This window comes from Rana temporaria, chromosome 9 (genome assembly GCF_905171775.1).
Source record: "Rana temporaria chromosome 9, aRanTem1.1, whole genome shotgun sequence".
Lineage (NCBI taxonomy): Eukaryota > Metazoa > Chordata > Amphibia > Anura > Ranidae > Rana > Rana temporaria.
The window spans coordinates 33,071,820-33,186,978 of record NC_053497.1 but is presented as its reverse complement, the minus strand read 5'-3'; the positions used below and the strand labels follow the sequence as shown (position 1 = coordinate 33,186,978).

Below are 115,159 nucleotides of genomic sequence, written 5' to 3'. Positions count from 1 at the left end.
AATGCATGTATATCTATAGGTAGATGAAGGACCTGAGCCAAGAGTGGTGAGAACATAGAGACTGAATAGGAATGTGGTGAAAGATGCCAGAAATTGGCTGGTGTGATGGAAAGAAAAAATCTGATAAGAAAGCAGAAAGAGAAGGAGAGTGAGTGTGAAATAGAGTGCAGGTGTGTGGTGAAGATTGTAATGAATGAACAGGCTTCAGGTAAATGCTCCAAGTAAGTCATATGCAAACATGTAATGTGTACATAGATAATTGAAATAGTAAGGTAGGTAAGCATACAAAAATGCATGTATATCTATATATGGATGATGACCTGAGCTGAGGGTAGTAAGAACATAGGGCCAGATTCACAGCGGACATACGACAGAGTATCTCAGATACTCCGTCGTATCTCTCAGAGTATCTATGCGACTGATTCATAGAATCAGTTACGCATAGATAGCCCTTAGATCCGACAGGTGTAATTGTTTTACACTGTCGGATCTTAGGATGCAATATCGCGGCCGCAGCTGGGTGGAGTTTGCGTCGTATTCCAGCGTCGGGTATGCAAATTAGCAGTTACGGCGATCCACGACGGTTTTTCACGTTCGGTACGTCGTCACTAGTCTAGTTTCCCGTCGCAATGTTAGTCGTCGTTTTACCTGCCCTAACTTTACAAAGCACACGTATGTGCTGTATAAAGTATGGCCGTCGTTCCTGCGTCGAAATGTAAAACAATTTTTTTCTTGCGTAAGACGTCCGGGAATACGAAAGTACGCTACGCACGTCGCCGTTCGAAAAAATGACGTCACTTCGCGCAAAGCACGGCGGGAATTTCAAAACAGAGCATGCGCAGTAGGTCCGGTCCGGGAGCGCGCCTAATTTAAATGGCACACGCACCTTTGAATTACGCGGGCTTACGCCGGAGGCCGCCGGCGTAATTTTTCACGCAAGTGCTTGGTGAATCAGGCACTTGCGATGAAAACTTGCGGCGGTGTAACGTATCTACGATACGTTACGCCGCCACGATTCTACGTGAATCTGGCCCATAGATTCTGAAGGGGAAAGTGGTGAGAAAATGCCAGAAACTGGCTAGTATGATGAAGGAAACATCAGGTGAGAAAGCAGGGAAGAAAGGAGAGTGAGAGTAAAATAGGGTGCGAATGTATGGTAAAGAGTGTAGTGGAAAACAAGCTGCAGGTAAATGCTCCAAATGAGTCATATGCAAACATATAATGTGTGCCTGAGTGAAGAAAGTCTGGAGGGAATGGGTTCCAATAGGAGACCTGCATTAGTGTGTCTGACCTCAGTGAGAGAAAGCAAAAAGTGAAATCCATGCTGTGCCACACCTCGAATAAATACCCCCGGAAGAGCTTGAGAGGCTCCGCCACCAACGCCATGTGTGGATGACTGAGAAGCGAGTGCACCACCGTCAAGAGGCGTACACAGGCCCAAACACTCCCCCCGGGTCATCTCGATGGTATAATGCTTCCAGCTACAGCGGCGCTGCAAAATCGCAGACATCACGCAGCTGACGCATGAACAAGGCGCCGATGTGTAGGTGGCCCCGCACGCCCAAATGGGCAGGCGGGAACAGCGGGGGACATGAAGCCCCCCTTGATACACATCGCAACTCCCAAAGCAAAACAAAAACACCGCCACCAGCAGAGAACAGCACCTCAGCTGGGTTGGGATATATTTCCTTTGTGAGATATAGTTGGAATATCAAGCGGCTTGTGCATATTAGAAATGTAAAATGCATATATATATATATATATATATGTTTTTAATGGGAAGGGTGACCACAGACCAGTTTTGGGCTAGTGGGTGTCTTCCACCCGGATACAATTAAGAAAAATAAATAAAGATCTGGTGTCACCAGAGACACACCTCCATCTCTGTGTTTAGCGTCAAAAAATAAAAAAAAATTCTGTATTCTGTATGAATTGGCTCATGTTTATGACATTAATGTATGTACTGCTTTTTACTTGAATTAAACATATACTGTAATTCTTCCTGTTATTTTATTGGCTCCACAGTGCTCATCTCACTTAAAGTCCCAAGGGCGAATTTTTATTTTTTGACGCTAAACACAGGGATGGAGGTGTGTCTCCCTTGTATAGATCAAAGCATATTTATATGTTAGAACGGCCCAGTCAAAATCCAGACCTAAATCCAATTGAGAATCTGTGGCAAGACTTGAAAATTGCTGTTTACAGACGCTCTCCATCCAATCAGAGCTTGAGCTTTTTCGCAAAGAAGAAGAATGGGCAAAAATGTCCCTCTCTAGATGTGAAAAGCTGGTAGAGACATCCCCAAAAAGAATTGCAGCTGTAATTGCAGGGAAAGGGGGTTCTACAAAGTATTGACTCAGGGGGGGCAAAATGTAAATGTACACCACACTTTTCACATATTTATTTGTAAAATAATTTAGAAAACTTCTCAATTATGTGCCAATTTGTGTTGGTCTATCACATAAAATCCCAATAAAATACATTTACGTTTTTGGTTGTAACATGACAAAATGTGTAAAATTGCAAGGGGTATGAATACCTTTTCATGATCCCTGATGACGTCAGACGCTGCTGACGAAATGCGTAGGATCCCGTGATCACTTCCGCCATTAGTTGGAACGCAGGTGGAAGGCGGATGGCTTAATTAACTTTTCCTACAGGTTCACAAAAAATAAGCTGCTAAAGAAAACTGTATACAGAAAGCCATCACACCAAAAATACTGAAAAATTAATTTAGGGTTAACGTGAAATTAAAGTTTTATTTCAGTATGTTCATACTGCTTATAGTCTACAATTTCTACCTTGATCAATGTTTCTTAATATTCTTAATGCATAGGATGCATTAAGGTGAAAAAACATGAAGGTTTACAACCCCTTTAATTGCTTGCTATGGGATAAATGTTTATTTTATAATTTTTCTTTGTTGTGCCATGACACCGACCACAGATTGTCCTTTCATTGTGAATTACATTCTTTTAAAACCAGGTGATAACATTCGTACTGTCGTGGATCAGCCGGCTTTCTTCTCTGCTCAAACAGGAGGCTCCGTGACCATCGAATGCAAAGTATCCTTTCAGTCTTCTTCCTTCTCCGTGTTTTGGACACTGGGCTGTGAGGAGAAACGTCTTATTGGTAAAGAAGGCCGGGTTGCCTATGAGTCTTTAAACCGAGTGATTACCATATCAAACCTGACCGAGGCTGACTCTGGAATATACTGCTGCCTGGTGGAGACAGCCGAGGGGAAATCAGCCAGAGGGAACGGAACAAGATTGAACGTGACCAAGACATCTTGTTCTGCACCTGCAGGTATTTATTAAGCCACGAGGCCTTGTCCTAGAGATGTAGCTGGAGAAGTGGGTTTTATTTACTAAAGGCAAGCAAGCGGTTCACTGTGCAAAGGAAGTTGCACTTTGCAAGAGAATTTTTCCCGGAGGTGAAGCTTGGTTGACTTCCATCATCCAATGTGAAAAACCTATTTGCCTTTAGTAAATGAACCCGGTATTTCAAGACATAACCTCATAACAATTGTGAAGTATGGTAGATCTTGACAGGCCACTAGGAGCCCACATGTGTCACATTCTCAAATACATTCTTTCCTACTAGTGCCAGACAGGTTTATCACCCATGTGCACCAAAAATAAATATTACATTTAAAATGTTCACCATAGATACACTCAGGTTTTTTTTCTCAGAGATTAGGTGCAGGATATCCCTACTTCTGAGTCACCTGTTGTGTCCATTCCCTACCCACCTCTGAGAACAATTCCTTGGCTCCACCCCCTACCCACCTCTGAGCACCATTCCTTGGTTCCACCCCCTACCCACCTCTGAGCACCATTCCTTGGTTCCACCCCCTACCCACCTCCGAGAACCATTCCTTGGCTCCACCCCCTACCCACCTCCGAGAACCATTCCTTGGCTCCACCCCCTACCCACCTCTGAGCACCATTCCTTGGATCCACCTCCAAGCACCATTCTTTGATTCCACTCCCTGCCCACCTCCGAGCACCATCCCTTGGTTCCACCCCCTAACCACCTCTTAGTAATGGATACAGAACCAAGTATCAATTTGTGGTGCTAAGTAATTCGCAACAATGGAGCTCCTCCAGCAACAATAGACTCTGAACAGCTAGCAACAATAGACCCCTCCCTCAACAGTTGATGTCTCCCAGCAACGATTGTCTCCCAGTAGCATATGAGCCCCCCAGCAACAATAGATTCCCTACCAGTGACAACTGGCCTCGTCAGCATTAATTGACCCTCAACCTGTAAAAATAGACCCCCTCCAGCAACGATAGATACCCCAGCAGCCAGCATTAATAGACCCTCCAGTACACCCCAGCACCCCTTTGCCATTACATACATTCAGAGCTGGAGGTGCCGGAACTGCATTCCCCCGCATTCCTGCTGAAAAAAAGCACTGGATACACTTAATTAAAAACAAATTGAATTAGCAATGAATAAACCATATACATGCAATGGAACAAAATTCCCTTCCCTCATGATGTCTATAAACTTTCTAAGTGCCTTGTTTATGTGTTTGTACCTCCACTTCAGTACATTTTTAATTTTATGCTGCCCTGTTGGTAGAGTTAAATGTTTTCTAAAATATCTCATGATACCTTTGGCGGCTGCGTCCTGCAATTTGAGAACGTTTGTATTTCCTGAAAAACCTAATAAAAAGCATTAATCTAAACAAAAAAAAATTCCCTTTTCCTCAGAGAACCACTAGAGCTCACTTTGTGATCAGTTATTCTATGCATTACATACTTTCACATAATACCCTAGTTGCCCTCACCCATCAACCTAATATTTATATCTCCCTTTAATTTTACACATTGATCATGAAGAAGGCGGCAGAAACTGACGTGTTTCTCAGGTTAGAGAACCCACTTCCTCAGGAATGTTGAAAACGGAATCGTATTAAAAGACAAACGAATAAGAAAGTAAATAACACATACAGTGTTCACATAACATCTAAAGTGAGGCACGCACACGCGATTGGACACAGCCTGAGCTAATTGGCGGGTCCGGTGGACACGATATCCGCCAAGGCCTGCCAATCATTTGGGAGATAGGCAGAATGGCATGTAAACAAGGCAGACCATTGTTCTGTCAGTAGGGAAGGCAGTGATCTTGTGTTTCTTCTAAACAGAGCTCTGCCTTTCTACAGTACAGCCACCCCCCACACATTTAGAAATGACTCCCAGGGAACACAGTTAACCCTTTAATCGCTCCTGACGTTAACCCCTTCCCTGTCAGTGTCCAAAAATTTGTACAGTTACAGTGCATTTTTGATGAAGAAATTTGATTTTAAAAAAAATGTATTGGGTATGTTTTATAGCAGAAAGTAAAATATATATATTTTTCAAAATTGTCAGTGTTTTTTGTTTATAGCGAAAAAAATACATAAAGACATAGATGAGCGAGTTTGGGGTGGAGGAATTTGACTAGCCTGCACAGAGTCCTAAACTCATCCTGATAGAACATCTTTGAGGTGAATTAGAGCGGAGGCTGCGAGCCTCATCCAACATCAGTGCCTGACAAATGCGCTTCTGAAAGAATGGTCAAACATTACCAATACAAGACTCCTAAACCTTGTGGACAGCCTTCCCAAAAGAGTTGAAGCTGTTCTAGCTGCAAAAGGTGGGCCAATTCAGTATTGAACCCTATGGACTAAGACTGGGTTGCCATTAAAGTTCATGGGGGTGATTCAGATAGAGATACGACGGCGTATCTCCTGATATGCCGTCGTGTCTCTGAGTTCCGACGGTCGGATCTATACGCCTGATTCATAGAATCAGTTACGCATAGATCTCCCTTAGATCCGACAGGTGTAAGTGACTTACACCGTCGGATCTTAGGCTGCAATCTCCCGCCGGCCGCTAGGTGGCGCTTCCATTTGTATACGCCACGAATATGCAAATGAGGAGATCCGCCGATTCAGAAACGAATGCCCGCCCGTCGCTTTTTTTTTTACGTCGTTTGCGTTCGGCTTTTTCCGGCGTATACTTACCCCTATAGGTGAGGCGTATCCTATGTTAAGTATGGTCGTCGTTTCCGCGCCGAGTTTTGAATTTTTACGTCGTTTGCGTAAGTCGATTCAGAATATGGCTGGACGCAAGTTACGCTCACGCCGAAACCACTGACGTACTAGCGATGTCATTTGGAGCAATGCACGCCGGGAAAATTTGCAGACAGGGCATGCGCATTTAAATCGGCGCGGGGATGCGCCTGATTTAAATACTACACTCCCCCTAGCCGCGGAATTTGAATTCCGCCGGGGGATTTACGATCCGCCGACGCAAGTTTCGAGGTAAGTGCTTTCTGAATACTGCACTAGCCTCTCAAAATTGCGCCGGCGGATCGTAATTCAGATAAATTACGCGGATCTAAAGATCCGCTAATCTATCTGAATCTACCCCCATGTGTGTGTAAAGGCAGGCGTTCCAATACTTTTGGTAATATAGTGTATGTGCAATAGCAAGAAGGCTGGACTTTAAAGTCCACATGCCGCACATATGTGTCCAAGGACAGCTGATGTTTGAGAGCGCACCTGCTGAGCACTCCTAGCTCAGTGACTGAGCGTTTATAGACGGAACTGGGTCCGGAACTGGCTCCTGATCATGTGACCACTGTGACAGCCAATCACAGTGGTCACATGATGAGGCAGTCCTTCCCACCCTGGGTGTAAAGACCCTATTAAGGGAAGCTACAGTTGGATGGGAAGAGTTCCTACAACTATTTAATATATGCAGTTTACCAGTCCTTAGATGTGGTAGTTGCATTATTTTTAATGGGGTATTCAGGGCATACACTTAAAAACTAAAACTTCTGATTGCGATACTGTAAGCATATAGCTGAGGGAAGGGGATTCTTTATGGTAACATATGGAGGTCAGAAGCAAATGTGGGATTAACAATTAAATGCAAAACAGTAATCTGTTGTATAGTCCACTTACATATTTTATTGTGTTTTGTTCACAGATACCTGCCACTGTGAAAAGGGGGCGCTGTTGCTGACTGTGGAAATTTTACGTGTGATGGCTCTCATCATCTTGATCATCCTTCTTAGCATAGTTATCTGGAAATCCTGCTATAATATGTCTCAGTAATGAATCCACAACGTATCTATTCTTTGTTGAAATATTGGTGATGTGTATCACTCAAAACTCCTGATGAACATGATTGGGGAAAGTCATTTTTGCCGCACCTTTGATCACCCACCAACTCATCACTTCTTCAGAGACACCCCCTGCTTAACTAAGACTTGCCTTCAAATCTGAAAGCTCCAGGATTAAGCCTCGTACACACAATGGAATTTTCCGACGGGAATTGTGTGATGGCAGGCTGTTGTCAGAAAATTTGGCTGTTTGTATGCTCCATTGGACAATTGTTGTCGGATTTTCCACCAACAAATTTTGGATAGCACGCTTTAAAATTTTCTGACAACAAATGTGTCTTGTCGGATTTTCCGATCGCGTGTACACAAGTCCATCGGACAAAAATCCAAAGTACAAACACGTATGCTGAGAAGCAATGCTCACCATAACACAACAGTAGCAGAAGTTGCCCGAAGGGTGGCGCTAAAGAGCTGAAAAAACACATTGTTTCGTGTTTGTTGGCCGACAATTCTTTGCATTTGTATTTTTATACTGAAATAATAAAATAGTATTGTATTTATGAAATTATGCAAATCTTGTTTTGGGAGATTTTACATTTTTCCAACAATACAAACAAGAAATTCAAGTTTGTTTATCCATGCTGTTTTGAAGTGACACAAAGGCCAGCTACGAAATCAGTGGGGGATGCCAGTTGGAGCTGCTGGATCTGTCGGGTACTACTTTTTATCTCCCTTCAAAAATGTGTGTGTGTGTCACAACTAGGTAATTGGTGATGTCAGATGACGATGGAGTTTATATGTTACCTTGGAGGGCGGGTTTAAATACCTCCCGACTCCTCCTACAAATACAGGCTGACCTGCGGTCAGCCTTTCACTTGTTAAGATGTGGAATGGGTCTATGAAGGAGAGCTTCCCAAGGGTGTATATTAAGGGTGATATGAAGAATCAAATCATAATCTTTAGTCCCAAAATGGGAAGCTATAGGGCACGACCACCAGATGTGTAGTAGGGTGCCCCCAGCAGTACAACCAAGGAAGCACTGCGAGGAAGTATTAGGGATAAAATTAGATAGACGATCTGGGGTCATGTACCATGTGGCATTAATGTGAACGGGCATCGTAGAGAATAATGTGTTTTCCAATGTTATGCATTGCAGTGCGACGGCAGACCCAGAAGAAATCACAATAGTGTAAAGGGGTCTAACGGTTTTGTCAGTCTGCTCAATTTACTTACATAGTTACATAGTTAGTCAGGTTGAAAAAAGACACAAGTCCATCCAGTCCAACCATAAAAAAAAAAAAAAAAGAATATTGTACAATCCCATATACCCAATTCTATACCCACAGTTGATCCAGAGGTAGGCATAAACCTCAGTAGAGCATGTTCCAATTTGCTACAGCAGGGTAAAAAATTCCTTCCTGATCCCCCCGAGAGGCAATCGGATTTTCCCCGGATCAACTTTACCTATAAATGTTAGTACCCAGTTATATTATATACATTTAGGAAAGTTTCCAGGCCTTTCTTAAAGCAATCTACTGAGCTGGCCAGAACCACCTCGGGAGGGAGTCTATTCCACATTTTCACAGCTCTTACTGTGAAAAAACCTTTCCGTATTTAGAGATGAAATCTCTTTTTCTCTAGACATAGAGTGCCCCCGTGTCCTCTGTGTTGACCGTAAAGTGAATAACACCAAGTTCACTATATGGACCCCTTATATATTTGAACATGTTGATCATATCCCCCTTGTTCTTCTCTTCTCAAGAGAGAATAAATTCAGTTCCTCTAATCTTTCCTCATAGCTGAGCTCCTCCATGCCTCTTATCAGTTTGGTTGCCCTTCTCTGCACTTTCCCCAGTTCCCTGATATCCCTTTTGAGAACTGGTGCCCAAAACTGAACTGCATATTCCAGATGAGTTCTTACTAATGATTTGTACAGGGGGGCAAAATGATATCTCTCTCTCTGGTGTCCATACCTCTCTTAATACAAGAAAGGACTTTGCTCACTTTGGAAACCGCAGCTTGGTATATACTCTTTAATGGACAAGTGCACTTTTTTTACTCTTAATTACCTTCTGTTTTTTTTTATTTAGAGGAAGTGTGATCAACAAAAGAGGAAAGGATAAAAAGGGCATTTTGGTTGACAGCTATGATTAATATCTGGAGGAGCCACAAGAGGAATTGTAAAAGGAAGTGATATAATTGTCTCTGTGCTGTGCTCTAGTTTTAGAAACTTATGAGCAAAATCAAAAATATAAAAACGTCATGAAGACTGTCAATGGCATTAATACATCGCTATAACACTTGATCCTGTCAGTAGATCCATTATTTTTCCTCTTCCTTTAACAGACCAAGGTGTCCAGCAAAAGGTTCAGTTGCAAGGGTTTGGACTACACAAAACTGGTAGGGGTGTTTGTAATGTTCAGATTTTGTTAATTTGGTTTAACCCTCATTCCAAAAGAAAAAATAAGTTAAAAGTAACTAATTAAAAAATATTAGCTGGAGTTGGGCTTTAATTTGTTTGTCTCTTCCCTAAAGTTCATTTAATACTACATGGTCTATGTAATATTGCTAGGCTTATAGAGGTGAAAATTGGTTCTGATGGATCTACTGTAAAATGATTTATCCTTCAGATCTGTGACTGAAATTTTAGTCCTAGGCTGCTGTCTGGAGAAATGTTATTGTATCAGTCGTGCTCATTACTGGCTCGTCCACAATTAATTTAGGTTGTTGTAGTATGGCACCACCATACGATTATCATAAATTAAGAATCCTCACCAGCACACCTTGGTATAGTGATAATCTTGTTCACTGTGACTTATGATAAATGCTCGAGGGTGCTGCAGGCCAGAGAGGGTGCAGGCTGTGGAAAGGTCCATCCTGGTCCAAAGCATACTGCAAAAAATAGAAAGAGATTGCCTGGCTACTGCACACCTCACCCAGGCCGAGTGGTAAGCAAGTAAAGAGCCTCAGCTCGATTCATCCAGGCTATGTCTCCAACATATTTTGCCCCACCCCTGGGGCTTAATCATGGAGAATCATGAATAATTTTGTCCACATATAGTAGTAGGCATCACAGGTCGATGTTCTGGGACCTTGCAGGATCCCCTTTTCAAAGCAGAGTATGATGCTTGTTACTTTTTGTGAATAAAGACTGTAGAAAAAGGTTTTCATTATACCTAGGCTCTATGGGCCAGATCCACAACCAGCGGGCGCAACGTAACTTTTGTGATTTAAGTTACACCGCCGCAAATTACACAAGTTAGTGCCCGATCCACAAAGCACTTACCTGGAAATTTGCAGCGGTGTAACTTAAATCCGTCCGGCGCAAGGCGGGCCAATTCAAATGGGGCGAGTCCCATTTAAATTAGGCGCGCTCCCGCACCGGACGTACTGCGCATGCTCCCGACGCTATTTTCCCGACGTGCTTTGCGTTACGTTGCGCCGAGTTTTGTGAATCGCGACGGGTAAAAAAGAGATGCGGCGGGGAAAACATTTTTTTAAAAAGAAATTTGACAGCGACGCGGGAAAGACAGGTATACTTTTACATGGTGTACTAACTTTACACTTTGTAAAAGTAGCCCTATCTTTGCGATGACAAACTAACACTTACGGAGACTTAACGAAGGGAAAAAGCTTTTTATGGATCTCCGTAAGTGCTAATTTGCATACCCAACGCTGGATTTAGACGAGAAATGCCCCCAGCGGCGGCCGCGGTACTGCATCCTAAGATCCGACAGTGTAAGTCCATTACACCTGTCGGATCTTAGGACTAGCTATGCGTAACTGATTCTATGAATCAGCCGCATAGTTAGAAACAGGGATACGACGGCGTATCAGCAGATACGCCGTAGTATCCCTTTTGTGGATCTGGCCCTATACTCCCAGATTTTATAAGGTATTTCAGGATATAATTACACCTATCTTTAAAAAAAAACATATAATTCCATATCAAAAACACAAATTTTTGCACCACAAAGTATGGAAACTCATAATACATTAATCCCTAAGCCGGAGAAAGATCATACACTATGTAATAACTATCGACTAATTTCCCTCACAAACATAGATATAAGAATATACTCAAAAATTATCTCTAATAGATTAACACCTATTTTACATAGACACATAAGTTTAGATTAAACGGGTTTCACGAAGGGAAGAGAAACTAGGGATAACATCATAAAAACATGTACATTGGTAGAATACGCCCAGACGGCTGCCATCCCAGCATGTCTTTTATCTATTGACGCTGAGAAAGCGTTTGGCAGGGTGGGATGGCAGTTTCTAGAAGAAACATTAATCCAACTAGAAATGGGCCCTAAAATGCTTGGTAGGATTGTTGCATTATATTCTTATCCAAGGGCCAAAATAAGAACACATGGAATGCTATCTGAGTATATCGAAAAATCAAACAGTACTCGACAGGGATGTCAGTTATCTCCCTTATTAGATATAATGGTAATGGAACATCTCATTACAGCAATAAGAGAAATTAAAGATATCCAAGGGATAAATATTAAAGGTAAAGAATATAAAACTGCGGTATATGCAGATGACTTATTAATATATGTTACTAACCCTATTATAATAATTCCAAACTTAATAAAATAATTTAGATGATTTGGGGAACCAAGTAACTTTAAAGTTAATTATGATAAATCTGAGATGTTAAACATATCACGAACAGAAACGATTTTGGATACTTCTGCAAAAAGACTTCCTGTTTAAATGGCAGAAAGAAACAATTAAATATTTGGGAATATATGTCGCAAGTAACCTAAATAATTTACAGTGCAATTACATTGCAACAATCTGAAAAGTAATAAAAATTACTTCAAAAATATGATAAAATAACTTATTCTTGGATAGGGAAGAATTAAGATAGTGAAAATTGACATATTGCCAAAAATGATTGTATATTTTTCAAGCAATACCCTTTGTAATGAGACCCTTGCTTGCTCGGTTCCACTCTCCCGACACTCCTGCTACTATTGGATCAGATTGAAGATCGCAACGTCTGATAGTTCGGCCATCCGATGCTCCGGGATTCGAACTACAGTTATGTGCCGTTCGAAATCCATTTGTGTTAGCTCAGAACAAACACCAGGCAGGCTGTATGTAAGTTCAAACAGGAGACTCTTTTATTGGATGCACACACACATTTTTTTACAGCAGTTTGAACACCCCGCCCCCAACAACCACTTTCCTATTGATCAATTGTAAAGTGCATTGTAGTTCTCAATTAGGTCCTTTTGGCCATGCAAATGAGGACTTGAAACAGGGTCAGCAGGGATTGGTCCGATAGCTTGAATAGGAGGACTGATATGTGTAATGAGACAGAAGCCCCAGGGGGCAATCAAAGTACACAAACAGCCAGACACAGAACAATGCTTTTCCTCCAGACCATGGAGCCATCTGGAGGGTGGGGGGGGGTAGCCTTAAGGCAGGGCAGAAGACCCCCCACTGTGAAACAGATTTCAAGGAGAAACACTTCAGCATTCCAAGGTCCATGACACCCTTGCTCTTCCAAAAACATTTTATGATGGAATTAAGAAAAGACATAGGAGGCTTTATCTGAGCCCAAAAAAACTCTGAATAAAAAGAGAAATTTTAATTAGAACTAAAAAATCTGGATCCCTAAGCTGTGAGAGGGAGATGGCGCCAAGGGAGGGAGGAGCCACTGAGTGAGATGGCGGCGGCAGCGTTGCAGTAAAGAGAGGCATGTCCGAATAGCATCTAAACAGCGGTGATAGATGGGATTTCTGTGAAACAGCCATGCTATGCTAACCTTTCAAATTGAATGACTAGTCAAGTCAGAGTGGCGTAAGATATATACCTGGTTCGAACCCTAGTTGGGGGTTGCATGGTCCGCGTCTTGATCAGTGTTCGATCAGCTTCTCTGCACCTGGCACCCAGCGAGAGAGCGTCTTAGCTTGGGAGCCTGGGAGCCAGCGTCTTGCATCCTGAGTCCAGCCTGAGCCCAGTATCCTGTGGTGGAGCCCGGAGTCTGGCGTTTGATGTCGGCGGGAGGAGGGGAGACCCTGAAACCCGCCGCCTGGTATCAGCAATCTGGTTTGCCTGAACAGTGAGCGGAGTCCTGTGAGAGCCCTGGCGGAGCTAAAAAAACTGGAGATCTAGCATTACCTGACTTTTCCAAATATCTACAAGCATCATCATTGACTAGAATTATAGATTGGCATCATAATATGTAAAATAAACAATGGGTCAATTAAGAAGAAGATGTTATAGGAGTACAACTCAAATCCCTTCCTTAGATAAAACCTAATTTAAGACCTGGAAAAAAAGAACTAACGCTAAAAATATGGGATGCAGTATTAAAAAAGGGGAAACTCTCCATTATGATCGGACGCATGACCCCATTGTTCTCCAATCCTGAATTTATGTCAGCATTAGGAACTACAAATTATTTAAAATGGAATATATTGGAGAATGCAAGGTTGGTTCAGATCCCAGTGGATGGTAAACTGACAAAAATACAGGATTTAGGACCCTAATACAAAAACAAATGGCTACAATACCATCAATTAAACACATTTATTGAAGCAAAAATACAATTATCTTTAATAAATAGGCCAATAACTAAATTTGAAAAAATATTAATAGAAGAACAAAAACCAGACTAAAAAATTGTCTGAGATATATGATCTATTACTCCCCTCTGGATCTCTTAGAGATTTAACAGGAATGTAAAATTGGCAAAAGGAAATAGGAAGCCCAATATCAAAGATAGAATGGGAGAAAGCATTTTCAAAAATACATAAAACATCGGTAGCAATTAAGCGCCAAGAAAGAAACTATACAATTATAATGAGTTGATATTGGAGCCCAGTAGCCTTAAATAAAATAAATAAGGAAATATGGAGACCTGCTGGAGATGTATGGGAGGAAGGGGGACTATGGATCATATCTGGTATGGGTGTCATTTGGTGAGGAATTTCTGGAACAAGATATTTGAGATCTATCAGATGGAGTGGGGATGAATCCAAGTATAAATATCTCAATATTGTCTATAATGTCAAGGTCAATAAAAGTTATTAAAATGGATATTCTTCACCATATGACAACTGTAGCCAAAACATTAATAGCTCGTAAATGGAGAAGTACAAAAAGTCCGATGGTAACCGAATGGATATGTGAAATTAACAACATTCAATACATGGAAAGACAGATAAGGGAAGAAGGATATATAGAAAATCAAATGCCAGAAATATGGCAAAGATCACAACAGTGATAGAATATTTATAAATGTGTGGGCATGATTAACCCCAAAGGGGGGCTTAAGAGGAGAGGAAGGAGGAAATAGGAGGGAGCTTTTTTTTTTTTTTTTTTGCTTGTGTGAATGAGTTTTGGATGAGAGTAGAAGTGTGTAGGCGTTAAGACTGTAGAACTCCTGAAGAAGAATAGGGTAAAGAAAGATAGGAATAAGGAAGATTTTAGATAACAATTATGGACCCTGATAACTGACATACAAGAGAAGAAGTGATTGCATATTGTAATGAATTTTGTATAACTGCGAAATTTTGTATAAATCAATGAAAATAAATTGAAAACATTATACATAGGCTCCTATCTTCTGGTAATGGCAATATGCCATCAAGAGACGCTAGTCTTCAATAAGAATCATTAAGGGCCAGATTCAGGTACAATTACGTTACTCCTCGGCGGCGTAACGTATCCCATTTACGTGGCACCATTTAAATTAGGCGCGTTCCCGCGCCGAGCGTACTGCGCATGCTCCGTCGCGTAAATTACCCGACGTGCATTGCGCTAAATGACGTCGCACGGACGTCATTTGTTTAGACGTTAACGTAAATGGCATCCAGCGCCATTCACGGACGACTTACGCAAATGACGTGATTTTTTAAATTTCGACGCGGGAACGACGGCCATACTTAATATTGCTTAGAACACCTAGGGCTCAGCCCTAATTTTACGACGCGTATCTCGACAGAAACGACTTGTAACGCAGACATTCGTGGATCGCCGTAACTAGTCATTTGCATATTCTACGCAAACCTAGCGGTCGGCATAGAATTGCATCCTAAGATCCGACAGTGTAAGTCAATTACACCTGTCGGATCTTAGGGCTATCTATGCGTAACTGATTCTATGAATCAGCCGCATAGTTAGGACGAGCGGATCACAGAGATACGACGGCGTATCAGGAGATACGCCGTCGTATCTCTTTTGTGAATCTGGCCCTAAGTCTTTATCAGGCCTTCATCTAGTTGTCAGCAAGCCTTCATCTAGTCTTCTAGTCTTCCTCAAGCCTTCATCTAGTCTCCCTCAAGCCTTTATCTACAATACATGTCATCAAGCCTTCATCTAGTCTTCATCATACCTTAAAGGGGTAGTAAGGGCAGAAGGTTTTTTATCCTAATGCATTATATGCGTTAAGATAAAAAATGGACACAGGGAGCTTTGACTCAGTTCGGGTGCCCCCAAAGCAAGCAGCTTTATCGGCCGCTAGCGGGGGTTAATACCACATCGCTAGTGGCCAAATCCGACGGCAAATCCGACGGTATAGCGCTGCTATTTTTAGTGGCGCTATACCGCCACCGCGTCTCCCGCCCCAGTGTGAAAGGGGCCTAAGTGGCACATAATTGTGAAGTGGAAGGAAAATGATAAATGGTTTTCATTTTTTTTTTTTACAAATAAATATCTGAAAAGTGTGGCGTGCATTTGTTTTCAGCCCCCTATACTCTGATACCGCTAACTAAAATCTAGTGGAACCAATTTCCTTCAGAAGTCACCTAATTAGTAAATAGAGTCCATCTGTGTGTAATTTAATCTCAGGATAAATACAGCTGTTCTGTGAAGCCCTCAGAGGTTTGTTAAAGAACCTTAGTGAACAAAAAGCATCATGAAGGCCAATGAACACACTAGACAGGTCAGGGATAATGTTGTGGAGAAGTTTAAAGCGGGGTTAGGTTATATAAAAAAAATCCCAAGCTTTGAATATCTCACAAAGCACTGTTCAATCCATCATCCAAAAATGGAAAGAGTATGACACAACTGCAATCCTACCAAGACATAAACTGACAGGCCGGGCAAGGAGAGCATTAATCAGAGAAGCAGCCAAGAGGCCCATGGTAACTCTGGAGGGGCTGCAGAGATCCACAGCTCAGGGGGGAGAATCTGTCCACAGGACAACTATTAGTCGTGCGCTCCACAAATCTGGCCTTCATAGATGAGCCGCAAGAAGAAAGCCATTGTTTGAAAGAAAGCCATAAGAAGTCCTGTTTGCAGTTTGCGTATCTCAAAACGACGGCGTATCTCCAGATACGCCGTCGTATCTCTGCGTTGTGCCGTCGTATGTATGCGCCTGATTCTTAGAATCAGTTACGCATAGATATCTATTAGATCCGACAGACGTAAGTCTCTTACGCCGTCGGATCGTAACTGCATATTTACGCTGGCCGCTAGGGGCGTGTACGCTGATTTACGCATCAAAATATGTAAATCAGCTAGATACGCGAATTCACGAACATACGCCCGGCCGACGCAGTAAAGTTACGCCGTTTACGTTAGGTTTTTCCCGGCGTATAGTTACCCCTGCTATATGGTGGCATAAGTGCGGCGTACCAATGTTAAGTATGGCCGTCGTTTGCGTAACTCGTCCGTGAATGGGGCTGGACACAATTTACGTTCACGTCAAAACCAATACGTCCTTGCGGCGTATTAGGAGCAATGCACACTGGGAGATTTCCACGGACGGCGCATGCGCCGTTCGTGAAAAACATCAATCACGTCGGGTCACAGAACATTTACATAAAACAGGCCCCCCTGTTCCAAATTTGAATTAGGCGGGCTTACGCCGGCCGATTTACGCTACGCCGCCGCAACTTACGGAGCAAGTGCTTTGAGAATACAGCACTTGCCCGTCTAAGTTGCGGAGGCGTAACGTAAATCGGATACGTTACGCTGCCGCAAAGATACGCCGAACTACGAGACTCTGGCCCACAGAGTTCAGTTTTATGGAATCAAGGGCCTAAATAGGTACGTTACACAAGTTATATATATATATGTTCTTATTGTAAATAGTGTGATCAGAATTGAATACTGATCTAGTTGTGTGTTCACTTGTAGTTCCACCGAACTAAGCTACCAAACAAAGTCATCTAACCAAACTAAGTTACCAAACAAAGTCATCTAACCAAACTAAGTTGCCAAACAAAGTCATCTAACCGAACTAAGCCACATTCAGTCATTCGAACTAAGTCACATCCATCCATCCACTCTAACAAGCTAACTGCACCGAGCTAACAAACCCTGCAAACCAAGTTGCAAACCACAGTTATACCTTTCAGAGAAATCAGAGAATGCTTTGATAACTTACAGAGAGAGAGAGAGAGAGAGAGAGAGAGAGAGAGAGAGAGAGAGAGAGAGAGAGAGAGAGAGAGAGAGAGAGAGAGAGAGAGAGTATAAATACTGAAGAAAGAAATATATCCACCATTTTATGTTGAATGACAAGATTGAATATTTGAACCGCCATTTTCTGTTATACTTATTCAACACGTGTTTGTACATGACTGTCTGCTGCAAAGCAGCAGTGTTATCTATGAAGAAAGTGAAGTTAATAAAGAAGTTATTTAAAGCATTTGGTGTGCTCTTTAAACCTTACTGCTTCCATAGAACGGCAATAGAGGAATTTCAGAGTAATAGACAGTCTTGTTGGACTGAAAAGTCAGAGATATCACAATTGTTCTAATGCCACAGCGCATGAGGCACTTTATAGTGTTGCGCCTGCCACAACTGGGGTGGAGGTTCACCTTCCAGCAGGACAATGACCCTAAACATACAGCCAGAGCTACAATGGAATGGTTTAGATCAAAGCATATTCATGTGTTAGAACGGCCCAGTCAAAGTCCAGACCTAAATCCAATTGAGAATCTGTGGCAAGACTTGAAAATTTCTGTTCACAGACAAACTCCATCCAATCTGACAGAGCTTGAGATATTTTGCAAAGAAGAATGGGCAAAAATGTCCCTCTCTAGATGTGCAAAGCTGGTAGAGACATCCCCAGAAAGATTTGCAGCTGTAATTGCAGTGAAAGGGGGTTCTACAAAGTATTGACTCAGGGGGGGCTGAATACAAATGCACCCCACACTTTTCACATATTTATTTGTAAAAACTTTTGAAAACCAACTTCACAATTATGTGCCACTTTGTGTTAGTTTATAACATAAAATCCCAATAAAATACATTTATGTTTTTGGTTGTAACATGACAAAATGTGGAAAATTTCAAGGGGTATGAATACTTTTTCAAGGCACTGTACCTAGCTAATTTCTCTGGATTTTTTTTGTCATGTTCACTATATGTAATGATATATGATATTTGAGTATAACATATACCTTGTTACATATAAGGTTGAATAGCAGGAGTTTAAAGGGGCAATTGTATAAGTTATGCATTCTTCAAGGTTGAACGTTTTGTTGTTTTTATACTATAGACAGTCTTTTTATTCTATATGCGCTAATAACATTTTGAATGTATATAACATGTTTTGCTTTTATATATAAAATGTGTTGTCTCTGGGGAAGTTTATGCTACTCTGAAAGTCCCATATCTTAGTTCTTATTTCTATGATTTTATTAATAAAGGATGTGGTGTATGGGATAACGCCACAACACCGAGCATTGTTTACAGGCTTTCTTTCAATACGTTTTTGAAAGAAGGAACATTTGATTTTTGAATCCTTAAAGCGGGGGTTCTGCGGGAATACGTTTTTTTCAGATCCTTCTGCCGCTCTTACTTTACATCCTTCCGGGATGCAGTGAATTCTGATGTCTTATCTTGTAGACTTTTTGTAGGTTTTGACTAGCCGGGTAGCAATATTTTTTGAGGCCTAACACCTCTTGGGACTATGAGGGATAATGAAAAGGCTGTCTGTGGATATGAAGATCTGCGGCCATCATCCTGGTACCAACATTTTCAGCCAGCGATGGGCTTTTTTGTAGAAGTCTTCTGAGTGGCTCTACAGCTGCCCGATCAATTTTACAGGGCACTGAAGGCCCCCTCCCCCACTGCCGGCCACCAGTACCAAGCTCTCCCAAGCAATTGGGGAGCCCAGGATTGCTGCCGCGCAGTGTGTTGAGGAGAGGGAATGAAGGTACATCCACACTCACCTCCCTCTTTGATGTAAGAAATAGAAAACTGCAAGGATTTTGTCACTTCTGGTTTTAATTTGATGTTTAGAGAGTAATAGAGCTGTGCATGATGTCATAAGCCTAGGCTTTTTACCAGACAAGAAACAGGAAGTGGGCTGTATAAGGTATTTACTGGCAGAAAAAAATGTTTTTCTATCCAAAGTTAAAACAACAAGGGAAGAAGATTTAATAGATGGAAAGTAAAAAAAAAATACTGAAGGTCCACTTTAAGGAAAAAATATCTGCTTATTTAAATAGTAGGAATTAAAATCAGACAGGAAACAGCATTGAATTTCAGCTTTTGTTGTACAAGATCAACCTGCAAATGAATTCATACCGCAGCTTGTAACACCAGACATGTGTTTTCTGTCTTTATTCGTCCCATCTGAATGGCTCTACACCCTTGTAAAGCACTGATCAACGGGTAACTGCTTCATAAGAGAATATTAGAATAAATAAATAATATAAAAGAGATGAGAGAGAATGAGCTACCTGAATTAGAGTTTCCTTGAGATAGGATCTAATGTGGACGGTTCTAATGTAAATTTCAGTATGTCAGCACTATATAACCTTATCTCAGTTCAGTGACTCAAACAAGGCTTTTCTGATATTATTCAAATGTTCTCGCACATCTACTTATAGTGTCTGTGTGAGTCTTCCTACATACTGGAGACCACTTGGACACTGGAGTACATAATGGAATATTAGAATAAATAAATAAAGTAAACAGATGAGAGAGAGAGAGAATAAGCTACTGGAAATTATAGGTTCCATGAGATAGGCTCTAATGTGGGTGGTTCTAAAGTCAATTTCAGTATGTCAGTACAATATAATCTTTTCTCAAGTTCAGTGACTCAAACAAGGTTAACAGTAGACCTCTATAACCTAAAAAAAATTTTCCCCTCACTACCAAGGTGCTTGCTTCAGAAGAACAGCCAAGAACCTCATTGTTACATAATTATTGCCTCTCAGGATCACTTTTGTTAAGCTGGCCATCAACTAGTAGAATTATTTTGGTTTGAAATTGTTTATGTTAAAAACATTTTTTTTCATTACATTTTTGAATCGTTAGTGAGCTTAAATTGATGTTCATTTTTGACCACAGGGATGCATACATTTGAAGGAGCAGAATGGAGCAGTGAATACGGTTTATGTCCAGAAAAGTCCATTCAGCCCAAAATCAACTGGTAAAAGCAAAATTATTAGAAGTACTTTCGAATGACATTCGTCAAGTCATTGAATGTACTGGTAAAAAATGTCATAAAAAACATTGTACAAATATTCATTCGAAAATGTATGGCCAGCTTTACAGTGTAATAGATTAATCCAAGGGCATGCGTACAGATCATAGGGCTCCACAACAAAGTTGTGATGGGGCCCCCAGCAACCTCTGTACTATCATTGACCTTAACATAATGTCTATATCTACTAGAGGTAGCATATGAGCTGTCAGCAACCAACGATGTGGATAAAAGTTGTCAAGGAAGAGAAGGGGGCATTAGTGCACCGAGTTAACATTCAACCTTTATTTTTCAGCTAATAACTCCATCTTTAGCCTTTTTATCATATCAGATCTCAGGACCTCAGTATACATTCTAAGCCTTCCTACCAGTGGTGGAACTACAAAAGTCACCGTGAGGGGGCAACACGGCCAGAAGGGAGCAGCTGCAAAACATGTGAAAGTATCCCACTGCGGGTCCATAACCCTCAGTTCACACTTCTGCGACCCCAAAGTCGTCAAACTTGGTCGCGATTTTTTTTGCGACTTGCTTGTGACTTTTGTGATTTAACAGTGCAGTCTATGGCACTTAAATCGCACCAAAGTCACAGACAAGGAGTAGACGGCACCCATTGAAATGAATGTGTTTTGACTTGTCATGGGATTTTATGAGGGAGATTTACTAAAACCGGTGCACACGGTCTAGTGGAGCTGTGCATGGTAATCAATCAGCTTCTAGGATGTATTGTCAAAGCTTAATTGAATGTCCTGAAGTAAGTAGCTGATTGATTTCTATGCACAACTACACCAGATTCACAGTTTTAGTAAATCTCCCCCTATATGTTGTAAGTCATGATAGGTCACAGCAGTGTGAACCGGGGCATATACAGGGCCCCAGGACCAAAGAAAAGAGCCCTGGAACTGATGGAAAAGGCCCCAGAACCAAGGGGGCATTTCATTGTTTTTTGAATCGGGGTCCTGAAGGTCCTAGTTATGCCTCTGACTCCTACCCCCACAGTAAGCAAGTATTGAGAGGGGTGGCGTAGTTGTAAGTCCTACCAAGACTTATTTTTTTTTCTGGGGGGGGGGGGGGGTATTTTTACTGCTATCCAAGGCTCTTTCCCTGGAAACAGCAGTTTCTTCGCAGGGATGTAGTCCCAAGGGAGGGGGCGAGCACGCTGACTAACCCCCAGCCAGAACGGCTCAGATGATGGGGGCAAGCTTACTGAGATGGAACAGGAAGTGAGAAATTCAGACAAGGAAAAAAAAGCATTTAGAAGGGAAATCGAAGGAAAGGGTAAGTGAAACAACAATGCATTAGCTTAAAGGAACCTATTAAGAAAATAAAAAACAAACCTTTACAACTCCTTTAATCAGGCCTAGAATTGACATCAGGCAATGCATACCGATGGAACATCCCAAACAATGGGAGTCATTCATAAGAAAAGTCACCAACAACAGATCACAGTGTTGCCTATAGCAAGTGGCAACTAATCTGAGATTATGCTTACATTTTTTATACCAGAAATTTGATTGGTTGCTATGGCCAGTACAAATAGTTTTTTTCCATTAGAAAGCAATTTTTTTTCAAAAGGCCCAAACAAGGGTCATCTTAATTCTCGTAGTTGCACCGTTGTGTGTCGCAGCAAGTCCCATTGTTCTGGAAGCTCCATAAATTGAAATCTTCAGGACACTTTGTTGTGCATCCTCTTTTCGTGAACAACAAGCTTTTTCCTGCAACATTAAAGAGGACATAGAAATTATAATTATTAATATTATTACTAATGAAATGTGCACGGCAAGGTTTAAATGTTCTTTTTTTTTTTTTATATCAAGGGGATGGGAACAACTGTTTTTCTTACCCAGTCCTCCACTCCTGCAGACTTCTCTATGCTGCAGCCCAGTACCTGAAGCCTTTTTCCCCCTGCACTCTGGTGGTCAGATGCCCCTGACGTCATCACGTCAGCCCACAGCCCTGCATTGGATTGGACGATGCTGAGGGCCAGTACACTTCTAGGGCCGGATTCAGAAACGAGATACGACGGCGTATCTCCTGATACGCCGTCGTATCTCCTGATACTCCGTCGTATCTCTGAGTGCGGGCGGTCATATCTATGCGCTTGATTCAGAGAATCAGTTACGCATAGATTTCCCTAAGATTCGACTGGTGTAAGTGTCTTACACCGTCGTATCTTAGGCTGCATATTCACGCTGGCCGCTAGGTGGCGCTTCCCTATAGTTACGCAAGGAATATGCTAATTAGGTATTTACGCTGATTCAGAAACGTACGTTCCCCCGGCGCATTTTTTTTACATTGTTTACGTTAGGCTTTTTTCAGCGTATAGTTACCCCTGCTATATAGGCGTAGCTAATGTTAAGTATGGCCGTCGTTCCCGCACCGAGTTTTGAAATTTTACATCATTTGCGTAAGTCGTTCGCGAATAGGGCTGTACGTCATTTACGTTCACTTTGAATCCAATACGTCCTTGCGGCGTACTTTGGAGCAATGCACACTGGGATATTTTACGGACGGCGCATGCGCCGTTCAAAAAAAACTTCAAAAACGCGGGGTCAAGTGAAATTTAAATAAAACACGTCCCCAACATCCCCATTTGAATTAGGCGGGCTTACGCCGCCACACATACGTTACACCGCCGTAACTAAGGGCGCAAGTTCTTTCTGAATACAGAACTTGCGCCCAAAGTTACAGCGGCGTAACGTATCGGAGATACATTACACCGGCAGATAGATAGATGAATCTATCTGAATACGGCCCCTAGAGTGTAGGGGAGTAGAGGAAAGCTGCTGGAAAAGGTGGAGGAAAGAAAACTGCTTTTCCCATCCCCTGAATGAGCACTGAACCCTTGATGTGTTGCGGCAGCCCCACAGTAAGGCTCATTCACAATGTAGCGGTCTCAGCCATCACATATATCCTTTTTTTTTTTTTTTAAGAACTTTATTGAAATGTCACACAGACTGCTCTGCATTGGAAAAAAATACAGCCTGCTGTACTTTTTTCTCAATGCACACCACCTGCACACCACCACAACGCAGTGGTATGAACCAGGCACATAGGAGACAAGGCATTTTGCCATGTCGTGCTGTGAGACTGCACTGGAAGAGCCACCCAATTTGCACAGAAGCTGGTGTGAATAGACCTTAAGGGCTGGCTTATACTACAATTTCTAGATGCATTTCTGAATGCACATTTTTAATGCATCTTTGATGTGTCCCGGTGCATCTTTACCCTTTTTTTCTTCATCTCAATTAAAGACAAGTGCATTCTGGTATGTTTTTGATGCATTTTGCCACATTTCCAATGCATTCCATACAGAAAAAAATTAACATGTTCTGCTTTTGTTGACAATACTGGTGTGATCTAGGGCCATTGGAATCCATGTTAAACATTGTCCATGCATTTTTGATGTGAATAATAACACGTTGAACTTCATCTAGTGTGAACCAGCCCTTAGAGAGGATTTTTACTTTTTCCAGAGTTGGGCTTTAACCACTTAAGGACCGCCTCTTGCAGATATACGTCGGCAGAATACCACGGCTGGGCACAGGCACGTACCTGTACGTCCTCTTTAAGTGCCCAGCCATGGGTCGCCGCTGGAGTCCCGTTAACGGTCCCCAGAGCTGAAGAATGGGGAGAGCTGTGTGTAAACACAGCTTCCCCGTTCTTCACTGTGGCGCTGTCATCGATCGTGTGATCCCTAATATAGGGAAACACGATCAATGACGTCACACGTCCAGCCCCACCCCCCTACAGTTAGAAACACAGATAAGGTCACACTTAACCCCTTCAACGCCCCCTAGTGGTTAACTCCCAAACTGCAATTGTCATTTTCCCAGTAAACAATGCATTTTAATACATTTTTTGCTGTAAAAATGACAATGGTCCCAAAAATGTGTCAAAATTGTCCGATGTGTCCGCCATAATGTCGCAGTCACGAAAAAAATCGCTGATCGCCGCCATTGGTAGTGAAAAAAAAAAAACTTTATAAAAATGCAATAAAACTATCCCCTATTTTGTAAACGCTATAAATTTTGCGCAAACCAATCGATAAACGCTTATTGCGATTTTTTTCAGCAAAAATAGGTAGAAGAATACGTATCGGCCTAAACTGAGGACATTTTTTTTTTATATATATATATTTTTGGGGGATATTTATTATAGCAAAAAGTAAAAAATATTGCATTTTTTTCAAAATTGTCGCTCTTTTTTTGTTAATAGCGCAAAAAATAAAAACCGCAGAGGTGATCAAATACCACCAAAAGAAAGCTCTATTTGTGGGAAAAAAAGGACACCAATTTTGTTTGGGAGCCACTTCGCACGACCGTGTAATTGTCAGTTAAAGCGTCGCAGTGCCGAATCGCAAAAACTGGCCAGGTCCTTTACCTGCCTAAAGGTCCGGGTCTTAAGTGGTTAAACTGGTCATTATAAAGTAAAGGTTTTAAATCTTGTTATCAAAGTGTAAAGCTCACCCTCAAAAGGGGCCGCTGTTTTGCCCCAAGTTCATATTACCAAACTAGTGCAGCGGCAGCCAGGCACATGGTTACAGTCACTCTTTTGGCTCAACGAGCAGTCTTATGAACCAGCTCTCAAATTTTTCTTGCCGGAAATTTCGACAGCAAATGTCCGATGGAGCCTACACACGGTCAGATTTTCCGACAAAAAGCTCACATTGAACATTTGCTGTCGGAATTTACAATTACGCAGCATAAACTCTTGTACACATGATCAGATTTTCCGACGGGAATTGTGTTGGCAGACTGTTGGCCGAAAATCCGACTGTTTGTACGCCCCATTGGACAATTGTTGTCAGATTTTCTGCAGACAAATGTTGGATTTAAATGGCACAAACCAGCACAAATGCGTCACTAACCAACCAGCCCGGTTTTGTGTCTTTTTGTTGTTGCGGCGTCTGGCCTGATTACCCGGCCACACCTTTATGGGGGGACTCTGTGGTGAAACAGCATCTTTAGTTAAGTATTCTTGTTATATTTTCTAATATTATCTAATATTATCATGTTCAATTATAACCAATAAGGACACACATAGAAGTAAAAACCCTACAGAGGTTCGAACTGTACCTCACTTTACCCTACAGTAGGGAAAGAAATGGTTTGGCTGAAGCTCCACTCAATTAAATAAGAAGTCAAGCTATGGGAACTACACTTTTATAGAGAGCTGAAGGCATGACAACTTCTATGTACATCTGTTCCTGTGATTTTTAATTACCGAAAGAAACATTGACGGTGGTACAAACTCCATTGCAGGGTTCAAATCCGGAAATGGAAAAGCAGAATGAACTGATCTCAAACCTGCAAATGTAGCAAATCAATGGTGACTCTGTAAGAAAGAGGAACACATACTTAGACACACATAGAATGCATTGGTTAAAAATTATATATTGTAGTTGGTCAATCTAAAGGAGATCATACAGTTATAATATATATTCACCGGACACTTTATTAGGTACACCTGTTGATTTGCTGGGTAACGCAAATTGCTAATCAGCCAATCACATGGCAGTAACGCATTTAGGCATCTAGACGTGGTGAAGACAACTTGCTGAAGTTTAAACAGAGCATCAGAATGGGGAAGAAAGGATTTAACCTCCCTGGCGGTATGATTCTTTCAGAAAAAACATGCTGAAAGCGGTACCATTATTTGCAAGGAAATTTGGCGTTTTATATTGTAGGTCTGTCATTTTTAGAAATAACTCACTTAAATCTGACCAAACAAGCTTCTAATAGGCATCCCGGGTATGAAATTTTTTTAAAAACAAAATTATAAATTATAATATAATAAATAATTATAAATCAATATAACAAATAATAATATAATTATAATAAAAATTATTCAATAATGTAATCAAATCAAAATCACTGAAATTTGCTCAGTTGCAGAATTGTTGCTGTCATTATTTTTTTTTTTTTATGACGAATTTCCCCACAAATCGCTATCGCACAATTCTGCAAGTGATTATAATTTATTATCGCTGTTTTTTAGCTGATCTAAAACTATTTTTGACATAAAGGGACACTTTTGGTTGCTATGGACAATCTACAGTTTGCAGGGAGAAAGAAACGTTTTTATTATATAAAATGACATGCAGGGCAATGGACAGACCACTAGGGACAAGGGGGGTGTGTTTTTTTTACATACAGTACTGTAATCTATAAGATTACAGTATACTGTATGTATAGTGTTTGTTTACTTTTTTGAATTTGGCGCCGTTCTCCGTCCCCGTGCGTCGTAACGTCGCAGGGAACGGAGATCGGCGTCACACGGAGGCACTGTGTGAATCGAGCGAGGTCCTGCTCGCTCACACAGCGCGGTGGCATCGCTGGATCCAGGGACAAGGTAAGTGAAACTCCCTGTACATCCAGCGAGGCGAGCCCGAGTCTGACTCGGGGTTACCGATCCTTGCCCAAAAATCTCACCCCGAGTCAGACTCGGGAACACCGCCCAGGAGGTTAAGTGACTTTGAACATGACATGGTTGTTGGTGCCAGACAGACTGGTCTAAGTATTTCAAAAACTGCTGATCTACTGGGATTTTCAAACACAACCATCACTCGAGTTTACAGAGAATGGTCTGGAAAAGAGAAACTATCCAGTGAGCGGCAGTTCTGTGGAGGAATATGTGTTGTTGATGTCAGAAGGCAGAGGAGAATGGACAGACTGGTTCCAGATGATAGAAAGGCATCAGTAACTCAAATAACTACTCGTTACAACCAAGGTATGCAGACTACCATCTCCGAACACACAACACATCAAACATTGAAGAAGATGGGCTACAGCAGCAGAAGACCACCCTGGGTGCCACCCCTGTTAGTTAAAAACAGAAAACTGAGGCAACAATTCACACAGGCTTACCAAAATTGGACAATAGAAGACTGTAAACACATTGCCTGGTCTGATGAGTTTGGATTTCAGCTGCGACATTCAAATGGTCGGGTCAGACTTCAGCATACACAACATGAAAGCATGGATCCATCCTACCTTGTATCAACGGTTCAGGCTGGTGGTGGTGTAATAGTGTGTTTTTTTTGGCACACTTTGGGCCCCTTGGTACCTATTGAGCATAGTTTAAACCCCACGGCCTACCTAAGTATTGTCACTGACCATGTCCATCCCTTTGTGACTACAGTGTCCCCATCTTCTGATGGCTCCTTCCAGCAGGATAATGCACCATGTCACAAAGCTCCAATCACCTCACCACTGGTTTCTTGGACAAGACAATGAGGTCTCTGTACTTCAATGGCCTCTACAGTCACCAGATCTTATCCAATGGGATATTTGCATCATGGATGTGCAGTTGAGAAATCAACTGTGTGATGCAATCATGTCACTATGGACCAAAATCGGAGGAATGTTTCCAACATCTTGTTGAATCTATGCCATGAAGAATGAAGGCAGTTCTGAAGGCAAAGGGGGTCCAGCCCCGTACTAGAAAGATGTACCTAAAACAGTGGCCAGTCACAAAAGAAGTGAGGCCAGCTAAAGCCCAGTGAACATTCATTTTAAAAAGCCTATCCCCATCAGCATGCTGCAAAGAAGTAGCCTTGTCGTCTGTGTGGAAGCAGTTGCCCCTCTACAGAGATCCAACGTGCTCTTTGCTGAGTCAGAGCTAAAGCTCTACAATCATCAGACCATGAGCTTTGATGACCATAGAGCGATTGATAGGTCAGACTCAGGAGGGGATGCGTGGAGCGATGCAGAGACCTCACTGCTTCCATGCAGAGAGCAAGCATGCTGCATGCTGGCAGGGGACAGGCTTTTTTACTTAGGCTGTGACTTCTTACTAAATAAAACACACTAATGCCGTGAGTGAGTGAAAAACTTGTAAAGTGCAGCACATCCAAACTCAATCGCCTCTGGGCGCTGTTTCCATTCCATGGGTAAGGAACCCCCTTGACCTCAGAAGAGATGGGTTTTAATCTTTCTCCTGAAGGCCAAGTGGTCCGACTCCAGTCGGATGGTAGTTGGTAGTGCATTCCACAGCCGAGGTCCTTGGACTGCAAATCTTCGATCCCCTTTGGACTTGTATCTGGCTTTGGGTATCTGGAGTAGGTTTTTGACGTGTACAGACGATCGGACATTCCGGCAAAAAAAATGTGGATTTTTTTTCGGACGGATGTTGGCTCATACTTGTCTTGCATACACATGGTCGCAGAAATGTTTTTGGAAATTCAGACGAATTTTTGTTGTCGAAAAATTTAAGATCCAGCTCTTAAATTTTTGTTGTTGGGAATTCCGACAGCAAATGTCCGATGGGGCCTACACACGGTCGGAATTTCCGACAACAAGCTCCCATTGAACATTTGTTGTTGAAAATTCCAAGCGTGTGTACGCGGCATTAGACTTTGCACACCTTGGGGCAGATCCACGTACAGCAGCGCATTTACCCGCCGGGCATGGCGTATCTAAGATACACTACGCCGCCGTAACTTACTTTTTTTTTTAATCCACAAAGAATCTGCGCCGTAAGTTACGACGGCGTAGTGTATCTTTGGCGGCGTAATGGCGCGCCATTCAAATCTCTATGATGGGGGCGTGTTTTATGTAAATACGTTGTGACCTGACGTAAACTATTTTTTTTTTTTTTAACTGCACATGTGCCGTCCGTGGGGGTATCCCAGTGTGCAAGCTGGAAATTAACCCGGAACAAGCCAATGCTCACGACGGTGACGTCATTCTACGCAAATCCCTATTCGCGAACGACTTACGCAAACAACGTAAAAAATGCAAAATGCGAGGCGGGAACGACGGCCATACTTAACATTGAGTACGCCTCATAACAGTAGCTTTAACTATACGCCGGAAAAAGCCGAATGCAAACGACGTAAAAAAATGCGCCGGCCGGACGTACGTTCGTGGATCGCCGTAACTAGCTAATTTGCATACTCGACGCGGAATTCGGCGGAAACGCCACCTAGCAGCCGCCGAAAAATTGCAGCTTTGATCCGACGGCGTACTAAGACGTACGCCTGTCGGATCGAGCCGAGATGCCGTCGTATCTTGTTTTGAAGATACAAAACAAAGATACGACGCGCAAAATTTGAAATTACGCGGCGTATCAAGAGATACGCCGGCGTAATCCTTTCGTGGATCTGGCCCCTTGTATTTGTATGCTTTCAGAATGTATATTGTTGGTTTAAATTCAATGTTCAATTTGGCTTTAAGGCATTGCCGTCTTTCCCCCATGTAAATATATTCTATCCAAGCAATGCCCAGTGCTAAGTAAATTAGGTCCACCAATATAAAATGTCGGTGCGAAATGTTTATTTTTCATGGCTGAAACCCAGCATGGGTTTAAAGACAACTGGTTTCGTTGTTCCAGGTTTCATTGTAACCTTTTTATGTTTTCATCAAGCTATGACAGTGACTTTGGGTCACGTTGTGTGTACCCGGTCACCTTCCTGCTATCTGTCCCTTTATCACTGTATCATTTATTAACCAGGTTTCTTTTATTTGTTATCAGTCTGCTATAGCTTCTGTTTGGTATTCCATACACTAAATAAACACCCTCTCCTTTATCTTGCCTGAATTCCTTATTATGCCGACCTTATGCCCCTCATCTCTGCCCTCCAACATCTGACTATATTAACAAGTCATTATATCAGAAATGTCTTTACTGATATTTGTATTGTTAATCCTAGAAAGTCATCTCCGAAAGAACCTTCTATTGAAGGTGACATATGTATTATTATGGAATACAGTACCATGAAAAAGTATTCATATCCCTTGAAATTTTACACATTTTGTCATTTTGCAACCAAAAACGTAAATGTATTTTATTCGGATTTTATGTGATAGACCAACACAGAGTGGCACATAATTGTGAAGTGGAAGGAAAATGATAAATGGTTTTCCAATTTTTTTTTCAAATAAATATGTGAACAGTGTGGCATGCATTTGTATTCAGCCCCCCTGAGTCAATACTTGGTAGAATCACCTTTCACTGCAATTACAGCTGCAAGTCTTTTTGGGGATGTCTCTACCAGTGGCTTTTTGTCCGTTCTTCTTTGCAAAATATCTCAAGCTCTGTCAGATTGGACCGACAGCGTCTGTGAACAGCAATTTTCAAGTCTTGCCACAGATTCTCAATTGAATTTAGGTCTGGGCTTTGACTGGGCAATTCCAACAGATGAATATGCTTTGATCTAAACCATTCCATTGTAGCTCTTGCTGTATGTTTAGGGTCGTTGTCCTGCTGGAAGGCGAACCTTCTTCCTAGGCTCAGGTCTTTTGCAGACTCTTAAGTTTTCTTCTAAGATTGCCCTGTATTTGGCTCCATCCATCTTCCCATCAACTCTGACCAGCTTCCCTGTCCCTGCTGAAGAAAAGCATCCCCACAACATGATGCTGCCACCACCATGTTTCACAATGGGGATGGTGTGTTCAGAGTGATGTATAGTGTTAGTTTTCCGCCACACAAGGGCCCGGATTCACAGACACTGGCGAATATTTATGCCGCTGTAGCGTATCTCCTTTACGCTACGCCGACGCAGCGCAGACAGGCAAGCACTGAATTCACAAAGCCAGTGCTTCCAAATCTGCGCTGGGTTTCCAAGGCGTAAGTCGGCGTAAGTGGAAGTGGGCGTGAGCCATGCTAATGAGGCGTGACCCCATGCAAATGATGGGCCGAGCGCCAGACAGATACGCATCGCCAACTGCGCATGCACCATCCTGTGGGCGCATCTCAGTGCACATGCTCACAATCATGTCGGAACAACTGCCTAAGATACGTCGGATCACTGCCTATGGCGTGAACGTAACCTACGCCTAGTCATATTCACGTCCTACGTAAACGTCGTAAAATATGTTGGCTTGTGTTCCCTGGTGCAGCCCTTTGCATGGATGCTGCTGAGTTACACCTCCTTTATGGGGCATAACTTTACGCCGTTTGTATAACTTTACGCGCACTGCGTCGGGCGGACATACGTTCGTGAATCGGCGTATCTCCCTCATTTGCATATGTGAATAGAAAATCAATGGGAGCGCCAAATACGTCCAGCGTAAATATGCGCCCACTCTACGCCGGCGTAGGCAAGTTACGTCGGTCGGATGAAGCCTATTTTCAGGCGTATCTTCGTTTCTGAGTCCGGCGCATAGATACAACGGCGCATATTTGCACTTACGCGGCGTATCTCAAGATACGTCGGCGCAAGTGCTTTGTGAATCCAGGCCATAGTGTTTTGCTTTTAGGCCAAAAAGTAAAATTTTGATCTCATCTGACCAGAGCACCTTCTCCCACGTGTTTGCTGTGTCCCCCACATGCCATATTGCAAACTGCAAATGGGACTTCTTAAGACTTCCTTTAAACAATGGCTTTCTTCTTGACACTCCTCCACAAAGGCCAGATTTTTAGAGTGCACAACTAAATAGTTGTCTTGTGGACAGTTGCCATGGGCCTCTCGGCTGCCTCTCTGATGAATGCTCTCCTTGCCCGGCCTATCAGTTTTAGGTGGATGGCCATGTCTTGGTAGGTTTGCAGTTGTGCCATACTCATTCCATTTTCAGATGATGGATTACACAGTGCTCTGTGAGATGTTCAAAGCTTGGGATATTTTTTTATAACCCAACCCTGCTTTAAACTTCTCCACAGCTTTATCCCTGACCTGTCTTGTGTGTGCCTTATGCCCCGTACACACGATCTGAAAAATCGGAACTGCAGATAGTGTAAAATCGTCACACATCCATTTATTTAGACAAAGTATTGCACTTACTTAAAGTGGAGGTTTACCCTGAAATGTTAATTTTTAACATTAGATTGATGCTCATTTTGTCAAGGTAAATCGGGTGTTTTTTTTAAAAATCGAAGCTGTACTTACCGTTTTAGAGAGTGATCTTCTCCGCCGCTTCCGGGTATGGGCTGCGGGACTGGGCGTTCCTATTTGATTGACAGTCTTCTGACAGGCTTCCGACGGTCGCATCTATTGCGTCACGATTTTCCGAAAGTAGCCGAACGTCGGTGCGCAGGCGCCGTATAGAGCCGCACCGACGTTCGGCTTCTTTCGGCTACTCGTGACGCAATGTATGCGACCGTCGGAAAGCCTGTCGGAAGACTGTCAATCAAATAGGAACGCCCAGCAGGGCCGGTGCAAGGATTTCTGCCTACACAAGCGAAGCTCCATTTTGGCGCCCCCCCCCCCCCCAACGGCCACCCACCTCCCTTGCAAAAATGTTTCTTTCAATAATTTTTTTATATAAAAAAAACACACTAATTTGTGCTTTTGTAACCACGCCACACCAGAAATTCTTAGTATAATAAACACCATACTACTAAATGTAAAACATACTGGACCCCTTTACATTACACAGCACCATACACAGTACAGACACCCCTACAGTGCAGACCCCCATACCCCACAGTACAGACACCCCTATAGTGCAGCCCCCCACAGTACAGAAACCCTTACAGTGCAGACCCCAACCCGACACAGTACAGACACCCCTACAGTGCAGACCCCCACCCCTATAGTGCAGACCCCCACAGTACAGACACCCCTACAGTACAGACCCCCCTATAGTGCAGACTCCCACAGTACAGACACCCCTACAGTGCAGACCCCCACCCCTATAGTGCAGACCCCCACAGTACAGACACCCCTACAGTACAGACCCCCCTATAGTGCAGACTCCCACAGTACAGACACCCCTACAGTGCAGACCCCCACAGTACAGACACCCCTATAGTGCAGACTCCCACCCCTACAATGCAGACACCCCTACAGTGCAGACTAGAGGTAGACCGATATGGGTTTTTCTCTGGCCGATACCGATGCCGATATTTCAAAATTGGGGCGGCTGATGGCCGATATTTTAGGCCGATTTTTGCGGCCGATATTTTTTAATTTTTTTTCATTATCTCAGAAAATCTAGGTTGGGGAGGAGGTTATTGTTTAGGGTGGAGAGGTAAAGTGCAGCCTATCAGTGTCCAACAGTGCCACCTCATTAGTGTCCACCAGTTCAGCCTGTCAGTGCAACCTCATCACTGCCTACCAGTTCAGCCCATTAGTGTCCATCAGTGCCACCTCATTACTGCCCACCAGTGCCACCTCATAATTATTAAAAAAGAAAAAAAAATACAATCTTAGTCATTTTAAGGAGGGGGTACAGAGAGGTGGTTGTGGAGGAGGGGGGTACAGAGAGGGCTGTAAAGCTACTTCTCTGTGCCCCCTCCTCTACCGCCACCTCTCTGTACCCCCTCCTCTACAGCCACCTCTCTGTACCCCCCTCCTCTACAGCCACCTCTCTGTACCCCCCTCCTCTACAGCCACCTCTCTGTACCCCCCTCCTCTACAGCCACCTCTCTGTACCCCCCCTCCTCCACAGCCACCTCTCTGTACCCCCCCTCCTCCACAGCCACCTCTCTGTACCCCCCTCCTCCACAGCCACCTCTCTCTGTACCCGCCTCCTCCACAGCCATGTGTTGTGGAGAGGGTGGATGGTGCTAGGCGTGGGTGGGGATGCATTGTGGAGAGGGGTGGGTGGGGAATGCGTTGTGGAGAGGGGTGGGTGGGGATGCATTGTGGAGTGGGATGGATGGTGCTTGGCGTGGGTGGTGATGCGTTGTGGTGATGCGTTGTGGAGAGGGGTGGGTGGTACCCGCCTCCTCCACAGCCACCTCTCTCTGTACCCGCCTCCTCCACAGCCATGTGTTGTGGAGAGGGTGGATGGTGCTTGGCGTGGGTGGGGATGCGTTGTGGAGAGGGGTGGGTGGGGATGCGTTGTGGAGAGGGGTGTGTGGGGATGCATTGTGGAGTGGGATGGATGGTGCTTGGCGTGGGTGGTGATGCGTTGTGGTGATGCGTTGTGGAGAGGGGTGGGTGGTACCCGCCTCCTCCACAGCCACCTCTCTCTGTACCCGCCTCCTCCACAGCCATGTGTTGTGGAGAGGGTGGATGGTGCTAGGCGTGGGTGGGGATGCGTTGTGGAGAGGGGTGGGTGGGGATGCATTGTGGAGTGGGATGGATGGTGCTTGGCGTGGGTGGTGATGCGTTGTGGTGATGCGTTGTGGAGAGGGATGGATGGTGCTGGGTGTGGGTGGGGATGTGTTGTGGAAAGGGATAGATGGTGCAGGGGATGCGTTAGAGAGGGATGGATGGTGCTGGGTGGGGATGTGTTGTGGAGAGGGATAGATGGTGCTGGGTGTGGGTGGGGATGTGTTGTGGAAAGGGATAGATGGTGCAGGGGATGCGTTAGAGAGGGATGGATGGTGCTGGGTGGGGATGTGTTGTGGAAAGGGATGGATGGTGCAGGGGATGCGTTAGAGAGGGATGGATGGTGCTGGGTGGGGATGAAGATGATTGTGTTGCATTGTGAAGATGGATGAGGATGACTCTGTGGGGATGAGAGTTACATTGTGAAGAGGATCTCCACAATGTAACTCTCATATCCACCCAGAGTCATCCTCATCCATCTTCACAATGCCAGCCTGTCAACCTCAGCCAGGTTTCCCTTTAAACAGGAGTTTAATTAAAGTCTGCAGGGGGGGGGGGGGCACAGTAACACACACAATTTCTGTGACTTACCCTCCATCCATGCTGCTTCCTGGTATTTATACAATAACATCATTAGCATGTGACAAACCCGATCGTGGCCAGCACTAGCTAAACTTCTCTTCCTTCCCTGCTGAAGGGAGCATGCTGGCTGCTTGTAATTTTTTTTTGTGATGGACGCTGATGAGCTGACCAGCCAATCTGCATGCACCTAGCCCTATCAAGTGCCTGCAGATTGGCTGGTCAGCTCATCAGCGTCCATCACAAAAAAAAATTACAAGCAGCCAGCATGCTCCCTTCAGCAGGGAAGGAAGAGAAGTTTAGCTAGTGCTGGCCACGATCTCCTGCTGGGGGGAGTTACTAGTCAGGCAGCAGAGACTCGGGTTTGTCACATGCTAATGATGTTATTGTTCTTCTGCAACAGCTCGCCGGGGGAGGGGGCGGGGCAGTGCGGTGCCAGTGAAACTTTTTCTCCCTCCCTTCTCCTCTACAGACACCGTTCCCGCAGGACTCGAACCCTGGAGCGGGACACTGGGCGCCGGAGGGCGGCGGCAACTCCGGAAAAAAAAAAAAAAAGGTAATCTTTCCGCCCCATCCCAGGCTGCGGACCTGCCCGCCCCAAGCGGCCGCTTGGTCCGCCTGGCGGTTGCGCCGGCCCTGACGCCCAGTCCCGAAGACCATACCTGGAAGCGGAGAAGATCGGAGAAGATCGCTTGAAGCGGTGAAGATCGGAGAAGATCGCTCTCTAAAACGGTAAGTACTGCTTCGTTTTTAAACAAAACTACCCGATTCCCCTTGACAAAATGAGCATGAATCTAATGTTAAAAAATTTGGGTGAACTCCCGCTTTAAAATGCACCTTAAAAAGCATGCAATAGCAGACATTGGCCGGCATCCAAACAGGGAAGACAAATTGTGCATGCTGATGTCCTTCAGTAAGCCACACCCCTTACGTTTTGTTGTACATTGATGACATCAGTGTATGACAAAAAGCGTATAGGCGTGGCCTATTGAAGAACTTCAGCACGCACAATTTGTCTTCCCTGTTTGGATGCCAGCCAATATTTGCTATTACATGCTTTTTAAGTTGCGTTTTATATAAGTGCAATACTTTGCCTTAACTGTCCAACTTATAGGACTTAAAGTGGAAGTTCAGCCTAAAACAAATTATCTCCAAATCTACTCGCAGACACATTCTAAGACTAACCATGTAAAGCAAAAATCACTACACATACTTTTTCTGCATCTGATTTGGTCTCCAGCGGTGGATGCTGTGTGCAGAAGGCAGCTGACAATAGCTGGGAAAGTGAAATCACCCATAGGATTACCATGGGGCCTCCGTTGTCCGCTGGCTCTTCTGCACCCACTTACATAATGAAGCCGCTGCTGACAGCTCAGCGTGGAACCTGACAGCTCAGCGTGGAACCTGACGGGATCGTCTTCAGAAAAGGTATGTTTAGCGATTTCTTCTTTACAGGGCTAGATAGGTTAGTCTAAGAATGTGGCTGCTTTAAGGCTGGGTTCACACTTCGCTGTTCTCCTATTCAGGGATGAATCAGGCCCAAATTATTAATTCGGACCTGAAACAAAGCCAAAGATGCACAGGACCCCTGTGCAATCTGCTCCACAGCCATCACGGAGATGTGTGAACCGACTGCATTGATGGAAACCCGCATTCAATTTGCACTAGTGTGAACCCAGCCTAAAGGATATGCTACTGATGACTCTGTGCCAGATACCACAGCATACCTTCAGATGACCATGCCTCGATGGTGTTAAAATGGGAACCTGTTCAGAATTAGATGGGTGGTCATAAAGTTATGGCTGATCAGTGTTTGTATTTTATCTGTGTATTTATCTGTTTGCCTGGAGTTTGGCTTTAAAACGGTTGTAAACCCTAGATATGAAATATGAACAAAGTAGATCTCACTTGTGCTATGTCGGGCCTGTAGGACATTAAAGTGGATCTAAAGTCTAAACTTTTTTTTAACCTTAATGCAGTGGTTTCCAAACTGCAGCCCAGGGGCCAGATGTAGCCATTTGCTTGCCTATATCTGGCCCTTTGAGTGCTATTCCTCCAAATGACCCCAATAATGGGCCACCATTCCTCCCACTAACACCATTGATGGGGCACTATTCCTCCCACCGATACCAATAGTGAGGCATTATTCCTACAACTAACACCAATGATGGGGAATCATTCCTTCCAATGATGAATGAGGCACTGTAACAATGGGGAACAATTCCTCCCATAAAAAAAGACCAATAAGTAAGCTTTACTCCTACTGGCCACAAGCTGCCAAAGATTAAAGAGCACTCACCCGCTGACACCAGGCAGAAAATTAAACTCAGACACAGCAGAAGCTTCATAGTACTGGGATCTTCAATGCCTGCAAAAAGTTAAACATAATGTTTAGTGCACATTAGACATGTGCAATTAGTTTCAGTCTGAATACAAATTCGGACATACTTTTTGTTATTCAAAGTATCGGATGTATCCGAATCTCCAAATAAGGTAGTAACAAATTTTGTTGAAATTTGTTTCATTTATTTGTTTTTAAACCAATTCCAAATTTTATGAAAGAATTGAATTTAGACCGATCGAAAAATGATCGACCAATTTGAATTATGTGTGAAGAATAGCTGGTTGTTAATCAGCGGGCCAGGAAGTTGGCAGCCTCGTCCTTAACAACTGATGACTCATCAGCTGTCAGCGGGCTTCTCCACTGACAGCTGAAATGTAAATAAAACAATAGAGAAATTTCAACAAAAAACAGTGTGGGGGCCCCCAAATCCATACTAGGCCCTCTGGGTCTGGTATGGATTCTAGGGGAAACCCCATGGTAAAAAAAAAAACGTCATGGGGTCCACCCCAAAAATCCATACCAGACCCTTATCCAAACATGTAAGGAAAGGGAGGGGGGACAAGTGAACGCCCCCTCCTGAACCCTACCAGGCCACATGCCCTAAACATAGGGGGACCCCCAGATCCCAGCTCCACTGTATGTGAATGATTATGTGGTACATGGTACCCCTACCCGATTACAAAAAATGTGTAAAAAGTGAATAAAGACAGTATAAGAGTTTTTGACAATTCCTATATTAAAAAAATAAAACACAATGTCCCCCCCCTGATGTAAATCCATTGTCAATCATGCCACCCGGCACCCGCCACCACCGCTGGACCCGAAAAAAGCAAAAAAAAAAAAAACTCTGGCTTCAATGTGGTGGGACATTGTTTTTTATTTTTGAATAGATGAATTATCAAAAATTTGTGTACTGTCTTTATTCACTTTTTACAGTTTTTTGGGTGAATGGGTAGGAGTACTATATACCCAATACTCATTAACATGGGGGCTTCCAGATTCAGATAAGCTCCCCACAACCAAAGCCCAGGGTTGTGGGGGAAGAGGCCCTTGTCCCCATCAACATGGGGACAAGGTGCTTTGGAGTAGGGTTTTTTCTTTTCCTTGCATGTCCCCCTCAGATCTACAGCGACTGCACTTGAAAGTGCACTTCTAGTGCAAAGTGGATTTGCCTTTTGTAAATAACCCCCAATGTGTTTACCTCCTTAGTGATGGAAGGTAAAATAAATCTGAACACAATTTTACAACTTTGACATATGCAAGAAAAAGTGTTCTAGGCAGGCTACAGAAGTAAAAATAAACACACAGAATGAAAACTTTGGGGTGAATTTTCGAAAGGAAAATAGACTGTGCACTTTGCAAGTGCAGGTGCTCCAAAGCTTAGTAAAGGAGGGAAGCTCTACTGACTTCCATCATCCCATCATGTGCAAGCAAAAGTGCTGCCCCCCCCCCCCCCTGCACGTGATTGGATATTATTTGCAAAGTGAATCTCATTTACTAAGCTCTTAGGCAACTGTGCTTGTAAAGTGCACAGTCTATTTGCCTTCAGTAAACCCACCACACTGACTGCTACAATTACTACAAATATTATAATAATAATCATAATATATTTGCATTCAATAATTTTTTGTTCAAATATTAATAATAAATTATTAGTGGTATTATTAATAATAATATTATAAATTATTAGTACTAGTTTTATGTTAACAATAATATAGCATATATTCTTTAGGATGGAAAAATGTTGCTGTTACTACTACTACTACTACTACTACTACTACTATCTTTCTATCCAAAATGAGATGTGTTATATTTTTGTTTATATAATACAAGCATAATAATATTAATCCCCATCATAATAATAATCATATTATTATTACTAATAATATAATTCCATCCAAAAGGAGATGTTGCACTTGTGTTCAAACAATATTAATATTAATAATAATATATTATTATTATAATACTAATAATAATGATAATGATATGATTAATTATTATTATTATCATTATTATTATTATTATTTAGCAATACTATTACTATTATTATTTGTATTACTTATTTTTTTAACAAAAATAATAAACTTTATTATTAACTTATAATAAACTATGTTACAAATGTTCTACTGTTGTCAGTTCCACTGAATGTACCTGCTACCGGCTTCATATTGAATATATATACAATTTATATATAATATGAAGCAGAACTTTATCCTCACCCTCTTAAAATTACGAGGAAGGCATTGCACATTATTCTTTAAATACAAGAGAACTCTCATTTGCTTTAATTTGAGTGACAAATATTGATAGAAGGACCTGACAAGGATCCACAAACAGACATACCTGTGTTAATTCCCAGTTAAAGGTGTGTCTCCCTCCGTGGCACCCAAAAGTATATCAGGCTCACCTAGATCTCCAAACACTCAAATATAAACTTTCCAGAAGAAGGCGGTGCGTGTTGCGAAGGTGGTTGGGGCTTAAGTTATAGAACATTATTTAACAGTGTGTATGAACAGGAGCAGGTATATGACATTGATATATATATCTCAAAGTGCTGGACTGTGCAGGATAACTCTTCAAGGGTTTTCATTTTCTGAACTGTCTATATATATATATATATATATATATATATATATATATATATATATATATATATACATACACACAGTATCTCACAAAAGTGAGTACACCCCTCACATTTTTGTAAATATTTTATTCTATCCTTTCATGTGGCAACACTGAAGAAATTACACTTTGCTACAATGTAAAGTGGTGAGTGTACAGCTTGTATAATAGTATAAATGTGCCGTCCCATCAAAATAACTCAACACACGGCCATTAATGCCTAAACCGCTAGCAACAAAAGTGAGTACATCCCTAAGTGAAAATTTCCAAATTGGGCCCAATGTGTCAATATTTTGTGTGGCCACCATTATTTTCCAGCACTGCCTTAACCCTCTTGGACAAGGAGGTCACCAGAGCTTCACAGGTTGCCACTGGAGTCCTCTTCCACTCCTCCATGACAACATCAAAGAGCTGGTGGATGTTAGATACTGTCACGATTAGGCGTCGGGCTTGAAGACTAATTGCTATAGCAGTTGCAGGACTACCACCGACCAGTAGGATAGGTATACAGGCAGTCACCCTGGCAGATGACATGGGCTCACCTAAGGTGCGGAGTCTAAGTACTAATCGGTGTTCACCAGAGCTCCTGATGGTGGAGATGGATTTTGCTGTGTGCTAGTATCAAGTCGCAGTCCTCAGGTTTGCCCCACCAGGGTAGTAGTTGCAGGTGGGGATCAGGCAGTAGAGTAGTCAAAGAACAAGTCAAAGGTCAATCACAAGTGGTAGCAAAATACAGACGGCAGCAGGGAAGTCAAGATCAAGGCACTGGCTGAGAAGGCACAATAACCTGGTAAAGAAAGCAACTGTACTAAATGCCTTCTTCTCCACACTTTTTAAGCAAGAAAAAGAAGGGTTTACAGACAGCGACTGTAGTGTTTTTGGCACAACACAAGACATACCCATGTGGCTAACAGAGGCCGGAGTCAAAGATAGACTTAGCCAAAATAGTTCAGTCTCAGTTTTTGTGGATGACACAAAGTTAAGCAGAGTATCAAACTCTCATCAGGACATGGAAATTTTGCAGAATGACCTGAATAAAATAATGGAGTGGGATGAAAAATGGCAAATAAGGTTTAATGTGGAGAAATGTAAAGTAATGCACTTGGGGTCAAAAAACATAAATGTAAAATATTCACTAGGTGGAGTACAGCTTGGGGAGTCAAGGATGGAAAAGGATCTAGGGGTACTAGTAGATGACAGGTTGTGCAACAGCATGCAGTGCCAAGCTGCAGCTGCCAAAGCCAGCAGAATATTAGCATGCATAAAAAAAGGGATATACTCCAGGGACAAAACCATAATCCTGCCACTTTATATAACTATGATCAAACCTCATCTGGAGTTTTCAGTCAAGTTCTGGTCACCAGTCCTCCGAAGGGACATGCTGGAGCTGGAGAGGGTCCAAAGAAGGCCAACTAAACTAATAAGGGGCGAATATGTCCACACAACTTCGGAGAACTTCACACAATGCCTGGGAACCACTAAGAGGAAAATCTCTCCAGCAAACCTCAGCAAATACCGCTACAGCGGCAGAGGCAAAAATTCCAAGATGGCACCGCCACACAGACTGAACATGGAGGAGGACATGGAGGATGATGAGGTCTCCCTGCCTGCGTCTGAGGACTCAATGAGAGGTAACATCAACCCTGACCTGCCAGTAACTTTTGCAGCTATGACTGACATAGCAGCAAACATTAAAAACTCATTTTCTATTGCCATTACTGATATAAAGACTGAGCTACTAAGATTATCAGAGAAAATGGTGGTAAACGAATGTGCAGGGAAGAGGAGAGATAGGACCCTGTTAAGACTGGATGATATTACAATCACTTACTCTCAACATATGATCAACATAAATAGGCAGATCGAAGACCTGGACAACAGGTGAAGAAGACACAATATAAGAGTGAGAGGCGTCCCAGCTCTGACCTCCAACTTTAATGGCATTATTGAGAGACCTGAGCAGTCCCCCATTGAACACGATAGAGCACACAAAGCCCTCAGGCCCAGAGCCCCGGACAACAACCATCCCAGAGACATTATATGCTATCTTCCAAACTTCTGTTTGAAAGAAGACATCCTAGAAAAGGGTAGAGCGAATGAGCAGATCACATTTGATGGGGCTGCAATTCAGCTCTTCCAAGATCTGTCTCCCATCTCACTGAAAAACAGAAGAGCTTTGAGGCCACTTCTTGAAATACTGAACGAAAAGGGAATTAGTTGTAGATTGTCACAATCTATGGTGAACGGGAGTGAACCACAACTGCCGTCAAGGGAAGATTTCAATGCACTTCTGTATGTTATGTGAAATTTCAGTACTAGACCCCAGGCGTCACTCCAATCAAAACAGGAGTTTGGGGGTTCACTACATCATCTCTCTCACATATAGGAATGTGTTGAGCTACTAAGGATGGAGGTATTACAAAATGCGTCCAATCCCTAGCATTGAAAGATTACAATAAATGTAAGTAAGCACAAGTGCGTTTAAAGATTCCAATGCACTTCTTGATGCAAGTGATTATCAGTACGGGACCCCAGGCATCACTCCAATCAGAGAACAGGAGTTTGGGGGTTCTCTACATCATATCACTTTAACATAAAGGAATGCATTAAGCCACTAAGGATCCAGGTATAAAATACCTTCAACCCTTAGAATAGAAAAGTTAAAGCGAACATGTTCAATAACTTAGGGCGTGAGCCCATGGACATATAACAGCGTATGTCAAGCACGTAGTAAATAAGGATAATGTAGGCAAATAAGTTGTGTAAGAGAGGCAAATATAGCTTAGCTAAATTAAGAGTGTATGTCCCTTTAAGATATTCCACAGCGAACAACCAAAGACACAATAAGTAATCTCAAGCAGTTGGTTAATATTAAGTAAGCCAGTTTAAATACAGTTCTTGCTGGAAACAATATATGAAGCAGGTAATTCTAGAGTAGTAGTAAGTGCTACTTATCCGTTTGCAGAGCTTGAATGTTGTAGTATCTTTAGCAGCAAGGTTTCTGCAGTGCAGGGTTCCCTGGAGGATAATATCTTTAAGGTGTCCCCAGCAATGGCATGAGTTAGATGGTCCTAGGGTTCCAGCGTAGCATGATGTCCAATTGTGGGGATAGATGGTACCAGTAATTGTAGCGTGGCCGAGTACGGCTGACAATAATAGAACCCTGTTTGAATGGGGCTGAAAGCCTTTATAGGCAGCTGACAGGTGCATGGAACAATCAGCGGTGATCCACGGCGCACTTCCGTGTTCCAGGCTGGAATGCATGCAGCGCCGGGCGATGACGTCATTGCGCGGTCGTCGTATGCGTTCCAGAGTGGAACGCAATACGGCGTGAGAGAGCGCCTGTTACACAGATGAAAGTTCCCCTTTGCTCTAAAGGCTAATTTCATGTGAAAACAACACATACAGTACTCAGAACCCCAGATGACCTCCAAAAATGTTGTGAAAGCATACAGATTGCACCTGTGGATCTCCCTGACTGGTACGATGGAATTTCGTTTACCCCCCACCATTAACAACCCGCTCTTTATACCGGGCCATTCTCCGGGAAAAAAACCCTCCCAGCTGGGGAAACAAAAGCAATTTTAACTCCAGCCTCCTCCTACAAAAGCCCTAGACTGAAGGAAGCTAGGTAATTTCGAGGTTCTCTCCTCTTTTCAGTGCCTATTGCATTATCAAAACGCCTGTTTATAAACGCCAAGTTCAAACTGTTATACTAAACACATGTTGAAAATCTCCATGTAATCTTACGTTTGTCATACAGAAGACTTACATCTCTTCTTCACTAGATGGAGCACTTAACCGAGACATAACCAACAATCCTGTTTCGAGTGTTGTGTTATACAAGTTCCTTTTTTCAACCACTGGACGGCTCCCTCTCCTCATAACACATCAGCAAAGGTAACACTGTCTATCTTCTTCTTGTCTCCAAGAACCTATGACAATAGTAATCTTCCTGAGGCCTCTACCTCAACATGACGATCCACATCGATTACAGGATCTATGTGGTTCATAATAACCCGTATACCTTGTCTCTAGAAGCGGAGACCAATGAAAATACGTTACTTGCAAAGCTTAGTTACATAACTTAAAAACTGTCACTTATAAGGAACTATGGACTAACCTCATAGAGGTTGCAAATGGACTGATCTGCAATAGAAACTGCCCAATATGACATAAAAACAATACCTGCCTTAATTATAAATCAGTGATCCTCATTTATCTCCCATATCTCTCAACCCATGTCCATTATAATAACTTTGTCTTTTTCATCCAAGGTCTTATCCAACTTTTATTGTGGTGATATATTTGAGATGCTACCCACAAGACACTTGGAAGTATGCATTTATCCATATCCATCAACCGTAGAGCTCTCCTTTATGTGACTCCTGCTCCAGACCGTTCAACAGTGAGTAATTTAGACAATCGACTGTACACTACACATAGAAGAACCTCCGACAAGAAATTATCAAGAGAAGGCAGTGAAGACATATCCAAAAGAAGAGCCTTCTACCTACTATTCTATCAATATAAACCTGCTACGTGACGAACACTGTCTCTCAGCAAACAGTCACGTTGGCTGTGCTTGGCTTTCAATTTATAAGTCTAACCCTTGTCACCTAGGAATTATGGTTTGTGCCAGTGTTAGCAGCGGAACCAACAAAAAGTGGAAAGAGGGGTAGTCACTTGCTGTGTATAAATTACATAGACAGTTCCTCTTTAAAATGGCAAACTGTATAAGGAACTTAGCTCCCATCATTCCCCCGGTACTCTTATTTCCAAGTAGGGTTCATCCTGCTCCATCTTCTCGACCTGCTCCTTTTGATCCAGCCAAGTAGCCGCATCTTGTGCATTTTCAAAGAACTGGTTCGGACCTCTGGCTGTCACCCTCAGCTTGACCGGGAACAACATAGCATATGATAATTGCAGCGTTTGTAGCCTTTTCTTTACTTCAGCAAATTTAGATCATCTGCGTTGCACTTCCACAGGAAAAGTGAGATTTTGGTGCCATTATATTGGACGTTTCCCTTCTCTCTGGCCAGGCGCAGCTCCACCTCTCTATCCTTATAATTCAGAAGTCTGGCTAGGATCAATGGGGGGGGGGGTTGCCAGGTGGGATGGGCCTCAGGGCTACCTTGTGTGCCCTCTCCACCGTGTAGATAGGAGGAAAGGCTTCTTTGCCAAATACATCCTACAGCCATCCTTCAACAAATGCTGTGGAGTCCCAGCCCTCCACCTTTTCTGGGAGTCCCACTATGCACACATTGTTGCGTCTCAGGTGATTCTCGATGTTGTCTGTTTTGTTAAGTGCTTGGAACGTGACTCTAACACCCCTGTGCAGGGGGGGCAACTGAAATAAAGTTGATAGCTTGGCTTATATTTAAATAGCACACTTACTGCTATTAAATCGATCGTGAGACAGATTCGTGAATAAAAAACGTGTGTTTAATGTACACACTTAACATAAGTACAAAAACAGTTTAAATGTATCAAATAGCTTCAAATAAGAGTTCAAAAAATAAGAATTTCAAATGAATGAGATGTGTGTTCCAAGTCTTGCTTCTGTATGTTTGCAAAATAAATGTGTCTGAATGTCTCCTCTTGATGTTGACTGAGGGAGTCCTTGAAGATGGCTGAAGAACGAGTTCTGCCCCAGCTGGCAAACCTTCAGTTTATATATCAAAGACATTTCTTTGTCTGAATTTCGCGCTCAGAAATATACCCTCCCAAAGGGCGTGATTTATAATGAAAACCTGATACAACATCTGTTTTACATCTATCTCAACCTTTACATAGGAAATGTCTCCTGAGAACCTAGTCTAAATATTCTGTAGATCTCAAGAGGAAATGGCTTGTTTAGGTAAGAAAAGGTGAAAGGTCTGCAGACACAGCTAAAATCACATTCTAAACAGAATGTGGCCTAGCTAATCAATCACTGAGAAACAGCCATATGAATTACCTCAATAGGAGAACACATTCCAATCAAATACAATTCTTTACTTAAAACATTAAACATTTCAAATGAACATATATATATATTTCATATTCAAACTTATACGTTTTTGGAGTTTCAAATCTCGAATTCAGCGAATTACACAAGAAAATTAATAGCTCAAACAGTCTCACATTCATTCATATTAACAAGAATATATATATTCTTTATAAAATCCTTCCGGAAGGGATTTTAGAATATAACATTCCCCTCTGAAATATGAATAATGACCATATTTCCTAATCATTTATACACCCATTTATGTCACAAACACTCTGACTTTGATCTAATAACTCCAAATGCATTGTCACCTGTCATCGAATTTGCAACTCCAAAACCTAATCTCCTTTTAAGCTTATTTTGCAACATATCGTCACCTTTCTTGATTTCATTTCTGATTTGCTTATACAGTTTTTTCATTCTAAACATTAAAAATAATTGATATATAATGCATAACATAATAATAATAAAAATAATAACTATAGGATGTGATAAAATATTTCCTGCTGCGGAAGTAATTGAAGTTTTTCCCCAAATAGATATACTATTTTTAAATTGATGAAAACAAACCTTCCTTTTATCTACAAGAGTAGTTAATTCAGAAGAAGCTTCAAATGTTTCTATTCTTGCAGAACATAATGTATGATTATGATAACAAGAATGAAATATCCTTTTATCTTGATTAGGTAAACAAATAACTTTAGACTGAAATTGTAAACATGATGACAAATCTAATTGTTCTAATTCCAAATTATCCTTGTTAAGCGCAAAATCTGTATACTGCAATTTATAAAATAATAATTGAGTATCACTAATTGGTAATCCCAAAACAGTAATTGGAACCAAAATTTGTTCTCTCCCTGCTATAGGAATCATAGAAGAACTGTAACATACATCCTGACTACATCCTAACCATTTATTTACCCATAAATCAGTATGATTTCTTGCATATGCATATTCTCTGGGTAAATTCTGCAATATACCAAGAGGGGTAACTCCACTCTGAAAAGCTTGTGCAATTATTTTAAAATTAGTGGAATATTCTGTTTGAATTTCTAAACATAGTCTGGCAATATGTGAATGTTCTTCACTAGTCATTAAATTGAGAGTAATATTCTGAAGATGTAGTATGGATGGACCCATTACATTGGCTGTTTTAATAACCATATCTTCTAATATCTGATTTAAGTTTCTTTGGATCTTAAAACCTTTACTTCCCACTAAACCTGCTGACTCAAGATCAGATTTTAACGTGTTAATATCCATACTATTTGCAATGCTGCCAATTACACCTATGCCCCCTAGGGCTCCTTCGACAATACCACGTCTATTTCTGTTATGACTATTGATTCCAAACCATCTTTCAATACCCAATTCCATATTAACCAAATGTCTTTGACATTGTGGAAACCTTGTAGAAATTTTCCATTCTGAAATATTAAAGTTCCACAATATAATGACGAATGTTCCTTCTCTCAATAGAGCTCTGGATTGTAAATGGTTAATCTGGAAGGGATTAGCAAAAACACTGTTTTTACCAACACATGGAGTTTTCCCTGGGGACATGACAATTATACTTGCATTAGCACATTTCAAGGGATAGCCTTCTATTAATATGCAGCACTCATATATACCAGTATCATTTAAAGATACACCTGATTGATGATAAATAAATTTATCATTGATCCAATTCACATTACCAAAGATTCCTTTGTGAATTATATTAGTTGTACTGTGGAAAAAACTACCCAAAAACTCACCATTCCTTTTCCAAGTTAACAATGAATTTTGAGGTAAATATATCTGAGTACTACACATCAAATTCAATCCATCTTCATCTTCAATGACTTTTAAAGACTGTGGTGACACTTTTATCTCTGGAACAATAATATCTACCACAGTAATGCTAATTTTGACTCGTAACTGAGTAGATTTTCTTATTACTCTAAAATCCCATTTTCTTACAATGTCTCCTTTTTCATCTCCAATTATATTTAGATGTTCTGGGTCTAATATTTTTACAAAACATTGAAAAAGGTAATAATACTGGTCTACTGGATAAAATATTTTTCCAGACCTTGACATATCATTATTAACATCTCCTGACCAGATTGTTGAATCATTACCTTTTATAAATAATGACCAAAAAGCTCTAATCAGTATATTACATTCAAAAGTCTTGGTTATGTTATTAGACCTATAAAATCCTTGCATTTTAACAAAATTGGTTTTCGACTCTATTTTAACTTCTATTTCCACCTCATTACTATGAATGAAATATAATTCCATACAATGCTCATACCCCTGTCCTACAGCTATATACCCAATCAAATCATCAGCTGTATTGACATTGGTATATCTAAACCTATCCAATTTGTTATCTACATTAATATCATTGTCCATATTTCTTTTGCTTCTTAATACTGTAATGTCTTTGAGAAAATTGTCAATCCTGTTAACCTCTGCATGGCTGGAACAGTTTGTGATATATTTTACCACTGATAAAAATGTCAATAGAGAAAAAAATGAATCCTGTGACGATGACGATGATGATCAACTTTCTTTCTTTAAGATTTTTCATCTCTTTTGTAGTCATCTTTCCTTCTTTGATCAATTTTTGTAAAAATCATTCCTAGAAAAAAGAAAAGCAGTATCATTTATCTCAAAATATAAATTTTTATCTCATAAAATAACATTATCATCTCATAATATACCATTTTCACTAATCAATGTATATCCATATTTTTGTTGTCTACGTGCATATTCCACTGAATTGAGAGGTCTTTGAACTTCCACCATTAATCATTATGTTTTCTCTATTGCCCCTCTGTGCATCGTAGACAAAAAAAAATTCATTGAAAAACCAAATGACATTTTCCTTCCTGTCATAAAATTCACAGTGTTTCAGAAGATGCTATACTTCTGACACTACTCAAAAAAAAACAAGATTAAATTACACTGTCTGTTATGTATTCCATTTTGTCCCACTAAAACTTTACTATAAGAAAATCAAACAGTTTTTCTTTTACCAAAGTGACCTAAACTCTCATGAATGAATTTAGTGAATTCCCTAAAGGTGTTGAGGTATAACAAGACACAAAAACCCATTGAAAGTCATGACGCAACATCAACGTTCTCATGAACCATAGAAGATGTCAAATCAACCTGTAGAGGAACAAAAATTCCTTTTCCTGTTCTTCAGCAAATTAGGGTATCTGTGTGTTTGTTTTCCTTGCAACAATTATACCAATTCAGGTTGAATCACCACTTCACCATGTAAAACCTACTTCCTTTGCTAAAGTCTCTTAAATAGAAACCTCAAAATACTAATAAAAATAGTATAAATATATATATATTGTGCGTATGTGTATCAAACTGGATCAACTTCCTTGTGTGTGTGATTTTTCAAAAGTGTGTGTGTGTGATTCCTATCAGGCTGTCAGCACGTCTGCATGTCTCCCTTTGGCCCCCACCTTTTCTTACAAAGGAGAGCTTTGGAAGCAAAACCCCGCGAAATTTAAATCACAAGGATGTATGTCACTTACTCCAAAATTACTAAGGATGGACTGTAAAGAGCTGAGATATGAATAATATATCTTGTACTCAATGTTTGAAACAAATAACACTACATACATACACATATACAAATTTCTTCCTTATTCATTCGATTTCTTTTATCATTAAAATCAATTCCCTTCATATCTTAAAAAGACTTCAATATGATCTGTTACATTTACTGCACAATGCACATCCACTACACTATACAAGTAAAGAAACAATAAATTCTGTCTCTTTTCCTAAACCAATTAATATTCCTTAAAATTTCACTTCACTTTTCATGAGCTAGACGTTACATATATTCCACTTAAAATCTCTTCTTTCAGAATTGTCTGCAATTCTGCCAGAAAAATAAAATATTCAACTTTCTGATTCCCAACATGAAATCTGTCGAACTTACATCAAAACCTTATTCAATAATCCTTATGCAATACCAAAAATCATAGCCAAAAAGTCATAACCAAAAATCATAAATTCCATGCCGCTCACTAAGGAACATGCCTATTTTTTCCTCCCAGCGTAACATTAGAAGTAACAAATGGCTTATTGTACTTTAAATAATATTGTTCTTCTTGTCTAACTTGAAAATTATACCTCCTATGATTACTCCATCTTACAGAGTAAACTTCATAACGCCTTGGAGACGTTTTGAAATTACGTGACTTCCTGTCACTCACTGACCAACAAAATTTTGTCATATGACCTTTCCTGCGACATAAAGAACATTTGAAAACTTGCTTTCTCTGTGCATATGACGATGGATAAACACATTGCTTCTTAGAATGAACAAACGTAACACATTGCTTGTCACTATTGCCTGAAATGCTTTCAAAAACATTCACTGTGTTTTTAGTAATGTCTGCTGCAATAATATTATCCTGTTTCCCTGCATGTGGTATCTCCTCCATTTTATCTGAGGACTGAGCAAATTCTGTTAATACCATATCTGACTGCGTTCCTATTTCACTCTGCTCAACATAATTACATACAGTTCCACAATTTAAACAACTAGCTGCAGTAGATACATTCTCATGTGTTTGCATATTGCCTGCATTACCCGAAGTGTCCTCTGAATGTATTTCTGTTACCTCAGAAATCATTGAATTAAAATCTGTAACTAGTTTCATTACATTACTTAATTTCCTTTTAATTTTAGCTAACGAGAATCTCTCTGCATCAATAGCCAGATTAGATTCTAAACATTGCAAATATAACGACTTCCATAAAACAGAATAACAAATCTGTTTCGATAAACCTTGACATTCATCAGCTGAACATTTAAAACATTCCATGATTTTACTCACCGAATAAGAAGTCTTCCGTGTTCTACGAATCTTCCAGGTCATTCACGATACATCAATACTTCTAGGCTCTCGTCAAACTCTTTCCGTAGTTTCTCTCAGTACTAACATGTTCCCCCTTTCGATATAAGGGACAGTTGTAAAAAAACTGCGACAAAATGAGCGACTGGCTGATTGTTGACTTCTAGGTTCTCGTCAAACGTTTCAAAAATTACTCAATACTCTACTTCTCTGCCCTCCGATAGCACTTTGAGAAAGTGGTATAAAATTTGAAAATCGTTCATCGAATGGCTGGCTTAGCCAATGAAATAAAGTTGATAGCTTGGCTTATATTTAAATAGCACACTTACTGCTATTAAATCGATCGTGAGACAGATTCGTGAATAAAAAACGTGTGTTTAATGTACACACTTAACATAAGTACAAAAACAGTTTAAATGTATCAAATAGCTTCAAATAAGAGTTCAAAAAATAAGAATTTCAAATGAATGAGATGTGTGTTCCAAGTCTTGCTTCTGTATGTTTGCAAAATAAATGTGTCTGAATGTCTCCTCTTGATGTTGACTGAGGGAGTCCTTGAAGATGGCTGAAGAACGAGTTCTGCCCCAGCTGGCAAACCTTCAGTTTATATATCAAAGACATTTCTTTGTCTGAATTTCGCGCTCAGAAATATACCCTCCCAAAGGGCGTGATTTATAATGAAAACCTGATACAACATCTGTTTTACATCTATCTCAACCTTTACATAGGAAATGTCTCCTGAGAACCTAGTCTAAATATTCTGTAGATCTCAAGAGGAAATGGCTTGTTTAGGTAAGAAAAGGTGAAAGGTCTGCAGACACAGCTAAAATCACATTCTAAACAGAATGTGGCCTAGCTAATCAATCACTGAGAAACAGCCATATGAATTACCTCAATAGGAGAACACATTCCAATCAAATACAATTCTTTACTTAAAACATTAAACATTTCAAATGAACATATATATATATTTCATATTCAAACTTATACGTTTTTGGAGTTTCAAATCTCGAATTCAGCGAATTACACAAGAAAATTAATAGCTCAAACAGTCTCACATTCATTCATATTAACAAGAATATATATATTCTTTATAAAATCCTTCCGGAAGGGCAACTGGTCTTCCACATCACTCACCCTGCCCTCCACTGCCGTGGTTCTCTCCCTGATCTTCTGGAGGTCCTGACGCATGAGAGACACTGTTTCCCTCAGTCCTCCAAACTTCTCTTTCAGGTCCTCCACAGAGGCAGTGCGCTTGTGAACTGCATGCAGGATCTCACTAAGCCAAGGTTGAGCACGGTTCTCTGAAGGGAGATCAAATAAATCAGAAATGGGATTGTTCTGGGTGTCTAGTGGCACTGTGTCATCAAGTATGCTTGCATCTTCCCTGCTATCAGGCTCCAGGGAGTGTGGATGCTGTTGTGAGGCATTCAGGGGGGAATCTGCATGCCCAGACAGCTTCTGATTGTCGTACAGCATGTCCCTGGGCTGCTCTTTGGGCTCCAGGCTTGTTTAGTTTACCCCTCTGCTCGGATTTCTTCTCCATGCCTTGTTGTGCATTAGAAGGCTGTGGCTGCCAGGTGCCATCTTGGCCAGCTTGGAAAACCGCGGCCGCGGCTTCCCCACGGTTCCCCTGGGTCAGCATCAGCTTGGTTTGGGTGTCCAGCGGTTCCGAATGGCTCAGGGAGGCAGCGGGCAGCACTAGTGGTGGAAATCGGGCAGAATCAAGTGCGAGGAGAGGATAAAAGTCAGGATCACCAGCGGGAGCTCTGTGCAGCAGGTCAGCTCACATGCCTTGTCAGGCCACGGCCCCGCTGAACATGTTCAATTAAGCATAGGAGATAGAAAAACCCATGGACTGGCATCTATCAATATAGGACTGACCCTCAAAACAGCACCCCCATAAAACTGTCAGTCCAGATGGACTGGCAACAATCAAAAACAGACTTGATGTCTACCTTCGCCATTAATGCCTCCAGGCCTGTAGCTGCCTTCCCGACTAAAGACACTGTTTCATGAAAGCATGCATACACCACCTTCTCAGCTGTTCATCAATGCTGCCATGAGCCTGAGATATCTTCAGATACGACAGGTGGTGTATTAATCTAGACTTCCCAAACCTAGAGAAACTCAGATGAGGTACAAGGGAGACCTAAATGACCAGTGAGCGCGCGCGGGGGGGAGGGAGCAATGCAGAGAGCTGCTGACTGACAGACCAGTCACAAGGAGAAAATGGAGCAGTGACCGGTCTTTAGTACAGGAAGCTCCTGCACAGAGGCAACATTTCATGCTTGATTACTGCACAGATCTGGAAGACATACACATGTCTCTTATATTTAGATAATATTTGCTTATTCAGGAGTCCAGCCTTAAGAAAAAGGTGCATTTTATCCTGAGGACTGTTGCAACACACAATACATGTGAAGAACTTCCCCCCTGTGGAGCTGCTGTTTTTTTTGGGTGGCTCATTTACCTCATGGCTCCCCCGAATTCCTAGTGGTGGATAATGCGTATTGCATTTGGCAGAAGTAAAGGAATGTCCGCAACAGGTGCTCTTTGCTGTGCTCTTTATTACCCAGTCGGGTAAAAACAATAAACTTGTGGTGAGGAAAGTAAAGTTGAAGAAGAAAGGAGAATAGCAGATTCAGGCGTAATGGTAGGGAAACAGTCCTGCTCCCAACCCACTATGTGAGTGGGTTTAGTGTACCCAGACAGGCCTCTCTCACTGACCTGGCAGCCGGAGTATCACTCGAACATTTGTAGGATAAAGTCCCTGCCACAGACCCTCCTTGGTGAACTTCAGAGAGACACCTCTGCCACAGGCCCTCTCTGACTTGTAGTTACGGAGATAATCCTTCTTAGATGAATTATGCCTGGATCTCCTTCAACTTGTCGCCCAGGTACTGACTGACAGGTGATCAATCCTTCAGTGTCCGGCTACCTTGATCCCCGGTGGTTTGTCAAGGCCCTTTTGGACCACCAGCCTCTCAATGGCGCTCCTCAGATGGACTCCCCACCGAACAGCAATACAGCTTGGGATCCTCAAAGGTGGGAACCCAGTCGCTCACTGGGTCCCCGTCGCTGTTCAGATGCTCCGGGCCAACATGGTCCCAGAACCAGGAACACTGCGTGGCACGCACGCCCCGGCCAGGTAGGCCATACCGCTGGGGCGCCGTGATGTGGTCACCCTAAAGGTGGGTGCCACACTCGAAGAAGAAGACCCAGAACCAATGGCGTCTGCCTCATAAATACCCCTCCCCAGCATGCACAGCGAGGCCAAACCCTCCTGATTGGCTGCTGGGAAAGAGCACCCAAACCTTGACTCCACTGCTGCCACCTGCAGCACCGGGGTTGGAAGAACACCCCAGTGCAACAGAATAAGCCTACAGCACAGCCAAGCTGAGACAGAGACCCTGTTTTGCACATAACAATTTGGATCAGAGTTTAACTACACTCTGATCTCCCTCTAAATTTAACTAGCACCGGTACTGTAAAGTACCCAGGCGCTACACATGTTATGTACTTACTCTTTTGTCATCAGATATTTCACGTTATAGCTAGTAAATTCTGCCTTTTTTTGTCTATTGTACAGCATTAAACATTAAACAGCCCAGCTTGCAAGGCATGTATCAATATTTAGTTTGCTTGACGTTCCCTCTGTTATCTTGTCCTCTATGGACCTCTGACCCGTGACTTCTGAAAAAAACTGTGGGTGGGACAGTGTTTAAAAGTCCTTGTGCAGTGTGTTCATACACTGACCCTGGGAATCTGGTCACTTTTGTTGCTGGCATACTATACCATGGGGACCCTCATACTCTACATTTTCTCAATCTGCCTCTTCCATGCCACCTTGGGAAGTCCCGTAAACTGCAGCACAGAGATAAGAGGGATACGGCCAGATGTCAAAAGGGTGAGTGATTTTTGGAAAAGAATGTTAGCTATGTAAAGACATTATAGTAAGAATAGATGAAAGTTCAACATAGTCAAAAGAAATAATATTTTTAAGTGATATAACTTTATTTTATTCAAGGAAGCCTGCTCTAAAAGAATACGGAAGGTGTCATTTCCGACCTCTTTCTGTAAACATAAGTTGCCTGGGGGCTAATGGCTTCAATATTTTCTGAGACAATGATCGGGCCCAATATGAATCAGTAAAGTCAGAACTCCAAAGCACCATACTCATGGTTAGTAGTCCCGGAAGCTATGTGAACAGCATGACAGCCAGGCAACCCCCCAGAAGAGGGGGTCTGTTATGGAAGCCTCCTTAGTCATAGCTCCCAACTGTCCCTGATTTCAAGGGGCTGTCCCTGATTTGGGACAAAGTCCCTCTGTCCCTCATTTTGGTCTGATCTATATAGCTGTATATAAAATTAACATTTTATCTTTCAAAAAGTGTTTCCCAGTGCTAAACTTTTCATCCAATTTCGAAACTGCTGCATTTGTATATTTCAAAAGCCAATATAAAGGAATAGTAGTGGTAAAAAAAAGGACTTGTGGGTTTAAGTAATACTTTTTTTATGTATAATTCTCCTTTAAGGGTGCGTGGTAGGGGGTGTCCTATGCCTACATTATTTTGCTAATAGGTGTCCCTCATTCCCACCTCAAAAAGTTGCGAAGAATGCTTTTCTGCCCTTTAAGGTTAACCACACACTCATAAGGACAGGATGTACATGCCTAAGCAAACATTCCTTTAGACCAGAGGTCTCCAAACTTACTAAACAAATGGCCAGTTTACTGTCCTTCAGACTTTATGTGGGACACACTGTGGCTATTGGGAGTAGAAAAGGTCCCGATGTCAGTGGGGGGAAAAATAATGCCCCACCATTTCTTTCAGTGGGAGTAGTTGAGCTCCATTATTGGCATCAGTGGGAGTAATTGTGCCCCATTGTTGGTGTCTTGGGAGGAATTGTGCTCCATCATTGGTGTTATTGGGCCCCATTGTTGGAGTCTTAGGGAGGAATTGTGCCCCATTATTGAAGTCATTGGGAGGAATTGTGCCCCATTGTTGGAGTCATTGGAAGGAATTGTGCACCATTGTTGGTGTCATTGGGTGGAACAAAGGGCAGCATCTGGCCTCCGGGTCGCCCTTTTGAAACCACTGCCCTAGACTGCAGCTGGCTGGTGTAAGCGTTAGTGTGGGCAGGGATGTGGGTAATCTGATAAATCAGCCATTTGTCATCTCTTGACTACAGGTAACTTAAAGTATAACTGCAGAAAGTAGAAAAAAATATCCCCCCCCCCCAGACTGCTAGGGTTAGACACTTGTTATGTCTAGGGGGTACAGTAACAGGCAGTATTACTTACAATATGCCCCTGGTCCGACCAGATCTGGCACTGCCCTCTTCTCCCAAAAGTGTCTGTCTGTAGGACATATTGTACATTGAGGAGGCCTTAACATGACTGTGGCCAGGAGCTACTTACAGAGGAGGGGAACGTTGAATTGGTCTCACAGCTGGAGGGACCATGCTAGAGGTTGGAGATAGATTAGGATTTCTCCTTATTCTGTAACCCCTAGACAAATCAAGCAATTTAATTCCTGGAGTTGGGGGCAAAAAAAAAGAGCATACATTTGATCCCAATGGTAACGCAAGCCAAATCACAACCCCAAGTTATCATCTGCTCTATAAGGGAAGGGGAGGGGATAGTGATGAAATTATTAATCAAATATTGGCCAGGGCCATATTCTGGCAGAAATTGTGATTTTTTTAAAATGTCATTCCTTTTTACTATTTTGTGCCAGTTTTTAATTGATAATAAGAAAAAAGTCCATCACCATTTTACCACCAAATAAAGGCCCAATTTGTCCTAAAAAAAAAATGCGGTATAATCCTCCTGGATGCACAAAGTAGTTACAACGATACACAAAAAATGCTGCAGCGCTAATAAATGAATCCATAGATAATAAAAAAAAATTGAAATAAAAAAAAAAATGATGATAAAGTCCCAATAAAGTCAAGTGAATTAATGAAAAAAAGCAAAAATCCATATAGTGAAGTATAAGTGTGCAATCCAGCAATCACCAACGTGCTCCACCACCCAGTGTAAGATGGGTTCTTACCAGAATGACATGACTCAATGAATAGCTCCTCAGCATTAAGCCAATATGAATCCTTCAGGAACAGATGCTGTTTAGTGGTTCAGATAGATGCAGGACAAGGATGTGCCTTGAATATGCAAAAAAGGAAACATCCAGATATTGTTTTACCGTAAACACTCTTTAATGGTGTAGACAAGATTAAAGTACTCACATTTCAGAAGGCAAAAATTGCATATAAAAATCCAAACGCTCTAAAGCATGCATGGAAATCAATGGTGGTCTACACAAGAGATCAGGCGTGACGGTGGCATGTATATATAGGCTCCGCCCTACATGTTTTGTCACAACTGATGTGAGAAATGCTATAAATATTAAAATGAATTGTTTGGTTTTGTTCCTTTAACATTTCGGCATGATTTCTTAACAGCTAAATGGTCTGTGGAACCTGAAGGCAGTCATGGGTATGTTCGACCCACCTAAACGAACGTGTTCCTACTCAAACATAAGAGTATCCGAGAACAAAGCTAGTTTATGGGGATTCTTCAGTCCGTAAGTCCACATACTTCTATTGCGCACACAGAAAAATACATTGCCATTTACTAACGGACTAGAGCATGTTTCCTTTGCTAAGTAATGTTTCACAAACCTTAGTGAATGCAATAAAAATTCATTTTGCAGAGATTTCCCAAATCATGGGCATGGTAAATGAAAAATAAATAAATAAAAAAAGAACCCATAGTGACAGCTCTTCCGGGGAACAACAATATGAAGATGTTGACATAAAACCTATCTTTGCTGTACTCTAAAGGTCACTTGCTGGTAATACCATTGGGTAGCCAAAGTTCAATATTTGTTTAACCACTTCCAAACCGCCGTACGTCTTTATACGGCCTAATTTTAAAGATTGATATCTCGGTAACGGCAGCAGCTGCTGCCACAACCGAGGTATCAATCTTTAGTGTCAGCGGTTCTGTTAACGATAACAGCGGTCTCCGCGGCGGATTTGCCGCGAGATCGCCGTTATCGGCGGCGGGAGAGGGCCCCCCCCTCCCGCAGCTCTCCCGCGCCCTCTGCCGCTTACCGTAGCCGTCGGTAGCGGCGGAGGCGATCGGGACCGTTCGGCTGGTGGCTGGGGACGAGACTGAAGGAAAAATCTCCTTCGCCCATCCCCATAGCTCTGCTGGGCGGAAGTGACGTCAAAACGTCAGTCCCGCCCAGCCTCTTAAAGAAACATTTTTTTTTTTTGTCATTTGAAAAAATGACAGTTTCAATTTTTTTTTTTTGCATTTTAGTCTAAATATGAGATCTGAGGTCTTTTTGACCCCAGATCTAATATTTAAGAGGACCTGTCATGCTTTTTTCTATTACAAGAGATGTTTACATTCCTTGTAATAGGAATAAAAGGAATATTTTTTTTTTCCAGTGTAAAAAATAATAAAATAAATAAAAATAAATAAGAAAAAAATTTTTTTTTTAAACCCCCCCCGTCCCGAAGAGCTCATGCGCAGAAGCGAACGCATACGCGAGTAGCGCCCACATATGAAAACGGTGTTCAAACGACACAAGTGAGGTATCGCCGCGATTGTTAGAGCGAGAGCAATAATTATAGCCCTAGACCTACTCTGTAACTCAAAAAATGCAACCTATAGAATTTTTTAAACGTCGCCTATCGAGATTTTTAAGGGTAAAAGTTTGACGCCATACCACGAGCGGGCGCAATTTGTAAGCGTGACATGTTGGGTACCATTTTACTTGGCGTAACATTATCTTTCACAATATATAAAAAAATTGGGCCAAATTTATTGCTGTCTTATTTTTTAATTCAAAAAAGTGATTTTTTTCCAAAAAAAGTGCGCTTGTAGGACCGCTGCGCAAATATGGTGTGACAAAAAGTATTGCAATGATCGCCATTTTATTCTCTAGGGTGTTAGAAAAAAATAAATATATAATGTTTGTGGGTTTTAAGTAATTTTCTATCAAAAAAAAATGTTTTAGTCTTGTAAACACCAAATCTGAAAAACACCCAAAGTAGAGAAGTGGTTAACCTTGTTTGTTTCCCTTCCTTTATACATGTAAGCATAAGATACTTTGTTTTATGGCACTTGCTTGTGTATGTAGATACAGTGCATCCGGACAGTATTCACAGTGCTTCACTTTTTCCACATTTTGTTATGTTACAGCCTTATTTCAAAATGGATTAAATTCATTATTTTCCTCAAAATTCTACAAACAATACCCCATAATGACAATGTGAAAGAAGTTTGTTTGAAATCTTTGCAAATGTATTAAAAGTAAAAAAATCCCATGTACATACCGTATTTATCGGGGTATTGCACGCTCCGGCGTATAGCGCGCACCCCTAAAGTGGACCCGCATTCCTGTGGAAAAAATATTTTTGTACTTACAGTTTTGGTGTCTTGCACGGCGTCCATCGGCAGCCTCTTCGGGTCCCCCCCTCTTTTCTGCGGCCGGCCAGGTTAACGTGCTCAGATAAGGGGTCTGGTGTGAATTTTTGGGGGAACTCCACGCCATTTTTTTTTTAAATTTGGGGTGGAGTTCCCATTATAATCCACACCAGACCTGAAGGGTCTGGAATGGATATTTGGGGAGAACCCCATGTCATTTTTTTTAAATTGACGGAGGGGTTCCCCTTAATATCCATTCCAGACCTGAAGGGTCTGGTAATGGAATTTGGGGGGACCCCCATGCTATTTTTTTTTTTTTTATGAATGAATTCGCTCTGAATTGCCAGAGCCGACAATTCATTATAGCCGCAAGTCCGGTTTTAAAGACTTTTTTTCCTTTCAGAAATGACACTTTGTGCAGAGACAGTTCTAAGTACTTGAAACATGCGCTATTTCACATGCTAACTTTACACCCCCCTAGGTACGAAATTCAAAGGAATATTTCACTTTTATTGTTTCACTTTTAGCATTATTAAATTCACTGCTCCCGAAAAAACAGCCGTTTTTAAAACTTTTTTTTGCATTGATACCCAGGTCCCCAAACACTTTTTAGGACAATAACTTGCATATTAGCCTTTAAAATTAGCACTTTAGATTTCAAATGTTCGAGTCCCATAGACTTTAACGGGGTTCTAAAGTTTTTCTAAATATTTTTCAGGTATCAGGTGCCCCCCCCCCCCCCAAAAAAAAACAGGGGTCATTGGGAAAATGCCTCCTGCATTGATGGTCAGTGAGCAAAAAGATCATTGGCAGCTTCAGTCACTGGCTCTGATAAATTGTGTTGGCCCTGGAACTATGCAGGCGCCATCAGATAGAAGGTTAGTCAGCCATCGCTGAAGAAACCCCCTAACTACTGGAGGAAACCTAGGTTTCTACGAAAGCCTGGTTGACAATAGATTCTGTATAAGGTACATTCCAAATAGAAGAGGCCTGAGATTTTGCAAGCCTGGGATTGGTTAATATTTAAATTTATGTATTTAACCAATAGAGGCCCGCTCTATAGTCAAATGACGGCTACAGCGTGGGCCTGAAAATTCGGGAGGACGTCAATGCGCACCCCCTGCAGGGCTTGTGCGGCATGCACTGTGATCACTGAGTCACTGAGACTTGGTGGATCTCAGATCTGTGTAAGAGACTGGTCCCGGCCCCTTACCATGTGATCAGCTGTCAGCCAATGACAGCTGATCACATGATGTAAACAAAGGCTGACAGCGTGAGGAGAAAAAAAAGCAGATCACCGGCTTGTTTACAAAGGGACATCGGTCCTGAAGAGGAAGGAGGTACATCTGCCTCCTCTGTGCCCAAAAATACTGCTTGCCAGTGCCACCTGCCAGTGCCCACAGTGCCACCTATCTATGTCTGCAGTGCCACCTATCAATGCCCACAGTGCCACCTATCAATGCCCACCTGTGATGCCAATCAGTGCCACCTAGTAATGCTGCCTATCAGTGTAACTGATCAGTGCCCATTATTGCCACTCATCAGTGCCCATCACTGCCACCTATTAGTGCCATCTATCAATGCCACCTATTAGTGTCACTTCTCAGTGCACACCAGTGCCATCTATCAATGCCCTTCAGTGCCACCCATCAGTGCCACCTCTCAGTGCCCACCAGTGCCACCTATCAGTGCCCACCAGTACCGCCTTATCAGTGCCGACCAGTGCTGCCTTATTGGTGCCCATCAATGCAGCCCATTGGTGCCCATCAATCCAGCCCATCAGTGCCCATCAGTGCAGCCCATCAGTGCCCATCAGTACAGCCTCATCAGCGTACATCAATGAAGGAGAAAAATTACCTGTTTGCAAAATTTTATTACAAAATATAAAAAAATATAATAAAAAAAAATCTGTCTTTTTATCTATTTTTTAACAAAAAAAAAAAAAAAACGCAGAGGTTCATTTAGGTACAGTGTTGCATGACTACGCAATTGTCATTCAAAATGCGACAGCATTGAAAGCTGAAAATTGGTCTGGGCAGGAGGGGGGTTTTAAGTGCCCAGTAAGCAACTGGTTAAAAGATAAACTCTAGATCATTTCAAGTTTTGCTCTAATATTTGCAGCATGGCAAGGTTTGATGGTGGAATTGTTGGATCAACAAGAATTCACTCTAAAGAAGGAAGCCTGGCCTACAGCTATGAACTCATCAAAGGTGAGACAAGATTATATATACCATAATAAGTCAGTCTGAGTAAAACCACAAAACTTGAGTGAAACATGGGGAAATGATTGATGTGAACAGTGCAGAACCATATGCTGAATCCAGTTCTTTTGGTCAAAGATTCTGTGTGTCCCAGCACCGCTTAAAGCGATAGTAAGCCATGACTTAGCACTGATCTATAGTGTGAAACGCGTAGGATGCTATTCCCATTTTCTGCTGGTTTTTGTAGTGCATTTTTTCATCCTTTTATATTAAAGACAACCTAAAGGTTTTTTGGAGTGCGGCTGTCCATCTCTTATCCTCTACAATTTGCCTAGTGCATTTTAGGCACCCTTGATCTCCTGACTAGTCAGTGGGCCGGATTCAGATAGGTTAGCGGATCTTTAGATCTGATTTACGATCCGCCGCCGCAAGTTTTTGAGGCGAGTGCTTAATTCAGAAAGCACTTACCTCAAAACTTGCGGCGGCGTATCGTAAATCCCCCGGCGGAATTCAAATTCCGCGGCTAGGGGGAATGTACTATTTAAATCAGGCGCGTCCCCGCGCCGATCCAACAGCGCATGCGCCGTCCACAAATTTTCCCAGCATGCATTGCTCCAAATGACGTCGCAAGGACGTCATTGGTTTCGACGTTAACGTAAATTACGTCCGGCCGTATTCGCAAACGACTTACGCAAACGACGCAAAAAAATCAAAACTCGGCGCGGGAACGACGGCCATACTTAACATAGGATACGCCGCACTTACCCCTGCTATAGCAGGGGTAACTTTCCGCCGGAAAAAGCCAAACGCAAACGACGTAAAAAAAAAAAACGCCGGGCGGTCGTTTCTTTTCTGAATCAGCGTAAATGCTCATTTGCATATTCAAAGCGTAAAAGACACGGAAGCGCCACCTAGCGGCCGGCCTGGAATTGCAGCCTAAGATCCGACAGTGTAAGTCACTTACACCTGTCGGATCTTAGGGATATCTATGCGTAACTGATTCTATGAATCAGTCGCATAGATATGACCGGCCGGCCTTATAGATACGACGGCGTATCAGGAGATACGCCGTTGTATCTCCTATCTGAATCCGGGCCACTGAGTGTTCATCATACCCACCTGGAGCGGTAACTCCCTTCCTCTCGTAAAGTGATAATAAAGCCCGCTTTGTACATTTTTACCTACAGGTAGGCCTATATTAAGGCTTGTGGAGTACCATGCCAGGGACTTGCTATATATTCACATGGTTTAGTGTGGCATGCTGTTAATACCATAATAAGACCAGGGCTGAAGTCCTGCGGGAACGTGTGGGAACGGAGTCCTTGCACTTTTTTTCAGAGCAGGAACGCAGTTCCCTTTGCAGGACTAGAGCAGCTGAGTCGCCCGAGCCAATCCTTCACTAAGCGGCGATGCCCAGCTCGAGTCACTGTCAGGGGCAGGCGAACCATAGTAATCCTTTGTTACTGGCCGCTTCCTGTATATGGATTCATCGGGTAGTGTGCGGGTATTCTGTCACTTCCTCGATGCCGCAATGTCTCCTGGGAGCTTTTGTCATTGTTCCCAGGAGACATTGCGGAGGTCTGCCGCAAGTTATCATGGGACTTAGAAAGAACTTGCTTAAAAAAAAACATGCGGTTTAGTAATTATGCATATGAGCGAATAATTTTTTTTTGGTGGGGGAGTGGATCTTGGGTGGGAGTTCCTACACTTTTTTCCCCAGGACCCCTGAATAAGACTGATGCCACGTACACATGACCGTTATTCATGTCATGCAAAAAAACTATGTTTTTCTCGACGTGATTTGTCGTGATTCCTCTCAAGCCTGCCTTGCTTTCACACGTTCATGATAAAAAATGCTAGAGCAAAGCGCGGTGACGTACAACACGTACGACGGCACTATAAAGGGGAAGTTCCATTCAAATGGTGCCACCCTTTGGGCGGCTTTTGCTAATTTCCCCATCTCATAACTTGCTTCTGAGAATGCACGCTTTTTTCCCCCATGTTAAAGCGTACACACGACCGCTTTTCACGACGTGAAAAACAACGAGAAAAAATAGAGCAGGTTCTAATTATTTTTTGGCCAATTTTGGGCAAAATGCTCTGGGGCCTACACACGACTGTTTTTCACGACCAATTTAAAAAAATTGCACTTTTCTCTTCATGAAAAACGGTTGTGTGTACGCGACTGTGGTCTGTAGCCGAAACTGATGAAAGCAGCTATGATATAGTCCGTTTATAATCTCTCTGTTTCTCCTCTGTTTTAGGAATTACTGGTATTATGACATTTACCCAGACTCAGCCAGACAGTATGATCCTACAACTGAGAAAAAATAACAGGGTGGAAGTATCTGCTTTATTTAGTAAGTATACTTATCATAGCCACAAGAAGCATTACTCAATAACACTGAGGTTCTCAACCTTTTGTTGTCAACATAATGCAATGAGGTTCGTTGCCATATAGGAGAAGACTGGGCTGGGGGCATTTGCCCCTGCGTCACTACTAATAAGAAATATTTGGCTGGTGGCCCTCAGTGATGAAACTTCTCCCATTCAGACATCAATCAGTGCTGGGCATGCAGTCAGTGACACGTGGTGGGTGTTATATGTGTTATATATGTAGCGCCTGGTTACTTTGAGGAACCGGTGCTATTTGAATTTAAAGGGAGATCAGAGTGTAGTTAAACTCTGATCCAAATTGTTATGCTTAAAACAGGGTCTCTGTCTCAGCTTGGCTGTGCTGTGGGCTCATTCTGTTGTACTGGGGTGTTCTTCCCACCCCTGTGCAGTAGATGGCAGCAGTGGAGTCAAGGTTTGGGTGCTCTTCCCCAGCAGCCAATCAGGAGGGTGTAGCCTCGCTGTGCATGCTGGGGGAGGGTATTTATGGGGCAGACGCCATTGGTTCTGGGTCTTCTTCATCCAGTGTGGCACCCACCTTTAGGGTGGCCACATCACGGCGCCCCGGCGTTATGGCCTACCTGGCCGGGGCGTGCTTGCCACGCGGTGTTCCTGGTTCAGGGAACATGTTGGCCCGGAACATCTGAGCAGCGACGGGGACTTAGTGAGCGACTGGGTTCCCACCTTTGAGGATACCAAGCGGTAGTGCTGTTCGGTGGGGAGTTCATCTGAGGAGCGCCAATGAGAGGCTGGCGATCCAAAAGGGTTTCGACAAACCACCGGGGATCAAGGTAGCCGGACACTGAAGGATTGATCACCTGTCAGTCGGTACCTGGGCGACATTAAGAAGAAGGATTACCTCGGTAACTGCAACCAGAGAGGGCCTGTGGCAGAGGCGTCTCCCTAAGGTCCATTCAGGAGGGTCTGGGGCAGAGACTTTATCCTACAAATGTTCGAGTGATACTCCGGCTGCCAGGTCAGTGAGAGAGGCCTGTCCGGGTACACTAAACCCACTCAGGCAGGAGTGGTATGGAAAGTGTTACATACGGGAACAGGACTGTTCCAAATACTACGCCTGAATCTGCTGTTCTCCGTCTTTCTGCAAACTCTATCCCTTTCATCACCAGTTCATTGTTTTTACCCGGCTGGGTAATAAAGAGCACAGAAAAGACACTTGTTGGGGACATTCCTTTACTATTGCTATATGCACCATTCACCCCTAGGAATTCGGAAGAGCCACGAGGTAAATGTGCCACCCAAAACAAACCAGCAGCTCCTTCGGGGGTAGTGCTACATATAGCTATCAGCAATCTGTTCTGGGCAGTGATCCAAACAGAGGGGAGTCTTTCAGCACCAATTTCCTTTGTGGATCAGAAAAGTCATGTCAATATATCCCAAGAGCCACAAAATAAGCTGGAAGATGTTAAGATGTGAGATAATAAATTATGTTCTTTAGAATTTCCACCTTTCCATGTCCACCAATCACTGTCACCAGTAGTGTATTTAGGTTTTGTGCTGCCCTAGGCCTGACTAAACTCGTGCACCCCCTACCCCCATTTAAATATGACCCACCCCTTCCTATCAAGGCCACACCCCTTTCTGTTAAGACCCACCCTGAACCTACGCCTGTCTGATCTCGCCTAGATGCCGTCGTATCTTGACACGGGAATTTTGAAATTACGCCGGCGTATCAATAGATACGCCGGCGTAATTTATTTGTGGATCTACCCCTTTGTGTTTCACAACACACAGATGTGAACGGGCCCTGAAGCTTAAGCTTCTTACAAACGCTCGGTTTACTCGGCAAGAACCAGCAAGAAAACTGCTGGCAGAGCTTTCTTGTCGAGTAAACCGAGCGTGTGTACGAGGCTTTTTAAGGTTTCTCGTCAAGAAAACTGCCCAGAATCTAGACGAGAAAAATAGAGAACCTGCTCTTTATTTCCTCGTCATGAGATTCTCGGCAGTTTTCCTGCAGAGAAAACCGAGAGTGTATATACTTACCTGGTCGCCATGGAAACCTGCGCATGTTCGAAATGACTTTGACGCATGCGCAGTAGCTTCCTAGGCATAGGTAGGGTGCAGTAAGATGGCGGTGACGGCATCGAATGTGACGAGCGCATGCTCGTTGTATGCGATGACGTCACCGCGTTCTTGCCTTTCAAGAGAACCGCGGTTCTTTTGAAAGGAGAGTCTGTACACTCGGGCGGCAAGAGATTCTTGCCAAGAATCTCGTCGGGAAAAACTATGGATTTTTCCTGACATGATTCTTGCTCGTATGTACAGGGCTTCATGCTCTCCTTTATGAGCAAGTTTTTCTGATTTATTTATGTTGACTACACAGTTGCTTTATAATTAGTGCCTTTACCACTATGGAGGTGGTGTTCCTCTGCCATCTTGTGGTATTTTTATTGTACTGCAATCGTCAAGACTATTTTATATGCATCTTTAACACAAACATAATCCAACTTTACACTAAAAGGTAGGTGTGGTGTTCTTCCGCCATCTTGTGATTCTTTTATCGTACTACAATTTCTATTGTACTACAAAATTTACTACTTTTATATGCTTTTTTAACATAAATGTTATTAACATAAAAACAAAGTCAGACTCTCAAAAGATCCTTTTTTCCTCTTAGACTTAGGTCTGAGGACCCCCTACATGGAGGTAAAAATAAATATGCAACATCTCTGAAAATACAATAATACAATATAACAATAATAATAATTATAATAATAAATAATACAAATAAAATTAGATTACATTCTTCTTAATAAGCAGATACTTTTGTACCACTCTAGGACTAATTGCCTTGACACCCCCCCCCCCCCCAATCCATTACTTTCTAAACTCTACTCAACACATGCATATACAAGTAGAATGATAAAATATTACAATAAAAATGACATTTTATTAGTGAGAAAGGTGTATTATCTACATCAGTGATCATTAACTTGTGATCTTTTGCATCAGCTATCCTTATTGTTCGATTATTTATTTGTGGCCCAAGGAAATTCCTCTTCTTTCAATGTGACCCAGGAAGGTCAAAAAATTGGACACCCCTGCTTTAGCCCTTCTCACTATAATCTGTTTGGTTATGCTGTCTTATTAAATATACCATTGAAATCATTTTGTTCTATCTGATAGGTGCAACAAATAATAAAGTAATAATAAATTAATAATAAAGCAAAAAATGCCTGTTGATTATATAGGAAATTCAGAGCTGTCCTATGTTCTGTGCTCACTTCCTATGTTATCTTAAGGAGTTTAATTGGCCCTCCTAGGGCCAGATTCAGGTACAATTGCGGCGGCGCAACGTAACCCGTTTACGTTACACCGCCGCAAGTTTTCAGTGTAAGTGCCTGATCCTCAAAGCACTTAACTGCAAACTTGCGACGGTGTAACGTAAACCCGTCCAGCGCAAGACCGCCCAATTCAAATGGGGCGTGTACCATTTTAATTAGGCGCGCTCCTGCGCCGGACGTTCTGCAAATGCTCCATTCACAATTTTCCCGACGTGCTTTGCGCGAACTTACGGCGGCCCGATGTGTTTGTGAATCGCGACGTGCGTAACGTACTTACGCCGAAAAAAAAAATTCAAAATTGATGCGGGAACGACGGCCATACTTTAACATGGTGGAGTAATTTTACACCATGTTAATAGCACACTTAACTTTGCGACGGGAAAAAAGACTTGCCCCGACGTAACGAACGCGAAAACCTTTGTGGATCGCCGTAAAACCTCATTTGCATACCCGACGCTGGAATACGACGCAAACTCCCCCCAGCGGCGGCCAAAGTAGTGCATCCTAAGATCCGACGGTGTAAGTCAGAACTGATTCTATGAATCAGCCGCATAGATACGACAAGAGATACGACGGTGTATCAGGAGATACGCCGTCGTATCTCTTCTCTGAATCTGGCCCCTAGTTCTTATCTTGAACTACAGAATAATTAGTGATCATGGTAAGAGAATTTGAGAATTTTAGTAGTTTAGCAAAAGACAACTAGGCAGGGCTGACACCACTCAGTCCACACAAATTTAGTCTGTTGCAAAATCAGGAAACTTGCCTGTATTGCAAAAATGTACTTCATATGTTTTCTTCTTTTTCTACTTTTCTCTGATATATACTTTAACGTTTTGTTATGCCCTTCCTTTAGCAAAAGGGACTTTTCTTTCCGAAGCTGAGCTGGAAGAATTTAAACAGTGGGGGGAGTGCAATGGACTTCAGGGCTACAGAGAGCTCAACATCAGTATCAACTATGGTATGAAAATGTCTCAGATTGCATGTTCAGCCATTTATTACCCCATTACATGTCACATGTAATCTAACATTCTTTTCCTGTTTAGCACAGAAATGTTTTGGTAGGTTTCACATGTCTAAGCAGTTGGATGAGATAAAGGTTGGTGTCTCTTTTTTTTTCTGGGGTTACATTTTCATATTTATCTCTTTTTAGCTCACATAATAATTTACTCTGTAATTGCCCCAACAGTGCAGCGCAGTTTTCAGTCTGTGGGCTCCCCCGTTCTCTGTTGCCTACTAGGATGCTGGTGGGATTGTACCGGCTTCCTGCCTTCCAGGCTACATGAACCCTGTCCATGCAGCATCACTGGTTGCTAGGACACTGGCAGCCACCACACCTCCAGCATCCTAGTAACCAATGATGCGTCACAGCTAACAAGTGGCCGGTGTTCTGTCAAGATGTGCCCGCCATCGAAAAGTGCCCGCGCATGCACAGAACGGTACGACTCTCCAGCTGATTTCCCAATCAGCTAGAGTCACATCACCATAGCGCATGCGCACATCGTAGGAGCCTTTTTTCGACGGGAGATACCATTTCTCTGGCACAATTTAATGCTATGCAAACAGCGGAGGGACACCGTATTTGTCATATTGTGCCATGCTGTTGCGCCACAGGTTTACAATCTAGTATTTGCTAGGATGGAGTCAGCTTGAGCTTGATTAATAGTTACATTTACTTGGGTCTCTTGAGCAATCTGGTTATTGTTTGCTTCTGCCTTCTGCTGGGGATTGTCCCTGGCAATAGTGTGGAAAGTTTCACAACCATTAGATAATTCACTGCCAGTGGTGCAGGCTGGGAGAAGGTATAGATGTTCAGGAGTGACCTTGAAAAATAAGTATTTCCCTGGCCTTCTGTTGGGGAGAGGGATGTAGATGGCTGTCAGATGCTCTCAGACCTGCTGCCTGATGAGGGTGACCTTGTACCAGGACAGAAACATAGGTCGAATGCCTAGTATGCTGAGCAAGGGGTAATCGGGGTACCCAAGAAGCTGGCGAAAGCTTGGTCCCCAACTGAAGTGTGGTGGATTTTCCCCAAGGAGTCAGTAATGGAATCATTTAGTGTCATGCAGTCAGAAGCTGCTTTCACAGAATGCCGGGTTGGCTTGAAGGTAATTTATCTGTGAAGATAGTAAGTACTTTAGTCCCTTATTTCTAATCTGAGTTAGGAATACATACAGTGGAACCTCAGATTACGAGCATAATTCGTTCCAGGAGAATACTCGTAATCCAAAGTACTCGCATATCAAAGCGAGTTTCCCATTGAAGTCAATGGAAACGAAAATAATTTGTTCCACATTGACTTCAATGGCATGCAATACCGCATGCGGCCAGAAGTGGGGAGCGCCGGAGAGCCTCGGAAATGTCCGGAAAGGCCCAAGGACACCACGGCAGACCTTGGAAAAACTCAGTTCCCGAGCCGTTCCAGGGGCTTCGATTGGCGCCTTTCGGCTCCGCTTGGCACCGGCGCCCCCTACCTCAGGCCAAAGGCGGTACTGCACACCACTTTGGCCTCAATCCTGCTCGTTTTGCGAGACAACACTCGCAAACTGAGTTAGAATTTTTTTAAATACAGTGCTTGTATAGCACAACGCTCGTTAACTGCGTTACTCGCAATCCGAGGTTCCACTGTATATCTTCTTGGTCTACCACTAGGGGGCTTATTATCAGAGATGCAGGTTGTGGGGGGGGTATAAATATTGTACACATGTATAAGAGTAACCTTGGTAAGTCAGTCTTCTCCCAGGCCTCCAGACCTAGGAGGGTGGCTGCCACATCCACTCAGGCATGCTACGTGAGGAGAGTGATCGGTTCCTGGAGAGGGGCCTAGGTTGGAGGGCTAGTGGACTGAACAAGATGATTGAAGCCTCATGAAGAAACTTCAGCCTAACTAGGGTATCTAAGAATCTTGTTAAAACTTGGTCCACAACTAATGTATATGGATTCTCACCAAGGAGTGGTGAGAACTATTTAGTGTCTTGCCGTTGGGAGCTGATTTCACAGAATGTTTGGTTGGCTTTTATGGTCCTTTGACTGTGAAGACAGTAAGTTATTTTAGTCCTTCATCTGGAGTCTACCAAGTCCATGGCTGTCCTGTGCCCTAAACCTCTCTCCCAGGAGTGATGAGTGGAAGTCAATAAAGTTTCTTGCATCGAAAATTTGCCCATCAGTGTACCATTATTGCCGAGGACTAGAACCTAAGGTAAAATGGTAGCCCATCCCACCTCTGAAGTACCTCATATGCTTTGGGGGTCAGGGGAGTGCTACAGTAGTGTAACACTTTTCGTTAAAAACGTTCGACCAAAAAGAGGAACAATTGAACAAGACAGAGGCACTTCATTCTAAAGGATCAACAGTTTCTTTAAATGAGAAATAGTCAGTAGATATGTATTTCTATGGGTATTGTACCTTCAAAAAGATTTTTGTTTTTTTACTCTTTACTTCCTTTTTATAACCTGTCTGCACCTTGTCTCTTTCTATTCCTTGTGTCTCCATGCTGTAGGACAATGTTACTTCCTGGAATCTTATAGCTAAATCTTCAAGCAACTTTGATCGAAATTATGAGCTCAGAATCCTCTATAGAGCGAGGCTGGAGATCTCAAAAAAGGGAGAAGAATATACATTGCGGGAGATCATTACAGCGTGAGTGTCTGTCATTTTATCAGTTGCTTCAGCAATCAATGCTACAATTCCCATTGAAACTCTGCAAAAATTTCAGAAAATTCTTAGACACTAAACAATTAGTTATTTTTTGTTTTAATTTGTTTTGTTTGTTTTTTTGTTTTGTTTTCGTTTTTGGAGTCATTCGTTATGATCGCAATTTGTAAATTTGTATATTCGAAAATTCATAAATTCAAAAATTCGAAAATCTAAAAACAAGAAAGAAAATCTAAAAATTTGAAACAATAACTATTAAACTATAGGTATTGGAAATTCCTTTCAAATTTGTCTGTTAGTGAACGTAACAAATACAAATGTATTCAAATTTACAAATTATCCAAAATAACGAATGCCTCATCTAAACAAATGGAACAGAACAAATTAATAATAAATAATCATAATAATAAAAAAGTTGTTATTATTATTATTGTTATTTATTATTATTAATTTGTTACATTCCATTTGTTTAGATACAGCATTTGTTATTTTGGATAATTTGTAAATTCGTATTTGTTACGTTCACTTACAGCCAAATTTGAAAGGAAATTCCAATACCTATAATTTAATAGTTAGTAATAGTAAAGTTATTACTAGTTATTATTTCAGATTTTCTAATATTCGGGTTTTTGAATTTCCGAATTTTCGAATATTCAAATTTTTGAATATTCAGAAAAATGTGTTAAATGGGTTTTCGTTAATTTGAATATTTATGAATTAACGAATTTGTTGAAATCCGTTTAAAAAAATTTGGAACAAAACAAATTGCACATGTCTAGTAGACACCCAGACAGAAAACTCTGCTAACTTTTACTAAAGTAAATGGGAGTTTGAAGTAGGAGAGCCTGCCAGCTACAATACATTAACTGTCCCAGTATTATAATAAGATAGTAATGCAGGGAAAAGCAGTGACTCATATAAACAAATTTGAAACAGGTGCAGCGCTCAGAACAGTGGAACGAGTATGCAAGCTTGTAGTAGGATCCACCAACGGGTGCTCTGGCTCAGATTTTCAGTTACAAGTGATAGTTGAATGAAATGATAGAGCCAGCAACTTTAAAGTCCATGCGAGTTACTTTACTTGTACCTGATAGTGAGCTTACGCGTTTCAGCAGGAAGCCTTAATCTCAGCTTCCTGCCGAAGCGCGTAAAGTAAAAGTAGAATAACTTGCATGGACTTTGGAATAGCAGGCTCTATAATTTCAAGTATCACAATTAAAAAAAATGGGAGATATTTTTTCTGGGAGAAATATGTAAGGAAAACCTTAAAGTGGTTATAAAGGATTTTTTTTTTAAGTTTTTGCATTAAAGTAAAAAAACACCTCTGCAGCCCTCTCCTTCTCCCATCACAGGTGATGCAGCAGCAGTGGGGTCCATTGGCTTCTGCTGCTGTCAGTCAAATCCAATGAGGTGGAAGCAGGTTGCAAGGCCGAGCCATGCTATTTGTGTAAATACAGTTGCAATAAAAAGTATGTGAACCCTTTGGAATGATATGGATTTTTGCACAAATTGGTCATAAAATGTGATCTGATTTCATCTAAGTCACAACAATAGACAATCACAGTCTGCTTAAACTAATAACACACAAAGAATTAAATGTTACCATGTTTCTATTGAACACACCATGTAAACATTCACAGTGCAGGTGTAAAAAGTATGTGAACCCTTGGATTTAATAACTGGTTGAACCTCCTTTGGCAGCAATAACTTCAACTAAACGTTTCCTGTAGTTGCAGATCAGACGTGCACAACGGTCAGGAGTAATTCTTGACCATTGCTCTTTACAGAACTGTTTCAGTTCAGCAATATTCTTGGGATGTCTGGTGTGAATCGCTTTCTTGAGGTCATGCCACAGCATCTTAATCGGCTTGAGGTCAGGACTCTGACTGGGCCACTACAGAAGGTGTATTTTCTTCTGTTGAAGCCATTCTGTTGTTGATTTACTTCTATGCTTTGGGTCGTTGACCTGTTGCAACACCCATCTTCTGTTGAGCTTCAGCTGGTGGACAGATGGCCTTAAGTTCCCTGCAAAATGTCTCGATAAACTTGGGATTTCATTTTTACTTCAATGATAGCAATCCGTCCAGGCCCTGAGGCAGCAAAGTAGCCCCAAACCATAATGCCCCCACCACCATACTTCACAGTTGGGATGAGGTTTTGATGTTGGTGTGCTGTGCCTCTTTTTCTCCACACATAGTGTTGTGTGTTTCTTCCAAACAACTCAACTTTGGTTTCATCTGTCCACAGAATATTTTGCCAGTACTGCTGTGGAACATCCAGGTGCTCTTGTGCAAACTGTAAACGTGCAGCAATGTTTTTTTGGACAGCAGTGGCTTCCTCTGTGGTATCCTCCCATGAAATCCATTCTTGTTTAGTGTTTTACATATCGTAGATTCGCTAACAGGGATGTTAGCATATGCCAAAGACTTTTGTAAGTCTTTAGCTGACACTCTAGGATTCTTCTTCACCTCAGTGAGCAGTCTGCGCTGTGCTCTTGCAGTCATCTTTACAGGACGGCCACTCCTAGGGAGAGTAGCAGCAGTGCTGTACTTTCTCCATTTATAGACAATATGTCTTAATGTGGACTGATGAACAGCAAGGCTTTTGGAGATACCTTTATAACCCTTTCCAGCTTTATGCAAGTCAACAATTCTTAATCGTAGGTCTTTTGAGAGCTCTTTTGTGTGAGGCATCATTCACATCAGGCAATGCTTCTTGTGAAAAGCAAACCCAGAACTGGTGTGTGTTTTTTATAGGGCAGGGCAGCTGTAACCAACACCTCCAATCTCATCTCATTGATTGGACTCCAGTTGACTGACACCTTACTCCAATTAGCTATTGGAGATGTCATTAGTCTAGGGGTTCACATACTTTTTCCACCTGCATTATGAATGTTTACATGGTGTGTTCAATAAAAACATGGTAACATTTAATTATGTGTGTGTTATCAGTTTAAAGCAGACTGTGGTTGTCTATTTTTGTGAATTAGATAAAGATTGGATCACATTTATGACCAATTTGTGCAGAAATCCATATCATTCCAAAAGGGTTCACATACTTTTTATTGCAACTGTAGATGCACACAAGCCCATACATGTGCCACATGAGAAGAGGAGGCACACAGAGAAGAGGAGGAGCAGAGCAGAGAGTGTCGGCGGGAGACCCCAGAAGAGGAGGTTTAGGGCCGCTCTGTGCAAAACCATTGCACAGACCAGGTAAGTATGACTGTGACAGGGGTCACTTTGGGTGGGGGGGTTTGTGCAACTCAGCTTACCTTGGGGAGCTCTGGAAACTCTGTGTCCGGCTTTCCCAGGCCCTCTTATGTGTACATCACCCTGTGTCTCTAATAGGGGCACAGGGTGAATGAGAACCCCACTATGATCTGTGCTAGTCAGACTCAGAGTTGTTTATATGTACATATTGTGTGTTGTCTCTAGACATGTGCAATTCGTTCTGTTTCTAATTAGTTTTTTTACGGAAATTCGTTAATTACGAATTTTCGTATTTACGAATTTTTTATTTACGAATTTTCGGACTTCCGAAAATTTTGAATTTACGAATTTACGAATTTTCGTATTTCCGAAAATTCGAATTTACGAATTTTCGTATTTCCGTTTTTTTTTACGAATTTCGGAAATTCGGATTTTCGGAAATTCGGAAATCCGAAAAATTTACGGATTTTTCGAATTTTCGAATTTTTCAATTTTAAATTTTTTCAATTTTCGATTTTTTCAATTTTCGAATTTTTCAATTTTCGAATTTTCGAATTTTTCAATTTTCGAATTTCGAATTTTTCAATTTTCTAATTTTTCAATTTTCGAATTTTCTAATTTTTCAATTTTCGATTTTTCAATTTTCTAATTTTTCAATTTTCTAATTTTTCAATTTTCTAATTTTTCAATTTTCTAATTTTTCAATTTTCTAATTTTTCAATTTTCGAATTTTCGAATTTTCGAATTTTCGAATTTTCGAATTTTTCAATTTTCGAATTTTCGAATTTTTCAATTTTCAAATTTTTTAATTTTCGAATTTTTTAATTTTCGAATTTTTTAATTTTTCAAGTTTCGAAATTTCGAATTTTTCAAATTTCAAATTTTTCAAATTTCAAATTTTTCAAATTTCAAATTTTTCAAATTTCAAATTTTTCAAATTTCGAATTTTTCAAATTTCGAATTTTTCAAATTTCCGAATTTCGAAAATTGAAAAATGTTTCAAATTTCGAATTTTTCAATTTCCGAATTTCGAATTTTCGAATTTTCTTATTTCCAAAAAATTCGAAATTCGAAAATTGAAAAATTCGAAAATTGAAAAATTTTACAATTTTCGAACTTCAATTTTTTCAATTTTCGAATTTTTCAATTTTCGAAAATTCGAAATTTGAAAATTGAAAAAAATCGAAGTTCGAAATTCGAAAATTGAAAAATTCGAAAATTGAAAAAATTGAAAATTGAAAAAATCGAAAATTCGAAATTTCGAAATTTTGAATTTTTCGAATTTTTCGTATTTCGAAATTTCGAAAATCGAAAAATGTGAAAATCGAAAATTCGAAATTTCGAAAAATTCGAAATTTCGAAAAATTCGAAATTTCGAAAAATTCGAAATTTCGAAAAATTCGAAATTTCGAAAAATTCGAAATTTCGAAAAATTCGAAATTTCGAAAAATTCGAAATTTCGAAAAATTCGAAATTTCGAAAATTGAAAAGTTCGAAATGTCAAAAATCGAAATTTCGAAAATTGAAAAATTCGAAAATCGAAATGTCGAAAATTGAAAAATTCGAAATTCGAAATTTCGAAAATTGGAAAATTCGAAATTCAAAAATTGAAAAATTTCGAAAACTGAAAAATTCGAAATACGAAATTACGAAAATACGAAATTTGGAAAATTCAAAATTTCGAAATTACGAAAATTTAAAAAATTCGAAATTTGAAAATGGAAAAATTCGAAATTCGAAAATTGAAAAATTCGAAATTTCGAAAATTTCGAAAATTCGTTAATTTCCGAATTTCCGAAAATTCTTTTTTTTTTTCGTTTCATTCGTTTTTTTTGTTTCATTAATTTTTTTCGTTTTTTTGCTTTTTCGGAAATCCGAAAATTTCCCGAATTTACGAATTTACGAAAAAAGCAAAAAAACGAAAAAATAATTTTTTTTTCAAAATTTACGAATTTCCGAAAAAATAAAAAAAACGAATGAAACAAAAACGAAAAAAAAAAATATTTTTCAAATTTCCCGAATTTACGAATTTACGAAAAAAGAAAAAAAAAGAAAATAACATAAACGAAAAAAACGATTTTTTTGGCAGTGCACATGTCTAGTTGTCTCATGCTGTTGTGTACCCTTTGCTGTGATAGTTTGGGGTGTGACTGTATTCTATTGTGACCGTCTGCCTCAAATATTATGGGAGGTATAAGTGTGTTTGCTGTGAGGAAAGAGGGAAGGGGACTCCTGCAGCAGCCCCCCTGCTGATAAGACTGTTTACTGATGAGAAGTTTGAACACACCTGACCTGTGTGTCTATTGTCATTGGACAGTTTAACTCACCCTGTTTTCAAGGGTGGGGGGAAGGAGTCTCTGAGTTATTTCATCTGTTGTGTCCATGTGTGAAAATAAATGAGTTTATTGGTCCCAGCATGACTGTTGGATGTTTATTTAACTTATATTATGGAGAATGTAATATGACAGATTGGAACATACACAGGTGGGTTAAAAGACCTCAAACTTCTAGATGTGGGCAGAAAGTCTGTATGACCTTGGACCAATAGAAGTGAGAACTAAATCTGGTGGAAATACAAAAATTTTTTTTTTTTTTTCTTCAAAGAAGAAGATCCATGATAAAAATCTAGTGTCAGTGGACCTTGCTCTGGTCCCAGGCTGCTACCTCTGATTACAACAATGGAAGCACTTAACAGATAGTCAATTCTTGGATGTGTATGAAGGAATGCCTGGTGCAAAATTTCATCTCAATTTAAGGTATTTGAAAAGACTCAGCCTGCTGATCTTGGTGCCATCAGGAGATGTTAGTCTTCGTCAAGCCTTAACATTTCCCTTCCTCAAGTGCATTCTGTTGTGATTCAAATACCGTTGAACCCTTATGCCGCGTACACACGATCGGTCAATCCGATGAGAACGGTCTGATGGACCGTTTTCATCAGACCAAACCGATCGTGTGTGGGCCCCATCGGTTATTTATCCATCGGTTAAAAAATTGGAAACTTGTTTTAAAATGAAAATCCACGCATGCTCAGAATCAAGTCGACGCATGCTTGGAAGCATTGAACTTCGTTTTTTTCAGCACGTCGTTGTGTTTTACGTCACCGCGTTCTGACACAATCGTTTTTTTAACTGATGGTGTGTAGGCACGACTGACCATCAGTCCGCTTCATCGGTTAACTGATGGAAAAATCCATCAGACCATTCTCATCGGATTGACCGATCGTGTGTACAGGGCATTAGGCCTTGAAGGATGGGGGGGGGGGGGACTTTTTTTCCCTTGAAATGTGTTGACTGTATCTTTATCCATTAAACATTTCAAAGTGACCTCTAAGTAAAATACATTTTTGTATCAGGTGGTCCTCCATACACATCCAAGGACCTCTAAGTAAAATACATTTTGTATCAGGTGGTCCTCCATACACATCCAAGGATCAGAGCCAGGAATTACGCAATGACACCTCACTGTCTGTGTTATTCATACAGTAAACAAAGCCAGGGGGTAATTCAGCCCAGTGCACTCCTCCTATGCCAAAAATATTTTTTTTAATAATACAAAACATCTCTGTGTGCTCCTACTTTTACTTTTTTTTCTATTTCCTCTCCTATTCACTTCCTTAGGCCAACTGACAACACCCTACTGGAGCTGCCGTTTACCAACAGAGAAGGCCCAGGTACAGAAAATAAAAATTTTCCAGAATTTTGAAAGGATTACGTTACAAAACAGACCTAAAAGGTCTATATCATAAGGATTTGTCAAAAATGAAAAGAGATTTTAACACTAATGGACACAAGCATGGGTGGATTTCATCAGTAATAATGTGGTGTGTCTCCCTGTGTGGATGGCCATCTTTATGAATGGCTATCCAAGTGCCTCTATTGTACCCCTATTGTGTACACTTTGCATCACTATTGAACGCCATTATAGAAATGTTCTTTGTGCATCAAAGGCCTCTATCACACAGACAGTCCAATCAGGTTTACTTGTTTGGGCATTTTCCTTTGGGAGTCATGCTTGTAACTGTCAACCTTGCAATGCATCATGGGACTTGTAGTTTTGCAACAGCTGAAGGGCCGCCGGTTTGAGACCCCTGATCTAATCCAACCTTTCTCAACCTTTTTACCCTGGGGAACTTTTAAAATAATTTTCAGATCTTAAGGATCCCTTTCTAAAATGTATTTATTGGTGGTCAGTGGAAAAATGCCCCTTATATTGGTGGCTAGTTGGCAGAATGCCTCTTGTACAGACAGCAAAAAAATCATAATCTCTGCCAGTAGATGATATCATGCTCTCTACCCTTCCCATTGCCCATTACATTGGTGGTCAGCAGGAAGAATGTAAATTACATTGGTGATCAATAGGCCCCCTTACACTGGGGGTCAGAATGCCCTTTCACACGTGCGAACCGTATGTCCATTTTTCACCCATCCGTTTCCGGATGAAAAACGGACATACATGTATCCCTATGGGATTTCGGATTTCAGTGGATGAAAATCTGCTGACATCGGATCTCTTCTTTCTCCGCTATGCTCCGTTTCTGCAGGCGTAGGAAAATCCTATTTTTCACACCAAACGCAGTTCCGTTCAGTTCCATGTTCGCTTTTTTCTGCACAAAATGCATGCACAGTGTTTTCCATGTATTCCAATGGCTCTAGTTGGCTCTAGTTCACACCATGCAGTCAGTTTCCGTTCAGTTTCTGCACCGGAAACTGACTGCATGGTGTGAACTAGAGCCATTAGAATACATGGAAAACACTGTGCATGCATTTTTAGTGCAGAAAAAATACACACAAAACTGTACGGAACTGCGTCTGGTGTGAACTGGCCCTATACAGAATGCTTAAAAAAAAAAATTACTAGTATAATGCTAACACTGCCAAGTGGTGTTGACCTTAGAACTTTGTAGGCACCATTAAATGGGAGGTCAATCAACCACAGCTCAAGACACCCCTAGTAACCTCTGAAGGAACCCTGGGGTTCCACTGAACATTGGCTGATCTAGAATTTAAGTGGTTTTCAGAGAAAATGTGGGGGTAGCATTTTTTATTTACTGCAATCAACTATTGCTCAAAATAATAATGTGATTTAACATTGACGTGTTCTATTGATTCTTGTGATTTATGGATTTTAAAGACAGGTCCACTTCATGCTCTTCCTCCAGCTGCCCATGATCCCATCCTATGACGCGTAGTTCAATAACGCTGAACATTTGAATAAGCCCGTATTTTAAAAGGTGCAAACTTTTGATAACTAAATGGTGTTTCTTAGATGGATATAAGGTCCAAGCCTTCCAGACTGGGGAAGATTTGCTGTTGCTCGGAGTCCTGACAGAAGTGGGAAACACCTTGTACTTAGCATGTGAGTATATGCTTTGGACTGTAAATGGATCAAGTGGTGCATGGACTATATTGCCTAACAGTTCTTTAGTGGAGGCATTTGACTCTAAAAAATAAGAGAAAAATACATAGCTTTAAATATATTAACCTAGCACAGATACCCACTTAAGTAAAGCTTGACTCTAGGTTGGGGTCGGAGATAAAAAAAGCCCATGTAGTGAGGTCCCATCAGCACTGCAAGGGTTAAAATGTATTTAATTGTCTAGGGATTGATGAACAAGTTGATGAACAAGTTGAATTACTTACCTTATTCCTCACTCCCTTGGCAGCCAGTGATCTCCAAAGCTCTCCAACAATCCCAGGATGTGAAAGGGGCCTCTGTGTCTTTACGTTTAGCGCAGAAACACTGGTCCTGCACTGTAACACTGTAGCTACTGACTTTTAATAAGGACACTTACCTGTCCTAGGCGCCCGCGATGTCAGCCCCCCTTAATCGCGGCAGGCCCCAGCGCTGCCATCCTCACTAAGGGAAACAGGCAGTGGAGCCTTGCGGCTTCACTGCCCATTTCCTACTGCGCATGCGCGAGTCGCGCAGCACTTTATAAATGGGCGGCTGTTCTCTGGGATACACACAGTTCCCAGAAGACAGTGCGCCCCATTCTCCAAAAGACAATGCAAGGAGGACAAGAATTAAGACCAGCCACAGACTAGGAAGAGGCAGATTAGGAAGATCTGCCTAGTAACCGCCATTTCTGGTAAGTAAATTTTTTTCTATTTTTTACATTTTTTTATTTTTTATTTTTTTGGAGCATTTTTATGTCTTTTTTTTTTTTTTGGGTGAACCTCTGCTTTAACACTTATGTTGAAAGATTTCAGAAAGAGACTAGGTTGCTCCAGTTGCCTCCTGAAAAGCAATACTGCTAAGATAAATACGGTTGTAGTTTGAGTATTCTGTGTCTTGCCAACAAACCCAATTGATAGGCACAATAGGACAACCGTTGGTGTTGGTTCATCAGCACTAGACAAAATAAAAATGACAGGTACTTTATATTAGCTCAAGCAAAGCTCATTTCTTTTGTCTTGCAGCAAGGAACACTACAGCAAAGCAGTCCGCCATTAATAGATTTAAGACACAGGCTTTGTGCTTTGAATCAAAATATCTTTACTTTATACCGGGAGGCATTGGTGAAGATGATGACGGTAAGTGAGATAAAGCTGCATTGTGGTAGAGTGGGAAAATAATGGTCTCTTTGTCCTTCATGAAGCACAAAAGTCAGCTGTACCTTCAAGCGGGACCCTTATGTCTTATTCAAAATCCCATTGCAAAAGGGGGTGCTTAGCAAGCAGTTCTGACCTCCACCTAGGGCCCCCCCAAATAATGGATGTACACCTTCCCTTCAAGTCAAAGTGCTCTGAGTATTACAAGCAGCTTACCTGCTGCCTATTCAAAGATAATATTTGTACCTCTGAGGCCCCGTACTCACGACCAAACATGTCTGCTGAAATTGGCCCGCGGACCAGTTTCAGCAGACATGTTTGGCCGTGTGTAGGCCCGAGCGGACCATTTTCGGGCGGATCGGACAGGTTTCCAGCGGACAACTGTTTCCTGGACTTGCTTTAAAACATCTGTACAGACCTACCGTACATGTCCGGCCGCCCGCCATCCCTCGCATGCGTCGAATGACTTCGACGCATGCGTGGAAGCATTTAAAAGGCAGGCCCGCCCACGTCGCCGCGTCATTGTCGCGGCGACACCGCGTCAACGACGCGGCGACACCGCGGACACGCCCCGCGTATTGTTTACGCGCGGAATTCTGTTCGATGGTGTGTACAGCCATCGAACAGAAGTCCCCGGGCAGACATGTCCGATGAAAACGGTCCGCGGACCGGTTTCATCGGACATGTCTGCCAGTGAGTACAATGCCTGACACTAATGCCCTGTACAAACGATTGGTTCGTCTGATGAAAACGGACTGATGGACGATTGCTCGTCCTCGGCTGACGACATCGTGGGCGCGCTGGACAGGAAAGTGTCCATTTTTTAAAAGTCAGCAGCTGCAGTATTTGTAGCTACCTGGCTGTTAATAAAAAAAAAGTCAGATGGGGCCCACACGGTCGGCATATTCGATGAAAAAATTCCGTCTGACTTTTTTCATTGGAAATTCCGATCGTGTGTTAAAGGCATTAGGGGTCCATTTATAATAGATATGGGTTTGGTGATTGGGGGGCTGCAAGAGCCATTATAGTATATCTAAACCCAAGAACAAAAATTTTATATTTTGCAGCGTATCAGTCCTTAGATGTGGTGACTGTATAAAGGTGGCCATAAACTGACAGATTTTGGTACGAATGTTTGTACCAAAAATCTCATCAGTACATTCAATAATGCCATCAGACACTTGATGAATTTCATTTGACAGTACTTTAAAGTTTAGTTTGCTTTTAACATTCAATTCTAGTGGAATTTTTTAAATGAAAAGCACAGTAACTAGTAGAATTTTGTTCATCCGAGAAATATTTTATCGAAAATAATTGTTAATTTGACCCCGTTAACTTGTCCCGTTTTATGCCGCGTACACACGATCAGAATTTCCGTCAAGAAAAGTTTGATGTGGGCTATCGGTCGGAAATTCCAACCATGGGACTTTTTCTGTTGGAATTTCTGACAGCAAAAATTTGAGAGCTGGTTCTTAAATCTTCAGACGGGAAAAGTTCTTGTTGGAAATTCCAATTGTCTGTATGCAATTCCAACGCACAAAAAAACACGCATGCTCTGAATCAAGCAGAAGAGCCGCACTGCCTATTGAACCTCCTATTTTCCTGGCTCTTCTCTTCTAACGGAGCAGTAACGGACTGAAAAGCGCAAGGCTGAAAAGAGCGAATCGTCTCTCACCAAACTTCTACTAACGAATTTGCAGAAGGAGCCCAAAGGGTGGCGCACTTGGTATTGATCTTCTCTTTTATAGTGCCGTCGTACGTGTTTTTACGTCACCGCGTTCTTGGCGATCGGAATTTCAGACAACATTTGTGTGACCGTATGTATGCAACACAAGTTTGAGCAAAAAAATTCAGTCGAAAAAAAAATCCAAATTTTTCTTGTCGGAATTTCCGATCTTTTTTTAGACTTTTTTAGCATTATTTTCACTTAGTGATCCTGCCAGTAACATACTTTTTTGTCCAAGAGTGACAACATTGTGTACTGTATCTATGGTGGAGCGACGTTGTCACCCTAGGGTAGTGGTCTCCAAGCTGCGGCCCAGGGGCCACATGCTGCCCTTTGCTTGCATTTATCCAGCCCTTGGGGCACTTTTCCTTTCATTTAGTACAAATTTATAATTACATTTAGACAATTTTTTTAACACATATTTTAAACGTGTACTTGCTTTTAAATGTTATTTCTGATATTTCAACAGCTGAGAGCTGTGCTGATAAGCTGGAGCAAATGGTCCCCATTAACTTCCGAGAGGTAAGTGTGACCGTGTCATGGATGATCACAAGCACCAACACCACAGCAGACAGCAGCCTCCAAAATCACTGTTATTGTGAATCACATTACTGGTAGCCTTAGACACTTTAAAGGGTCTAATTATAAATGTTTTTACCCAAGACTCACAACTTTCACCCACAACTCAAGCATTTTCCCAATTTAATCCAATTAGAAAAATTTGTAAAGTTTGGGAAAAAATTGTGTGAAGTGTGTGTAAAAAAAAAAAAAAAATTATAAACAGATCCCTAATGCCTCGTACACACGACCGGGATTCCCAACGGGAAAATATCCGTCAGAAATCCCGGGGGAAAAACTGAGAACTTGCTCGGTAACTTTTCCCCTGTACACACGAGAGATTTTTCCGTCTGGAAAACTCAGATGAGAGCTTTAGTCGGGAATCCCGACTGTGTGTATGCTCCATCGCAGTTTTTCCCATAGGAAAACTGCCAAAAACTTTGGGGAAAAAGTCCGCTGGGAATCCTGGCGGGAAAAAAGCGAGCAGGTTCTCTTTTTTCATCCGGCGGTTTTTGGGCAGTTTTCCCGTCGGAAAAACTGTGAGGAGCATGCACACGGCTGGGATTCCCGGCCAAAAGCTCTCCTTGCAGTTTTCCTGTCGGGAAACCCGGCCATGTGTACGAGGCTTTAGGATTCGGAAAGGGTCGGTCCATCGAAACTGAAATTCTGGTATTTTGTTATATGCCTACAGTTTCTCTAGGACATTATTGGTGAGATGTCTACACACCTACCATGCCCACTATGAGGGGTTCCTACTCTCTCTGCTGGATATTTATTTCATATTATGGGGAATGTAACCAGTGGCGGCTGGTGCTCAAATTTTTTTGGGGGGGCGCAAACAAACGAAAAAAAAAATGCAGCTACTGTGCCCATCAATTGCAACCACTGTGCCCATCAAATGCAGCCACTGTGCCCATCAAATGCAGCCACTGTTCCCATCAAATGCAGCCACTGTGCCCATCAATTGTCGCCACTGTGCCATCAATTGTCGCCACTGTGCCATGCCATCAAATGCAACTACTGTGCCATGCCATCAAACGCAGCTACTGTGCCATCATTTATCGCCACTGTGCCCATCAATTGTCACCACTGTGCCATGGCATCAAACGCAGCCACTCTGCCATCAATTGTCGCCACTGTGCCCATTGTCACCACTGTGTCATCAATCGTTAAAACTGTGCCCATCAATTGTTACCACTGTGCCATCAATTGTTACCACTGTGCCCAGCAATTGTCGCCATTGTGCCCATCAAATGCAGCCACCATGCCCATTAATTGTCGACACTGTGCCATCAATTGTCGCCACTGTGCCATGCCATCAAATGCAGCCACTGTGCCATGCCATCAAACGCAGCCACTGTGCCATCATTTATCGCCACTGTGCCCATCAATTGTCACCACTGTGCCATGCCATCAAACACAGCCACTGTGCCATCAATTGTCGCCACTGTGCCCATTGTCACCACTGTGCCATCAATCGTCACCAATGTGTCATCAATCGTCACCACTGTGCCCATCAATTGTTACCACTGTACCATCAATTGTTACCACTGTGCCATCAATTGTCACCACTGTGCCCAGAAATTGTCACCACTATGCCATGCCATCAAACGCAGCCACTGTGCCATCAATTGTCACCACTGTGCCATCAATTGTCACCACTGTGCCCATCAATTGTCACCACTGTGCCATGCCAAACACAGCCACTGTGCCATCAATTGTTACCACTGTGCCAATCAATTGTTAACACTGTGCCCATCAATTGTTACCACTGTGCCCAGCAATTGTCACCACTGTGCCCAGCAATTGTAGCCACTGTGCCCAGCAATTGTCGCCACTGTGCCCAGCAATTGTCGCCACTGTGCTCAGTAAAATGCTGCCACTGTGCCCAGCAATTGTCGCCACTGTGCCCTGTAAAATGCCCCCCCCCCCCGCCTGGCACTTACCTTTCTGGGGTCAGCCGTGCTTCTAACGTCCCTCGATGTCTTCTCCCGCCCTTGATGACGCTTCAGCCAATCAGGTTACCGGTAACCAGAACCGGTGAACCTGATTGGCTGAGACGCCTGTCACTCTTATCCAAGGAACGCACCCCCCGTACGTCCAGAGGATAAGCATCTGGAAGCCGTTTACAACCGCTGGCTCTGATAGGCACTATTTCAGGTGCTACTTGATAGACATCTGTGTGGCTTCATGCACAGATGTCTATTGAAGTCACACCTGAAATTGGAAAAAGTAGTGCAGGAACTACTTTTGCAAATCGGTGTAATGCCGCAAAATCTGTGTCACACCGATTGGAACAGTGGCATTTGCTTCCTATAGGCTCCAACTTGTCATGCGATTTGATCTCTCAAATTGCATGACAAATCGCTCCAATGTGAACCTAGGGTTTAGGTCCGATTGGGTCCCTCAAGGGTCATTAGGAAAATGTTCCTTACATTGGTACTCAGTGGGAATAATGCTCCTCACATTTTTCAATGGGAAGAATGCCCCTTACATTGGTGTTCAGAGAGAAGAACCTTCTTTCATTGGTAGTCAGTTGGAAGAATGCCCATTACATTGGTAGTGAGCGGGAACAATGCCCCATACATTGGTGTCCAATACTGTACAAAGAATGCCCATTACATTGCTGTTCAGTGGGAAGAATGGCCATTACATTGGTGTTTGGTGGGAAGAATTCCCTTTAATTGGTGTCCAGTACAAAGAATGCCCATTACATTGGTTTTCAGACAGAGAGAAGAACCTTCTTTCATTGATGGTCAGTGTGAAGAAAGACCATTACATTGGTGGTGAGTGGGAAGAATGTCCATTGCATTGGTAGTCACTAGTCAGTGGGAAGAATGCCTATTACATTGGCGGTCAGTAGGTAGAATGCCGTCCTTAATGTGGTGGTCAGAATCCCTCCCTTACAGACAGCTAAAAAGATCATTGGTGTCATGCCGCCATATATGTCATATACGGTATATGTACTCACTTTTATTCTTTCTAGTCTGTAGGTAAATGGATATTGACAGTTTCAGCGTATGAGAAGGTAGAAACGGCTCTGTCTTATAGCACAGCTCTCCATGGCTTTACTGAAATTAGTATTGCCAATAATAAAGTGCACCTGTCTCACACCTCCATCCAGTAAGTATAACAAAGATAAGTGACTTTAACCTTTCATCCCTCAGGAATACTGGGCCAAACCTGTCACTGGGCCAGGACTGGATAGATAGCAATACTAAAACTTTAACAGGCAAAATAGCTCCAATATAATGAATGTTACAGTGTTTCACCTATATATTTAGCTGTTTCCCTGTTTAGCTTTAACATAGTGGACTATAACTGATTCATGTATGTATATGTATCGGGATCCTTTCAGAGCCTGGAGAGCAGTGGCGGCCCGTCCATAAACGGCACAGGTGCGCTGTCCCCCAATCCATGTGCCCGGCCCCTAATCTACATGTGGGGCACCAGACACATGGATTCCAATGTTTGTTTGGTTTTTGAAGCACATGATTAGAGCCGGAGGCTTAAAAAAAGGGTGGGCTCGGGGCGCAGAGCACTGTGCCCTGAGCCCACCCAGTTGTGTAAAAATAGAGAATTAATATTCGTTATTGTCTTCCTGATTCTCCTCCTGGCCAATCAGGAAATAGGTCCTGAGACCTGATTTGGCCAGGGAGTCTTAGAACTCGGACGGGAGGACAAGCACCCAGATCCCGTGTGGTACAAACATGTATACAGATTATCCTCGGATCTTCCCTTGTCATATTGGTGTGGCTATATCACAAAGAATACACTGCAAATAAAGGCCCTATTTTATAAACACATGTGCGTCCAATCAGACAGCAGACATGGCCATGGCAACCAATCAAACTCCAGTTGTCAATTATTTGAATGAGAACAGTAGAACATTTGCAGGATTTACAATTCATTAAATGTATTTTGCATTTTCTTTTTTTGAGCCCTGGAATCCTCTACTTACTGGAGAAGAGTGACATTGAGGTGGATGAGAGTTCAGGACATATTTTATACAAAGGTAACACCTGAATATAAATATTCTGGAAGCAGAGTGTTTGCTGTGCAGTGGCCTCATTGGGTTGTGACATTTTGATCATTTTAGTGGAGTTTATTTCTCTAATTTTTTTATTCTAAACATTTTTTCTAAGGAGGATTCCTGCTTGTTTTTGGTTGCTGTCAAACTAGGGCATGCATACAGCCAGTCCATGCGGTGTAACAGCCGCTGGGTTAATAGGTGTTTTCAGTAGCGATTCCTTGACCAGACCATAAAGTGAACCTTCATTCACTTTTTATTGTTCTTTCCCTAATCCCCCCCACCTCCCTTTAGCAAATTACAAATATTTTTTTTTGGAGGGGGGGGGGGGGTACCTATTTTTGACGAAGCGCACCCAACGCTTCCAAGATCCTTACCTAGGGGGGAATGATATGTCCCCTTCAAGCCCAAAGCCTCTTGAAATAGCCACATCAGGAGGCTTTGATGCCATGTTTAACACATTGGGGTAGATTCAGTAAGATATGCACATTTTTTACGTAGGTGCAGGGTACCGTTTTTGCCCTGCGCCCCCGCAAATTTTCTGCGCTACCCTCGATTCACGGAGCAGTAGCTCCGTAAATTGCGTGGGCGCTCCGGCAAAATGCCCGGCGTAAGCGCGCACAATTTAAATGATCCCGTAGGGGGCGGGAATCATTTAAATTAAGCGCGTTCCCGCGCCGACCGTAGGGCGCATGCTCCGTCGGGAAACTTAACCCAACGTGCATTGCGGCAAATGACGTCGCAAGGACGTCATTTGCTTCAAAGTGAATTCACTTACGCAAACTACGTAAAATTTTAACTTTGCGACGCGGGAACGACGGGTATCCTTAGCATTGGCTGCCCCTGCTATTAGCAGGAGCAGCCTTACGCTAAACACGCCGTACGCAAACGACGTAAACTGCGTACGCAGTGAATCGGCGTTAGTATGCAATTTGCATACTCTACCCTGACCACTACGGGAACGCCACCTAGCGGCCTGCGTAAGAATGCAGCCTAAGATATGAGGGCATAAGAGCCTTATGCCACGCATATCTTAGGCTGTAGTCGGCGTAACGAGCTCTCTGAATCAGGAGAAGTCGTTACGCCGGCGCAAGTAAGCAATTGCGCTGCGTAACTATGGTTACGCAGACGCAATTGCTCTCTGAATCCGGGCCATTGGGCATGTGCACTGGAGCATCAAAAGGATGCCAACTCCTGGGACCTGGAAGCCTCCTGATGATGTCACATAGAAGATGGCGGCTCAGAACCTGACATTTAGTGGCTTTGGGCAGGTTACAGCTGGACAGTGCTGGGGCATGTAAGTATCTTATTAAAGCAGTTGTATACCCCCCCCCCCCCGAAAAAAATGTATACACCTGTAAGGCAAAAGGCATAATGAGCTAGTATGCACTGCATACTAGCTCATTATAAAATACTTACCTTAGAACGAGGAGTCAAATGGAAAAAGAAAATATGGACAGCCGCACTTCAAAAAACCTTGATGGTTGACTCTATTTAAAGAAGGAAAAATGCACTACAAGTCACAGCACACAACACGGGAGTAAAACAGCTGACGCGTTTCGCACTATAAATTGGTGCTTAATCCTATGATTAAGCACTAATTTATAGTGCGAAACACATCAGCTGTTTTACTCCCGTGTTGTGTGCTGTGACTTGTAGTGCATTTTTCCTTTTTTAAATAAAGACAACCATCAAGGTTTTATGGAGTGCGGCTGTCCATATTTTCTTTTTCCATTTGTTGCCTTGTGCATTGCCAGCACCCTTGATCTCCTGAGACCATACTGATCATCCTAACACAATCCACCTAGAGCGCTAACTTTCTTTCTTTCATTGTCTTAGAACGAGGAGTCAGTATCTCACCTGGTCAACGCCGAGGGAGCTGACATGTTGCCTCGGCGTGTCTTCCGGTATCTCGGCTCCAGGGCTGTGAGTAGCTGGAGCCGTGATGTCGTTGATGTTCTTTCCGGCAAGGTCCGGCGTCTGCTGGGCTTTCAGCCGAGAATCCCCTGTGCGCATGCACCGCTGAAGTCAGCGGCTCATTGCAAGGGGAATATATCCTAGACCGTACAGGTTTAGGAGATATTCTTTTCACCTACAGGTAAGCTTTTTTATAGGCTTATTATAGGCTGTAGGTAAAAGTCCAAAAATGTTCTATACAACCACTTTAACCACTTACGCCCCGGACCATTTGGCTGGCCAAAGACCAGAGCACTTTTTGCAATTTGGCGCTGCGTCGCTTTAACTGACAATTGCGCGGTCGTGCGACGTGGCTCCCAAACAAAATTGACGTCCTTTTCCCCTAAAAATAGAGCTTTCTTTTGGTGGTATTTAATCACCTCTGCGGTTTTTATTTTTTGCACTATTAACAAAAATATACCGACAATTTTGAAAAAAAAGCAATATTTTTTACTTTTTGCTATAATAAATATTCATCAAAAATATATATAATTTTTTTTTCCTCAGTTTAGGCCGATACGTATTCTTCTACATATTTTTGGTAAAATACGTTTTTATTGATTGGTTTGCTCAAAAGTTTTAGCGTCTACAAAATAGGGGATAGTTACTTTAATAGTAATGGCGACGATCAGCGATTTTTATCGAGACTGCGACATTATGGCGGACACATCGAACAATTTTGACGCCATTTTGGGACCATTGTCATTGATACAGCGATCAGTGTTGTCGGAACCATTGACGTATCTCGGCATAGTGCCTACAAATATGTCAGAATGTTTATACTGAAATAAAGCTCTTTTGCTGGCTTTGGATAGAGTGAGGACAGATTTAAAAATTTTTTTTGTTTTTTTGTCACCGAAAGACAAAGTATAGGGGATTCAAAGTTTTACAGTCATCATTATGTAGCCCTCTTTTGGTGGGGGGGGGGGGGTTATGATAGAGAGGGGCCCCCCTCCCGCCGCTCTCCCGCGCCCTCTGCCGCTTACCTGAGCCGTTGTAGTGGTGGAGGCGATCGGGTCCTTCTTCCTCTGTGGTATGGATACGAGTGAGGTCAAGATGGCCCCCACCCGTCTCCATACCATAGCAGGGCGGAAGCGACGTCAAAACGTCACTTTCACCCATACGTCTTAAAGGCACATTTTTTGCCTTTAAAGCGGATGTGCCACGGGAAAATAATATTAAAAGCCAGCAGCTACAAATACTGCAGCTGCTGACTTTTAATATTAGGACACTTACCTGTCCTGGAGTCCAGCGCCGATCGCAGCAGAGCACGAGCGATCGCTCGTCTCTCTGCTGCTCCCCCGCCATCCACGTTTAGGGAACCAGGAAGTGAAGCGCTGCGGCTTCACTGCCCGGTTCCCTACGGCGCATGGGCGAGTCGCGCCGCGCCAGCCGATTGGCTCCCGCTGTGTGCTGGGAGCCGAGTGTTCCCAGCACACAACGGGCGACAGACGGGATGTGACGGAATGCCCGTCTTTTGCCCGTATTGTGTGGCCGGAAGTGGGTGCAAATACCTGTCTTTAGACAGGTGTCTGCACCCCCCTCCCCCCTGAAAGGTGTCAAATGTGACACCGGAGGGGGGGAGGGTTCCGATCAGCGGGACTCCACCTTAGGGTGGAGAACCGCTTTAAGTTCTGATAAAACTAGCATTTGTAATGGAGATGGCACATTCGTCACGCTGTAACAGACTGAAAAGCACGAAGACTGAAAAGCGCGAATCGTCTCTCACCAAACTTTTACTAACACAAAATCAGCAAAAGCAGTCCAAAGGTTGCGCCATCCGAACGGAACTTCCCCTTTATAGTGCCGTCATACGTGTTGTACGTCACCGCGCTTTGCTCAAGCTTTTTTTTTTTCACGATCTTGACAAGATCGGCTTGACAAGAATCACGTCGTGAAAAACGCAGTTTTTTTCCATGACATGAAAGATGGTTGTGTGTATGCGGCACTGGGATGCCATTAAAATTCATGTTCTTGGCAGGTGTCCCAGTATTTTTGGTAATATTGGGCCAGATTCACAGAAGAGATACGACGGCGTATCTCCTGATACGCCGTCGTATCTCCGAGAGTATCTATGCGGCTGATTCATAGAATCAGTTACGCATAGATAGCCCTAAGATCCGACAGGTGTAATTGACTTACACCGTCGGATCTTGGGATGCAATACTTCGGCCGCCGCTGGGTGGAGATCGCGTCGTTTTCCAGCGTCGGGTATGCAAATGAGCATTTACGGCGATCCACAACGTTTTTTGCGTTCGTTACGTCGTCGCTAGTAATTTTTTCCCGTCGCAAAGTTAGGCATTCTTTAACATGGCTTAAATTTAGACGAGCCATGTTAAAGTATGGCCGTCGTTCCGGCGTCGAATTTCAATTTTTTTTTTTTGCGTAAGACGTCCAGGAATACGAAAGTACGTTACGCACGTCGCCATTCAAAAAAATGACGTCACTTCGCGCAAAGCACGGCAGGAATTTCAAAACGGAGCATGCGCAGTACGTCCGGCGCGGGAGCGCGCCTAATTTAAATGGTACACGCCCCATTTGAATTAGGCGGGCTTGCGCTGGACGCCTTTACGTTACACCACCGTAAGTTTACACGCAAGTGCTTGGTGAATCAGGCACTTGCGCTGAAAACTTGCGGCGGTGTACCGTATAGACGATACGTTACGCCGCCGCAATTCTTTATGAATCTGGCCCATAGTGTATGTGTTTGCCTTTTCGGATTTTATTATAGACTACAATTTCACACATGACTACAATGTCTATATAAACTACCGTATATGATGTTCATGTGAGCCCCATGGCACTGACCTACACATGCTCTCTGCCCCTTTGCAGATACTGCTGAAGGCATCAGGTCCCTCATCTACAGAGTGAGCCCCAACTGTATCATGTTCGTACCTGATCTTCTCCCGGGCAAGCTGTACCTGAATTGTACGTATCTGTCCTATCTTCCGCTAGGGGCACAATGGTGTCCTTGCCCTACCTCTACTTAAAATTTTTATTTTTTTACTTGCCTTTTTCAATGAATGACCCATATAACCTTATATTACAGGTCACCCAACCCATAACTCATTATCAGAAGACATCAAAAAATTTGTAGAGTACGCAAACTGTCGCAAATATAACACTATAGTAATAAAGTTGCATTCGTGTAAGTAGACCAAAGTTCAATAACAAGATACTGTGTGTGTTGGCCTTGTTTGATTTGTAAAGTATAAAAAAGTTGAGTTAATTCTCTACCAGTGGCGGTTCGTCCATAGAGGGCGCTGGAGCGCCGCCCCCTCCGCCACTGAGTCTAATAACATAGATTCATGCATTGCACAAATCTATGTTATTGTCACCGCTGCGCTGTTCTATTCAGATGGCCGGATATGAGGCGCCGACCATCTGAATAACGGCAGCTGGTTGGCTGTACGGAAGTGCCTATCAGAGCCAGCGGCTCTGATAGGCTTTCCGAGTACAGCCCTCGGGTCCCCGGAAGCTTATCCTCGGAACGCGTGGGGTGTGCGTTCCTTGGATAAGACTGACAGGCGTCTCAGCCAATCAGGTTTGCCGGTTCTGGCTACCGGTAGCCTGATTGGCTGAAGCGTCAACGAGGGCGGGAGAAGACATCAAGGCGAGGGTCGAGGACGTGGATGGCTGACTCCAGTAAAGGTAAGTTCCGGGCGGGGGGGGGAAAGGGGCACGACGGCGACGAAGGGCACAGTGGGGACAATGGGGACAATTGGCACAGAGGCATGAATGGGCACCGTGGCAAAAATTAAAGGGCACAGTGGCAACAATTAAAGGGCAAAGTGGCAACAATTAAAGGGCACAGTGGTGACAATTGATGTTCGCACAGTGGTAACAATTGATGTGGGCACAGTGGTAACAATTGATGTCATGGCACAGTGGCTGCGTTTGATGGCACAGTGGTGACAATTGATGGGCACAGTGGTGACAATTGATGGCACAGTGGCTGCGTTTGATGGCACAGTGGCTGCGTTTGGCATGGCACAGTGGCGACAATTGATGGCACAGTGGCTGCGTTTGATGGCATGGCACAGTGGTGACAATTGATGGGCACAGTGGCGATAAATGATGGCACAGTGGCTGTGTTGCATGGAACAGTGGCTGCATTTGAAGGCATGGCACAGTGGCGACAATTGATGGCACAGTGGCGACAATTGATGGCATGGCACAGTGGCGACAATTGATGGCACTGCACAGGGGCTGCATTTGATGGGCACAGTGGCTGCATTTGATGGGCACAGTGTGGCTGCAATTGTTTTTTTGTTTTGTTTTTTCGTTTGTTTGCGCCCCCCCAAAAATTTTGAGCACCAGTCGCCACTGTTCTCTACCAACACAAATCCATTGCAAAGTCAATAACAATACACCAGAATTGATCCAGAGTCTGTGGTTTAAATTATAACTCTGCTTTTGTTGAAAAAAAGTAATTTTCAGTTACATATATTGAAAGGATTTGGGTAAAACTCAATGTAAGGAAGTCTATTTAACAAAAACAATGTAGTAATAATTCCTCAAGCATTCACACAGCTGTCACAAATAATGGCAATGTTGTTTTAGGTTTATTTTCTTTGATAGTCAGCTCCATCTAGTGACCATAATGTGGCATTTTCCTGAAATACCTTAAATCAGGAAAATACTGCAAAATGGACACTAGATGGACCTGATGATGCCAGAAAATAAATGTATTAGGCCCTGTGTACACTGCTGCTGCTAAACTGACGTTCTGAAGCAGTTGGACACTTTTTTCAACTGCCCCTGAACTCATTCAATGTTATCTTATCTGACCATGTACACAGTCTCGTTTATTGCCGTTTTTAGGCAGTTGCGATTAACAGCATTTATTTGAAAGCAAAAAAATGAGTTCAGACGCATTTTTTTTATAGGCGTTTTTTGTTTTTGCCCATTTAAAAAAAAAAATGTAAACGCGGCAATACTTGAGGCAGTCACACAGAACATTTACCTCTTGCCCTATCAAAACACTGCATCTGAGCTGAAAAGAACAATGCCAAATCAAATATAAATTGGGCACGTTTCTGTAAAGAATGAAAAAACTTGGGCAAGCTTAAAGTTTATTCTTGATATGGTAAAAAAAAAAAGTATGTGTACATAAGAAAAACAGTATCCTTGTTTTTTTTTTTTTTTAAGCTTTTTGCTCAGATTTGCCTGATGAAGTTACAGTTCTAGACGTGGACAAGGTAGGTTTTATCATTATTATTATGTCAAATCAATATGTTGTACATTACTAGGGATGAGCCGGACACCCCCCGATTCGGTTCGCAGCAGAACATGCAATAAATTTGTTCGAACACGCAAACACCGTTAAAGTCTATGAGACACTAACATGAAAAATAAAAGGTCCGCTCCGACCAAAAAATACACCCCTTAAGCTAGTAGGAGCGGTGGAGCAGTGGTGTAGAAATCAGAATTATTTTTATTAATTCTGCACTGACTGTCCTTGAAATTGCTCCAGGCCCTGTTCAAATCCAATCGGGGGACAAAACGGGGACAGACTTGGTCCGGGGACAGTGTCCTCAATCCGGGGACTGTCCCTTGAAACCGGGGATGTCTGGTCACCCTAGCATGAACTCAACCACACCTAAGGGGGAAGCGCACACCGCACCAGTGGTGGTTGTGGCAAAACTACATTTACCGTGTGAAGCATTGTTAAAGTGGAGTTCCACCCAAAAATGAAACTTCTGCTTTTCACAACCCCCCCCCCCCCCTCAGGTGTCACATTTGGCACCTTTCAGGGGGAGGGGGAGCAGATACCTGTGTAATACAGGTATTTTCTCCCACTTCCAGGAATAGATACCCGAGCCACACCACTTCCTTCGTCGTCGTCCCGCTGTCTTCTGGGAGACACACAGGTCCCAGAAAACAGCAGGGACCAGTGAAATCACGCAGCGTGAGCCGCACATGCGCAGTAGGGAACTGGGAACTGAAGCCGCAAGGCTTCACTTTCTGATTCCCTTACCGAAGATGGTGGCAGCAGCACACAAGAGCCGAGCAATAGATCCGCTTCGGTGCCGACATCGCGGGCGCCCTCGACATATAAGTGTCCTTTTTTTAAAAGTCAGCAGCTGCAGAAGTGTGCTACATACAGAGTGCAGGGTTCAGGAGTGCACTACATACAGAGTGTAGGGTTGAGGAGTGTGCTACATACAGAGAGCAGGGTTCAGGAGTGCGCTACATACAGAGTGCAGGGTTCAGGAGTGTGCTACATACAGAGTGCAGGGTTCAGGACTGCATTGTGTACAGAGTGCGTGCAGGGTTCAGGAGTGCGCTACATACAGAGTGCAGTGTTCAGGAGTGCGCTACATACAGAGTGCAGGGTTCAGGAGTGTGCTACATACAAAGTGAAGGGTGCAGAGTACATCGTATTTTAATCTTGGCTTGAAACCACCTTAAATATATTTTAAAAGGCTTGGGTCTCAACGTTTATGGCTTCTCTATGCCGCAGATCGCAGGGAGCTGGAAGCTGGCTGCCGTTGCCTCTAATGTGCCCAAATGGAATGTGAACTTTCCATCTGAAATACAGTTTGTCATCAATGATGGGGAGGTGGTCATCACAGATGGTAGCTGGTAAGAGATATCCTTTATAATTTTACTATAAGGCTTCATTTCCATGGACATTTTTACAGCCACTTTCTTTAGCCTTTTTTACAGCTTAAAAACGCCTGTCCATGTTATTTATTTATTTATTTTTTTAGCTCAAAAACGCTGCGGTAGCGTTTTTGAGCGTTTTTTAACGTCTGCCGTTTTTACAGCTCTACTCTGCAGCTTCAGAACGCACTGGTCCTGGGTTTTTTTTGCAGCTTAAAAACGGCTCAGCCATCTACAGCTCAAAAACGTCATGGTGGGCATGAGGCCATAGACTAACATGGAGAGCTGTTTTTAAGCTGGAAAAAACGCTCAGAAAAGTGGCTGTAAAAACGTCCATGGAAATGAAGCCTCATTGTTGTGCATTGTCTATAAATATTACATATATCAAGCAATTTTTTGCAAGAAGCTGTTGAGGTATTTAAATTTTCAGATTTTTATCACCGCAAAGCTGCATCAAAAACATATATTATTGGAGTGGGGAGGGGGTAGAGTGTCTATTTGTTTTTGATTGCCACAGTAAGTAATGGGAAATCAAGCCACTGGGGACAAGAAAATTGTGGCCAAATAGGAAAGGGTAAAATCATGCAATAGATTCACCTTGAAACAAGCCCCATCATAGATTTTATAATTGCCCTATAGTTACCTTTCATCCATCCCACTGTCAGGAGCAGTACTTCCAGGCTATGCCTGGTGATTGGCCCAGGGCAGTCAAATTGGGGTGGTCACCTAGATGGGAATCCTCAGCTCCAGATCAGCTTGAAACTTACTCTGGGTTTTTATTTCTTGCTTCCAATGGCAAATAGAATGTCGGAGCAGATATTAAAGTAAACCTTTTATTTTGTCTTACCTAGGAAAGGCACAGGTTCACTTTAGCCTGGTTTCTAACATTTAAAAAGGAGACCTTGATACCTAACCTCTCCCTAAACACTTTTGCCCTGTACACACGAGCGGAATTTTTGTCTGGAAAAAGTTGGATGGCTTTTCCGATGGAAATTCCGCTCGTGTGTACAGGGCATAAAGTGCTGCTTGGCTTGCATACACGCGGCCACACAAAAGTTCTCTGAACTTTTGAGCGTTAAGAACACAGTGACGTACAACACTACGACGAGGAAAAGAAGTTCAATGCTTCCGAGCATGCTTCGAATTGTTTCTGAGCATGCGTCTTTTTTTTTTCCATTGGAATTCCATACAGACGAAAGGATTTTCTGATAGGATTTATTTCCGACGGAAAAATGGAGAACCTGCTCTCTATCTAATGCCGTGTACACACGGTCGGAAATTCCGATAGACTTTTTCCGTCTGAATTTCCGACGGACTTAGATAGAGAGTAGACATGTGCACACTGAAATATTTAATTTTGTTTTCTTCCGAAAAATACATTTGTACTCAGAGTCTCAGGTAATCGTGCTAGAGAAAGGTCTGAGGGGAAGCAGGGAAATTGACCTGAGGTGTGCCGGGGTCACGTGGTCGGTATGCCTAAAAGGGGGCATACCCAAGTAGAAGTAAAAGAAGAAATAGCAAGAAAAAAGGGGATGGGTGGGTGGGACACCAGAAAACCGACGCCCAGAAGGAGGAAGGAGGGCGGGTTTAAATACCTCCCAACTCCTCCTACAAATACAGGCTTCCCTGCGGTCAGCCTTACAACTTGTACTCAGAGTCTCAGGTAATCGTGCTAGAGAAAGGTCTGAGGGGAAGCAGGGAAATTGACCTGAGGTGTGCCGGGGTCACGTGGTCGGTATGCCTAAAAGGGGCCAAAAATAAACAGTAGGATGAGCTAGCAAAGAGATTGAAATGAAAGTAACCGTACGTAACCACAAGCCCCCAATGCAAGAATGCCTGTGACAGACATGTGGAACTGGAATATGTCCGGAAAAGAAAGCTGACTACCGCCAATCTAACTTCTCAACAACGAAAATACAGACCCCTCGATGAAAAGCAGCAGAACTGCACCTGTACTAAAGCACGGCCCAGAGTGAATATTGAAGTGCTACCCTAGCTAGGCAGCAAGGAATGGCTGCGTGTCATGCCCTGTGTTAGCAGGGAAGGGAGTGCTAGGGAAAGGAGGGTGGCCTATCTCTGAGTACATCCGCGAAAGTCCAGCGCCCAGACTGTGCTGGGCACCGACTTGAAAAACCTGTTGAGTTGAAAAGTGCCAAAAGAATCAAACCGCAAGTAGGTACAGAATGTTTGTGAGAAAAGAACCCAGGATACTGAGATCGAAACGCCTGGAAGATATCCCAGGCCGAGTCAAGAGCTAGCAGGCTGAATTGAAAAGAACTTAAGACCAAGATTCATCTAACGAAGAGAAGGCAGTATCGGGAGGTTCAAGAGGGCTTGCCACCATGTATGGAACCCAGTAACCGGAGCAGGACGGACGGCGGCAAAATCTTCGATTTTTCTGCCCGAGACATGAAATTCTGCAAACAAGAACAACATCGTTAAAACAAAACATGACCAACGAGCCCCAACTTACCTTAGGAAAAGGAAAACCCCACCTTCCCTAACCCCTGCCTACGCGGGTGTCCGTGATTGACACTCAGTGACGTAGAGCAGGAACGAATACGTAGCACAAGACTGAAAACGTGTCAGTCTCAAGAACCTAGCAAGGCTGAGCAACCTGAGGCAAACTAGGCCAATTGAAAACGTAACACTCAAGCCTATGAACCTGAAGGCGTGTCAGGCAAGTGATGTAAGTGGTAAGATAACATGACGTACGAAAACGTAGTGATAGCCGTGAGAAGCGGATGAGGGGACTTGCCACTGCACAAGACAATTAGAAACGAAACATCTCAATCCGACAGTACCCTTGAACGTGACAGGTACCCAGCAGTGGAGAGTGGCCATGAACAAACGTGAGGAAATGAATGTGGCATGTGCCCAGACTATGAAAATGTAGGTAAGTGTAGGACTAGTGCAGCTGAACTGACAATACCATGAAATGCGAAGGCCGAGCAACCTGAGGCGTAGCAGGCAAATTAAAAACGTACACTCAGGCCTGATGAACCTGAAGACGTGTCAGGTCGTTGTGTGAGAAACGAAATGTTTGAGATGCATGAAACGTATGAGAAACGGATGAGGAGACTTGCCACCGTACAAGCCAATTAAAAACGATTATCTCAATCCGTAAACACCCATAGACGTGATGGGTGACCCCCCCCAGCGGTGGAACGCCATGAATCTAAAAAGAACATGCTAATACTACCAACTGAAAACTAACACAACTGGAACCTGCATGAGAAACGTAAGGTTGCATGAGAAACAAACACATTTGAGAACATGAATAGTATGATATACGAAAACATGAGAAGATAAATTGTATGAGAACATAAATTGCATGGAAACGTGAACACCTGAGAACATGATTGCATGAGGAACGACAATACACTTGAGAACATACAATACCATGAAAATCGTAATCGTGTGAGAAGCGCAACTCGTATGAAAAGCGTAACTTGTGTGAAAAGCGTAACGTAAGAAAAGCGTAACGTATGAAAACATGACCAATGTAATTGTAGCACAACTGAAACCTGCCAGAGAAACGTAAATGTTAGAGAACATGAATAGCATGAGAAACGTAACGTAAAACGAAACATGAAAATGTAAAAATTGCATGAGAACATGACTCGCACGAGAAGCGTAAACCCACGAGGACCTGACTCGCATGAAAAATGTCATCGCGTGAGGACACGAAACCGCATGAGGACACGAAACCGCATGAGGACACAAAACCGCATGAGGACACGAAACCGCATGAAAACGTAAAGCATGAGAAACGTGGTCGCATGAGAACGCAATCGCATAAGAACGCAATCGCATGAGCATGACAAACGTAATGCATGAGACAACATGATACTTGAGAAATGTGGTCGCATGAGAACGTAAACACATGAGAACGTGATCGCATGAGAAACTACCCTGGGAAACATAACCGCATGCGAACTACCATGTGAACTGTAATGGCATGAGAACGTAATCGCGTGAGAACTACCATGTGAAACGTAATCGCCTGAGAAACGTAAACACGAGGACACGACTCATGAGAAACGTGATCGCATGAGAACTACCATGCGAAATGTAGTCGCATGAGAACTACCATGCAAACCGTAATCGCATGAGAAACGTAAACACACAAGGACATGACTCGTAAGAGAAACGTGATTGCATGCAAAACGTGATCAGATGAGAACTACCATGTGAAACGTAATCGCATGAGAAATGTAATCGCATGAAAAATGTAAACACATGAGGACATGCCTCATGAGAAACATGATCGCATGAAAACTACCATGCGAAACGTAGTCGCATGAGAACTACCATGCGAACCGTAATCGCATGAGAAACGTAAACACAAGGACAAGACTCGTGAAAAAACCAAGATCGCATGAGAAACGTGATCGCATGTAAACGTAACTGCACAAGAACCACCATGTGAAAAGTAATCGTATGAGAATGCAATCGCATGAGAAACGTAACCACATGAGGACATGACTCATGATACACGTGATCGCATGAGAACTACCATGCAAAAGGTAGTCGCATGAGAACTACCATGTGAAACGTGATAGCATGAGAAACGTGAACACACAAGGACCCGACTTGCATGAGAAATGTGACCGCATGGGAAACGTGACCGCATGGGAAACGTAACGCATGGGAAACGTGATCGCATGCGAAACGTGATCGCATGCGAAACGTGATCGCATGCGAAGATTGCATGGAAAACGTGATCGCATGCAAGATTGCATGGAAAACGTGATCGCATGCAAGATTGCATGGAAAATGTGATCACATGAGAAGATCGCATGGTAAACATGATCGCATGAGAAACGTAATTGCATGAGAAACGTAAACGCATGAGAAAATCGCATAAGAACGAATCGCATGAGAACGTGATCGCATAAGAAGAACGCATGGGAAACGTAATCGCCTGAGAAACGTGAACGCATGGGAAATGTCCCCGCATGAAAAAACACCATGAAAAACGTCATCGCATGAGAAACACCATGAAAAACGTCATCGCATGAGAAACACCATGAGAACGTCATCGCATGAGAAACACCATGAGAACGTCATCGCATGAGAAACGTCATCGCATGAGAAACGTCATTGCATGAGAAAACACCATGAGGACGTCATCGCATGAGAAACGTCATCGCATGAGAAAAAACACCATGAGGACGTCATCGCATGAGAAACACCATGAGAACGTCACCGCATGAGAAAACGTCATTGCATGAGAACGTCATCGCATGAGAAACGTCATCGCATGAGAAACGTCATTGCATGAGAAAAACACCATGAGGACGTCATCGCATGAGAAACGTCATCGCATGAGAAAAACACCATGAGGACGTCATCGCATGAGAAACGTCAGCGCATGAGAAAAACACCATGAGAAACGTCATTGCATGAGAAACACCATGAGAAACGTCATCGCATGAGAACACCATGAGAACGTCACCGCATGAGAAACGCCACCGCATGAGAAAACGTCATCGCATGAGAAACACCATGAGAACGTCATCGCATGAGAAACATCATCGCATGAGAAAACACCATGAGGACGTCATCGCATGAGAAAAAACACCATGAGAAACGCCATCGCATGAGAAACGCCACCGCATGAGACACGCCGTCGCATGAGAAACGCCGTCGCATGAGAAACGCCGTCGCATGAGAAACGCCGTCGCATGAGAAACGCCGTCGCATGTCAGTTTGAAATTGGAAATCAGGGATAATAGTAGGATAAGAACAAGATACTTGGTACAGCAGACACATATTGGGAATATGAAATGTTGTGGTCACATGTTTCGAGATTTGGACACATGGTTAAAAATTTCTAGCAACTTCCACTTGTATTTGAGCATGGACTAGCGACGGGCGGCTCCCTTCAAGCTGGAGGGAGTAATACCGTGAGCGCGCGGAGGTTCCCTCCCCCTCCCCCCGGCGTGAACACCGGAGGAAGCGGTGGGCAGCTCCCTTCATGCTGGAGGGAGTGATACAGCGGGCGGGCGGAGGTTCCCCCCCTCCCCCCGGCGTGAACACCGGAGGAAGCGGCGGGCAGCTCCCTTCATGCTGGAGGGAGTGATACAGCGGGCGGGCGGAGGTTCCCCCCCCCTCCCCCCGGCGTGAACACCGGAGGAAGCGGCGGGCAGCTCCCTGCATGCTGGAGGGAAAGAAAACAGCGGGCGGAGGTCCCCCCCCCTCCCGACGTAACCACAGGAGGAAACGGCGGGCGGAGGGAGAAACACACATGCTGGACGGAGCAACGCGGGCGGGGGTCCCCTCCCCCGGCGTGAACCGAGAGAATCGGCAGGCGGCTCCATGCTAAGGGAGCCATGCAGCGGGCAGAAGTTCCCCCTCCCCCCGGTGTAACACCGGGAGAAGCGGACGGGTAGCTCGCTGCACGCCAAAGCAGCCAGTGTCGCCAGATGGAGCCCCGAACAATAGCGGGCGGATGAATCCCCTCTCCCGGGTGGGCAGGTCCCCAAGCCAGAGGAGCCCTGGTCAAACGAGCGGCCGGATGAAACCCCGAGCGGGTGGCCCCCCATGCCCGATGAAGCCCTGGAAAATGAGCGGGCGGGCGGATGGACACCCCCCCCCCCGTGCGGGCAGCTCCCTCCTGCCACGTGGATGGATGCAGACAATCCGGCTGGGAATCCTGAGGAGAGCACAGTAGACAGCAGCAGCAGCTGCCGCCATTGCTCTGGATGGAAACAGGAAGTGACGTGCCAACCCCACACACCAGAAAACCGACGCCCAGAAGGAGGAAGGAGGGCGGGTTTAAATACCTCCCGACTCCTCCTACAAATACAGGCTTCCCTGCGGTCAGCCTTACAACTTATTTAGTTACTCCCGAAATTTGTTTTTATTTATTTTGTTTTCGTTAAAAAAATGCATTCGTCCGAAAATCTAAATTAAGGTCGAATCTGTCATTGAAGGTTTATGGGGGTAGATTCAGATAGATTAGCGGATCTTTAGATCCGCGTAATCTATCTGATTTACGATCCACCGGCGCAATTTTGAGAGGCTAGTACAGTATTCAGAAAGCACTTACCTTGAAACTTGCGCCGGCGGATCGTAAATCCCCCGGCGGAATTCAAATTCCGCGGCTAGGGGGAGTGAAGTATTTAAATCAGGCGCGTCGATGCGCCGATTTAAATGCGCATGCGCCGCCCGCAAATTTTCCCGGCGTGCATTGCTCCCAATGACGTCGCTAGGACGTCAGTGGTTTCGGCGTGAGCGTAACTTGCGTCCGGCCGTATTCTGAATCGACTTACGCAAACGACGTAAAAATTCAAAACTCGGCGCGGGAACGATGGCCATACTTAACATAGGATACCCCTCACATAGCAGGGGTAAGTATACGCCAGAAAAAGCCTAACGTAAACGACGTAAAAAAAAGCGACGGGCGGCCGTTCGTTTCTGAATCTGCGGATCTCCTCATTTGCATATTCGTCACGTATACAAATGGAAGCGCCACCTAGCAGCCGGCGGGAGATTGCAGCCTAAGATCCGACGGTGTAAGTCACTTACACCTATCGGATCTAAGGGAGATCTATGCGTAACTGATTCTTATGAATCAGTTGCATAGATCCGACCGTCGGATCTCAGAGATACAACGGCGTATCAGGAGATACGCCGTCGGATCTCTATCTGAATCCCCCCCATGGTGTCTGTCGAATGTTCTAAGAAAAAAAAAAGAAGATTCGACAGAATCTTTAAAAAAAAAAAAAAAATCGACTCTTCATGTCTCTCTATGTCGAATCTTCATGTCTCTCTATGTCGAATCTTCATGTCTCTCTATGTCGAATCTTTTCTCTCTATGTCGAATCTTTTCTCTCTATGTCGAATCTTTTCTCTCTATGTCAAATCTTCATGTCTCTCTATGTCGAATCTTTTCTCTCTATGTCAAATCTTTTCTCTCTATGTAGAATCTTCATGGCTCTCTCTATGTTGAATCTTTTCTCTCTATGTCGAATCTTTTCTCTTTATGTAGAATAATATTGGACTAATAGAGCTAAGGTTAGGCACATTCGACCGCAGCGAAAATGAAAATAAAGCATTTGTTTATGTCGGATCTTTCGGTTTTCGTTCTCTGTGCTTTCGTTATCGTTTGTTAAAACGATAACGAAAATACTTGAAATTCGGACGAAAATGCATTTGGATGAAAACTAATGCACATGTCTAATAGAGAGCAGGTTCTCTATTTTTCCGACCGTCTGTATGGAATTCCAACGCACTAAAAACCATGAATGCTCAGAATCAATTTGACGCATTCTCGGAATCATTTAACTTTTTTTCTCATTGTACTGCTGTACGTCACCACGTTCTTGACCATAGGAATTTGGTGCGACCGTGTGTACGCAAGACAAGTTTGAGCGTAATTCCATCTGAAAAACATAAGATTTTTTTCAGGAATTCTGACAGAATATCAGACGAAAAGCTCCCATTGGACTTTTACCATCGGAAATTCAGATTGTGTGTACGCAGCATTAGAGGCCCATTTAAAAAGCAGTGGTATGGCTGCACTGCAGTGCGAGAGGATAGCCTGGTCATGTGATCTATCAAAGTCACATTACCTGCTCTCCTCGAGAGAGCTATATTGAGCAGATAGGACTTTGTCGGGATGAGTTTGGGGGGGGGGGGGGTGCGCCAACTACAAACCGTGGCTTGATTTATAAAAATGAGATGGGCCATGATGTGTGTAGCTCAGTGGTGCAAAATCTTTTGAGTAAATGATTTTGCTATACATACACTTAGGGGGCTCATTTATATCCATTTTTTACCACTGAGCTACACACACCATGGTCCATCACACACTTCCCTATTAGGGAAGCTTTAAACCCACTGCTATTTTAAAAATTTTTGTGCTGTCTGTGTACCATTGGGGAATTTTCCTTCACTTCCTGTTCCAGAGATGAACAGGAAGTTAAAGGAAACCTCTCAAAGTGAGGGAAATTCTATGCAGGGTGTTCGTGTTTTATGCAGGGGGTCTGTGTACTATGCAGGGGGTCCGTGTTCTATGCAGGGGGTCCGTGTTCTATGCAGGGGGTCTGTGTACTATGCAGGGGGTCCGTGTTCTATGCAGGGGGTCCGTGTTCTATGCAGGGGGTTCGTGTTCTATGCAGGGGGTCTGTGTACTATGCAGGGGGTCCGTGTTCTATGCAGGGGGTCCGTGTTCTATGCAGGGGGTCCGTGTTCTATGCAGGGGGTCCGTGTTCTATGCAGGGGGTCCGTGTTCTATGCAGGGGGTCCGTGTTCTATGCAGGGGGTCCGTGTTCTATGCAGGGGGTCCGTGTTCTATGCAGGGGGTCTGTGTTCTATGCAGGGGGTTCGTGTTCTATGCAGGGGGTTCGTGTTCTATGCAGGGGGTCTGTGTACTATGCAGGGGGTCCGCGTTATATGCAGTGGGTCTGTGTACTATGCAGGGGGTCCGTGTTCTATGCAGGGGGTTTGTGTATTATGCCGGGGGGCGGGGGTGTAAAGTTTTTTCACAAAAAATGTCCTCCTAAAGTTAAGGTGCGTGTTATACGCCCGTGCGTGTTATACGCAGATAAATACAGTAACTAATGAGGAATCATATGACTGCTGTAAACTAAATTTGTTACATGTTAAGCAAAAGCAAAATATAAAATGATTTCAGTTTTGTTTAACTGCAGGAAGAGTAAGGCGGTGAAGATACAGGAGAGACGGCTACAATATGCAAAAGGTAAAATGAGATTACAGCTCAGACAGATGATGTGTTAATATTAAATGTCCAGCTTTTCATTCAACATGTTGTATCTGTCCAGGAGATGAGATCACGATGGAGATGAGATTTTATGATCTTGTGGAAGATTCCCTGCTGACCTGGGTTGGAAATGCACAACAAGACAAAATGTTTCTTGTCCTATTTAGTAAGTATCTAATCACGTTCTCATTATGATTGTTAACAATATATTAAATGGTAATAAAAGAATAGAGCAATAATATTCATGTCTCATCTTACCACCTCCTGCATCTGATGTATGCTGAGAACTCTGCAGGGCTTCTCCAACACTCCCATGCCTCGTACACACGACCGTTTTTTCCCGACGGGAAAACTGCTATGAGAGCTTTTCGTCTGAAATCCCAATGTCCTGCCAAAAAAGGTACCCCGGCGGATAAGGACCCCCCCTGTACTGCGCAGGCGCAGCGCGGAGCCGCCGAAAATAGCCAAACATGTAGCGCTGCGAGTCAGCTCTACACGGCGCCTGCGCAATGACATTGTGCCAGACGATGCCGCACGCTCCCGATGCTAGTGCTACTGCGCTGCAAGGGGCGGGGGTGATTTTAGCAATAAAGTACACGACTTAGCGGGGCGTTAAAACAAATGAAGGGCTGGTTTTGCAATGTTGATGGGCGGGATTTCCACAAAATATTTAACTCACAAAAGAGTATTTTAAAATGATGGACAGAGATGATAAGAGCGGGTAGTTCAATGTTTAAGGCTCAATTTCAATACTTCTTACCAGGGCTTTTTTTCAGGGGGAACTTGGGGGAACTCAGTTCCACCACCTTTGGCTCAGACCCTTTGGTGCCTGCTCACCACAATCACTTGTAAACACAGAAGTCTGGTTTCTGTGTTTACAAGTGACAGCTCTGCACTCTGTGTGTAACCCCCCTGAACTCTGCACTCTGTATGTAATGCATTCTGGTATTTAATGCCCCTTTGATACCCTTCTACTGTTTGTGAAATCTGAACGGGGTTGTGGTTGAGTTCCTGCACCTATTTTCTGAGAAAAAAAGCTCTGCTTCTTACAGTTTATTGTTATTATGCTTATGACTTAACCCCATCACCACAGAATGGTTACAGGTACAGGGGATGCTCAACATTGCAAAACCTGCCCTTTATTTGTTTTAACACACCCCGCTAAGACGTGTACTTTATTGCTAAAATCACCCCCGCACCTTGCAGAGTAGCACTAGCATCGGGAGCGTGCGGCATGTGTCATAGTCATTGCGCAAGCGCTGTGTACTGTAAAGCTTACTCTCAGCTCAACATTTTCGGCCGCTCCGTTGAGTTTCGTACTGCACAAGCGCCGCGCCTGCGCAGTACAGGGGGGTCCTTCATCGGCAGAATACTGGCCCTGTGTATGCTCCATCGCAGTTTTTTCAATGGGAAAACTGCTAGACAAAAAAAGAGAGCAGGAAAAAATCCTGGCGGGAAAACCATTTGTCTGTATGGTTTCCGACGGGTAAAAAAAGTGCATGCTCGGAAATAAATCAACGCATGCTCAGAAGCATTGAACTTAATTTTCTCGGCTCATCGCAGTCTTTTCAGTCACCGCGTTCTTGGCAGTCAAAAGTTCACCGGACTTTTGTATGACTGTGTGTATGCAAGGCAGGCTTGACAGGAATTCCATCAGAAAAACCATTGTTTTTTTATCCGACGGAAAAACCGGTCGTGTGTTCTAGGCATCAGTGTACATCAGATAGCAAGTGGTGATAACAGGCAAAACCATCAGTCACTGCCTTTTGTGTTGGATAATGAAAAAGATAGGAAACATTTTTGTTTCATCTCACAAAAAGAAGAGTTGAGAGCTGCTGTAAACTAAGTTGGCAAGTAAACCCATCCGTGAAACAGTTTCATTTACGGCATGTGCCAGAAATGTAACACTTCCATTGGTTGTGCTCTCAACCAAACTGTCAAACCATCCAATGGCTGTTGTCAGAACTGATCACATGTACACCATCATGATAGCTGTAGATTAAACAGAGGCAAAGATGGCAGCTTCCTTGGCTGAAAACGATTGGGGGGTTTACTTACACTTTAAGCTAGGCATTCTATTCCTCTTGTCTACTATTTATTATTTATATTAAACTAAGTACACACAACCACATTTGAAATTGTGACTACTACAGAGAGAGACCAATAAATACAGCGGGTAAAATAAGTATTAAACAGGTCACCATTTTTCTAGGTAAATATATTTCTAAAGGTGCTATTGACATGAGATTTAAATGGAATGACGCAACATGCTATTGAACACGCTAACTGAAATGTATTTAATACTTGGTACAAAATCCTTTGTTGGTAATGACAGCTTCAAGATGCCTCCTGTATGGAGAAACTAGTCACATGCATTGCTCAGATGTGATTTTGGCCCGTTCTTCCACACAGTCTTCAAATTTTGAAGGTTCCGTGGGCCTCCTCTATGGACTCCATAGATTTTCTATTGGATTCAAGTCAGGTGATTGGCTGGGCCATTCTAGCAGCTTTATTTTCTTTCTTTGAAACCAATTGAGAGTTTCCTTGGCTTTGTGTTTCGGATCATTGTCTTGCTGAAATATTCACCCTACTGGTAGATGGCAGCAGATTTGTATCTTGTCTTGTGATTTTTAATGTCTTGGTATATTTTTTCATTCATCCTTCAATGATATGATGTTTGCTAGTACCGTATATTGAGAAAAATCCCCACACCATGATGTTCCCACCTCCAAATTTCACAGTTGGTATGGGGGTGTTTTTGGGGTGACGTGCAAACATTTGACATCTAAACATGGTGTGTATTATGGCATCCAAAGAGTTTAATTTTGGTCTCATCTGACCAGACTATATTTTTCCAGTATTTCACAGGCTTGTCTAAATGTTGTGCAACAAACTTTAAACAAGCTTTAACATGCTTTTTTTTAGGCAATGGAGTCTTGTGTGGTGAGCGTGCATACAGGCCATGGCTGTTGAGTGCATTACTTTTTTTATTTATTTTATTTACGTTTTATTTGAAACAATTGTACCTGCTAATTCCAGGTCTTTCTGAAGCTCTCCACAAGTGGTCTTTGGCTCTTGGACAACTCTTCTGATAATTCTTTTCACTCCTCTGTCACAAATCTTATGAGGAGAACCTGGTCGTGGCCAGTATATGGTGAAATGATGTTGTTTCCAATTCAGAATTATGGCCCCAACAGTGCTCACTGGAACATTCCGAATTTCAGAAATCCTTATGTAACCAATGTCATCAGTATGTTTCTCAACAATAAGGTTTGGCAGGTCTTGAGAGAGCTCTTTGCTTTAACCCATCATGAGATGTTTCTTGTGTGAAGCCTTGTACACACGACCAGTTTTCTCGGCAGGAAAACTGCAAAGAGAGCATTTGGCCAGGAATCCCGGCCGTGTGTATGCTCCCTAGCAGTTTTCCCGTCAGGAAAACAGCCGGAAATCCCTACAGGAAAATAGACAACCCTGCTCTCTATTTTCCCGTCAAGTTTCCCAGCAGAGTGTTTCCTGCAGAGAAAACCGGTCGTCTGTATGATTACCTGCAGAGTAGAAAAGCCGTGCATGCTCAATAACACTTCAACGCATGCGCAGTAGCATACAACGTCCCATACCTTGTTCCATGTTTATACAACATTAGTGTGGGGTGAAGCAAGATGGCAGCTACGGAATCGAATGTGACGAGACACCGGCTTGTCGTAGTCGATGACATCACCGCGTTCGTGTCATTCCATTTTATTACACATTACCTGATTTCTGAACTTATTTGTTATGGTTTCTTTGTATGTATGAATTGCATGGGTTGTTACCAACATGTGGTGAAAATTTCATGTCAACAGTGCCTTTAGAAACATAATTACCTAGAAAAATAGTGACGTGTTCAATACTTATTTTTCCCGCTGTATATAGAATTGGATAGATAGCAACCCAAATTTTGTAGAAAGTACCTAATAACTGCATAAATATATAGAAATGCTCAAACTGTTTATTATACCAATCCGTTCCCTATATAAAACATGCAATAGTTAATGTAGATCCAATCAAGAGCTCAATTATACCTCCCAGGAGGTAGTGGAGCATACGGATTTATCAATATAATAGATCCATCATTTATCAACCACATATTGTCAATCTGACATTAATATTCAACACGTATTGTTAGATCCTTGGATTCAGTCAGCATTCACTCCTGAACATGAACATTTACCGGCAGCTTTGGAGCATCTTTTTTTTTAGCATGTTTTTAGGAATGTTCAGGATTGAGAATTTTATGGAAACCTAGTTACTAGGAGGAGGAGATGGTTGTTTAACTGCTTGCCGACCAGCTGCCGCAGTTTTACGGCAGCAGGTCGGCTCTGCTGGGTGAGAGCACGTAGCTATATGTCACCTCGCTCAGCAGCCAATAGGGGTACGCGCGCCCCCTGCTCGTCCCTGACTCCCGTGCACGTGCCCGGCGCGTGCCTGGTGGTCGCGATCAACACCGACACCCCCTGCCTTCACCCCCCTCTGCGGTGCCACAATCTCCCCCTGCCTCCAATCTCCCCCTCCCTCCAATCTCCCCCAGGCCCCCTGCCTCCAATCACCCCCTGCCTCCATCGTCCCCTGCCTCCATCCCCCTCTGCGGTGCCACCAACAACCCCTGTCTCCATCCCCACCTTCTGTGATTCCACCATCCCCCTCTGCGGTGCCACCAACACCCCCTGCCTCAAATCACCCCCTGCCACTAACACCCCCTGCCTCCAATCTCCCTCTGCCTCCATTGCCCCCTGCCTCCATCCCCCTCTGCGGTGCCATCGCAGCCACCATCACCCCCTGCCTCCAATCTCCATGCGCAGTTACAAGCCGAACCGATATTGGCTATTTTTACCCGTTTTTACGAACTGCCTGTAAAAATAAGGTCGGTTGGCAACACTGGTTGAGAGGATTGAGTGAGATTCTTCAAAAACAGAAACTATGTACAGGTTGAGGACAGTGAACTCCTTTCTGTAAAACTGAAGCAGAAGTCCTTACATATGGCAAACTGTGGACTTGGTTGGTGAAAGAAGTAGTTGATAGCAGCCTTCTTCCTTTAGGGCACTAAGAACAGAGTCCCTTCACAGAAAACTTGATAGACTGAGCTCCTTTTTAGTAGAAGCAGTTAAAGCACACAAGCTTCTTTCTTTAGAGCAAAAAGAGCATAGTCACTTGAGGACATCAGCCGATGTCCCCTTTGACAAATACACAGCTGACTCTCTAGCACGAAAGGGGTAGCAGCAGCCAAAAAGTCTCTAAGATCTCTCAGCAGTCCAGGGAATGCCGGTTGCCTCCTTCCAACTTCCAAGCGACACCTTTCTCGAGTGATACCAGACTAGATTTTCAGCAGACAAACCCTCAGTCAGCTCTCCTTAGAGTCAGCATCTAGGCCCTCAGGTCACCCACCTAAGGCCTCACGAACAGCAAACAGTTTGCTCAGAGAATATATACAGACTCCCAGCAGTCTTCAGGGCTTTGCTCCTTGGGATTGGCAATGGCTGTATCAACATTCATACTGCCAACTGCATAACTACACACCTATGTTCCAGAACATTCTCACAGCTCTCTGGAAAACAGATGGAGCTATCAGACTTAGCAGCAGCTGAGAACACTGAACTGGCCAATTTTCAGCTTTCAATGCTGTCGCACTTTGAATGACAATTGCGTAGTCGTGCAACACTGTACCCAAATTAAATGTTTAAAAAATGTTAAGACATACAAAGATTTCCTTTCATGGTATTTAATCACCATAGTTTTTTTTTTTTTTTTGCTAAACAAACAAAAAGTAATCATTTTGAAAAAAAAATGTTGTTTCTTAGTTTCTGTTATAATATCCTCAATAAGTAATATTTCTATGTTACTGCTGTGCACTTATAGGCTGCACTGATGAGGCAGCACTGATAGGTGGCGCTGATGGGCACTGATAGGCAGCACTGATGGGCACTGATGAGGCAGCACTGATGGGCACTGATGAGGCTGCTGATGGGAACTGATAGGTGTCACTGACGGGCACTGATAGGCAGCACTGATTGCCACTAATGGGGCTGCACTGATCCTCAGGTCACTGATGATCAGTGCCCTGATTATCTGTGTAAATGTCCCCTGCCACACTTGCCAGTTGCCGGCTCTTCTCTCCTCACGCTGTGACAGAGCGTGAGGAAAGGAATGCCAATAATTGACAAGTTTATTTACATGTGATCAGCTGATTGGACACAGCTGATCACATAGTAAAAGGCCCCTGTGATTGGCCCTTTACCACAATCTGTAATCAGCTGTGTCTGAAGGACACAGATGTATAGTTGCCAGATCACTTTTGCTTAAAAGCAGACAGTCGCCTGTAGAGATGTAAAGCCCCCTGCTGCTATCGACTTATGACATACATTGCTGGTAGTAAAAGGTTTGAAACCTTAATCTAATGCCGTGTACACCAGATCAGTTTTTCCACCGGAAAAACCTTGGATGTTTTTTCCGACAGAATTCCGCTTAAGCTTGCCTTGCATACACACGGTCACACAAAAGTTCTCTGAACTTTGGACTGTCAAGAACGCGTGACATACAACACTACGACGAGCCGCGAAAATGAAGTTCAATGCTTCCGAGCATGCATCGAATTGTTTCTGAGCACGCGTCAGAATTGCTACAGATGATCGGATTTTCCGATAGGGATTTATTCCGTCTGAAAATTTGAGAACCAGCTCTCAATCTTTTGTCAGCGGAAATTCCGACAGCAAATGTCCGATGGAGCATACACAAGGTCTGAATTTCCGTTCAAAAGCACACATTGGAATTTTGCTGTAGAAATTTCCAATCGTGTGTACGGGGCATAACTCATAGTGTATAGTCAATATGGTAGTTAAATATGTTATTCCCAAAAGATTTTAGCCAGCACATCTTATCACCTTGTGTACATTCGCCTATTTGTTGTGTAATTGGTAATATTGATTTTGAACTGTTCTCCTGCAGAGTTTAACCATTCACATCTCTTATAGCTAAATCTGGCCTTGTGAAACCTGAGGACGTTGAAAAGTTCAAACACTTTGCAGCCTGTCTGTCCATCCCTGTAGCCTTCATAAAGGAGTAGAGGTAAGGCAAAGTCCACACTTGTTAATTCAAAAGTCAGGGGTGTAGCCTGTCCAGGGAAGCAGAAAACTGGGGGGGGGGGAGGGTGCAGTCGCAATGCGGGGGGTGAAACAAGTTGAGAAGTGGGGGGTAGAATCCACAGAATTAAGGTTGGGGGGGCTTTGGGTGCTGGCGAACAAATAAAAATGAAAAAAATAAAAAAAAGGGACCCTGGGGACAACCAGGCCCCTTAGAGGTCGGGGGGGCTTTGAGTGCTGATGGAAAAAAAGGGGGATGCCATCCATGCCCCTTAGAGGTCGAGAGGGCTTTGGGTGCTGACAAAAAAAAAGGGGGATGCCATCCGGGGCCCTGGGGACCAGAGGGCCCCATAGAGGTCAGGGGGGCTTTGGGTGCTGACGAAAAAAAAAAGAAAAGGGGAATGCCATCCAGTGCCATGAGGACCACCGGGCCCCTTAGAGGTCTGGGGGGGGGGGTTTGGGTGCTAACGAAAAAAAAAAGGGGGATGCCATCCGAGCCCCTGGGGACCGCCGGGTCCCTTACTGGTGTACTGCCTGTACCCCCCTGATGGCGGCCCTGAGCCTGTCAACCAGCCTGGTACAGGGAGTGCCGTACGTCAACCCAACATACCCACGGCATGTGAACAGCACCCTCCAGTGATATAGTAGGCTCAAAGTGGTCGGTTGGGGTGCATGATGCTTGAATAAAAGATGGCAGCTGGTTAACCCTAAAGGCCAGACATACAGTAATTTAACAGTGTATGTATGGATCTGTTAGTTTGGCAATCACTTGATATAAAATGTATTTATTTGCTCACCTTAATTTATTTAATTTTTTTTATTTAGGACTCTACTGAAGTACAAACAAATGCTTCCATAAACACCTCCCAAACAATGCTGGGTGAGACAATACATTACTATGGACAATGGAAGTCAAGGAAAAATTATTATTTCATAGCGTTCAAGACATATATTCATAGTTCACATTTACAAAATTATGCTGAGCTCCTCTACAGCCTGTTGGAGATTTTTCCATCATTTGAAATAAAGACGGTGGTCTGCATTTGTGTCGTCCAATGTTTTCTTTATATAAACCCTTTGAAACTAAAATACAGGGGTGGGATCACTAAGAAATGTTAGTGTGCAGTAATTGTTGATTAGAGCAAAGGCATGAGAGCAAAGTGGTGAGAGAGGAACCCTACAGAGAAGGGAAGAAATGAGAGGCTGAAGGAAGAACAGGTGTGGGGGGAAAGGGGAAAAGTATTAGAGGGGCCATTTAAGGGAGGGATGCAGCCGTATGCACATGCAGGAGGGTTTTAGAGATCTAGAGAAGAGGGTCTCTTGGGTAATAGATTATCATGTCAAGGTAATTGACAAGCATCTTCAGCTAAGAAAGGCAGGCATGGTGGCTGAACTCTACAGGTGGTCCTCAGGGCTGCCTTTAATATTGATTGGACCCTGGGCAAAAAAAATTCTTGGGGGCCCCACTGTGATAGATTATACTAAAATTACTATTTTATGTTAGGCTGGGTCTTTTGTTGGAACCACAGAGAGGTTTTCTCTTCTTATATTCATTATCTATATATATGCATGAGTGAAAAATATGTATCACAATAGTGTTTGTTTTCCTTGAGGATTTTATATCAGATATGATGTTTTAAAGAAGTTATAACTCAGCATTGGAAAAGGGACAAAGGAGAGTTCAGCTGGCATTTTCTCCCCTTTTGCTTCTCATCTTTCAAACCCTCCTCCCTGTCTCCATCCCACTGAAGGAATTTGTGTCTCGTGACCAGAGAACTGTTTCCAAATATGGACTTCCACCCCTCCTCCCCCTTCTTCTTGTATTCACTCAGGAAACAAACATGGCGATTGTGAAAGAAACTTTACACGTGGACTGTTCATGCTAAGAGAGCCCCCATACCATAAATGGACTTGTAGGAAGAGACCACCCTTTATGTGAACTAACCTATGAGGGCTCCATGCCAAGTACAGACGTCACAGGGGGCGTGTAATAAGGGGGCTGGGATGTGTGGACTGAGCAATGAGAATGCATATGTTTTGTGATGTCATATTGTTAATAATAAGAAGCTGTGCGGGCCATAGCCCCCCTCTCTATGCTGGCTGAGACGCTGAAAAAAGGTGAGATGTAGATTTTTTGTCTGGTCTGCATATTTCACCATATTGATTTGGGTCAACCGGCAGAATGGGTTTAATCCTGAAATTGTGTCAGAAAATCAATCCTTGACACCACCATGCAATTTTGCTCTCCACCTGCTCTAAAACATACAATAAATATCAGCTAGACTTAAAATCAGTTTACTGTATCAGATCAGGAAGCGATTGCGATTGGTTGCCAGAGGTTAAAGCATATCATTACCACTTACTGACTGGTTGCTAGAGGTTACAGCACACATTACGGCTCACTGATTAGTTTCTAGAGGTTACAGCAAATGATTTCTGCTTATTGATTGCTAGAGCTTACTGTACAGTAATACTGCTCACTGATTGGTTGCTAGAGGTTACAGCACATCATCTCCTCACTGCAGAGGGGCATGATATACATATGAATGCTGCCTTTATTTACATATCAATTCTGCCAGCCACCGCTATTTACATATAAATGCTCTCGTTATTTGCATATGAATGACGGTTATTTACATGTAAACACAAGGTTTGCAGGTGAGTCATCTGTACACAATAGGGCAGCATTAGTAGCAGCACTTTACACAGAGATATCGGGGGAACAGCGCAGGACTAATACTTCAAGGGACAAGGGAATTTAAACTGGGGCAGCTGCTTTGG

General features: G+C 42.8%; 3 protein-coding genes across 5 annotated transcripts; 1 reads left to right on the top strand and 2 right to left on the bottom strand.

The window, feature by feature from the left end:
* Nucleotides 1–21,867: 21,867 nt before the first annotated feature.
* LOC120913277 (prostate stem cell antigen-like) lies at nt 21,868–57,033 on the bottom strand. 2 transcript variants are annotated; one of them, XM_040323117.1, is made up of 4 exons: nt 56,954–57,033; nt 37,354–37,422; nt 25,760–25,870; nt 21,868–22,248 (listed from the first exon to the last, which is right to left on the bottom strand). In XM_040323117.1, exons 2-4 carry the CDS (start codon nt 37,400–37,402, stop codon nt 22,127–22,129), a joined length of 282 nt encoding a protein of 93 aa, XP_040179051.1. In that variant the 5' UTR covers nt 37,403–37,422; nt 56,954–57,033; the 3' UTR covers nt 21,868–22,126. The 2 variants fall into 2 exon arrangements, with proteins under 2 accessions (XP_040179051.1, XP_040179050.1); XM_040323116.1 differs by lacking the exon at nt 56,954–57,033 and adding an exon at nt 39,742–39,848.
* On the bottom strand, nt 46,000–50,966 carry LOC120913275. Its single transcript, XM_040323113.1, has 2 exons — nt 50,878–50,966; nt 46,000–48,647 (listed from the first exon to the last, which is right to left on the bottom strand). The coding sequence occupies exon 2, from the start codon at nt 48,416–48,418 to the stop codon at nt 46,280–46,282; it is 2,139 nt and encodes a 712-aa protein (XP_040179047.1). The 5' UTR covers nt 48,419–48,647; nt 50,878–50,966; the 3' UTR covers nt 46,000–46,279.
* Nucleotides 54,628–113,218, top strand: LOC120913276. 2 transcript variants are annotated; one of them, XM_040323114.1, is made up of 21 exons: nt 54,628–54,805; nt 57,360–57,481; nt 61,459–61,547; nt 63,803–63,898; nt 68,091–68,195; nt 68,281–68,333; nt 70,734–70,873; nt 77,718–77,770; nt 79,366–79,455; nt 80,520–80,633; nt 82,847–82,899; nt 85,922–86,058; nt 86,877–86,950; nt 91,757–91,852; nt 91,974–92,072; nt 94,076–94,125; nt 95,391–95,512; nt 105,196–105,245; nt 105,328–105,432; nt 112,271–112,364; nt 113,204–113,218. In XM_040323114.1, the coding sequence occupies exons 1-20, from the start codon at nt 54,695–54,697 to the stop codon at nt 112,360–112,362; spliced, it is 1,851 nt and encodes a 616-aa protein (XP_040179048.1). In that variant the 5' UTR covers nt 54,628–54,694; the 3' UTR covers nt 112,363–112,364; nt 113,204–113,218. The 2 variants fall into 2 exon arrangements, with proteins under 2 accessions (XP_040179048.1, XP_040179049.1); XM_040323115.1 differs by lacking the exon at nt 57,360–57,481 and having other exon boundaries at nt 54,718–54,805.
* The last annotated feature ends 1,941 nt before the right edge of the window (nt 113,219–115,159 follow it).

Bases quoted from the DNA above. Each gene is read 5' to 3' on its own strand.
- LOC120913277 (XM_040323117.1), bottom strand. From the start codon at position 37,402: ATGAAGCTTCTGCTGTGTCTGAGTTTAATTTTCTGCCTGGTGTCAGCG. The intron at 25,871-37,353 runs GTGAGTGCTCTT...TCTTTCTTACAG, and splicing joins TTTCTGCCTGGTGTCAGCGG to AGTCACCATTGATTTGCTAC. The intron at 22,249-25,759 runs GTAATTAAAAAT...TTAATGTTGCAG, and splicing joins CACCGTCAATGTTTCTTTCG to GAAAAAGCTTGTTGTTCACG.
- LOC120913276 (XM_040323114.1), top strand. From the start codon at position 54,695: ATGGGGACCCTCATACTCTACATTTTCTCAATCTGCCTCTTCCATGCC. The intron at 82,900-85,921 runs GTAAGTGTGACC...TATTCTTTCTAG, and splicing joins TCCCCATTAACTTCCGAGAG to TCTGTAGGTAAATGGATATT. The intron at 94,126-95,390 runs GTAGGTTTTATC...TCTATGCCGCAG, and splicing joins CAGTTCTAGACGTGGACAAG to ATCGCAGGGAGCTGGAAGCT.
- LOC120913275 (XM_040323113.1), bottom strand. From the start codon at position 48,418: ATGGACAATGATATTAATGTAGATAACAAATTGGATAGGTTTAGATAT.